Source organism: Poecilia reticulata, chromosome 9, assembly GCF_904066995.2.
Source record: "Poecilia reticulata chromosome 9, P_reticulata-male-v2, whole genome shotgun sequence".
NCBI classification, from domain to species: domain Eukaryota; kingdom Metazoa; phylum Chordata; class Actinopteri; order Cyprinodontiformes; family Poeciliidae; genus Poecilia; species Poecilia reticulata.
Window position 1 is genome coordinate 17,036,340 of NC_088838.1, and position 141,745 is coordinate 17,178,084.

General features: G+C 39.2%; 11 protein-coding genes and 3 long non-coding RNA genes across 18 annotated transcripts; 8 read left to right on the forward strand and 6 right to left on the reverse strand.

Moving 5' to 3' along the window:
* Positions 1-1,304: 1,304 nt before the first annotated feature.
* On the reverse strand, positions 1,305-4,861 carry LOC103470400 (uncharacterized). The gene is made up of 2 exons (XR_014088915.1): positions 3,603-4,861; positions 1,305-3,256 (listed from the first exon to the last, which is right to left on the reverse strand). It is a non-coding gene; the product is annotated as an uncharacterized LOC103470400 (long non-coding RNA).
* A 1,793-nt stretch (positions 4,862-6,654) lies between these two features.
* Positions 6,655-18,459, reverse strand: LOC145552795 (uncharacterized). Its single transcript, XR_014088913.1, has 2 exons — positions 17,927-18,459; positions 6,655-16,445 (listed from the first exon to the last, which is right to left on the reverse strand). It is a non-coding gene; the product is annotated as an uncharacterized LOC145552795 (long non-coding RNA).
* A 2,926-nt stretch (positions 18,460-21,385) lies between these two features.
* On the forward strand, positions 21,386-36,763 carry LOC103470399 (uncharacterized). Its single transcript, XM_017306693.2, has 3 exons — positions 21,386-21,717; positions 23,230-24,618; positions 34,734-36,763. The coding sequence occupies exons 1-2, from the start codon at positions 21,516-21,518 to the stop codon at positions 24,045-24,047; spliced, it is 1,020 nt and encodes a 339-aa protein (XP_017162182.2). The 5' UTR covers positions 21,386-21,515; the 3' UTR covers positions 24,048-24,618; positions 34,734-36,763.
* Positions 36,764-36,950: 187 nt separating this feature from the next.
* Positions 36,951-39,753, forward strand: LOC103470398 (uncharacterized). Its single transcript, XR_014088914.1, has 2 exons — positions 36,951-37,555; positions 38,242-39,753. It is a non-coding gene; the product is annotated as an uncharacterized LOC103470398 (long non-coding RNA).
* A 356-nt stretch (positions 39,754-40,109) lies between these two features.
* LOC103470397 (uncharacterized) lies at positions 40,110-43,184 on the forward strand. Of its 2 annotated transcripts, XM_008418815.3 has the most exons (3): positions 40,110-40,372; positions 41,232-42,233; positions 42,661-43,184. In XM_008418815.3, exons 1-2 carry the CDS (start codon positions 40,201-40,203, stop codon positions 42,209-42,211), a joined length of 1,152 nt encoding a protein of 383 aa, XP_008417037.2. In that variant the 5' UTR covers positions 40,110-40,200; the 3' UTR covers positions 42,212-42,233; positions 42,661-43,184. The 2 variants fall into 2 exon arrangements, with proteins under 2 accessions (XP_008417037.2, XP_017162181.2); XM_017306692.2 differs by having other exon boundaries at positions 41,232-43,184.
* An 82-nt stretch (positions 43,185-43,266) lies between these two features.
* On the forward strand, positions 43,267-48,621 carry LOC103470391 (uncharacterized). 2 transcript variants are annotated; one of them, XM_008418810.3, is made up of 3 exons: positions 43,267-43,638; positions 44,645-44,824; positions 46,307-48,621. In XM_008418810.3, the coding sequence occupies exons 1-3, from the start codon at positions 43,506-43,508 to the stop codon at positions 47,443-47,445; spliced, it is 1,452 nt and encodes a 483-aa protein (XP_008417032.2). In that variant the 5' UTR covers positions 43,267-43,505; the 3' UTR covers positions 47,446-48,621. The 2 variants fall into 2 exon arrangements, with proteins under 2 accessions (XP_008417032.2, XP_017162180.2); XM_017306691.2 differs by lacking the exon at positions 43,267-43,638 and adding an exon at positions 43,838-44,025.
* Positions 48,622-54,285: 5,664 nt separating this feature from the next.
* On the forward strand, positions 54,286-59,227 carry LOC103470392 (uncharacterized). Its single transcript, XM_008418811.3, has 2 exons — positions 54,286-54,656; positions 56,393-59,227. The coding sequence occupies exons 1-2, from the start codon at positions 54,653-54,655 to the stop codon at positions 57,913-57,915; spliced, it is 1,527 nt and encodes a 508-aa protein (XP_008417033.1). The 5' UTR covers positions 54,286-54,652; the 3' UTR covers positions 57,916-59,227.
* A 751-nt stretch (positions 59,228-59,978) lies between these two features.
* On the forward strand, positions 59,979-62,149 carry LOC103470393 (uncharacterized). Its single transcript, XM_008418812.3, has 2 exons — positions 59,979-60,509; positions 61,066-62,149. Exons 1-2 carry the CDS (start codon positions 60,311-60,313, stop codon positions 62,040-62,042), a joined length of 1,176 nt encoding a protein of 391 aa, XP_008417034.1. The 5' UTR covers positions 59,979-60,310; the 3' UTR covers positions 62,043-62,149.
* A 1,902-nt stretch (positions 62,150-64,051) lies between these two features.
* Positions 64,052-78,860, forward strand: slc14a2 (solute carrier family 14 member 2). Of its 3 annotated transcripts, none has more exons than XM_017306689.2 (14): positions 64,052-64,194; positions 64,927-65,010; positions 70,832-70,913; positions 72,778-72,827; positions 73,550-73,636; positions 75,232-75,303; positions 75,385-75,556; positions 75,754-75,943; positions 76,056-76,184; positions 76,707-76,899; positions 77,086-77,233; positions 77,650-77,784; positions 77,940-77,989; positions 78,072-78,860. In XM_017306689.2, exons 1-14 carry the CDS (start codon positions 64,141-64,143, stop codon positions 78,441-78,443), a joined length of 1,818 nt encoding a protein of 605 aa, XP_017162178.2. In that variant the 5' UTR covers positions 64,052-64,140; the 3' UTR covers positions 78,444-78,860. The 3 variants fall into 3 exon arrangements, with proteins under 3 accessions (XP_017162178.2, XP_008417036.2, XP_081466760.1); XM_008418814.3 differs by having other exon boundaries at positions 73,565-73,636; XM_081610634.1 differs by lacking the exons at positions 64,052-64,194; positions 64,927-65,010 and having other exon boundaries at positions 70,903-70,983; positions 73,565-73,636.
* Positions 68,793-70,856, reverse strand: LOC103470394 (uncharacterized). Its single transcript, XM_008418813.2, has one exon. It carries the CDS (start codon positions 70,854-70,856, stop codon positions 69,588-69,590), a length of 1,269 nt encoding a protein of 422 aa, XP_008417035.2. The 3' UTR covers positions 68,793-69,587.
* Positions 78,861-87,757: 8,897 nt separating the features above from the next.
* Positions 87,758-104,714, reverse strand: lnpep (leucyl/cystinyl aminopeptidase). Its single transcript, XM_008418808.3, has 22 exons — positions 104,301-104,714; positions 101,903-101,997; positions 100,567-100,769; positions 99,049-99,160; positions 98,713-98,970; positions 98,434-98,624; positions 98,126-98,264; positions 96,804-96,938; positions 96,546-96,666; positions 96,300-96,451; positions 96,089-96,202; positions 95,871-96,002; positions 94,909-95,043; positions 93,936-94,090; positions 93,772-93,860; positions 93,506-93,689; positions 92,781-92,937; positions 92,381-92,565; positions 92,031-92,192; positions 91,251-91,391; positions 91,057-91,138; positions 87,758-90,380 (listed from the first exon to the last, which is right to left on the reverse strand). Exons 1-22 carry the CDS (start codon positions 104,326-104,328, stop codon positions 90,246-90,248), a joined length of 3,105 nt encoding a protein of 1,034 aa, XP_008417030.2. The 5' UTR covers positions 104,329-104,714; the 3' UTR covers positions 87,758-90,245.
* Positions 104,715-105,134: 420 nt separating this feature from the next.
* On the reverse strand, positions 105,135-114,076 carry erap2 (endoplasmic reticulum aminopeptidase 2). The gene is made up of 22 exons (XM_008418806.3): positions 113,957-114,076; positions 113,654-113,731; positions 112,063-112,427; positions 111,768-111,954; positions 111,524-111,693; positions 111,307-111,445; positions 111,089-111,223; positions 110,884-111,004; positions 110,645-110,799; positions 110,422-110,535; positions 110,203-110,334; positions 109,775-109,906; positions 108,733-108,801; positions 108,460-108,635; positions 108,280-108,359; positions 108,009-108,192; positions 107,759-107,915; positions 107,498-107,682; positions 106,841-107,002; positions 106,160-106,300; positions 105,866-105,947; positions 105,135-105,521 (listed from the first exon to the last, which is right to left on the reverse strand). Exons 3-22 carry the CDS (start codon positions 112,230-112,232, stop codon positions 105,375-105,377), a joined length of 2,838 nt encoding a protein of 945 aa, XP_008417028.2. The 5' UTR covers positions 112,233-112,427; positions 113,654-113,731; positions 113,957-114,076; the 3' UTR covers positions 105,135-105,374.
* Positions 114,077-114,229: 153 nt separating this feature from the next.
* LOC145552796 (uncharacterized) lies at positions 114,230-116,771 on the forward strand. Its single transcript, XM_081610635.1, has 5 exons — positions 114,230-114,396; positions 114,883-115,197; positions 115,275-115,313; positions 115,398-115,503; positions 116,519-116,771. Coding segments are annotated over exons 1-5 (516 nt in total). The 5' UTR covers positions 114,230-114,341; the 3' UTR covers positions 116,520-116,771.
* Positions 116,772-117,998: 1,227 nt separating this feature from the next.
* Positions 117,999-128,951, reverse strand: rgmb (repulsive guidance molecule BMP co-receptor b). The gene is made up of 3 exons (XM_008418805.3): positions 128,399-128,951; positions 123,747-124,276; positions 117,999-120,603 (listed from the first exon to the last, which is right to left on the reverse strand). Exons 1-3 carry the CDS (start codon positions 128,514-128,516, stop codon positions 119,845-119,847), a joined length of 1,407 nt encoding a protein of 468 aa, XP_008417027.2. The 5' UTR covers positions 128,517-128,951; the 3' UTR covers positions 117,999-119,844.
* Between the last annotated feature and the right edge of the window lie 12,794 nt (positions 128,952-141,745).

Sequence of the window (141,745 nt, forward strand, 5' to 3'; positions counted from 1 at the left end):
GAAAGAAAGTCGTTTCTTCAGTAAAGGAACCTTTTAAGAAAGACGTAGTTTTCTTGGGTGTTTTTTTGTTGTTGTTGTTGTTGTCATTCAATAACCATGGCTAAATTAGACAAATGTTGGTAGAAATCTACTCCCAGTTGTAGAGAGGAAACATTTTTTGAATGAACCCTGACCTAAAAGCTTAGTCACAAGGTGTGATGATGCCAAACATTTTCCTCGCTGGTTGAACGTCTTTTTCTTTTCAGCCATCTCCTCCACTCATGGTCATATTTTATTTTCACTTTAACTCCTACAGGAGCTTTGCATTTACTGTATTCATTTATTCAGAGACTCAGACGTCCTCTCTGTAAAATAGCTCAAGCTAAGTCAGGTTCATCATAATTCATGACAAAATAGGTGTTTATCCAGAACGTTTGGCAATTTAAATAACTAAGTTTGAGATAAGATGCTGTGCTTAATCTTTTTTTATGAATAACTATCCATCATGTGTATTCAGATACAAGGCAAGATGTTATGTTAGCCATCACTGGATTGGATTCAGAGCAGAACTAAATTTAACGTGGATCCCTGCACAATTTGGTGTGAATTTTAAGACTTGTCAGACAAACTCATAAAGTAAACTGCAAGAATGGCAGTACACTTGAACATAAGTAGGGCTGAAAGTAAAACCTAATTCAACCATTTAAGTGAGAGGAATTAATTATTATAGAAAGAGTACATTTGAAAAGTTAAGAGGTAAAAAAAAAAAAAACGGAGCTTATCCTAACAAGACTGAGATAAGGGCCTAAAGGGTTAAATATCAAGCAAAAGAACAGAGCAAGCACAGCAGGCATAGTTGTCATTATTGCGGTTGCAATTAAACAAAGGAGGAAAAAATACATCAATTGTATCGATGCACTAAGAGTCCCAAAGGCTAGCAGAGGCAGACTCCTGCATGTTCTCCTGCACTCCGGCCATAAACCTTCCCCGTTTTGTTTTTCTGTCCTCCTGCCCAGCAGCTCTATTAACATTGTCCACTGTCCTTTCTCTGTACGTTCATCTAACTTTTTGTCCAAACTGATCAAATTAACATGTCTCTCCAGTGTTGTAATTTCTAATCCCGGTCATTCACAATGAAAACTCTGATTTCTCACAGCTCCACCTTTATTAGAGCTGCTGTCTCAAAGACAAACCAGATATCTTGGAAGGGTCGACTCCACAGCAATCTAGTAAGACGTCCCTGTTCCTCTTTTACATATATTGCCTTGACATTGAGTTTCCTTGCAATGAACTGAAGCAGAGAAATATTATAGACCCAAGGCCGGTTTATTTTTGTAAAACCTTTAATGCGCAATTTAAAGTTCTTTGCAGGAAAATACAAACGAGATGAAGTGCATTAGAATCAAGAAACACATAAGAATAGCAATGTAAGCGTCAATAAAAAAAATAAAAAAATAAAAAACATTGAGATACACAGCTCTGATTCAGATGTAATTTGACTTCTTTCCACTAGATGTCAGTGTCTGTCTACACTTCCAGCCGAATCATTGCTATACACACATAAAAAATGCCTATGGTGACAGAGTCATTTCCAACCATTTTACCACAGACATCTAGAGCTCAGCTTGGTGTTTGTATGCCAGCACAACTTGGACCTGAAGTTAACTGAACTTGGGGTTGAATTTACTGATAAAAAATATATATATATATATAGAAGGATCCAAGCTGGTGACAGCACATTAGCCAGGAACTGGAAAAGTAGGAATGCAAATCTGAAAACTACTTCCCTAAAGTGTTTTCTGTTCAGAACTAAAAAAAAAAAAAAAAAAAAGATTAACAAGAATAGAATCTAGGAGAGATGACAGGTGTAAAGATGTTTCTGATTTGCATAAAATCTCGCAATAACAAAACACCAAAGCAATAAAGTCTTGTGAAGTGTTTTTAGTTGCTACTGTAGGTGATTATTCACTACCCCAGATGCAGAGGAGACTGGTTTTAGCTAAAAGCTCTTATTTACGTCCAAGATGAAGGATAACATAAGTTTTAATTTTCAATGATAAAAGATTTTTATGGGTAATAACAGTTTGAAATAAAAAAAATGCAATAAAACTGTTTTGTGGTAAATGTGTTAAAAACTATAGATTGGAGTTCAAAAGTGCAAGGGAGGGTCATTAAAATGCTTTAGTCTTCACTGCTTTCACAAGGGAGCAAGAGTAAAATAGAAACATAAATCAATAGAGGCAGTTTACATATATTAAGATTTATGACATTCAATTTCCCTCCTGGCAGTTCTGAAGTACTTCCACGAATGAAACATCGCAAGCTCGTACCTGCTCACCTTGGTGTGTCATCATATGAGAAGTCAAATGACTTTTTCGAATAAAACGTCTTCCACAAGTCGTACAGGAAAAAGGCCTCTCACCTGTATGAATTTTTTTGTGCTGAGATAAACATCCTCTATCGGCAAAACTTTTTCCACAAGTCAAACATGAGAAAGGCCTCTCACCTGTATGAGTTCTAATGTGCTGAGATAAACTAGCTTTTGAGCTCAATTTTTTTCCACAAGTCGGACAAGAGAAAGGTTTCTCATCCGAGTGAATTCTCATGTGAACCTTCAGCCTAGCCGCCATTGTAAAGCTTTTTCCGCAAATCAGACACGAGAAGGGTCTCTCACTTGTGTGAATTCTCATGTGATCAATCAAACAACTGGAAGCAAAGACTTTACCACAAACTTTACAAGCTGAAATATTGCAGGTTGTGTGCATTGTCTCCTGCCATTCTGCTTCTGGACCGACAACATTCCCAGTTTCAACGCTGAAATGCTGAAAACTCTTTTCTTCTAGTTCGTCAGCCCTGTTTGACCCAGATTCTTCATTGTTGCTCCTTCCCTGGTTTTGTTTCTCAGGCTCAGGGGAAGTCTGAATGGTGAGTTGGTCCTCGTTTGACTCTGGTTTCCTCTTCTCCGTTTTCTCGCGAATAGTGCCACCTGTGAAGGAATCAGTTGGCCAACGCTGTTCAAGCTGCTCTTTCTCCAGACTGATAAAGAGTTCCTCCTGTTCATCCTTTACCACCGATTTCTGCTCTTCTTCTTTTATTTGTGGTGGTTCGGGTTCTTCTTGGTTTTCTTTCATCTGTTGAGGTTCTGGTTTCCCCAGTTCCTCATGCATACATAAAGGTTGTATCTCATGTAGGTTCAAACTGGAGTTCACCTCTAGGCTGGAGAGCTGATGGTCAGTGAGAACATTATCCTCCTTCCAAACATAAGGCTGTGTGAGATCTGGACAGAAAGAAAAACATTTTGATTAATGCAAGTAGAAAACAAAAATACTTCAGTTTTTTTTTAAATATATATTTCAGGTGCTTTATAAAACACGTAGAAGAAGGTGCTTTGGTCAGACAAGACTAAAGCGTAGCTTTTTGGGAGTTTTCTTACCCGCAATTCATTATGTGGGAAGGAAAACGAGTAACACTTTTGTGAATAAAGAAAACATCAAGTAAGACTTAAATTTATATGTTGTGATGCTCTCCTTCCAGGTCAATTGGTTTAGTTATTTGCAAATGGTAATGTGCAAAGCCGGTAGAGGCGTACTGCTGCAGAGTTCAGTCCCTCTGGTGGTTCATACCTATTCTCTGCAGCTCTGTTCTGGGTTTCCAGCATATTTCCAGCAGTCTCCGCTGACGATCCAGCTCTTCCTCGTACTGGACGATGGTTTTATCAAACTCTGTAAATATTTCCTCAGCAGCAGTGAACAGTCGCTCCCTGATAAAGTCTCTCAGAGGCTGAGATGAAGACATTGTTGCTGCAGAAACACAAATATTCACCACAGAAGATACAATAGAAGAAAGTTAACGCAGCTGCAGAAAGTCTTCTTCCTCGTTCAAGGAGAGGCTATGGAGAAACGCATTTGCTCTTTATCGCCATCTGCTGGAGGGAAGTACAACAGAGGCCAGAATTGATAAAACCCCTAGAAGGAAAAAATATATATACAGAATTTCAGACTACCTGAATCATTTAATTAAGTATCAAATGCTTTCTTGTAGACGTGCTGGATCATTATTACAATGAAAATCAATCGTAGGCAACATTCACAGCAAACCACAAAATGTTAATGCCATCATAATCAAAATATTAATACTTTGCTAAATTTGAAGTGGAGTTAAAAGATGTATGGGCACCAGAAAGAGATGAGTGGAAAAATGTGTAAACTGTCCTTTTTTCCACAAAAGGTCAGGATTCACATACTCTTCTTCCACTAGCAGTTTTCATACATCACATCTAGGTTTCTGTTGCTTCCAACGGAGATTTGATTTGGTTAGAATAAAGACATGCAGGAGTATTTTGAATCAATAATTTTTTCCCATATCTCAATGGTACCGTATTTTCCGCACTATAAGGCGCACCTTCAATGAATAGCCTATTTTTTAAAAACTTTTTTTACCACAATAGACGCTTCAGTTTGCCGCCCCGCCCACGCGGCAAAATACGCGCGTGCTCGTGCTGAGCACTGAGAAAGCACCAGTAGTGGGAAGTAACGAAGTACATGTACTTTGTTACTGTACTTAAGTACAATTTTCGTGTATCTGTACTTTACTTAAGTAGATTTAATAATGGGTACTTTATACTTTTACTCCACTACATTTTACAGTAAGTATCTGTACTTTTTACTTCACTGCATTTCTACTGTGTCGCGTTACTCGTTACATCCAAGTCGCATTGAGCTTTTTTTTCCCGTTAAAATGTGAAGTTCAGTGTCTTAAGGTGGCGCCGTAAAATCCTAGCAATAACGTGACTTAGTGTCTGTTGTCACCCATCGCCTCCAACTTTACTCGCACGTGAAGCTCCCGACATGTGCAGTGGTTTCCTCTGAGCGGGAGAAGATGTCTGTCTAATCGTCAGTTATAGCGCTGCATAAACCATAAGATATGGCGACATGTAAAATCAGCAGCGCTGATGTAGAGTTGAGATGTATAATAATGTATACATCTGAAAATGAAGTTGTTTAAATTCTCATTCCTTATGATAAAAACATACTTTTTATATTTAGTTCACATTCTGATCCTGTAAATTACTGTAGTGTCTGTTGTAAATCCATGAATCCATGCAGGAACACCAGGTTGCAGAGAGTCAGAGGGAGGCAGAGACAGAAACACATCAGTAGATATTTTTAATTAAATGTTTGCGGCTAAAAATGACAGGAGAATAAAAACATTTAGGCTTTTTGCCTCAATGTTTTTTATGGCTCATGTTTGCTAAGTTACTGAATGCAGGGCTGGAAAGTGAGACTGAGTTAACAGTGAGGAGCTAAGGTGTCAGACGTGAAAAGCATCATTTTTATTTATTTTGTAGATCAAACTGTTGCACTGACGTAGAGAGTTGTTCAAGAAGAACAAAACTTGTTTTTTAGATTTTATTTTTGTTGGTCAAACTGCTGTATTGAGTTTAAAACTGCCGAGTCCTATTTTATTATTTGTTTTTTACTTTGGTTTTAGAAAGAAGTAGAACCAGTTCAACTGCAAGTCAATTTATATCAGTGCATTTTGACCAATAATCAAATGTCTTTTGACCAATAAGATATATCAGAATCTGGTAGCCTGTCTGTGCTACCAGAGTATGTAGCTTGCTAGTTGTGAGGCAAATGCTAAAGTGAGTGTTCATCCTGGAATCCTGATTATTGGATTGTAAATAGTAACGTGTTAGAATACTTGTTACTGAAACAAGGGTCAGATTAGAGTAACGCATTACTGATGTGATGATGGCATAATTGTTTGACATTTCTGCTCAAAATATTTACTGATCTGTCAGGTTTCCGATATGCGTCGCCCCCAATGACCGACTCGTTCATACGCCCTTGCCTAGAACACTGTAAAAGGCAATACCTATTCTTACTTAAATTAGGTTTGTATGCTTTACTCAAGTCTCACTAAATTGTTTATTCAACTCAAGTAATGTGAGCAATGTACATGTTTGGCCTGAGAAAAGTACAAGACTACATTATTTTGAGTAAACTGGATTTGACTATTTTTGTCACTGGAGTGAATGCTTCAGCTCAGCGGTGCGCAGTAAAGTGCGGGAAGCTTCCACTGGAAGAAACAGATCTTCTTTAAAGGTGAGTTATTCGTCTTCAGTATATTTTCATGTGTCATGTATGCCTTTACTCAGTGGCGCAAAAAGTGGGTATGCAGGGTATGCAACGCATAGGGGCGCAGCACCAGAGGGGGCGCCAAAACCCCGTCTGGAGGGGGCGGCGCGCCGATGATGTTTTCCTATACACTTCTGCGCGCCTTACGCTCCTTCACCTCGCGCACATAACGAGGTAAATGTAGCGAGTTTTACCCTTCACGTATCGTCGCCTCGGGGGGGGGGGGCTGAGTGAGCGTCGCTCCTTCACCCTGACGTTCCTTCCCTCGGTCGGGGGGAGGGGGGGCGCCGATCTATGTTTTTGCATCCACCTAAATAATGTGTAGTTGCGCCACTGCCTTTACTACTCGCATATATGGTTACAGGTAAATTTTTCTTTGAAAAGATGACGCATAAAAGTCTTTGCAGGCTAATATGCTAATGTTAGCATTGGCTCATGGGTCCAACATTAACTAAAACTGCCACGCTTTTTACTTGAGAGCCTTTAATGTTTTGGTCCATTGTTGTGGAAAAAAACTTACCAAGGACTGTTCAGGTAAAATCACTCAATCAGGTTTATTTATGAATTATGCACAATACAGAGAGCTTGTAGGACAATCAATCATGAAGCAATTCTGGATGGAAAGCTCTGCCAGGCAGAGACAACACATGAGTCTTTTACACACATTAAAGTTAATTTTAAATTTACTTCTCTTATGTCTAGAAGAGTGAATTTCTAAACTCTTAAACATCCTCAGGAGTCAAACAACTAAGAATGATCATAATTAAGCTACCCAATTTCATGTGTTTTCTAGAAAACCCAACAAAACAAAAAAAATTACATTAGTGCAGTGAAGGTATAGATAAGTGTCCGTTCAAAACCCAACAAGAAAGCGCAGATTTTCCATCTGGAAAGTAGGTAAAGCGTAGAAACAGGAACACTGATCGCCTGCTCAGGAGGGTTTGTTACCTCCTGTCATAAAAGTATAAATCTTCACTCTCTGCTTCGGTCACTCGACAGTGGACCAGCAATAGTTCTTTGAGTGGAGAGCCTTTCAGAAACATCTAAACTAGCTGTTGCTCTGGACATTGTCCTCTTTGGTGTCAAAAGTTGAAGTACTTGATACTTGGTAGAGTGAAGTTTTGCTGCTCACTCTGTTGCTCTGTTGTTTCAGATTTAAAGTCGTGATCTAGATGGATGTTACAGACAGGTTGTCCTTCACAGTGCTTGATGTGGATTTATGTTGTTCCTTCCTTCTCGCCCCTCTACCCCACGCGGTCTCAGCGTTGCTGCAGCCAAATCCTCCCCCGTCTCTCTTCTCTGGCTTCCTGTCAGTCCAACTGGTTCTGGTGTTGGATCTTTGGGTTGTCCAGATCGTCCCTCAGGAAATGTCCATGTTGTCCACAGATGAAACAAGCGTCAACAGTTCAGAGTCGTCTTCTCTCACAGCTCTGAAGCATGTTTAGCTTTTCTTCCTCTACGCTGATACTGGACAGCAGACCAGTGGAGGTTGTTAAAGCTCAGTCTCACAGTTTTCAGTCCAAATGCTCAACAGGAGACTGACAGTTGTCCCCTGGAGGTGATGGAGGTCTTTTCTGTCTTCTTGATCCTCCAGATCTTCTCGATCATTTTCATCGGCTGGTTTTGTAGGAGGGACATCATCTGGTCCATGGGAGGACAGATGGGAAGAGTTGAGGTCAGAGGTCAGATGCACCGCGCGAGGCTCAGACAGAGAGAAAGAGAAAAAGCAAATAGAAATCAATTAGGGTTTGTTTTGTCATTTTTCTTGTTGTTTTCTATGCATATATATTTATGAATCTTATTTTAACCTTTTACGTGATCATATAGTTTTAGTCATTTATTATCCATCCAGTATTATGGCTCCTGTTTGTGGAACAGTTTGTTATTTCCAATAAAGGTCTTTAGGATTCCAAAAAGGTTTGGTTCCCTCAATTTAGAAAACTCAAGGAATCACCTGCTTTATTTACCTTCCCTACGACTCGTGTTTAGTCAGAATGCTAGATTTGGGGTGGAGCACTCCATGCATGGTCAGTAGTTTCCGAGTGTCTTAACATCGGTGGTCTTCATCTCCTCCTTTGGCCAGCTGATTATTCCTGCAGGGTCTCTGATTACTCTGGTGTAGGGCTGAAACGATTCCTCGAGTGATTCGAGTACCTCGATTATTAAAATTCCTCGAGGAAAATTGACCTGCCTCGAAGCTTCGTTAATTTATGTTTTATCATTTAGCGCACCGTGTTTCAGCCGGAACATTATTTGCGTTGCGCGAAGCTCTGACTTCCGCCTCTGAGTTGTTGACGGAAGCTACGTGTTAGCGGCATAACGTCCAATCTTCAAGTTCGGCCCGCGGGGATTTTACTGATTGGTGATAATTCCGGGTTTTCATCGTTTTTGTGGGACCAATAAACATCCTTAAAATGATGCCGGGAGTTCGGCAGCCTTTCTGCTCCGGAGCTGCTGGTTGAACGGCGGGAAGAAGCTGAGGAGGATTTATACAGGTGAGCGGAGAGACTGAACACGGCGGGCGGCTGAGGGTTGATGCTTACAGGGTAATAAGCAGCTTTACGGACGAACCGCACTATAAACTTTTATCATCCCGGTCTGAACAAACGGGAGGCGGAACATGGCTGGTAGATGAGTTTCTGAACGGAGGAGCCGTAAATATCCCGTATTGCTCCCCATGTCTACAAAAAAGTAACTGGTAGGGAAGCACAAATGTGGAAAAAATAGACTGATGTTGATATCCGATAGTAACACTGGTGTTATGGAAGATTTACCAATATTTTATTTCATAATTGTTTTTATCCGATTACTCGATTAATCGTAAGAAAAATCTATAGATTACTCGATTACTAAAATAATCGTTTAGAACAGCCCTACTCTGGTGTGTAGCTGTTTATCGCACGGATCTTGTTCTTGCCATTAAGCTGGCTTCTCAGGACTTGCCTTATTTGTTGGAGGTACGAGGGGGTGCCCAAAAGTTTCCAGAATGACGCTGCTGCACGCGCAGTTTTTGTAGTACACGATTCTGCCGCTAGGTATTTGTTCAACCACGCCTTCTCAATCAGTGTGCCAAGCAGCGTTGATGTGGAAGGTTTCATCTACCCGCAGTGAATTTTCTTGTAAGAGCTGTTTTGTCCAGCAGTCGTTTTTCTTCAAGGAGAAGTTCTATGAGCAGCACACGGCTGAAGTTTTGCTTCCTGCTCCGGAAAAAAGCGGTTGATCATCAATTGACAATTCACCATTTTTAAAGCGGGTGAACATGAGTAAACTTGAGCTTGACACATAGCGTCATCCTTGTAAGCGGTCTTTAACATTTGAACGGTTTCCGATGCTTTTTTCCTGTGCAGGAAGCAAAGCTTCAGCCACGCAAACTTCTCCATGAAGAAAAACGACAGCTGGACAAAACAGCTCTGACAACAAAATTCACTGCGGGTAGATGAAACCTTCCACATCAACGCCGCTTGGCACACTGATTGAGAAGGCGTGGTTGAACAAATAGCAGTGTTTCTCAACATTTTTCAAGCCAGCGCCCCTCTAGCCCTTATCCAGGTCCCTCACCGCCCCCCACCAAAGAATTTGCAGGCTACTTTGCACTGACTATATTTTATCATTAATATTACTATCACTATTGTAGATGTTTTGATTTTTATACTTGTTTCTATATTTATCATCAAAAATAATTTCCCAGAGAACAAAAAAAGTCATGGCAATAGAAATTATTTTCACAGGCGTCTACGAAAAATGCAATGAACATTCAAGTTAAAATTTGTAGGCCTAACAGCAGCCAATCAGAGTGGGAAAAAAAATCTTATTTTGTGCCGTTTTCTAGTTGTTAAATCTTGCACAAAATGACCAGATAAAAGATGTACAGCAATGCCAGTTTAAACTTTGAACTATTTGCAAAACGACTGAGCTCTGCAACATTAAAACATGGATAGAACTGTAACTACATCAGTGTTTGTCAGTTTCTGGTGGTGCAGCTCTGTGCTGCCTTCAGGAGAATGGGACATCAGAGTATCATCCAAAAAAACTTCACCCACATGGCATTTATTGTGCTAACTAGAGCTTTCAGTGGAGAAACAAAAGTTCCAGGTCCTTTTAATGCCATACAAATATGAGACAGAAACAAATCCTTAATCAAATCCTCATGAGTCAAATTGAAAGTGTCATGGAGTCTCAACCTCATGACACTGACATGAAAATTAATATTGAAGAAATAAATATATCAAAGCTAATTAAAAACATAAATAAGTGATCAGTTCTTTACTGTTATGGTCTGTAAGATATATTTATTCTCAGTACTAGATGGGGTCTCAACAAACCCATGACATTTCAACAATATTTTACCTTTATCTGGAAATAGTGTCTGTTTATTCTTGCCATACAGTCCTCTGTATTAATTATTGCTTGAAAGGTCTTGCCATACCAGTTTATTCCTCTGTATTTACTTTAGTTTCTTAGTTTATTCTTGCATTTTGTTCTTCATTCATTTCCATTTAGTTTCCTTTGATTAGTATTGTCCTCTCTTGGTTTATTGCTATGTCCACTTTAGTTTCTTTCCTGTTGCTAGATTTATTTTATCATTTATTGACGCTCACCGTCAGTAATTTTCACTCATCACCTGCTGCGCCGTCTAATCGTCATGTGTTTCACATCATGTGTTGATTTTTTTCAATGTTCAGTGTCGGATTCTCTGTTTTTATGCCATAATTCACATCTAGTTCGTCGCTCCGTTTTATGTCCCGCTTCTCCTGTTTCAGAGTTTTGCGCAATGTGCACGTCTTTTTTTTAAGCCCCCAAGGTGCTCGGCGGTCGGGAAGCGTATCGATGGGGAAAAGCGATGCAGCACATATAGGCTATACTGCATTCTGATTATTGAAATTTAAAAGTGCTGTGTTGTTCTATCACACCAGTTTCATACTGGACCACTTACAGCACCGGTGTTAAGGCTATAAAATGAACGCCCTCTATCGTGGTATCACCCATGGAGGGATTTCTTGATTTCTTTATTTAAATGGGTTCATTTTTCAGAGGGATACACAGCGAGAGTATGTGATTTTAGCTACCAGTAGAAGAAGAACGGAGCTGCGCCAAGAAGCTAACAGAAGCTACAAACACTGAATAGAAGAAGAGCTGCCATCAATACAGCTGCAGCCAAGCATGGTTTAATGTTACACAATACAGTTTTACCAAGTTGCTCAAAGTCTAAACTGGCATTGTTGTGCATTTAAGGTGTAAAGTTTACCTTCGACTAAACGCCCCCCAAAGGCATCCCAGCGCCCCCCTTTTGAAAAAATGTCCGCCAGCGCCCCCTGCCGTCCTCTGAACGCCCCCTGGGGGGCGGCACCGCCCACGTTGAGAACCGCTAACCTAGAGGCAGAATCGTGTACTACGAAAACTGCGCGTGCAGCAGCGTCATTCTGGAAACTTTTGGGTACCCCCTCATATTTGGCTGTGGCTCCTTTCCTTGTGACCTCATTCAGGTTGCCATTTGCTTGTGGTATTCCCAGGTACTTGTAACTGTCCTCAATGTCTGCTATTGTTCCTTCTGGGAGTGAGACCCCTTCTGTGTGGATGACGTTCCCTCCATCCGCCACAGTTCTCTAGTCCGAATGACATCCCAATGTCAGTGCTGTAGGTCCTGGTGGTGCGGATCAGTGAGTCGATGTCTCGCTCGCTCTTGGCGTACAGCTTGATGCCATCCATGTAGAGGAGGAGACTTTTGGTGGCTGCATTCTTGAGTCGGTATCCGTGGCCAGTCTGGTTGAAGTTTGGAGCCATCCCGTTCTTCCAAACAGCGATGGTGCTCAGAGGGGCTTTCCTCCCTCATTGCTCCTTCCCACCTGCCTCACCCGGAGAGCCAGGCAGCCGCTGCTGCTGGGACCTCTGTCCGTGGAGCGCCTGCTCCTTCGTCCAAAGAGGCGCAGGCGATTCTTCTTTGTGCCTGTGTCCTTGAGCTACAGGCGCGCCACCTGTAGCTCTGTATGTTCTTTTTTTTTGCCACCATTCGGATCACAGAAACGTGGGTGGGCATCTGCCTGCGCCTGCTTACCAGTAGGTTTCTGGAGGTCCATATGGTGGCTAGGGTGAGCCACATCTCCATGAGGCCCTTTTTTATGTTTTCCGGTGGCTCACCCTATGCAGCACTAGCTGCGTGTCGAGGACCTCCCTTACTGGCAAGTATGGGAATTGCAAGGAGCCGGCCTTTGCCCACAGGTCCACAGCAGCGCTACACTCCCACAGAAGGTGCCTAACCGACTCCGGGTCGGGGGCAGATGTCGCGGGAGTGCATGACGGCTCTGACTGGGAGGATCCCATGAGCCACCATCCTGGAGTCTGTTTGGAAGGACGGGATGGCTCACGTTGATGATTTGGCTGAGGGGATTCAGACCTATGCAGAACAGCAGTGGGGGCAGAGAGTTTCCTGGAAAGAATTATGATTCTTTCCAGAGTTTTTGATTTCTGCCCCATTTGATTAACACTTGTGCAAGTGGTTTGCAGTTGCAGGTTTTTTTATTTATTTATTTTTTAATATATATACTGCAAACTGCACAATTGGTTTTCAGTTGCAGTTTTTTATCCATCCATCAATTTTCTTACACCCTTGTCCCTTAGTGGGGTTGGGAAGGGGTGCTGGTGCCTATCTCCAGCTAAAGTTCTGGGCGAGAGGCGGGATACACCCTGGACAGGTCGCCAGTCTGTCGCAGGGCAGTTTTTTATTTATTCCATCCATCCATCCATTTTCTTTACACCCTTGTCCCTTTGTGGGGTTGGGAGGGTTGCTGGTGCCTATCTCCAGCTAACGTTCCTGGCGAGAGGCGGAGTACACCCTGGACAGGTCGCCAGTCTGTCTCAGGGCAGTTTTTTATTTATTTATTTTATTTTTTTTAAATATATACTGCAAACCACTTGCACAATTGGTTTGCAGATGCAGTTTTGTTATTTTATTTTTTTATTTATATATAATGCAAACTGCAAACCACTTGCACAAGTGTCCACTGCTGTTCTACATCTGAACCCCCTCAGCCAAATCACCAACAAGACTGGCTACGGATTCCGACTCAAGAATGGGGCCACCATTAATGTTACCCTAACCCTCCTCTACATGGATGACATTAAGCTGTACGCCAAGAGCGAGCGAGACATCGACTCACTAATACACATTACCAGGATCTACAGCACTGACATTGGGATGTTATTCGGACTAGAGAAGTGTGGTCGGATGGAGGGAAGGCCGTCCACACAGAAGGGGTCTCACTCCCAGAAGGAACAATAGCAGACATTGAGGACAGTTACAAGTACCTGGGAATACCACAAGCAAATGGCAACCTGAATGAGGTCACAAGGAAAGGAGTCACAGCCAAATACCTCCAACGAATAAGGCAAGTCCTGAGAAGCCAGCTCAATGGCAAGAACAAGATCAGTGCAATAAACAGCTACGCCTTACCAGTAATCAGAGATCCTGCAGGAATAGCTAGTTGGCCAAAGGAGGAGATAAACACCACGGATGTTAAGACTCTGAAACTACTAACCATGCATGGAGGGCTCCACCCCAAATCCAGCATTCTGACTAAACGAGGAACAAGGAAGGTAAATAAGGCAGGTGATTCCTTGAGTTTTCTTAATTGAGGGAACCAAACCTTTTTGGAATAATTTACTGTGGCGATTTAAAATAAAACCTATTGGGTGTATGTACAGTAAAAAGAGGAGTGGGCCCAAAACTGAACCTTGGGGAACCCAAGCAGAGCAACAAGGTCCCAGAATACTGAAATATTAAAACGGTACAATTCATGTTTAAGGTCAGAAATCAGCAACTTCCACCCAATATACAGAAAATGTTTTGTGACAGAGGGAAGTTATAATTTAAGAGGTAATGGACATTTTAAAAAACAATGTATTAGAACAACCATGCAGAGTTTTTGTTTATCGGTGCGTGGAGTAGATGTATAGAATGGATTGAGTGATGACTTCAAAAAAGTAGAAATATAAACCAGCTTAAAAAACTGATTAAAAAGGAGCTTATTGCAAAATGTTCTATAAGATGACTGTTTTAAAGTCTGTAAATACTATTGATGATATAAATGCTGTTTAAATAATGGGACATCTTTAAATGTCATGTAAAATGGAAACAAGTTGTCTCGTTTTGATGTTTTGACAGTTAATTGATTATAAATTGATAAGTATGAAAGGGGCAGGACATTATAAGATATTACATCTTCTGCTCCTTTTCAAACAGAAAATATAAAATGTGCATGTCATTTGGGCATAATTTGTTTTACCTCTTATTTATCTAGTCTGTTTCATTCTATTTTAATTGATTTTTTTCTTTCTTGATTGTCTTTTCTGTCTGTTATAAATAAAAATAAATACATAAATAAATAATTAGCTGGCCAAAGGAGGAGATGAACACCACGGATGTTAAGACTCAGAACCTACTAACCATGCATGGAGGGTCCCACCCCAAATCCAGCACCCTGAGACTAGCCACAAGGAAAGAGGCAGAGGACTAGTGAGTGTGAGAGCCACTGTCCAGGATGAAACATCCAAGATCCATAAATACACCAAGGACAAGATCTCAACAGGCAATGTGCTCAATAAATGTCTCAGACAATGGGGAACAGAGGATGAGGTGCTGGAGGTACCATGATGGGAGGACAAGCCCCTACATGGGATGTACCACCGACAAATAACTGAAGTGGCTGATATCAGGAAATCCTACCAATGGCTGGAAAAAGCTGGACTCAAGGACAGCACAGAGGCTCTCATCTTGGCTGCACAGGAACAGGCCCTAAACACCAGAGCAATAGAGGCTCAGATCTACCACACCAGACAAGACCCAAGGTGTAGGTTGTGCAAGGATTCCCCTGAGACAGTCCAGCACATAACAGCAGGGTGCAAGATGCTAGCAGGGAAAGCATACATGGAATGACATAACCAAGTGGCAGGCAACAGAGGAAAGCCGAACATCTGCAGAATATGGACTGGAAGATCAAAGTGGGGAACACCCCCAAAGGTGATGGAGAATAACTGAGCTAAGATCCTGTGGGACTTCCAGATCCAGACAGACAAAATGGTAATGACGAACCAACCGGACATTGTGGTGGTGGATAAACAACAGAGGAAAGCCGTTGTGGTGGATGTAGCAGTACCAAGTGACTACAACATCAGGAAAAAGGAGTACGAGAAACTGCAGAAATACCAGGGCCTCAGAGAGGAACTGGAAAAGGCCTGGAAAGTGAAGACCACAGTACCATACCATCCCACACCAACTTTATTTATGAAGCACTTTATACATCAATAAATTGATTAAAAACAGAAGACAACTGACCATCAGTAGAAGGGTTAAGAACACGATAGAACTGAGCTGCAGCGCATGCTTTAGCTTCAGCACAGGACAGCGTTATCTCAAATAAAACAGGCATATGGTCTGAAAATAATGAGTCACCAATCACTAAATTACAAACTGGTAGACCATAAGATAAAACCAGATCAAGACTGTGACCATGCTCATGGATAGCACCAGTCAGACTACACAAAATTAAAAGAATCGGTAACATTAAGAAATGACTGAGCCATAGGTGAAGTAGGACGACAGACAAGAATATTAAAATCACCAACAATAAGAACTCGGTCATACCTTGGCATAATATCAGCCACGAAATCAGAAAAGTCATTTATAAAGTTTTTGTTGTACTTCGGTGGCCGATAGACCGCTGCACACAGCACAGTGTGAGAGCTGCCGAGTTCAAATAGGCTGATCTCAAAGCTACTAAACGAGGCCAGAGGCAACTGTTTACAAGTAAAACTGCTTATAACAGTCACTATACCTCCACCGGACCCCGACATCCTTGGAGCATTAAAATAGCCGCGGTACAAGTTCATTAAAAATGCTGGAGTCACCAAACCACTTGTCCATGATTCTGTTAATAAAACATCCAATCAATAAGAGGAAAAGAAATCCCTAATGACGAAAGTTTTATTTGTCAGCGACCTCGCATTTACCAAACTGATCCTGGCAGAAATCGGCGGGTCTACACCATCAGGTGGCATCCGGTGCTCCCGGCAAAGAGGCCGCAGGTTGCTAGGATTCACCCTGCGTCTACAGGGCCGAGGAGCGCAGGGACCTGTGGTAGTGCCTGTGGTCATCGGGGCCCTCGTGGCAGTCACCCCCAAACTGGAACAGTGGCTAAAACAGATCCCAGGAACAGCATCAGCCATCTCAGTCCAGAAATGTCAGGTTCTAGGCACAGCCAAGATACTGTGTAGAACCCTCAAGCTCCCAGGCTTCTGGTAGAGGACCTGCGCTCAGTGGATGAAAGAGTCCACCTGCGGAAGGGTGAGAAGGGAATTTATATAAATATGAATAAATATATATACACATTGTCTGAGTATCTCTAAGTAGGTTTGATTTTAACTAGCGTTTCACCTAGCAGTAAACTACATTATTTTTTTCTTATGTGCACAACTATCAAACGTTTCCCAAATACAATGTGACCCCAACACTGAAACTGTGAGTTTCTGTAACAGTATATGTTGAGTAACTGAGGGAAATAACATAAACATACAATATTTAGGGCTCTCTAACAAGCACCATGATGTGCAGAAGTGCTTACATCCCATAACTATTTCTAGCATTTGCAATGTGCAGCCACAAATTCCAAGATATTTTACAACAAAGATGATTACTTCAGATCAACACAAAGTGCTGCATAACTGTAAAGTGTAAGGAAAATAATTTGCAAACTTTCTACCTTTCTGATAACATTTTAAAACTTAGAAATCTGACTCGTTATCAAATTTTTGGGCGTTGTCAGAGAACTTAGGAACAGGAAATTTAACAAGGCAAGTGATATCAGATCTGAACCTGTCCGAACAATATCAGATGATACATTGGATGCTCACAGAAAGGAACATTTTAAGTCTGCTTGTAAAGCAGGTGTTTCTGTTTTTTAATAGAATTCCTTTAACTCAAGAATTAAAGCCAGTTCTAGGAGTTTAAGATAAATTTTGTTTTTTTCTCATTTCTGCCTTTGCAATGATTCTGCTTAAACATCTCTTTTTGTAAATATTTCTGTCTTTGTTCTGTAGCCTATACTTGGTATCACAAAACATTATGCAATATCAAGATCGAATAATGGTAATATTAGCCTAAATGCAGCCAGTGGCATGTGGGCTATAACTAGCATGTTGTCTTACATTGACTTCCTCCATTCAGTGTGCTAAACATGGTTAATAAATAAACAAAATAGCTAAAAAGCTTATTTTAGGAAACAGCCTACTTTTAATGTGGGCAATAGTTACGTTAGAAATGTTTGTGTTCTGCTTTTTGTTCACTTCGTGTCACTTGGTTACCAGTAAACACACTCATCTCTTAGCAACAGATTAGCGACAAAAAATTGTTATTGTTCAAAAAACATAGGATTTCTTCTGCTATCTCTCAGATGTTTACTTTATGGAACTTTGTGGACCTTGGTTACCAGAAAACGCGATCATCTCTAAGCAACAGATTAACAGCGTAGCAACAAAAAATTCTTATTGATAAAAAAAATATAATGTTTCTCCCGCTCTTTTGAAATACCACTTATTTTACACTAACAAGAATTGTGCAGTTGGTCAATTTTGCAGAAAAGTAATTTTTTTGTCATTAATGGCAAATAGGCTATATTAAACACACATTGAACACAAAAGTAAAAATCTCGATTTATACTTCGTGGCAGTTCATTACCAGAAAAACCCCGTTTATCTCTTAAAACCAAATTAATAACAAGTAGTTTATAAAACAAAAGCTCTTTTGAAATAACGCTTACCTGATTAGATACAAGACATTTACCTTTGGCAAATTACGCTAAAGTAAATATCTTAAGTTCACTTCATGGCACTTGGTTACCAGTAAACACACTCATCACTTAGCAACAGATTAGCAACAAAAAATTGTTATTGTTCAAAAAACATAGGATTTCTTCTGCTATCTCTCAGACGTTTACTTTATGGAACTTTGTGGACCTTGGTTACCAGAAAACGCGATCATCTCTTAGCAACAGATTAACAGCGTAGCAACAAAAAATTCTTATTGATAAAAAAATATAATGTTTCTCCCGCTCTTTTGAAATACCACTTATTTTACACTAACAAGAATTGTGCAGTTGGTCAATTTTGCAGAAAAGTAATTTTTTTTTTTTGTCATTAATGGCAAATAGGCTATATTAAACACACATTGAACACAAAAGTAAAAATCTCGATTTATACTTCGTGGCAGTTCATTACCAGAAAACCCCCGCTTATCTCTTAAAACCAAATTAATAACAAGTAGTTTATAAAACAAAAGCTCTTTTGAAATAACGCTTACCTGATTAGATACAAGACATTTACCGTTGGCAAATTACGCTAAAGTAAATATCTGAAGTTCACTTCGTGGCACTTGGTTACCAGTAAACACACTCATCTCTAAGCAACAGATTAGCGACAAAAAATTGTTATTGTTCAAAAAACATAGGATTTCTTCTGCTATCTCTCAGACGTTTACTTTATGGAACTTTGTGGAACTTGGTTACCAGAAAACACACTCATCTCTTAGCAACAGATTAGCCTGGGAGAGCGGCGCGCGTGATCCGCACCGAGTTGCAAAGATCCAGAGATGCACGAGGCGCTGCGACACGCTGCGCATGCGGCGGCGTTAGCTCGTGCCGCTGCGTGTCCCCTTCAACGCGCACAATGAACCGAGCTACGTGCTCATGATTAATTAAAACAAATGCAATAATTTCCATTGGCATGATTTATCACTTCTCTTTTTATTTCTCTTTCTTTCTACAAAAAACTGTATGATAAAAGCTTTCAGGTTGGTGCTTTGGTCTCAGCTAAACCTTTTTTTGAATGAAATTTTTATTTACAAAGACTTCAAAATTAATTTTATTTTTGTCATTTTGTTTATTTATTTTGGATATTTGAGATGCCTTCCAGTTGCAGTGTTAAATGTTCATTATAATTTTAAGTTTACTGATCTTTCAGATTGTGTTCTTGCATTATAATTTTCCCATTAACATTTATTACTTAAAAATGGTCTAAAAATAATATTGTTTATCAAAAATCAAAATGTGTTATTGTGACAGGTCAACACACATATGATTTATAGTGTAGTTAGTTTATTGCCATGGATGGCATAGTTACTTTGAAAGAGTAATTTGATCACTCAATAAAAAATTCATCCATCAGCTAGAAAATGTGCATCTCTTTTCCCTCAATCGTTTACGTTTGTGTTGCTGGTGTTACATATGAAACGTATCTCCCCAAGGAAAAAGAAGCAACAAAATGTGTTTTCTAAAAATAATCACAAATACTTAACTTGGATACGTAATTTTAATCTGATTATTGGATTGTAAATAGTTAGATTACAGGTTACAAGGGGTCAGATTAGAGTAACACATTGATAACACCATTGTTTGACATTTTTGCTCAAGCTATTTACGGATCTTTCAAGTTTCCGATATGTGTCCCCCCCCAATGATAAACTTGTTCCTACGCCCTTGGTCACTTGGAAGGAAAGCTTAAAGAAAGGTAAGCTCCGTGGACGTGATGCTGGCAAAGCTAGCTGTACTGACTGATGTTGCATCTGCGATGTGAAAAAGTTGTCACTCATGCGCTGAATTATTGTGTGGAGGTGTTGACTGAGGTGTCGCATATATGGGACAACGCTGGTACCAAAGTCTGCATTGTTATGACATTCAGGAACGATCCGATTCTTCTGGATGGATCTTTACCGATTAAATTTATTTCAGCTCTAAGTATTTAATATCTAGGTGATTTATGGGAATGTGGATCTTTCAGATCAATTTGAGAAGCAATTTTGATAGGTAAAACTAAATTTTTTGTGTCACGTAGCGCGAGGTGCTGGTCTTGACTTGGTCTTCTTGGGTAGGTCGTCTTGACTACAATTCTGCTATGTGACTCCTTAGTTCCATGTCCTCTCCCACCCACCTTCTTTCCATCCCCTTTCTGTTGGATTTCTTTCAAAATAAAAGCCAACAGTGGCAAAAAAAAAGTGAAGTTCATGCTATGTTAGGACAGGAGACGAGATGTTTCCATCCCTGAAATTATGATGCATAGAATCACATATCTAAGTCTAAACTATGTTACACAGAGTAAACATAATAAAAACATGCTTTATCTGTGACATTGTTCATTAAATGGCACATTTCTAATGTATTAAAATTAAATACGATCGGTACACTTAATGATATTAGCGATTAGGTAATCCATTCAGCAAGTACTTTTACTTTTAATACTTAAGTGTTTTTAAAAGCCAGTACTTTTTTACTTTTACTTAAGTACAAATGTTAATGTGGTAGTTTTACTTTTACTTGAGTACATTTTTGTCTGTGTATTTGTACTTTTACTTAAGTAAATTTTTTGAGTACTTTCTCCACCACTGGAAAGCACGTGCGTAGGGAACTACAGACACCGTGAAAGCTCAAACAATAGGTTTCGGCAAAGTTGTCACTTTCTTCACGTTTTTGCGGGAAACTAATAATAATAACAATGACAACAATAATAACAGCAGCAATAATAATAATAATAATAATAATAATAATAATAATAATAATAATAATAGTGATGATAAATACATATAAGTCACATATATATTATAACTATTATAAATGTATATATATGTTATATATGTTATTCTTTCTTGTTGAGGCACCTTAAAAGATTAAATTAATGGAACAGACATAGGTTTTTTTCTTTTTTCTATGCTTGTTTCCTTGATTTATTTAGATTTTTGTCTTAGTTTTGTTTCGTTTACAAATCTGTTTAACACATATTTAGCATCCTCACCCACAATTCATGTCATTAGCTAGCGGTAATGCACCATAATGCTGCTACTAACCACAATTAAAATTAACAAGAAGAATATTTTTCATAAAGAAGAATGGGATGCTTTCATAAGATCCACAAGAGAAATGGACAAATGAGGAGAAAAGAAAGAAAGAAGAGAGAAGATATAATTATTTCACGACTTAAAATCGGACACAATGGGCTGAATAGCTCATTAGTTTTGATAGGAAAACATCAGACAGGGAAATGTGATTGTGGGGAAGATTAGATAATATAAAATGTTATTTTGAATTGTAGAAATTACCGGATTCAGAGAAACACGTTAATGAGGAACCTCTGTAATATGAGAATGAAATTTGACATTGTTGATTTATTGCAAAAGGATTTTGTTGTTGTTGTTTTTTGTCACGTGGTCGACACTACTTCCCGGTTGGTGACGGTGTTACGTCGGTCGACGTAAGAGCCGTAAAGCTCACCTAACGTTTTTTGCCAACCAGCCACCATTAAGTTTCAAGAAGAGGAAGAAGTAAGAGACTTTCCGAGATCGTTAGCAGAGTTAGCTTTAATATGCTGAATATTTGTGTTTCTGCAGCAACAATGTCTTTATCTCAGTCTCTGAGAGAGCTTATCAGGGAGCGACTGTCCGCAGCTGCAGAAGAAATATTCACAGAGTTTGATAAAACCATCGTCCACTACGAGGAAGAGCTGGATCGTCAGCGGAGTCTGCTGGAAATCTGCTGGAAACCCAGAATAGAGCTGCAGAGAATAGGTATGAACCACCAGAGGAACTGATGTTGATTTACTGATCATAGAAATGCACGGAAGTCTGGTTGGATGGAGATGTTTCAGATTAAAATCTCAGCGCAGGGCGAGGCCCCACTTGTAGCTTCTAATTTGAGAAAGTGTCAAAAGACGATTTCACTTAATTTTCCGTTGGTTGAACATCTTTACTCTGGTCTCATTTAAAAATAAAAAAGTCAGACTACTAAAATCAGAACTAGATTATACTACACTAAAAGCGGACAATTTCATACGAAGTTTTTTGATTTATTAAATCTTTTAGATCTGTTAAACTTTGATTTTATGCGGACTTCTGCCCAGGTCCCTCTTGAAAATGAGATCTGGATTTCAACGGGGTTTACCTGGTTAAATAAAGAAAATAAAAAAACGTTTTAACATCTTTGTTAAAACTCACCACGTCGTGACTAGACAGAATCTGTGTAAAAAAAACAACTCTATTTCTTCTACCTTTTATAGTCCTGCTGTCATCTGAACAACTTCTCTGCTCTGTCAGAAACAACCAATCAGAGTCAGGAGGAGGAGCTTAGTGCTGTCAATTTTGCTGGTCTATTCTGCCCAGACCGTCTCCCTTTGTCTCTGCTACATTCACTATCTAGTTCACTAACAGAGCCTGTCACGATAGCATGGCCGCTGACGACGGAGGATAAACATTGTTTCTGAAATGGCAAGTTGTGTATGCAAGACTGATTGACAACACTAAGACCCTCCTCCTGGATCTGATTGGTTGTTTTTGACTGGAAGCTGAATAACTTTTCAGAGAGCAATAGGAGCACTTGGAGGAGCTTGATCTTTCCACAGATTATCTGTCTCATACTATAGTGTCACAACATGGTGACAGTTTGAACAAATATGGGAAAAAAACGTTTTATTTTGTAAAAGATATTTGTGATTTGTGAAAGTTCAACACGGGCGTATTAGTGCCTTTTGTTTCAGGCTCACACTAGAACCATTTATGTTTCAATTGGCTTCAGACGTGGATACAAATGTCGACTGACAGAAGAAATGTACATATTTATAAAAGTGCTTTCCAGAACAGAAATATGTGTTTATAATTATCAATAGTTCAAAAAAATTAGTAGGTTAATTTTTTTATAAAGACTCAAATGTCAACGATCTGTGTTCTCTGTGTTTCTATAACAGTTTAGAGCAGGGGTGTCAAACTCCAGTCCTCAAGGGCCGCTGTCCTGCAGTTTTTAGATGTGCCACAAAACACTGGAATGAAATGGCTTAATTGCCTCCTTCTTGTGTAGATAAGTTCTCCAGAGCCTTGCTAATGACCTCATTATTCTGTTCAGGTGTGGTGCAGCAGAGGCACATCTTAAAGTAACAGGACAGTGGCATTTGAGGACTGGAGTTTGACACCTGTGCTACAGAGGGCTTAATAATGTCCAAAACATGTTTAGATGCACAAAATTAGAAATGTGAAGTTTTCTTTCTTATTATCACATTTGTCATCACTTTTCTTTTGTTGCCTCTCCAGACATTTCACATCTGTTCAATGAGCAGGAGAGTCATTTGAATTTGGACCAATGGGAATTAAAACCTCTAGGAGAGAACCAGGAAGATCCAGGACCTCAGCAGACGCATCAGAACCACTGTGATCTGGACCCACTCCTTGTAAAAAAGGAACAAGATGAGCCGGAACATCCACAGATACAGATTGAACAGTTTGAAATTAATCAAGAGGCTGATATAGAAAATCCTTACTATGATGAGAGAAACCTCAGTCAAACTGTACCAAACTTTGACCAGCTCGTCGTTCAGTTCTCTTCCGACAATGAGAACCAAAACCAGGAAAGAAGCGACAATGAAGACTCCGGATCAAGTACAGATGCTAAATTAAAACAAATTAAAGGGCATCAGAAAATCAGAAGAAATTGTGACAATGTAGAGAAACAGAAGAAAAGACAGATTAAGGTGAATTTATTGGCTGGTAAAGATTTTACAAGAACTGAGATCAGAGAGAGGTCCTTCTTGTGTCTGACATGTGGGAAACAGTTCAAAAATGGTGGGAATTTATCTCAGCACACTAAAATTCATTCAGGCGAAAGGCCCCATTTGTGTTTGACTTGTGGAAAAACATTTCTTCGAAAATCTCAATTCATGAGTCACATTCAAATTCATACAGGTGAGAAAGCATTCTCGTGTAAGATCTGTGGAAAACGCTTCAACAACAGTGGAAATTTATCTCGGCACAAAAAAATTCACTCAGGCCACAAGCCTCACTTGTGTACGACGTGTGGAAAAAGGTTTATTCAAAAAATTCAATTAACTCGTCACATAAAAACGCACAAGTAAGAGGCCGTTTTCATGTAAGATCTGTAGAAAACTTCCCTCCAATGTAGTAACTTGCATTGTTTGTGAAACCTTTTGAGCATTGAAAGTGTCTCAGGCAGGACTTTTTTTCCGGATAACGTACTGTCATGCCTCGGATTTGTGGAAATTGGATATTATTCACAGTGGTTCTGAGCTGTTGTGTGTTTTTTGACTTGTGTTGTAAAGTTACAAACAGTGGATATTGTGACGTCTGCATAATGGCATCCCGACACACTCTTCATTCCAGTAGGTGGCGGTAATGAGCCACACTGTTGCTTCCCAGTCGTTATTAAGAAGAAGAAAAGGACTTTCTGTGTCTGAGGTAGCTTTCCTCTATTGTGCCTTCTTTCTGTGCCGAATATTTGTGTTTCCACACCAACAATGTCTTCATCTCAGTCTCTGAGAGACTTTATCAGTGAGCGACTGACCGCAGCAGCTGAAGAAATATTCACAGAGTTTGATAAAATCATCATCCAGTTCGAGGAAGAGCTGGATCGTCAGCGGAGTCTGCTGGAAATCTGCTGGAACCCCAGAATAGAGCTGCAGAGAATAGGTATGAACCACCAGAGGGACTGATGTTGATTTACTGATCATAGAAATGCACGGAAGTGTGGCGTGTTTCAGATTAAAATCTCAGCGCGGGGCGAAGTCCAAATTGTAGCTTCTAAGTTGAGAAGGTGTCAAAAGACGATTTCACTTCATTTTCCATTGGTGGAACATCTTTACTCTGGTCTCATTTAAAAACAAAAAATCAAGACTATTAAAATCTGCACTAGATTATTCCACACTAAAAACGGAATTTTTCATACAAAGTTTTTTGATTTATTAAATCTTTTTGATCTGTTGAACTTATTTTTTTTTTTACATCTTAAAATTGTCACCTCGTCGTGACAAGACAGAGAATCTAAAAAAAAACAACAAAAAACTAATAACCTTCTTTAATGGTCCTGAACCTTCTTTAATGGTCCTGAACCTTCTTTAATGGTCCTGCTGTCATCTGAAAAACTCTTCTGCTCTGTAGGGGTGAAAGTAGTTTTAAATTCTTGGGGGTATTATGACAAGAAAATATATATACATACATATTACTTCTTTGTGTGCTTTGGAGTTTCTGTGCTGATTAATTTTTTTGCGAAGCAATAAAAGCTGGTAGCTCTTGAATTGCTACAAAATAAAGCTGTATTTCTCTTAGCCTGGCTGTAATGTTGACACCTTGAGATGCCATGAGACCTAAATCCTGAACATCATGGCATGGAGTGCATCCTACTTTTCCATGTCTGGCATATAATCATTCATTTTACCTTTTTAACTGGTTCTATTGATCCTGTGTTCAGACAGAGGGATAATCAGTAGCCCAGCATCATGACCTGTTTGTTCTGAAGATCCTTCAGCTTCCACTTCTCTTCCTAACATGATGCCTCCTCACCCTGACTCTCATACTGACAGGAGGAACCACAGAGCTCTTTAAGATTAAAGCTCATCTCCTGAAGTTGGGATGTTTTTCCTCCAACAGGTTCCAGAGGAATCACCTCAAACCAGATGTTGGACAGGATTTTATTTCAATGTCATTTGTGAATGTTAGAGCCTCATTGTCAACAGTGGAGCTATAAAGATCAAAAAAGGTTATTATTTTGGAGAAAATCTCATCAACATCAATATTTCCACTAAATAAGAAGCAAAAAACTAAATTGTTTGATAAAGGACAAGCCTCAGACTCTGAGCTCGACCGCACTAAACTATTTTTTTATATTGGATAATTTAATTTCACATAATTATCGCGGAAGAAGCCATTTGTTTGTTTTAGATTTTTCTTTAAGTATTTAACATGTTTGATGTTTGTTGTAAATGACGTATACTCACAAAGAACGAGGTAATTAGTCCAAGTTTGTCGTTTATTGAATGTTCAGAAACTACAGCGGCTGTGATGAGTCACAGCAAAGGTAAAACAACCCGAACAGGTGATCAACTCTAAACCACTCGCACCTGTTTTACTCTCCGTCTCTGTGTCATTTTAGCACACACGTTGCCACGGCAACCTCCTGCGCTCTACAAGCCGACCCGAGATTACGTTAAAAATATAACATTCAGTCCGTTACGATATTAGGTTTGCAGGGTTGATATTTATTTTGCGATCATTAATAAACCTCAGAGGTGGTTGATTAGTTAATTTTAAACTCCTGCTCTGCTAGTTATTTTGATAATGGAACCGAAACGCACAGACTTGCGCAACACCTTGTAGAAAGAATAATTAGGGGCATGCCATAGCATGGCAGGCACCTATTGTTCTACACCCAATAGAACGTCTCTTTATTTATTAGGGGCATGCCATAGCAATGCATAAGGAGAGCAGTACTGAAGTCAGTACTGCCTCCATGCATTGCATGGCAGGCACCTATTGTTCTACACCCAATAGAACGTCTCTTTATTTATATATATCTTTATTTTTCTTCCATTGCCGTTAATGCGGCTCGTACCGCTGCGTGCCCACCCACAAAAGTGGTATCAAATCGTGCGGCTCGATGGAGAAGGGAGCTATTATTTTAATTGGGGATCGGAGTTAAAATGATTACATAAATTAATAAAAACGAAAAAATTTGAGATTTTGTGTCTCACAGAATCAGTAATCTTTCTCTATGAAACACACACACAGGACTGTTTATGGCTGACTCAAAAACCCTTTTTAACTCCCCCTCACAGGCATAAATATCGCCCTATTGGTCTGAAAGTTGGTCATAACATAGATACACATGCCTGCTCATGTACAATGTTTACAAAAATTTGCTAGGGCTTATGCTTTTTGTCAGGGTCCTTCAGACTGACGCCTGGTGTCTCCCAAGTATAGAAACTGTGTCTGAAGAGGATTTTCCCGCTCTTTGGCTCTCACAGCTGTTGGGGATTAATTACCATAGCAACAGAACACAGTGTCTGGAACTGCAGCTCCCCAGGACTGCACTGTAGGGTTTACTGGTATTTACAACTGCTTGTGTTTTCAGCATTATACTACTGATTCAAGACTATAACCATTACACATATGTCCCCCCCATGTTAAAATCTGACATAAATAAGAATAAATAGTTGATTAAAAGTCTATGGACAGAAAATAACGTCGCTGCTCCTTTAAGGAACCAGCGGCACAGACGCGGCGCCTGGGTGATGCTACAGATCACAAACCTGACAGAGAGAGCAGAAGAGGATTCGTAGGAAAAGGGCGGTGATGAACGGAAACGCATAATATAGTTGAGAAAACATAAATTACCTGGTCGAAAACTGACTGGGATTTAATGAGAACTAAGTTACATCGGTTTTGGTGAGTTTTGTGTTTATTTTCTTACATTTTCACCGTGTTGTACTTTTCCTTTTAGCAGAGAGCTAAGGCTAAAAACGTAGCTGTTTGCAAGGAAATACTCCGTCATAAACTGTTATCAGGTTAATATATAAACTGTTATCCGGGTAATATATTGGGTTTATGAAGAATTTATTTGAATAATTTCAGGATTTAAAAAGACTTTTGTCGTGTTTGTGACCTGTTACACAGGTCAGGTTTTTTGTTGGTTGGAAGCTTGGTCGGAGCAAGGATTGGTCTGCCATGTGTGACGTAAGTAATGACAGACAACATGCTACTGATGCTCCAATAGCATTCATGCTATTGTTAGCATTTTGGCTCATTTTAGCTTATGCAACATACTAAAATGAGCAAAAATGCTCATACTACCGTACAGTACAGCTTAAGAAAACATGCTTCTGACTCCCCGCAGGTTATTGACCACACTGCAGCTTTCTTAAGCATGATTGCTAATTTTTACCATCGGAACGCTTTATTAAAAATCCGACGGCCACACTTTGGCATGCCCCTTTAAAATTTCTGCAGGAATTTTCTAGTTGTTAAATATTACACAAAACGACCAGATAAAAGATGTTCAACATGCCAGTTTAAACTTTGAACTATTTGCAAAACGACTGAGCTCTGCAACATTAAAACATGGATAGAACTGTAACTACATTAATCATAGCTCTTCTTCTCTTCAGTGTTTCTGTCAGTTTCTGGTGGTGCAGCTCTGTGCTGCCTTCAGGAGAATGGGACATCAAAGTATCATCCATAAAACTTCACCCACATGGCATTTATTGTGCAAACTAGAGCTTTCAGAGGAAAAACAAAAGTTACTTTTAGTGCCATACAAATATGAGACAGAAACATGGATTATATCTTTATATAGACATGTCTATTGATTTATAGATTAATAGTTTTACTGGACAGAAATTACAAAGAACAAATCTGGTTCTTAATCAAATCCTAATGAGTCAAATTGAAAGTGTCATGGAGTCGTCAGCCTCATGACATTAACACTGACAGTAAAAACATAAATAAGTGATCAGTTATTTATGTTATGGTCTGTAAGATATATTTATTCTCAGTACTAGATGTGGTCTCAACAAACCCATGGCACTTCAACACTATTATTTTACCTTTTATCTGGAAATAGTGTCTGTTTATTCTTGCCATATAGTCTCTGTATTAATTATTGCTCAAAAGGTCTTGCCATACCAGTTTATTCCTCTGTATTTACTTTAGTTTCTTTGTTTATTCTTGCATTGTGTTCTTCATTCATTTCCATTTAGTTTTATTTGATTAGTTTTATCCTCTCTTGGTTTATTGCTTTGTCCACTTTAGTTTCTTTCCTATTGCTAGATTTATTTTATCATTTATTGACGCTCACCATCAGTAATCTTTACTCATCACCTGCTGCGCCTCCTAATCGTCATGTGTTTCACATCATGTGTTGATTTTTTCACCGTTCAGCGTCAGATTCTCTGTTTTTATGCCATAATTCACATCTAGTTCGTCGCTCCGTTTTATGTCCCGCTTCTCCTGTTTCAGAGTTTTGCGCAATGTGCGCGTCTTTTAATTTATTTTTTTTACCCTGGTGCAGGGCGGTCGGGAAGCGTATCGATGGGGAAAAGGCAGACTGACATAAACCTTTTAAAACAACGGAAACAATATCTGCATTCTGATGATTGCAAGTTAAAAGTGCTGTGTTGTTCTATCACCCCCGTTTCATACCGGACCACTTACAGCACCGTGTTAACGCTATAAAATGAACGCTCTCTATCGTGGTATCACCCATGGAGGGATTTCTTTATTTAAATGGGTTCATTTTTCAGAGGGATACAGAACCGCTACTCTAAATCATTGTTTCTTCTGCTGTGCCATCACAAATAATAAATTTTCCAAAAAATGAATCACCAATGAACTGACTTGAAGGAAGATGGACGAATCTCCAGCAGTAGCAAGCCATAAACAGGAAACAGGCCCTCCTGCCAGTAGGGCATGTGCACAGCGCATTGCAGGGTGTCAAATTACGCAGTTAAAACTCTGACCCGGGAGTGAATTTACAAAAGCGATCACCTGATGTCTTGAAAGGTCAGTCTCTCCCGTCACATGGTACTGATCATGTCCGGTCAGCAACTAAATATGTTGTTTACAAAGTGTGTTTTATAAAACCACGACATGCCCTATAGACCTTTAAATTTCATCAACTGTTTTTAAATAGCTATAAAACCAGAACATTTAGTGCAAAACTTGCACATGGGATTGTTTTCGAAGAATTAAAGACTCCTCTTGCGGACAAGCAAAAAAAGGAAAGTCACGTGTACAGGTTGTTTACCTGAACATCCGCAAAACAGGTGATTAGTTATGCGATTAGTGATCCCATGGGTAGGCTCATCAGGTGCCTAGCAGTCATGCTTTTGGACTTTGGGAGGAAGCCGGAGTACCCGGAGAGAACCCACACATGCATGGGGAGAACATGCAAACTCCATGCAGTTACTACGAAGCCCAGGAGGTTAGCCAAGAGACCAACAGGAATAGCTATGGAGCATTGGAGTTCGGGCAGGAGACTGACAGGACTCGTTATGAAGCCCTGGAGAAGTGTATTGCATATTGCATTTTCAAAAGTGTAGTGGAGAAGTCTCCAACCACACGTCTGACTACAGGCTGCTGCTTCTGTGGCTGGTCTGAAACAGCCGCAAAACACATGATTAGTGATGTGATTAGTGATTCCATGGGTAGGATTGTCAGGTGCCTAACAGTCATGCTTTTGGACTTTGGGAGAAAGCCGGAGTACCCGGAGAGAACCCACGCATGCATGGGGAGAACATGCAAACTCCATGCAGTTACTACAAAGCCCTGGAGGTTAGCCGAGAGACCAACGGCACTAGCTACGAAGCGTTGGAGGTTGGGCAGGAAACCGACAGGACTCGCTACCAAGCCCTGCAGGTCAGACCGGAGACCGACAAGTCTTACTACGAGGCTCTGGAGGTCAGGCAGGAGACCGACAGGACGAGTCCTGGAGAAGCCCTGGAGAAGTGTAGTGCATATTGCGTTTTCAAAAGTGTAGTGGAGAAGTCTCCGACCACACATCTGAATACAGGTTGCTGCTTTGGCTGGTCTGAAACAGACATGCTGTATTCATGATGGCTAGACAAGACTTACTACTGGCAGCTATTTATGCTGCTTCTCTGTGTCCCTCAGCCTTTTCTCCAACTGTTCCACTTGAAGCTGCAGGTTTTTGTATATATTCTCAAAAATAGTGCCCTCCTTCTCCAAGGTGGTGTATTCCTGCTCTAAGGCGGTGTTTATTTCCTCCAAGTAAGTGTTTATTTGCTCCAACATGGTGCTTTTCTGCTCCAGATCGGCCTTTTCCTTCTCTAGGGCAGTGTTTTCCTGCTCCAGGGCAGTGTTTATCTGTTCCAAGACCGTGCTTTTCTGCTCCAGAGTGGTCTTTTCCTTCTCCATGGCAGTGTTTATCTGCTCCAACACGGTGCTTCTCTGCCCAAGAGTGGTCTTTTCCTTCTCTAGGTCAGTGTTTTCCTGCTCCAGGGCAGTGCTTTTCTGCTCCAAATCGGTCTTCTCCATCTCTAGGGCAGTGTTTTCCTGCTCCAGGGCAGTGTTTATCTGCTCCAACATGGTGCTTTTCTGCTGCAGAGTGGTCTTTTCCTTCTCTAGGGCAGTGTTTATCTGCTCCAACACGGTGCTTCTCTGCTCCAGAGTGGTCTTTTCCTTCTCCATGGCAGTGTTGTCCTGCTCCAGGGCAGTGTTTATCTGCTCCAACACCGTGCTTTTCTTCTCCAGAGCGGTCTTCTCTTTCTCTAGGGCAGTGTGTTCCTGCTCCAAGGCAGTGTTTATCTGCTCCAACACGGTGCTTTTCTGCTCCAGAGTGGTCTTCTCTTTCTCTAGGGCAGTGTTTTCTTGCTCCAGGGCAGTGTTTATCTGCTCCAACACGGTGCTTTTCTGCTCCAGAGTGGTCTTCTCTTTCTCTAGGGCAGTGTTTTCTTGCTCCAGGGCAGTGTTTATCTGCTGCAAAATAGTGCTTTTCTGCTCCAAATCGGTCTTCTCCTTCTCTAGGGCAGTGTTTTCCTGCTCCAGGGCAGTGTTTATCTGCTCCAACACCGTGCTTTTCTTCTCCAGAGCGGTCTTCTCTTTCTCTAGGGCAGTGTTTTCCTGCTCCAAGGCAGTGTTTATCTGCTCCAACACGGTGCTTTTCTGCTCCAGAGTGGTCTTCTCTTTCTCTAGGGCAGTGTTTTCTTGCTCCAGGGCAGTGTTTATCTGCTCCAACATGGTGCTTTTCTTCTCCAGAGTTGTCTTCTCCTTCTCTAGGGCAGTATTTTCCTGATCCAGGGCAGTGTTTATCTGCTCCAACACGGTGCTTTTCTGCTCCAGAGCGGTCTTCTCCTTCTCTAGGGCAGTGTTTTCTTGCTCCAGGGCAGTGTTTATCTGCTCCAACACAGTGCTTTTCTGCTCCAGAGCGGTCTTCTCCTTTTCTAGGGCAGTGTTTTCTTGCTCCAGTTCATTGATTATCTTCACCAAGATGGCACTTTTCTGCTCCAGAACGGTGTTCTCCTTCTCTAGGGCAGTGTTATCCTGCTTCAGGGCAATGTTTTCCAGCTCCAGGGCAGTGTTTATCTTCAGCAAGACGGCGCTTTTCTCCTTCTCCAGCTTTTTATTTCTAATTTTAATCATGTTCATGTTCTCATTTTCTTCCGTCAGAGTCTGTCTGTTGACGAACAACATGCTGACTTTTTTCAATATGTCAAACAACCACATACTGAGCTGACTCTGTAGATAAATCCAAAAACACAATCACTTAGGAGACAATACTTAGGCTTACTCTGCGACTTCTGCAGTGGTAATGACCGTAGAATTCAAGACTGCAGCCTTGTGACATCAATGCATCACTCTCTGTGACATCAATTTGTGTGATGTCACAAATTGATGTCACTAGCATGGCATGCCCCTTTAAAATTTCTGCAGGAATTTTCTAGTTACTGACATTATTATTTTTGTTGTGTCATTAATTTGAACATGTTTTGTTGACTTTGTTGTTGTTGTTCTTTAATAAAGTTACAAACGTTTTAAGCGAGTCAGAGGAGGAAGTGCTGCTCTCAGCTTCCTGGCGGCGATCAGTTTGTCACTTAATACCGAGATCGACTCAAAACCTTCCACGATCGACGTATTGCACCGCTGCTCGAGCAAAGCACGAACAGTTCAGAAACAACATGAAATAGGAAAAAAGTTATTTTATAACTGATTAAGTCGTATTTTAGATTGTTCTTGAAAAACGAATCAGTCATGGCTAATTAGTGGGCGCAGTCACGGCTGCACAGTGAACCCATTGATGTTTTACAGCAGACAGCCGCTCCCCTCTCTTGCAGGTACTGCGTGCCCCTGCTAAATCTTTTAGGGGTAAGCAGCACCCTGCCGTACCCCTTTACTTTCACCCCTGCTGCTCTGTCAGAAACAACCAATCATAGCCAGTAGGAGGAGCTTCGTGCTGTCAATTTTTCTGGTCTATTGTGCTCAGACCCTCTCCCTTTGTCTCTACAATAGAGCCTGTCACGAAAGCTCAGGCTAGGTAGCATGGCCGCCAATGACTGTGGATAAACAGTGTTTCTGAAATGGTAAGTTGTTTCTCCACCTTTAGCAAATTCAGAAATGCATATGCAAGATTTATTGACAACACCAAGACCCTCCTCCTGGATCTGATTGGTTGCTTCTGACTGGGAGCTAAATATATTTTCAGAGAGCAATAGGAGCACTTGGAGGAGCTTGATCTTTCCACAGATTATCTGTCTCGTACTATTTTGACAGAACAAATATGGAAAAAAGACTAATTTGGTAAAAGATACGTGCAGCAGTTCAACAAAGGGCCATATTAGTGCCTTTTGTGTCAAGTTCACTGTAGAACCAGTTAATAAAAAAAGTAAAAATGTACAATTTCAAACTTCTAAACATTTTTATCCACATAGCACGTACTTTTGTTAGACAGATCCTGTACTATGTGAAAGTTAGGCACATTTCTCAATTTCAACTTTGTTGTACATCATTTCCTCTTGCATAAAAAGTGGGTCCACATGTCTTTGAAAGTGTTATTTTTAGAGGTGTGCCGATCGATCGGCTACCGATCATAATCGACCGATTTCCGTAAAAAAGTGCGTGATCGGTGATCGCCAATCACACTTCGTAGCCTGCATGTGCAGCTGATCTCTCCTTCACATTGCGCAAGCGCGCAGCAACTCCACCCGCAGTGAACTCTCACACCGAACGTCTGCTTAAAGCTGCAGCATGTAACTTAAAGAAACAAAAAAGATTTTACATATGCATTTAAACTTTCGCTATGTAATAACATAAAATAGATAATCAATCTCCATCTTCCCTGTGTCCTGCAGAATTACTCTGCTCAGTCAGAAACAGCCAATCAGAATCAACATTGATCAGCTAGCCATACTATCAGGAATTTTCGATTCATTAACTCAGTATTGTTTATTTTGATGCAACCTGCATTTGACTCTGAATGAATATTTCTTTTTTTCTTGACATTTGATATAAGCAGTGTTGTGAGATGTATTTGACTCATGTATAATTTAAGCTGTTGAGAACTTTACTGTTAAATATTTATTTGACTATTTCTGCATAATACTTTGTTGTTTAATTTTTTTAATAATCACTTATTGCTGTTTTGGATGAAATGTAGTTCATAAAGAATTTACAAAAATGTATACAACAACTTTAATGTCTAACGGAAAATGACATTAAATTAATTTAATCAACAGAAGAAGTATGTTTTTATTTGGTTATACGTGTTAAATTAACTATCAGAGAATTCATCAGAGCAATAAAACAAAGTAAAGTAATAAGCAATATTAGTTATAGATTATCTTTAAAGAATGCCGGGGTTTTTTAGGTCAAGTTTTCCTGTTCGCAGAAGCTCAACGTTAGAGTAGGTGAGAACAAGCCAGGTTTGTAATTATGGGCAGAGAAGTCTAAAACTTATTTCCAAATATGCAAAAAAATTAATAAATACTGACAAACATGTTAAGGCTTCATGTTTCAATTAGCTGCAGACGTGGATACAAATGTTGACTGACAGAAGAAATATATACATTCATATAAATGCTATCCAAAAGAAAAATGACAGATACATTTTAAAATTATCAATAGTTAAAAAAATTAGTAGATTAATATTTTATAAAGAACTAAATATCAAAGATCTGTGTTTCTATAACACTAAAGAGTTAAATAACATCCAAAATGTTTTAAATGCATAAAATTAGAAATGTGAAGTGTTCCTTCTTGTAATAACATTTGTCATCACTTTTCTTTTGTTGCCTCTCCAGACATTTCACATCTGTTCAATGAGCAGGAGAGTCATTTTAATTTGGACCAAGGGGAAACAAAACCTCTAGGAGAGAACCAGGAAGATCCAGGACCTCAGCAGACGCATCAGAACCACTGTGATCTGGACCCACTCCTTGTAAAAAAGGAACAAGATGAACCAGAACATCCACAGATCCAGATTGAACCGTTTGAAATGAGTCAAGAGGCTGATAGCTTCATAGAAAATCCTGACTATGACGAGAAAAACCTCAGTCAAACTGTACCAAACTTTGACCAGCTCGTCGTCCAGTTCTCTTCTGACAATGAGAACCAAAACCAGGAAAGAAGCGACAATGAAGACTCCGGATCAAGTACAGATGCTAAACTGAGACAAATTAAAGGGCATCAGAAAATCAGAAGGAATTGTGACAATGTAGACAAACAGATGAAGGAGAGTTTGTGGGATGGTGAAGTTTCTCACACAACAACTCAGACCAGTAAGAGGTCTTTCTTGTGTCCAACATGTGGAAAAGGCTTTAGCGCTAGTGGAACTTTATCTCGACACAAAAAAATTCACTCGGGCCACAAACCTCATTCATGTATGACATGTGGAAAACGGTTCATTCAAAAATTTCAGTTAATGCGTCACACGCAAACACACACAAATGAGAGACGGCTCTTATGCGAGATCTGTGGAAAATGCTTCGACAATAGTGGAAATTTAACTAAGCACACTTTAAGTCACGCGAGCCATAAGTCTCATTTGTGTCCGACGTGTGGAAAAGGCTTTAGCACTAGTGGAACTTTATCTCGACACAAAAAAATTCACTCAGGCCACAAACCTCATTCATGTATGACATGTGGAAAACGGTTCATTCGAAAATTTCAGTTAATGCGTCACATGCAAACACACACGGATGAGAGACGGCTCTCATGTGAGATCTGTGGAAAATGCTTCGACAATAGTGGAAATTTAACTAAGCACACTTTAAGTCACGCGAGCCATAAGTCTCATTTGTGTCCGACGTGTGGAAAAGGCTTTAGCACTAGTGGAACTTTATCTCGACACAAAAAAATTCACTCAGGCCACAAACCTCATTCATGTATGACATGTGGAAAACGGTTCATTCGAAAATTTCAGTTAATGCGTCACATGCAAACACACACGGATGAGAGACGGCTCTCATGTGAGATCGTTGGAAAATGCTTCGACAATAGTGGAAATTTAACTAAGCACACTATAAGTCACGCGAGCCTTAAGTCTCATTTATGTCCGATGTGTGGGAAAATGTTTTCTGAAAAAAGTCGATTAACGAGTCACATTCAAGTTCATACAGGTGAGAAGACGTTCTCATGTGAAATCTGTGGAAAACGCTTCAATAGTAGTGGAAATTTATCTCGGCACAAAAAAAATCACTCAAACCACAGGCCTTATTCATGTGCAACATGTGGAAGAGGATTTCTTCGAAACTATCAGTTGACCACTCACATAGAAACACACAAGTGAGAGGCCGTTCTCAACAAGATCTGTGGAAAATCTTTCTGACGATGTTGTAACTTAAAATGTTTGTGAAACGTTTCAGTATTGAGGTGTCTCAAGCCGGACATTTTTGGCTGACAACGTACTCGTATGCCTCAGGTCTGTTTGTGTTCAATTGGTCACACTGGCTCTGAGCTGTTGTGTTGTTGTTTGAGTTGTGTTGTGAAGTTGTAAAACTCCAATAGAAAAAAAACAACTGGATATTGTGACGTCTAACATTTTCATGTTTTGTACTGTACTTTAAACATTTTACTTTAAGGTTTTATACATACAACAAGATACCGCTTCTGCCTTTATGGTTACTGTTTCTGAAGAGGACAACGTTCTGCCTGAAAATAATAAATCTGATGAAGATGATTGTAGGCTTTTGATGAACAGGACTGTGAGACCATCTGTGAGGACTTTGGGGTCCACTTCTGTTTATGTCTCTAGTTAAAAGCTTGATAGTAATTTTCTACAGTTTGAAATGTAATTTAAGTATTCAGTGGTAATAAAACTGGTTTGAGGACACACTTGTTTCTTTGTTGTGAATATTGCTACAAGGATCTGTTTAATAATTGTACAGGTATTAAACAGAATTGTACAAGTTTTTGTACAATTCTAAACATTTTCTACCATGAGGTTCAGAGACTCACTGCTCAGAAAAATGTAATCACAAACACCCTCCATGAGAAAATCTTATATTGATTATATTTTTTATAATCAGAAGAGAAAATAAAAAAATAGCTTCAGAATATGTGCTTTATATTAATCTCAATCTTTGACCTTCGTGTTATGAGTCACTCATAACATTTATTTAAGTCCTGCTTCCCATCTTTGTTTTTATTTTCGTATCACTCCCAGGTCATTGCTGACCCCCATTTATCTCTCTTTAGAAACTTCCTGGATACACACCTGCTCTGAAATCTTGAGAAGGAGAAGATATTCCTTATATAAGACGGCTATAAATGTCTTTTGTACATATTTACCATCCTGACCCACACTTCATCCCAATAGGTGGCGGTAATGAACCAAAACGTTGCTTCCCAGCCGCCACGAAGTCCAAGAAGAAGACTTTCTGTCGCTGTTAGCAGAGTTAGCTTTCCTCTATCGTGTCTTCCGGGTTGAATATTTCTGTTTCTGGAGCAACAATGTCTTCATCTACGTCTTTGAGAGAGCTTATCAGGGAGCGACTGACCGCTGCTGCTGAAGAAATATTCACAGAGTTTGATAAAACCATCGTCCAGTACGAGGAAGAGCTGGCTCGTCAGCGGAGACTGCTGGAAATCTGCTGGAAACCCAGAATAGCGCTGCAGAGAATAGGTATGAACCACCAGAGGAACTGATGTTGCTTTACTGATCACAGACATACAGGTTGTCTTATTTAAACTTGTAAAAAAAAAAAATATATATATATATATATATATATATATATATATATATATTTTATTTTATTTTTTTTAAACTGGTTTTCGTTTGTTCCAGGTGCTAAAATAAGCACTGAAATCGACCTTTATAAGACTATCACAAATCACAAGGTTTGAACGTCCAGTTCTGGTTTCAGGCGTCTAAATATTGTATTTTTCAAACCAGGGCAAACGTTTTTATTGTGTAGCTGCTCCAACACGTTAAAATCCATCCCTGATCAAAATAGGTGAATAATCCATGAATCGAATCCAAACTCACAACGCGTCTGACAAATGTCATTTTTTCTTCAAGTATTTCTTCTGGTATTATGGGCAGAGCAGTCTAAAACCTGTTTCCAAACACGTTGAGACTTCGACAGTCAGAAGTATGTACATTTATAAAAATGCTTTTCAGAAGAGCAATGTTTATAATTGTCAGTTGTTATAAACTTTAGCAGATTCATCTTATATAAAGGACCAAATATAAAACTGTAACACTAAAGAAAATTAAATAACGTCCAAAACGTTTTAAATGCATAAATTAGAAATGTGAAGTGTTCTTTCTTATAATCACATTTATCACTTTTTTTGTTGCCTCTCCAGACATTTCACAGCTGTTCAATGAGCAGGAGAGTCATTTCAATTTGGACCAATGGGAAACAAAACCTCTAGGAGAGAACCAGGAAGATCCAGGACCCCAGCAGACGCATCAGAACCACTGTGATCTGGACCCACTCCTTGTAAAAAAGGAACAAGATGAACTAGAACTTTCACAGATACAGATTGAACCGTTTGAACTGAAACAAGAGGCTGATAGCTTCATAGAAAATCCTGACTATGATGAGAGAAACCTCAGTCAAACTGTACCAAACTTTGACCAGCTCGTCGTCCAGTTCTCTTCCGACAATGAGAACCAAAACCAGGAAAGAAGCGACAATGAAGACTCCGGATCAAGTACAGATGCTAAACTGAGACAAATTAAAGGGCATCAGAGATTCAGAAGGAATTGTGACAATGTAGACAAACCAAAAGTAGAGAAACAGAAGAAAAGGCGGATGAAGGAGAATTTGTGGGATGGTAAAGTTTTTCACACAACAACACACACCAGTGATAGGCCTTTCTTGTGTGTGACATGTGGAAAATGCTTTAGACATAATACAAATTTATATCGGCACAAAAAAATTCACTCAGGCCACAAACCTCATTTATGTATGACATGTGGAAAACGGTTTATTCAGAAAAATCAGTTAATATGTCACACGCAAACGCATACGGATCAGAGACCGTTCTCATGTAAGGTCTGTGGAAAACTCTTTAAAAGTGGCACAAATTTAACTCGGCACACTAAAATTCACTCAGGCCAGAGGCCTCATTTGTGTATGGTGTGTGGAAAAGCATTTATTCAAAAATCTCAATTGACCAGTCACATTCAAACTCACACAGGTGAGAAGGCTTTGTCATGTAAGATCTGTGGAAGACGCTTCAACAATAGTGGAAATTTATCTCGGCACAACAAAATTCACTCAGGCCACAAGCCTCACTTGTGTACGACGTGTGGAAAAAGGTTCATTCAAAAAACTCAATTAACTCGTCACATAAAAAGACACAAATGAGAGGTCGTTCTCATCAAGAACTGTGGATATTGTACATTATGGAAAATATTAAATATTACTTCCTCCAAACAAAAAATACATTTACCAGATAAATTAGAATACAGAAGTACAAAAACAACACCTGTTAGGGAGGGGGTAAATCCCTCACAGAGTGTCTGAAACATTACATTTTTGTTCGACAACATACTTCCATGCCTCGGATTTGTCTCCGTTTAAGGGTGGATATTGTGACGTCTAACATTTGCATATTTTACATTGTACTTATTGTAATAGTACAATAAGCATTTCAATTGTAATACATAGAACAATCCACTGCTTCTCCCTTTATGGTTACAGTTTCTGAAGATGGCAGTGATCTGCTTGTTAGTAATAAATCATCTGATGATGATGATGATGATGATGATTGATTGTAGACCTTTGATGCACAGGACCTTGAGACCAGCTGTGAGAAACTTGAAATGTAATCCAAGTATTCATTGCTAATAAAAGTGGTTTGAGGTCACACTTGTCTTTATTTTAAATATTGTTACAGTGATCTGTTTTACCTTCATGTAGTCTGTCTGCAGCTGTCACAGTCGGAGAACAGGGAAGCGATGGGGGCATCCTGTCAACCGCCAAAAGCACACACACAAAACAAACGAACCCACTTATTTTTAAACATGGGGAACACACTAATATGTGGTTTTTTTCTTTTTTCCTTTTGCTCTTTCCTTTGTTTTGTTATTTTGTTTGTATTTCGTTCATGTAAAGCATTTTGAATTGCCTTGTTGGTGAAAATGTGTTGTATAAATAAAATCACGTAACCTTATCTTAAATGCATCCCTCCAGCAGGTGGCGATAATGAGTCAGCAGGTTTCTTTCTAGATAACAGACTTTCTGTGTCTGTTAGCAGAGTTAGCTTTCTTCTACTGTGTCTGATGAGCGGAATATTTGTGTTTCCACACCAACAATGTCTTCATCTCAGTCTCTGAGAGACTTTATCAGGGAGCGACTGACCGCTGCTGCTGAAGAAATATTCACAGAGTTTGATAAAACCATCGTCGAGTACGAGGCCCAGCTGGATCGTCAGCGGAGACTGCTGGAAATCTGTTGGAAACCCCAAATAGATCTGCAGAGAATAGGTATGAACCGTCAAAGCAAAGAAATACTGATCACAGAGATGCAGAAAAGTCTGGTTTGAGGGACTTTATGGGTAAAATAATTGAAACAGCCTGATTGAATCAGTGTAGTGAATTTTAATAACATCATGAATGTTTCTGATAAAAACCTAAAGATATGACCCTTTTATTTTCAGAAAACAAAGGAGTCATATTTTCAGAAGTGTGTGAATGAGTTTAAAAGAATAACGCAAGTTTGAGTAAAAGCTTTGGGATTTTTTCCCCGTCATTATGAGTCTATCCCCTGTAGTGAGAACAGCTGAGAAGCCTTTCGTTTGACCGCTGCTGAAATGAATGAATGAATGAATCAGTACTTTGTTTCTGTTGTCTCTTCTGACAGTTTACATTTCCGTAATGCAGCTAAGATTGAGGAAATATTATTTAATTGACCATTACCTTGATTTCAGTTATCAGATTCGTAGATTAATGCTGTGACTAATATTTAAGTTAAAACAGATTCATGCATCAATGTTGTGACAAATAATTCACAAAGCCCATCAGAACTCACACACAATATATTTTTGAGTTATATTGATATATTGACTGATAGTTGATGAAGAAGTGTCTCTTTTCTTCACTTTCTTTTCAAAAACAAAAGAAAGTGAACTCTTTTTTTTGTTTTGTTTGGATCACTTTCTGGATCAGTCGACTGGTGTGAACAAATTATAGTAACTCAAAACGACCTGCTGATGATTGGTACTATTGGAATCGTATGACCACTACTTTCCAAAATATCTAGTTATATAAAAACTTGAAAACCACCTGTTTTTTTGTTGTTGTCATAATCATGTTAATCAGCATTTCTACCTGTTTGCTATGTTAGACCTCTCACAGCATTTTGTCTGGAAGGAGGAGGAGGTTATTACTGACCAGCAGCTCTGCAGCCAGGACAAGAACTCCAGTTTGGGCCAACAGGAACAGGATGAACCAGAATCTCCCCAGATAAAAGAGGAACCAGAACGAGCACAGATAAAAGAAGAGGAGGATGAATGTTGCATCAGTCTGGAGAAAGAGCAGCTTGAACTGAAGCAGGAGTTTGATATCATTTTAGTGAGTCCTATTGATGAAGAAGGAGAGAACCGAGAACCAGATGTCTCTTTGTTGTGCCCAGAACCAAACTGGGAGCAAGACACCGTCCAGATCTCTTCTGACCAGGAAAGAAGCCACCATGAAGAATCAGGATCGAGCAGAGCTAGAGAGGAAGAACTGAAGCAGAAAAAATGGTGTCAGAAAATCAGAGGTCACAGTGTCGATCTAGACAACCCAAAAGTTAAAAGACAGAAGAAAGCACACCTGAATGACAATCTGTGTTCTTGTAAAGTTTGTGGCAAACTTTTTACTCGGAGCAATTTGACTAAGCATGTGAGAACACACACCGGTGAGAAGCCGTTTTCCTGCGTGACCTGTGGAAAAAAATTTGGTCAGAGGTATCATTTGACGGTTCACACGAGAACTCACACAGGCGAGAGGCCTTTCTCCTGTCTGACTTGTGGAAAAAGCTTTACCATGAGAATTGCGTTGACGCGTCACATGAGAACTCACACTGGTGAAAAGCCTTTCTCGTGTGTGACCTGTGGAAAAAGCTTTGGCCAAAGAACTCATTTGACCGTTCACATGAGAACTCACACCGGCGAGAGGCCTTTCTCCTGTTTGACTTGTGGAAAAAGCTTCACCCTGCAGATTTCGCTGACCCGGCACATGAGAAGTCACACAGGAGAGAAGCCGCTGTTGTGTGTGATCTGTGGAAGAAGTTTCAGCGAACGAGGAAATTTATCTCGGCACATGAGAACCCATGCATGTTAGCTGTTTCAGTAAACACGCCAAGGTGAGCAGGTGTAATATTGTAAATTTCATAATGCTCTTAAACTAAAGGGGAATATCAAGACAGCTAGGAGAAAAGTTGGGCTCAGCTTTTCATCACTAAACAGTTCTTTTAAAAGGAAAGGTCTGTCTGTGAAGTGTAATGAATGTAAAACTATACTCATTATCAAGCAGGACATTAAATGCAGGTACATCTAAAAAAAATTATAATAATGTGAAAAGCATTTCAGAATGTGAAACTTAAAAAGATTCGTTACACCTACAGTGAAATATTTTAAGCCTTAATTTGTTGTAATTTTGATGATTATAGCTTTTAGGTCATGAAAACCCAGATTACAGCCTCTCAGTAAAGTAGAATATTGTGAAAAAGTTACATGTTGTAAACATTGTGTCACACAATAATCAGCTAATTAACTGATTTATCTCAAAAGGTCTCTGCTAAAGAAGCTGCTTGTCAATAGGATGTTTTATTCAAGCGGATTCATGGAAAGTTGAGTGGAAGTTAAAAAAAAGAAAAAAAGGGAGGAACAGGAATAATCACATCTTTGAGAGGCTAGTCAAACAAAATCTATTCAAGAATTTACGGAAGCTTCATAAGAAGTGGACTGAGGCTTGAGTCACCAGTCACACGACCAGTGGTACCAAAAGCTGGTTAAATGACCACAATGTTCTTGCTCTGGATTGGCACCGCAAACTCCACCGACCTGAACCTCATGGAAAATCTAGGGACTGTTATCAAGAGAAAGATGACATGAAGGCAGCTATCAAAGCAGTCTGGGCTTCGATTGCACCGATTACACAGGGCCACAGACTGATTGCCTCTATTCTACTGCGCACTGATGCAGTAATTCATGCAAGATGAGACCCGACCAAGTATTGACTGCATGAAAATCAACCTTGGTATTTCTGTTTAAGACATCCTCATGTAAAAATAAAAATTTACTGAGCTATACAATTCTTTGTTTTCCTTCTCCGTAAGCCACAGCCATCAAAATTGAAAGAAAGTGATTGGGAACAACAGATGGTGTGATCCACAAGGGTGAAAGTAATGTTGCGCAATTCTGTGCGTTTCGGTTCCATTACCAAAATAACTAGAAGAACAGGAGTTGAAAATGAACTAATCAACCACCGCTGTGTTCATAAGAGCACTTATTAATAATCGTAAAAATCAAGCCTGCAAACTTAATATTATAACGGACTGAATGTTATGTTTTTAACGTAATCTCTGGTCGGCTTGTGGAGCGCAGGAGGTTGCCATGGCAACGGGTGTGCTTAAATGACAGAGAGGAGAGTAAAAATGTGTGAGTGGTTTAGAGTTGATCACCTGTTCAGGTTGTTTTACCTTTGTTTACCTTTGCCTTGGTGCATCACAGCTGCAGTAGTTTCTGAGACTAATTACCTTGTTCTGTGTGAGTATACGTCATTTACAACAAACATCAAACACGGTAAATATGTTTCATTATCTACGTCCGATCTACGTTTTCGCATCCACCTGAATAATGTGTAGTTGCGCCATTGCCCGACCACAGAGTCAGCCATGCCCGCCCTGGATGGGAACCTTTTTTTTTTTTTTTTTTTAAACCTCAGAGTGGCCAATTTTCTTTCTTTTTTCCCTATCTTCATTGGTCAGTCATACAAATCAACCAATCATGACAGGCCAACTGAAAATAAAGAGGGGCGGGTCACTTACGTCACTTACTCATATTTTCATGTTTATCTTCACGAACGGACCTGCTTTTGTTCGTGCAGCATGGGTATTCTGACTTATTTAAAAACTAATAATCGGTGGACAAAAGGTAACAAATCTATTTTTAAAACAACAAAAAAGAGACTTGGTCTTTAAAAAAGACAAAAACTTACACCTTCCCGCATGAGGCGTAAGGTAGGAAACTGGCGCTCTGCGGGGTGGGGGAGGAGGAGTTTTCCCTGCTGCGGTGGCGCTGCACGTCCTGGAGGGCAGACCTGATCCAGGACATGTTACTGACCTCTCCCTGGACTTCCTAACAGCTAGTCTAACAGAGACAGGGAGCTACCATATTATTGAACCTATAAAAACAACAAAAATACTGGATAAGACCATCAGTTTAGAACAGTTTTAAGTGTTTGATGATGCTTCCAGCCAGATGCAAATTTTGCACCTAAATGTCAGAGTTAGTGTGTATCTGTTCAATGACTGTCAGAATCTTAATTCGCAATGATCAGTCATACAATGAAGACTAGTTCTCGAAAATAAACATTTCAAATTTAGATGAATAATCAGCGGTTGGAATTAAACTTTAACATTTCTAGTTCTTTTCAGCAGGGGGCGATAATGAGTAAATGCGCTTCTTCCTAATATCCAGCACACAACAAAGAAGAATTTTCGACCCCCTTAGCAGAGTTAGCTTTGCAATATGTCTACTGATGTCTCTCCAGCAACAATGTCTTTATCCCAGTCTCTGAGAGACTTCATCAAGGAGCGACTGACCGCTGCTGCTGAAGAAATATTCACGGAGTTTGATAAAACCATCGTCCAGTACGAGGAAGAGCTGGATCGCCAACGTAAACTGCTTGATGTCAGCTGGAATCCCCAAGTAACCCTGCAGAGAATAAGAGGTACTGGTGTTGTTCTATTGATCCAAGACGCGCAAAGAAGTATAGTAGGGGAGATCTTAACGTTAAAATGATTATTTCAGAAGCTAAATGATAAACGACGATGAAAGGAATCTGAATTTCAGGTTAATGACAAGATAGAGGTGATCATTTTATGGTGGCGGTGGCTTGTTGTTATTTCGTCCTTTCGCACTACGTGTTTTTTGTTTTGATTTTTTCTGGGCGAAAGATAAATATTGAGGTATTTTTGCACACGGTCTGCGTTCACGTTAGAAATTAAAACATACCGATGAGACATCTATTAACATGTTAATATAACCTAAAATATTTAATGATATATTAATTTCTAATACACTGAGCCGTCTTGCTTTCTGATTTAATTTACGAGTTCAACTGTTATAGTTATTACTCTAAAAGTTCTACTTATAATTATTGCAAAATCTACACCCCTCAAACAGTCACTAAGTTTATACTGTTGTTCAAAGAAAGTTATTTGCAGAACAATTCTTGTTAGCATAAGAAATGCATAATCTCCAAGGCTCAGTCAAATAAATTTTTATATTTGATGAGACATTTTAAAATATTAAAATGGTAAGATTAATATTGTTTTGAAGGAAAAATCCCTGTTATTACAGATTAATTTCACTTTACCTCAATTTCATGTATATCTGTTTATCCTATGTTCTGTTCTTATTGTCATAAGCAGTACAAGATTTCTCAAAATTGTTCAAAATGTGACATCAAAACTATGCGCAATTTCATAATTGAACCCTATGGACTCCTGTCAACTATAAAGCTCAATATAGTCTTAATTTATGAATTTATGAACTGTTGATTAAGTCAATTTCCACTATGTGTCACTTAAAATATTAATTTGTGTTTGCTGTGAAATTTCTTAGTTAAAGTAGGGGTGCGCCAATTGTAGCTTTCTGGCCGATCTTTTGTCTGAAATGTTGCTAAATATAGCAAGAAAGTCGCTGAATTGGCAACTGTAAATGTGTAGATATGATGTTGTGGCGTGGTTTGTCAGTCGGCCTGCTCTCATGGAGGAAGCAGAAATGGACAGTGCTGATTTTAAGGCTTTGCCTAAAAGATAAGATCGACTTCATGAAAGTATTGACCGATCTCTCAAAATTAATACAATTGGTGCACTCCTAAATTCAAGTTATCTTTTTATTTAGTCGTCATGGGCCACTTGAAGTCATTCTGAGGGCTGCAAAAAAAATCCTCTCACCCTTCAGGGTCACACTTTACACCCATGGCTCAATTCTTTCTAAAATCATCTTTAATTGAATGCAGTTTATAGGACTATTATTTTGTAGCTCTTGTTTTTATTTGATCTTATACCCATTCAATCTGCAATGCTGTAACTATTGTGACTCTCTTTGGTCAGTTGAGGTTGTTAATAAAAAAAAACTGTGAGGTAAAAAAAAAAGTGCTGCCATATTTGCATTATTAAGCATTTTTATCCTTTTTCTTGTTTAGATGTTGAACAGCAGGTAGTACGGGAGGAGAAGGGAGTTCATCTTAACCAGAGTTTCTGCAACAAGGGGAGATGCATAAGTTTGGACCAAGAAGAAGCAGGATTTCCACAGATAAAAGACAAACAGAAGGAACTGCCTCTCCGGCAGAAAGAGAATCGGGAAGATCCGGAATCTCTACAGATAAAGGATGAACATGGGGAGATAGAATCTGTACAGATAAAGGATGAACATGAGGAGACAGAATCTAGACAGATAAAGGATGAACACGACAAACTCTGCATTAGTCTGGAGGAAGAGCTTGAAATCAAACAGGAGATGGATACCTTTGTTATAACTCCTTCTTACAAAAGAGATAATAGGGAACCAGATCCAAGCAGCAACCGGCTTCAAGAGAACCAGTACGACGAAAGAATTGATCGTGAAAACTCTGAGTCAAATGGAGATAAAGAACTGAAACAAAATAAGAGGTGTCAAAAAACTGGAGGTGGACGGGACAACTTGGACAACGAAAAAGTAAAAAAACAGAAGAATAAAGACACAAATGAGAATCTGTGCTCCTGTAATGTTTGTGATAAAGTTTTAGCTCGAAGTTATTTGTCTGAACACATGAGAATTCACACAGGTGAGAAGCTTTTCTTGTGCACAGTCTGTGGAAAAAGTTTTCGGCAACAGAATCATTTGACTGTACACATGAGAACTCACACCGGGGAGAAGCCTTTCCCCTGTGTGATTTGTGGGAAAAACTTTACCCTGCAAATGGTCTTGACGAAACATATAAGGACTCACACAGGGGAGAAGCCGTTCTCCTGTCTAACTTGTGGAAAAAGTTTCAGGCATAGTGGGACATTATCTCAGCACACGAGAATCCACACAGGGGAGAAGCCTTTCCCATGTTCAACCTGTGGAAAGCGTTTTAGTGACAAGAGAAATTTATCTCGACACATCAGAACTCACACAGACGAGAGGCCTTTCTCGTGTCCGACTTGTGGAAAAAACTTTCGCCAAGGAGGTCATTTGACTGTGCATATGAGAACTCATGCAGTTAAAAAGTTGTACTTATGTGAAATCTGTGGTGCTTGTTTCACTCAGAGCGTTGACTTGACGGATCACATGAAAACTCACAAAGGTAAAAAGGTGTAATCTTGTAGTATTCTCAAACAGTGATGAGATTTGTGGACTGATGTCTTCAAAGCATCTGCATGTTCATGTTTGACCTTCATTGCTGACGTGTCGACATATTTGAACATAATGGATCATGGCAAAAGTTAACTAACACACGGTTCTGTTAACTTTCTAGATATGAACATTTAGCTCAGTCCATTTGTACAATCATATGTCTTGTTTAAAAGCAGTTGGGTCGCAAACCAACAAAGATGAGCCCCTTTCCATGTTGCCTCTGGTTATTTTGTAAAACTCCAAATCATGCCAGAAAGTTTTTAATTTTTTTTTATCTGTCCAGTTGCACCATTGTTTTGAAAGATGCAACTGTAACCCTAGACATAGCAAGTTAAATGTTTTGCACACATCTTTGTTGGCTGTGGAATCTCATACAAACATTGCCGGTGTACTTTATTTCTGACCAAACAAAAAAAAACACTTATGCCTCTGTCAAAGATGTGATGGAGAAATTTTATGGATAAACTCATGCCGCGATATACCTTGAAATCAGTAACTGCCCTTGCCTGTTCTCTTCTGCCCTCAGTAGGCTACTACTGTCTTATTTTATAAGGATTTTTTTGGCTGTGCTGTCTTTTGACAGTACATTTGTTGTGGTAGAGGGGCAAGGCATACAGCAAAGGTCAACAGGCCAGGAATTGAACCTATGACAGCCAAGCTGAGGACTGAGACCTCCGTACGTGGGTAAATGATTCTGCCTTTGCTTGCTGTACTTTACGAAGTAAATTGTTACATATAACATGAATTTGTAAATAGTTTTTCTATAACTGTTATACATTGCCCTGTCTTTAAAGAGACAGGGCAATATCAGTGACAGTGAATTCCATAAAGAAATTCACTGTCTCCTGACTTTACCCTGTACATATTATTTACAGTATATACAGTATGTCTCAGGATAATGGATAACATATGATTTCATTGTAGCATTCGGTCTTTGAGTAAAGAGATTATTTCTCCGGCTTTCAGGCCAAATCCACCTCTAAATAAACACTTGCACAGACGGTCACACTGAAATCAAAAGGATGGTCTCATTAATCTGATAACAAGAGGGAACAGATTGTCTCCAAACCATAATGTGTGTAAAACTGTGACTGTGAATTTACAAAAAGTAAATAAATAAATAAAAATCCTAAACTACGACCATATGTTCACTTAGTTAGAGCCTGTAGTTCTTCCCAATACAACAACAAATTAATAAACATTTATGAAGATAAATGTACTAACAAGTTAACATACTGGCATTTTATCAGAATCTCCCAGCCAAAAGGCTTATTTGGAGCTCTAATCCCATCTTTTTATGAGTTTTTGATATTGTGGCTCTCATGCATGGTCTATACTAAACCTGAGTGATTTTCTCCTATTAAGAAACAATAGCATTAAATGTTGTTATTAAATTATGACAAAGTTATAATATAACTTTGTTATATAACTTTATATAATATTGCAATTGTATTTTTAATCACAATAGTACTAATAGTAGTATTGTGATAAAAAAAAACAGTGTGTTTATTATATATGAATATATGTGTTTATTATATATAAATACATATATATAAAATATATAAATATGTATATTCTTATAAATATTACTATTTATAGTAATAAATAGTAACATTTATAATAATAATTGTTATATTATTATTACAATGTTTATAATAATGATAATTATTAAATAGTAATTTTATTATATAATTAATTGTTATATAATTTAATATAATAATTATATTATTATAATTAAGTGATTTAATTATTATTAAATTAAAACCCCATCAAAGGACTCCAAGAAGGGTGGGTAATCTTCTCAAGGAGACTGGTTCCAGAACCGGAGCCATGCGTCGAGGTAGTAGGGCCGACTATTTCTGGCCAAAACCTCTCAACCTCACACACCAGCTCCAGCTCCTTCCCCACCAGAGAGGTGACATTCCACGTCCCAAGAGCCGAAATGGGTTTTCTCCGTAGGGTGTCTGGGCTCTCACTTAAAAATAGGGTGAGAAGTTCGGTCATCTTGGAGGGACTCAGAGTAGAGCCGCTGCTCCTTCACGTCAAGAGGAGCCAGTTGAGGTAGCTTAGGTATCTGGTCAGAATACTTCCTGGATGCCTCCCTGGTGAGGTGTTCTGGGCACGTCCCACCTGGAGGAGAGCCCCGGGAAGACCCAGGACACGCTGGAGGGACTATGTCTCTCGGCTGGCCTGGGAATGCCTTAGGATTCCCCCAGAGGACATGGAACAAGTGGCTGGGCAGAGGAAAGTCTGGACCTCCCTTTTTAAGCTGCTACCTCCGCGACCCGACCCAAGAGGAAGAAAATGGATGGATGAAATGGATGGACACTTGTAATTACAACTCCCTTACACTTTACGCAAGTTTTTCCCTGTTCATTAACATATCCATCCATATCTCTGTATCCATGTTTTTTCCTAGGGAAGATTCGAAAAATCATTACCTGGAAAGTGGTCTCTTCAGGTGTCCAGTCTTCCAATTCCGTTTTCATTAGCGCAGAGGTTGAGCAGGGATTAAAACAGGGATTTTAATGGTTAAATATTGAGTTTAGATTGACAATGGTATATTAAAACCATTAATTTAAGTGGGATTTTTTTATGATTCTATCAGGTTTAAAAGGAAGGTAACTTTAAAATTAAATACACCTTTCTCAACAGGCGAGGGCGCACTTTCTCCGTCTATAATCAGACATTTAAGCGACTTGAAACCATTCCTCCCTTCCTGGCACCTCCAGAACCGGGCCCCCATCCAGCCAGATTCAGTGGGGCAGCCGCCCCCCCAGGCCTCCCTAAAGCTCCGCCTCTTGTCTTGAGCAGGGCCTAAAATCACAACAAAAGATTTCTGATGTGTGCAAATAAATGTTTATGTTTGGTAAAAAATATTTATTTAATTTAAAAAAGTCTTTTAAACAAAACTTTTTTTTAAATGGAATCATTACAATTCCAAAAGTTTTGATTACAATTTTATTTTACTTAACTGAGGTTAGTTTTTTTTTCCATTGAATAATTGGGAAACAAATTTAACTTCATACTCTGCAAACCAGACCCTAAACTTAAATTCTGGGTTGAGTTTTTTCCCCTTCATTAATGTCACTTTTATTACATTCATTATATCTATCATGGTAATTCAGGGTGAGCTATTTTAATTCTAAATGAATATTCTTGTTGGACTTTTATTTAAGTGTTATTCTCCTTCAAGATACATTTACCTAACGCTAGAATAAATTAAATGTACATTATGCAGCAAAGGAAATTAGAAGATTGGTCATATATCCATTATGGAGATGATCGGTTTTGGACGGGCGATGTGCCCTTATTGCATAAGTGATACTGAAGAATGACTGATATCATTAACGGTACAGGGGAGAAGCTTTTTAATTATCTTGATTTGCTAGCAAAGTCGTTAGCTATCAGCTAGCTAATAGCACAACAACAGCCTAACGTCTGTGTGATAAAAATACTGAATCGATAGATAAGAACAGTTTTTCCTCACCTGGCTGTCTCCTCCCACTCAGTAGTTCTTCAGAGAAAGGCAGACGCAGAGGCCTGTCAGTGTCTGTTGTATTTCATTACCTCTCTGCTTAAACCGCAACTCCGAGCAGAAGCAGAAACGATACTTCAACGTTTTCTGTCATCTGACAAGTAGCAAGTCTACTCCACTTTATTCACCAAAAATGATTTTTTTTTTAATTCACCAAAAACTGTTCTGTAATCTGGAACATTCACTATGTTGAGCTCTGCAGTTAGCCGCCTTTTCTCACTGCGCGAGAAGCAATTGCGTCATGCGTCACGGGCAAAAGGTCAAAGGTAACAAGGTGACAGGAGGGCTTATTATGTTGTACAAAAAAAAAAGAAAAGAATTTTAGCACATGTTTTTATGTGTCAGAAGAGGGCTTAGGAAATAATAATACCCCCCAAAAAAAAAATTTGACCAAATGGGCACTTGGGGGCAAGGAGCAAAAAGGGCAGGTGCTCAAGCACCCCAAGCTCCCCCCTCTGCACGTGCCTGTAACTCAAGAGCTCGACACCAACAGCAGCACAGCATCAGCAGCCCACATTGCTGATAGCCGGGAAGGAGATAAAGGAGTCCATTTCTATGCTAGAGAGATATATAGACACCCTTCTGTCAAATTTTAATCCGAGTTTGATGGATTAAATGTTATCAAAGCCCGCCCCCTTTAATTACCCCTCCCCCCATAGGACGTTTGTGACGTCCTGACCTTCCCCTATGGAAAGTTTGTGACCTTGTGACCTTCCCCTATGGAAACTTTGTAACCTCCCCCCATAGGACGTTTGTGACCCTGTGACCTCCGATACCCTTCAGTCAAATTTTAATTGGCGTTTGAAGGATTAATTGATATTAACCCCCCCCCCCCCCCCCCCCCCTTCCTGTGACCGGATATCCCCCCCCCCCCCCCCCCCACAAACAAAGACTTTAATCATACGGAAACTTTGTAACCTCCTGACCTCCCTCTGTGACCATCTGCTCGCTGTTAACTCCTCCCAAACTCTTTGAATTAACCAATAGGAATCATTTACTTGTAAGTGAATAAATAAATATACTATATTCTAAACCATGTTGAATTAGATTAGGAATAATGTAACTATCTCCGGTTTTAAACAGATTGTCATGCTGCGTGTGCGTGCGTGTGTATCTGTCATTAAAGAATGGCGCAGGAGAGCCTTGCTGCATGTGTGTGTGTGCGTGTGTGTGTGTGTGCGTGTGTGTCCTCAAGCATGAGAAACCCACAGGATATGTCAGACATTCCTTCTGACAATAGCTTACAGTGCATTATTTGGTGTTAGACAACAGATTTATAGCTAGGTATGAGGGATACCTATGAAGGAAAACAACAGTTTAACTGTTTTACTGCAAATATTTAGCTTACGGTGCGTTATTTGGTGTTGTTGAACAACAGACTTATAGCATGGTAAGAAGGACTGACCTCTGTCCAGCACAGCAAAGTATTTGTGTGTGTGTGCATGTGTGTGTGTGTGTGTCCCTGCATAAGAGTGGGTATGAACCTCTGAATGAAAACAACAGTTTAACTGTTTTACTGTAAATATTTAAGGTAGCACGACTAGTCAGTACTGACTGAGTTTGTAATTTCCTTTATCCGTTCCAAAAACAGTCACTTAAATTTTAAACTCTATAGATACCTTTCTGTAACACCTGCTAGTGTGATACATTTCAGTGAAAGTTCTTCATCTGTAATTGTATTTCTTAAAGATATGTGGCAAGTAGTAAACAGGCCTACATGAGGCTACTCAAATGTAACTTTTAGTTTTCTTCAGTGAAAGTGAAAGACAAACTCTAACATCACTGCCTTTCCAGGATTTGTCCTCGCATCATTGTGAATTCTACCTTGCTTCAGTCTTTTTCCAGCTGTTGAATCAACACTGATCTTCTCAGTGCTTCATGCTTTCTCCAAAATAGTAAAGATTGGTTGAAACCTATAGATTTGTTTTTTCATCAACACTTGCTAGTGTGATACATTTCAGTAGTAGTTCCTCATCTGTAAATTTATTTCTTAAGAATATGTGACAGAGACTAAACAGGCCCACGTGAGGCTACTGCTCATATTTATCTTTCAGTTTTCCCCAAAGTTTAAAGTTTTTACACTGCACCACCACGCTCCAAGAGTTGCTCCAACAATTGTTTTTACCTTTAAAATTACGTACAGCTTTTGTCTCTGACTTATACGTTGTTTGGTTTTTGATACTAATGATTCTTTCCTTCCATCTGTTATCTTACATGCTTAAGTGTGTTCACTAACAAAATATAGTACACCTGTAGTTGTTAAGGTTTCATTACTAAAAACTTATAAATGATCAATGTCAACCATCAGTCTGTATTAAAGTATTTAGTACAATTTCTATTTATTTAGATTTGATGTTTTGATGTGAGCACTTAGATTTCTATCAATTTATTGAATGATGCTCTATGTAAATATTTATCAAACTGAATCTGCGGCGCGTTGCCTCTCCACGTTGCCTCTGCGTGTTGCCTCTGTGCGTTGCCTCTGTGTGTTTGATTTACTTGGAGTTATATTGTGTTGTTTAAGTGTTCTCTTTATTTTTTGAGTAGTATGTATATATATATATATATATATATATATATATATATATATATATATATATATATATATATATATATATATATATATATATATACACATGTATGACCCATATACGTATATATATATCCACTATATACGTATATGTATATATATTTCTGTGTAATCTGTATGATGACATATATACACACACACACACACACACACACATGCACACACACACACAAGAATTTAGAACAAACTTAAAACTTAACTCATTTTTTAGAAACTGTGTAGTATTCACTGCTTAGACCAGTACAACATTTCTTAGATTCATCCTTAGATTACTATCATTATTTAGAGATTGTGGAGTACTCACTTTTAAGGTAAGGTAATTTTATTTATATAGCACATTTTCAGCAACAAAGCAATTCAAAGGAATTCGTTTAGTCACTCTTTATCTTATTTTTTCTTTAGAAACTGTAGAGTGCTCTCTATATAGATGCAGACACCAGAAGCCCAGAGTTTGTTTATTTATTTAGTGATTTTTGTTTTCTATTTTTTACCTTGTTTCTGTTTCTGATGCTCAGGTGGATAGTTTTTACAATAGATGCGATGCGTTACAGAACAGATAGCAAGCACAGGTATCTTCTTTCACTAAATACATTTTTACTTTTTTTTGCCTTCTCTCGGTTCATTTGTGTTATTTTCCCCACTAGGTGTCAATACTGAGTAAGAAACGTCTGTTACTAACCTTCATTAAACCAAGAAGAAGACTTTTATTTTTTAGGGTTAGCAGTGGTAGCTTTGCTATGCTGGATATGGCTTTGTTCAGACCACCTTCGGAGTTAGCCTGAGACATTTGTATCTGCGTTTGCATGGCGGTCTGAACGCAGTCCGTCCTGGGACTCACACTAAGGGATCATACTCTGACCCAAAGTGACTCCATCCAAACAGGAGAGTTACCTGGACTGGGTTCCCCGTGGAAAATAACCTATAAAGCGATTGAACAGCTCTGTAAATACAATATCTTTTTTAGCTAGTAGGTTGAGTTGTAGGAATCGCTCCCAGTAAAGTTCTCTCTGGATTTTTCTGATCAGTGGAAATCACGGGGCTGAATGGGTAAGTCATTTTCAATCCGCTTTCGTCTTTGTTTTTATCGTTCTTAGAGCCGAGTGAAACAGCTGCAGTCAACGGGTTGTAGAATGCGAATACAAAGCAAACATTGCTTTATTAAGTAATATAGCTGTCCATTTTACTCAATATGTAAATTTAGGCGACGCTCGTGTTGTGTTGATATGCGTTTTCCTGTTGGTTGGAGCAGGACTGAGCTCTGCGCTGTTGTTACGGATTAACATGCTTTCTTGTTAGACAAGTGTACGCCGACCATAATAAACTTTATTTGACTTTGCTGTATGACACCCTGACTTGTTACCTGTCAGATCATAGATTTTTTTTTGTAGCTGAATTTGAAATTTGGGCATGTATTTATTAAAGAAATTCATCAGAGGAATAAAAAAAAAAAAACAGCTGGAAGACGCCAGAGTAAATTAACATCCTGATCAAAACGGTGGACTCAGTAAAAAACTTTTTAAGATACATAATTTCTATAAGTGATCAAATGCTGTGTATCACTAAGTGCTTTTAAAGTGCATTGAAATATGTGGATATACATAAAAAGAAGAACAAAACGTATTTTAATGATCCAAATAAAGTTAAGGAGACATCACTTTGCATATATGCAAAGAACAATGGCTAAATGAGCTACGGCCTCTTGATCTGTGCTTTCATGTAGATCTGATGACTGAATTAAATGAGCCTCTCTGAACTGCAGTGCAATGACAACCATGTTGCTTAGATGATAAAATGCTGTCTTTACCTTTTTTACACTCAAAATAGAGCACAGGTCAAACTACATGCCCAATTTCTTTACCTTTTTGTAGTTTATGACTAATCAATTTTTAAAGTCAAATGCTGTGATGAATTGTAAAATTTGTGTGATCCAGTTGATTAAAAAATAATGCCCGCATCTAGACCTTTTTCCAGTGTTGTAGTGTGGCCACCAGCCAGAAGAGGGTGCTGCTTGTCCTTCTTAAGCAGAGCCAGTTGATTCAGAACTAAAGATGGCGGTGCCATCACTGGACAGCAAAGTGAAATGGTCCAAACAGAGTCCGGTGTGAGATGCAAAATCCACTTTATGTGATTTTGTTTAGGAATACAAACACTCAACAAGCTCCTTAAGTTTCACCTTAATAGCGGCCATTCAGTTGTGCTGCATGGTGAAGCAGGGTCAACTTCTCAACCATACACAACTGCTTAGAGGGGCACTTCAACAAAAAGGTAGTTGAATAGGAAGTAAGACTGTACACAGTGTCACTCTCACTACTGATTGACTGTCCTGACAGAAGAGAGTTACTGTCCACTTCTTAGACATTGGATGGACAGTAAACTGTGGTTCTGAACATCTCTTTCATGAGGAATTGTTTCACATATTTTATTCTTTTCATCTTTTATTTTTCTATTTAGCAACTTTTTTGTTTATTCAGTCAGTATTTGATAACTGAAGCAAAAATCATTAAAATATAATGATGTACTTCTTTTTTAAAATTCAGCATTTAATAAAAAATGTAGCATTTCATGTCATAGAAAAAAAACGGTCACTTATCAATTAATTGTTAGTCGATCGGTAAGATCAATAAACTTTAGATTAACTCATTAATTGATAACTTGCATCTCTAATTTGAGGGCTTGTACTTTCTAATGCATCTTTAGTTGCATGAAATCACAAAAGTGAGTTTTTATTTCATTATGCTCTTATTAATTAATCAGCCTGTTTTCTATTCCTTTTGCCTGTTTAGAGCTCCCACAGCATTGTGTCTCAAAGAAAGTGGAGGTTCTCACTGACCAAACGTGGATTCAGGAGAAAAACTCCAGTTTGGGTCAAAAAGACGCTCAATGGATGAAGGACGACCAGGATGAATTTGAACAAGTGCAGATAAAGGTTGAACAGGAGGAACCAGAACAAGTGCGGGTAATGGATGATCAGGATGAAGGAGAACCTCCGCAGATAAATTGTGAAAAGAAAGTACTACAAGTTCTTTTAATAAGTGAGAATGAGGGAGAACCAGAACTTCTCCTAGTTAAAAAGGAAATGGAGGAATCAGAACTTCCACAGATAAAGGATGAACAGGAGGAACTCTGTCTCAATCTTGAGAAAGAACAGCTTAAGCTAAAGCAGGAGACTGATTCCGTCCCAGTAACTCCTTCGTATATGGAAAGGGAACATAGGCAACCAGAAGTAAACCGGGTCAAACTGCATATGCAAAACCAGGAAAAGAAAGATTACACAGACCCAGGATCAAGTAGTGGGAGTAGTGAGTGTCAGGAAATCCGAGATGACGATGACAACCCAGACGGATCAAGCGTAAAAAAACACAAGAACGAGAATTTTTCTTCCTGCAAACTTTGTGGTAAAGTTTTAAGCCGTAATTACTTAAATGAACACATGAGAATTCACACAGGTGAGAAACCGTTCTCATGTTTGACCTGTGGAAAGAAATTTGTTAAAAAAAGTAATTTAATAGTTCATTTCAGGACCCATTCAGGTGAGAAACTTTTCACATGTTTGACCTGTGGCAAGAGTTTCGGCTCAAGTGGAAATTTATTTCGGCACTTGAAAACTCACTCAGGTCAGAAGCTTTTCCCGTGTATTACCTGTGGAAAAAGTTTTAGAGAAAGAGAAACTTTATCGCATCACATGCGAATTCACACAGGTGAGAAGCCCTTCTCATGTATTACCTGTGGAAAAAGTTTCAGGTTGAGAGGAAGTCTATTTCGACACTTAAAAACTCACACGGGTCAGAAGCTTTTCTCTTGTCTCACCTGTGGAAAAAAATTTAGAGAAAGACAAACACTATCTCAGCACATGAAAACTCACACAGGTGAGAAGCCTTTCTCGTGTATGACTTGTGGAAAATGTTTCAGGCAAAAAGAAACTTTATCTCGGCATATGAGAACTCATACTGGTGAGAAGCCTTTCTCGTGTTTGATCTGTGGAGAAAGTTTTAGGCAAAAAGGAGCTTTATCGGGGCACATGAGAATTCACACAGGTGAGAAGCCTTTCTCATGCATCATCTGTGGACAAAGCTTTAGCCAAAAAGAAACTTTATCTCGACACATGAGAACTCACACAGGTGAGAAACCTTTCTCATGTGGGACCTGTGGAGAAAGTTTTAGGCAACGAGCAGCTTTATCTCGGCATATCAGAACTCACACAGGCGAGAAACCATTCTCCTGTGCGACATGTGGAAAAAGTTTCAGCTTGAAAGGAGGTTTGTCTCGGCACTTAAAAACTCACTCAGGTGAGAAAAAGCCTATCTGATGTTTGAACTCTGTCTAGGCGGTGTTAAATCTGCTCAATGAACACACATTCCAGTCAGAAGTAGTTTGTGCTTGTAAATCAAACTGCATAGTTGTGAATTATGATGGAGTATTAAGGCCAGACTAACATTTTTTCCCTATGAGAAGTCATAATAATGTGACAAAGTCACAATATAAATTATTTAGGAATTGTAAAGTTACGAGAAAAAAAAGCTCCTACAGTGTAATCAGACTCCGTAGAAGCAAGAATATGCGGTTCTTTCTGAAAAATCATTATACTTGTATGTATTACAAATATTTTGTAACTGATTATTTGATACTGGTGTGGCAAAAATATTTAGTATTTCTTTTGAAAAACCTGTACTAAAGTAAAACTTCACAAGAAGCTAATTTTAACTAGATTACTACTTCCCCCTCTAATTTTAAAACCTTATAATCTTAGTATTATGTTATTGTCTTATTACGTCTCTATTCTTATGACAGCAGTTTTGTTCTTGTAAGCGTTTACTTTTATTATATAACTTTTTTCATATTTTTACTTTGTTTTCATAACTTAGAAAAAAATATTAGTTTGGCTCTAATACTCCATAGTAATGCATTGAATTTTGTAACCCCAAATTAAAGGGTTGAACATTTATGCTTTGTGCATATGTTGATGGAAACGTGTACAAGTAAAATGTCTGTTATATAAATTTTGGACTATTAAGTTAAAATGTGTAGTTTTAAATAAATCTTTCCACCTTGTAAACCAAAATGTCTTAAATATTTTTTTTATTTTATCTTTGTACATTCATAGATAAGAATTTGAGTTTAAAAAAATATTTGTGCTGCAGAAAAACTGTAAAATTATTTAAAATAATTACATGTTCCATTTTTTTTTTTTTGCCAAAGTCCTTTTACAACTAAAACAGTGTTGAACTGCTCTCAAGTTCCCATGAGATTGAATCTGCTAGCATACATTTTGATCCATATTTTCTTCCTTTCAGTTGATTGGTTAATCCAATCAGATTACAGAAGGGACAAAGGAGATCGGAAGTCGTGACTCCACGCTAAAACTGTTTTGATTGTATAATTCTTCTCCTTTGCTCCAAATATCCAGTTTTTACTCCTGCAGTTAGTTTGAAGTTGTACATGTCAGATTTGAAGTATATATTTCAGCTCCTATAATGTCATTTCACAAATTATAAATGGCTGAATTAATTTTTGAATTGAATGTCAACATATTTATCAATAGCCTCACCAAAGTATTATAAATTTTCACCTTTATTCATGAATATCAGGCATGAAATAAACAATAAAATCACTTAGATACCCCCTGCTTTCACTAACCTTTGTATGTGGTGTGTGTGTCTCTGATGTTTCTCTTTGCATTTGGAAGAATGCTGAAATCAATCGTTATTGTTGGCACATATGGCATTCCTGCAGCTGTAAAACTGGCACATATGGCATTCCTCCTCCTCCGTGCTTTAGGTTTGCTCAGTTGAACTCAGGAGTGCTGAGTCACATGACAACAAAGGCAAATAAATAAATGACATTTTGAGAAATGGACTACAGTTTATCAGTGTTGGTCAAGTTACTTTGAAATAGTTTTTAGTAACAAATAGCAAATGACTTCCCAAAAAAGTAATCCAGATGCTTTACTAATTTAGCTTTGCTAGATGTAATTATTTTCAAAAGTAATTAGCTACTTAATTACTTAGTTACTTTTCAAAAATCACTGCACAACCTGAATATGCTATAAATCAATACATTTCAGCCTATACTCTTTCTGCATATTGGATCATATAAAATTTTATCAATTGAAAGTGCCTCATTTGAATGTTGAGTGTCATCCAATCCATATCCACGTTGGATATTTAAATCTATTCTCACTATATTTTAAGAAAATCAAGTCTGCCTTCTGTTAAAGCTGAGGTTTTACAAATGTGTATATATATATATTTTTTTTTTTACATATTTGTCAAAACTCAACTGGGGAGGATGAATAGCGCCACACCTGATTGTGATTGACATCTCCAAGACTCTTCCTGGCTCTGATTAGTTGTTTCCAGTTAACAATGGGAGCGCTGGGAAGAGGCAGAGGAAAAAGGTAATAAAATTATGAGAATAAAGTCATTACAAGAGTCATAGAATTACCAGAATAAAGTCGTGCTATTACGGGAATAAATTGATAATATAACAACTTATTCTGCTTATGACTTTATTCTCTTAATATTATTTGTGACTTCATTCTCGTTATATTCATAGACGTAATAAATTCAAAATAAATCATGTCGGCGCTTAGTTACGGTCCCTCCAGTTCCTTTTTGTGTTTCCGGTTTATGACTTCCGCTAGTCTTGCTAAGAGCCAGCCTCTTGATTTTTGGGTCGGTTAGCTGCGTTAGCTTTTGTTTGCTATGTGTGAGCTACTCTCTGCGGCAACAATGTCTTTATCCCAGTCTCTGAGAGACTTTATCAGGGAGCGACTAACCGCAGCAGCTGAAGAAATATTCACAGAGTTTGATAAAACCATCGTCCAGTACGAGGAAGAGCTGGATCGTCAGCGGAGACTGCTGGAAATCTGCTGGAACCCCGAAATAAACCGAAAGAGAATAGGTATGAACCACCAGAGGAATTACCGTCGTTTTACCGATCACAGAGAAACAGGATAGTGTTGGTGGAGGGTCTTTATTGTTGAAATAATTTTAAAGCTACGTGACAAAACTGAAGTGAAATGTGTCAAGTAAACTGCTATGTTTCCTTGATATAAGCCAGTTGTTTCCTAACTCTGGTCCTCAAAGCACACTGTCCTGCATGTTATAGGTGTTTCCTTGCTTCAGCCTGGGTGATTTCAGTTGGCAAGGTTTGCTGAACTGCAATCAGATGAATCGGGCGTAGTAAAGCAGGGAAAGATCTAAAACGGTGTGCCTTGAGGATCAAGGCTGGGAAATACTGACTTAAACAGACGAATAGTTTGCTTTTACAAAAACAGCTAAAGCCAACTTCAGCAGTCAAACTGAAGCCTGCAGGACTCTGGGGATTCTAGTTGTGTTGATAACCTCTTCATTTAATGCGATTAAAGCTGTAGGATGAGCCAGGTAATTGAAAAAAATTGAGTGCTCTCTTTCATTCTAAAAATAATCGGTATGTAATTTTTTTCTTGCCTACCCAGACTCTCCGCAGCATTATGTCTGGAGCGGGGAAGAGTTTCTCAATAACCAGCAGTTCTGCAACCAGGAGAAGAGCTCCAATTTACACCAGAAGGAACCCGATCCTCTGCAAATGAAAGGGAATCAGGGTGAATTTGAAACTCAGGAGCTGAACGGGGAACAGGAGAGGACAAAACCACAGATGAAAGAAGCAAATCACGAAGAAACAGAACATTCACAGGTAAAGGTAGAGCAGGAGGAACTGTGTGTCAGTTTAGAGAAAGAGGCTGAGGCAGGAGACTTGAGGCAGGAGACTGATATCTTTGCCGAAAGCCTTACTTATGAAGAAAGAGACAATGTGGAACAGGAACCAAGCCGGGACCCAATTCTCATCCATACCTCTTCAGAATCTGAGAACCAGAACCAAGAAGATAGTATTCATGAGGACCCAGAGTCAAGTAGAGATGAGGAGCTGAGACAAAGTAAGAGGGGTTGGGGAATCAGAAGACACGGTGAACACCAAGACAATCCACGGGCAAAAAGAAAGAAGAAAACAAACAATGAGAAACTGCCTCGTAACGTTTGTGGCAAAGTTTCGTCTCCGGGTTATTTCACTGATCATATGAGAATTCACACAGGTGAGGAGCCTTTTTGCTGTATGACCTGTGACAAAAGGTTCCCCAATAGAAAAACTTTAGCACAGCATATTACAACTCACACAACTGAGAAGTCGTTCTCGTGTATTATCTGTGGAAGAAGTTTTCATCGAATAAGTAATTTGACTGTTCACATGAGAATCCACACCGGTGAAAAACCTTTCTCATGCATGATCTGTAAAACAAGTTTCAATCGCCGCTGCACTTTGACTGTTCATATGAGAACTCACACAGGCGAAAAGCCCTTCTCATGCAAGATTTGTGAAAAAAGGTTTACCAGACGATTCTTGCTGAATAAGCACATTAAATTGCACTCGGACGAGTCCTTTCTCATGTACAACTAAAGTGAAGAAAACAAAAATAATAATGATAGCATCTAGGCTAGCACTGTCATGTTGACTTACAGTAACATACTCCATGCAGTGTAAAAAAAAAAAAAAAAAAACATAAATGTAATTGGCAGAAACATTAAAAAGTAAAGCAGTCTAGCTTCTAAGCAAAATTTATGTTGAAGAATATAAAGAGAAAAAAAATCTTTTTAGCTAATTTACTGCAGAGAAGTTCATATGCTGAAAATGGCTAAAGTGTATTATAGATTGTGCTAATGGCTGTGGGTCACTACCATGTTTCATAACATTAAATTGTTCCATCTAGTGTTTAAGATGTTAGCTAAGAAGCTAACGTTAGATGAAATGCTGTCAACAGCATGCTGACTTCGACTGGCATGTTGTTTAACATTAGCTAAATGTAGTAGGTATTTAAGAAATGCAGTCAAAATAATTTTAGCTAAAGTTTTAGCTGTCATGCTATTACTCGCATGTTGACTAAGTAAGTTAATTCATGTGCTATGCAAATAGCAATGTATCAGCTAAAAGTATTATGAAGAGCAAATCTTTATTTGGCAAATGCCAACATTAACAAGAAGCCTCTCACTAGGATACTGACAATGTGCTCCATGTAACGCAATGTCCTGAATGAACAGAATATAGTGAAAGTTGAAAGATCACAAAGTATGCATAAGTAGTTAAGTGGAGAAAAGTGTACGGGAAAAAAAGACGAGGAACTCAAGAGTGTGAATACTGTAAAACGTTTGCACTAATAAAAAAAAAATGCCAAACAGGTATAACTAAGTGTGTCAACAGTTCTTTTTTTCCTGCACTTGATTTAAAACATCAAGTGCCCTCATAAACTGTAATTATCTTTTATGTTTTCGGCTCAGAAAATGAACAATGTTATGGTTAGTAATCAGTGAGGTTTATGAAGTGTGAAGTAATGTGTTAAATGTGGTTTCGTTTTGAATGTTTTTTTTTTTCCCCATTTGTCTGTAGTAAAATAAAAACTATTATACAGAAAAAAAACCCAGTTTTTTGAGTAGTGTTTCGCTGAGCAGCTCAGCCGTTTGGTCCTACGCATCCGATATTTTGTTTTGCATCCGTATTTTCAACCTCCAGTCCAGTTCAGGCATAAGCTGTGCTGCTACATAAACAATAAACTCAACAATATATGTGATGACATTTCTGGAAAGAACCACCAAAATTGTAATGTTTGATATGAGAACATGAGGAAAATTATAATTTACCACCTAATATAAGTATAAGAGACATACTGAGCAGTCTGTGGAGAAAGAGCAGAAAGACACTGACATTTAGTGGAAAGTTAAAATTGCGCTTGTCATCTGCCATCATGTATGTAGTGCTCATTAGTGTATTCCTTGAACTTTAAATTAACAAAAAAATAATTTGCATCAGTTTATTACAAAAATAAATTTGTTATCTAACCATTATTCTATTTCGTATTTTGTCCCAAACAACAGAATACAGTTTGATTAGTTCTGAGGTTGTTGGTGTCAAAAGGTTTATCTTCTGAAAGTAAACACAGGTTTAAAATTAGAGAAAGGAGAGACACTGGGTATCATTTATCAGGATAATAAATCATTTATCTGGTGATATATTAAACATGCAAAGTAAAATAAATGGATTACGCTTTTCATATTTTCTGTATTTCTGCTCAGTTGTGAGATATATTTTCCTCCAGCAGGTGGCGATGATGAGCAAAGACGTCTCTTTCGAGACTCCGTCAAACCAGGAAGCAGATTGTATGGGGTCTGTTAGCAGAGTTAGCTATGTTTAGTGGTGTAAGGTGAATATTTGTGCCTCTACAGCAACAATGTCTTTATCCCAGTCTTTGAGAGACTTTATCAGTAAGCGGCTGACCGCTGCTGCTGAAGAAATATTCATAGAGTTTGATAAAACCATCTTGCAGTACGAGGAAGAGCTGGATCGTCAGCGGAGACTGCTGGAAATCTGCTGGAAACCCCAAATGAACCTGCATAGAATAGGTATGAACCACCAGAGGAATTAATGTCGTTTTACTGATCACAGAGAAGCAGGAAAGTCTTTTTGAAGCTGTTTCAGGTTGACTGCTGCGGCTTTTAAAAGGTTAATGGTTACTTCGATGCCTGATCAAAATACGAAAACACCTGACATCATACAATCGGTAGGTAATTTTAACAGGTGATTAAACAGAGCCAATAAAGTATTTGGACAAAAGCATTATGAAAATGGCACGCGCTTACATAATAGGAGTCGGCTCCCTTTGAAGTCACCCTTTTCCTTCAGAAACTGCTTTGAAACTTTACCACTTTGATACGCTGGGTTTCAATATAACCTTGCTTTTCTGTCTAAACCGTATTTAGATGGTACAGTGGCGTTCTGCTTCAACACCCAGGATATGGCAGGGAATCCTTATTATTTAGTCAGATCAGATTTATAGGATGTTAGTGGTTTGCTACATTGAATGACAGCCCTGATGTAAAACTTTAGTTTCCCCTACATTTTCAAAGACTTTAAAGGTTTTTCATCCCTAAACTGGGATGTATTGAACCCCAGATGTTATGTCATACGCAGGGGTTTGAAATGAATACCAAGCATCACAAAGACCAAACTCACTCTAATGCATTAGCTGACTGCCAGCAGTAATAATGAGAGACTGCCGAGTCTGTAAAATTTGGTTTAAGTATTAGATTGAGGTGGGTACCACTGTGAGCGTCAATGTGGTGAAAATACTGTAAAGAATGAAGAGGTCATCAACATTTAGAATGAATAATGTTGTAATACTTATTTCGAATGCGTCCTTGAGATTAGAGAGACTTTTATTGCCTATAAAGCTTTTTTTTTTTTAGGATAATCATACATTTGTATTTTTCTTCTTCTCCTTCTCTTCCCTCAGGCTTCCCACAGGAAGAGGAGGTTCTCACTTACCACCAGGAGAGAAGTCCCGGTTTGCAACAAAATAGTCCAGAACCTCAGCGAAGTAAGGAGAGACTAGAAAGATTAGAAAAGGAGCAAATGCTAGAGAAGCAGGGAAATGTTGAAGTATCGCAGATAAAAGATGATCCAGAAGAGCTAGAACCTCTGCAGATGCAAAAGAGCCATGGGGAACAAGAATGTTTTTATGCGAAAGGACGGCAAGAAACACAACCACCAAAGATCAAAGATGAACAGGAGGGAGTGTACATCAGCCTGACTAAAGAGCAGCTAGAACTAAAACAAGAGATTGATACCATCATAGTGAATCCGACTTATGAGGAAGGAGACTGCTGGGAACCCGGTTCAAACTCCGACCAACTTCTTGCCCACAACCAACTCCAGGAAATGAGTGAAAGTGAAAATGAAGACTCAGGATCCAGTAGAGATGAGGAACTGAAGCTGATTAAGAGGCGTCAGAAAATCAGAGGTCACAGTGACAATGTAGGCTATCCAAAAGTAAAACCACAGAGGAAAACACACATTAATGACAATCTGTCTCCTTGTAAAGTGTGTGGTAGGCTTTTTGCTCGGAATTACTTGAATCAGCACATACGAACTCACACAGGCGAGAAGCCTTTTTCATGTTTGACTTGTGGAAAAAGTTTCAGTGAACGGGGAAACTTAACTAAGCACATAAAAACCCACACAGGCGAGAAATCGTTCTCATGTTTGGTTTGTGGAAGACGTTTTGTTCAGCAAATCCATTTGACTCGTCACATACGAACTCACACAGGCGAGAAGCCCTTCTCATGTTTGACATGTGGCAAAAGTTTCTCTCAAAGTAGCAGTTTGTCTGGTCACATGAGAACTCACACTGGGGAGAAGCCGTTCTCATGTCTGACGTGTGGACAGAGTTTTAGCGAAAGAGGAAGTCTGTTTCACCACAGCAGGATCCACACAGGTGAGAAGCCTTTCTCGTGTAGAACCTGTGGAAAACGTTTCTGTCAAAAAAGTAATTTGACTGTTCATATGAAAATTCACAGCGGTGAGCTGGTTTAGTTTTGCGATAATCCCAGTAGCGGAAAACAGTCATATTTAATAAATTGGAATATTCATTCAGATGAGGGCTGTTGTCAGATTAAAAGTATTTTTGAAAATAACCTTTAAGCAGGTATTAAATATACTTTTCATTAAGCCCACATTTTTGAATTACTTTATTGATCTGATGTACTATTTTAATTTTAAATGTAAACTGCAAGTGGAAAAACCACAGTTAACAGAAATAAAGGCTTTCAAACATCCGTCTGTGTGTAATTGATCCATGTAATGTTTCATTTTGTGATAAAGTTCCTAAAATTAGCTTTTCAATAACATTCTGTTAGAATATTGTCAGTTTTTGAACTAAGTAGAGAACTCTACTCATGTTCGTACTTTTTACTTCAGCATCATCTACATGTTCACCGGGACCTTTCGCGTTCTGAGGCCTCTTATTTTGCTCCAGCCCTTTATTTCTATGGGATTCCAGGTCTATTTGATATCTGTTCCTCATTTTGATTCTTGGATTCACAGTAGATCTGAACGAGGGGTCGTCCCCTGTTTGGTTCTGATTCTATGTGGAGCATCTCCCCATAAATAGAATTCACCATAAAGATATTCCTTTGCTTCGGTTCAGGAGGCTGATGTTCTCCAGGCTGATGCAAAGTTCCTCCAGTTCATCTTTTATCTGTGATGGTTCTGGTTCCTCTTGGTTATTTTTTATGTAAGAGGATCTTTGTTCATTTTGTTCTGTTTTTTTCCAGACCTTCTGGTTGTCTACTTTCCTTTTGCGCTTGATCTTTATCAAACATTGTTGTTCACTTTGAAACTTATTTGTGGTCCAAACCGGAGTCTCTCTCCTGATTACAGAAATGTCGGTCATTGAGGACCTCCTCCTCATTCCAGACATGACACTGTGGGAAACCTGGAGGGACAAAAAGGCAAAACTGATTATTAATGTGACCAGTAAAAACACCACTTAATGCAATTGAAAATATTTTGTAAACTGTTGATCCCTCAAATTTATGTATAACCAGATACAGGCCCATTTGCAGAAATAAAAATGAGAAGCGTTAGCCAAATGAACTCTTTACTTATAAACAGTATGTTCTGTAACACAATGTGATCTCTCCCAGATTCCTGGACTCCAGTTTGACTAAAGAAGACAATTTTACTCATGTATGTAAAAGAGAATTATTTATGCTGAGATTAGACAATGGATCTTTTCACAGCTGATGAAATCCAGACTCCTCTCCAACTGAATCAAAGTAACATAAACCATCTTTTGGAATTTGATCCGTCTTTAAAGCCAAGTATCTAATTACCCTTTGGGATCTTGGTGTATTTTTGAATTGATGTAACTTGATGAATTTATGTAGTAAAAAGGAAGTATTAGTGTAGGCAAAAGAAACCATCTCATCATTTAGCTTGTCTATTGTAAACAGAAATAGTCTGCAGATTTCCAAATCTTTTGTAGTGTTTATAAGTGACAAATATATTTCTGTGCGTAAAATTATTCAACGAAGATTGAGCTCATCTGGGAAGTCTGCAATTACTTAAAACGTGATAGGATAGTGACCAGCTTGACTTCTCTTTAAAAACACCAGGTTTATAGAAAACATCTGCAGCCAGACTTCCGTGCATTTCTGTGATCAGTAAATCAACATCAGTCCCTCTGGTGGTTCATACCTATTCTCTGCAGCTCTACTCTGGGTTTCCAGCAGATTTCCAGCAGACTGCGCTGACGATCCAGCTCTTCCTCGTACTGGACGATGGTTTTATCAAACTCTGTGAATATTTCTTCAGCAGCAGCGAACAGTCGCTTCCTGATAAAAGTTTCTCAGAGACTGAGATAAAGACAGTCGCTGGAGAGACACGACGGGGAAAAACTGCTGACGGACGGTATGCTTTTATAGAAGAAAGAAAGAAACGTCTTGTTTCTTTGTCGCCACCTACTGGACAGGAGAACCGAGTTTACGCTCCTGGTCAATTTGGCTCATCGTGGAAAGAATAGCTTTACTTGATGAACAAAAGTTCAGGAATGGCTCAGCATGAAACATCTGTGCGGGATGTTCTGAGTTTGATGATGAAAATCAAAAAGTTTCACCAAACGATATGTGGGTATAAAAGCACCACCAGGACAGATAAAACTCCTTCCACGTTGGGTAATGAACACGAGGGGTTCTTTGTTTTGCTGCCATTTATTTGCAGATAACTGTCACCAAGATACATTTTTGAAAACCAATTAATCTTTTCATACATAACTTCTATAAGCGTGGTCCTTTTAAAAAAGACAGTCATTATTGCTCAGAAAAGGGTAAATCAAGGGTAACAGCAGCAATAAATATATGTTTAAACAAAGGTTCAAGTGATAAGACTATATATAAAAATAGTTTTCCCCATATTCCCCAAAACTGTTGCCCACCAATGGTTGATCTGTACACAACGCCAGAAAATTTCCAAGCTCTCTGAGGTGGTTTAACCTTCTTCACAGCTGGTTTCCCACAGGTGGTTTAATCCCACAGTTAAATTAGGCTTGGAATATTTCAACTAAGCGATTTTAGCCTACAATAAATAATTTTCTTAGATGATGTGCTGAAGTTTCTTCTAGGTGATCCTAATCACATTAAAGAAGAATCAGGAGATTTATCACCTTTACATTTTTTTTAATCTACACCAACACTGACCCTTCATTTCTAAACTAATACTTATTCACTAATAATTTAATAAAAGAAACAACATATGCTTACAAATGTACAAAAACTAATCTACAAACCAATGAGAAAGGGAAGATCAAGGCCTAGACATAGCTCTGTGCTCCATCACTTTATTAATTTGACCTTTATTTATACAGGTTGTCCAGTTGAGATCCAATTTACATGAGAGGCTTGTTTTGATATTAAAAAAAATCACAAACTGCAAAAAAACATTAAAACTTTACTTTAAAAGTAAAAAGCATCAAACCAGAACCACCAGATACAAATATAGCTGTTCTCTTATCTGTTCACATTCTGTTCTCCCATGTGTGCCTCACTTGGCTGGAAGGACAGACCATACAAATTAACTAATTCACTTAAGTCTTTGAAATCTGTAAAGTTTTCTCTGACCTTTTGAGGCAAAATGCTCTCGATGGTTCCTAAGGTGCAATTGGGACTATGGACTAAGATCACCGAGATAATGCACTTCACAGTACGGAGTTATCAAGAGATACTGCTCAACCAATCAGAAGTTGAAGTGTGGCACCATAAGGACTATTCTGAGTTAGATTGTATCTACTAAGACTGTAGTATTTTCAATAAAACTAGTTTTATCAAAAATACATCAATTACATTCTAAATGTAAAAAAGATAACATCAAGTTATCTTTTTATTACCAAAATAACCATTTCCTAAATTTTTTTTTGTTTTAAACACAAACCCTGGAGGTCATGTTTGTTTGTTTGAGTTGACGAGATCTTAAGTTTAACATCCTGTCCTTATTAGAAAGCAAGATTGTCGGTGGAGAAAACCAGCAAACTATTGGCTAAAGCTTAAATCCAAAGAAGGCAGATTTCATATGAAGAACTTCACATCCGGTACTTCAGCTGTTAAAAATAAATCTTATGACTTATAGATTCTCACCTGGATGAGTTCTCATATGAACAGTCAAATGACTGCTACGACGGAAACTTTTTCCACAGCTCAAACATGAGAACGGCTTCTCACCAGTGTGAATTTTTATGTGATCACTTAAGTGTATTTGCTGGGTAAAACTTTTTCCACAAGTCAAACATGAGAAAGGCTTCTCACTTGAATGTGTTCTCATGTGCTGAAATAAATTTCCTCTTTCACTGAAACGTTTTCCACAGTTTGTACATGAGAAAGGCTTCTCACCTGTATGAACTCTCATGTGGTCGTTCAGATGAATTTGCTGGGCAAAACCTTTTCCACAGGTCAAACATGAGAAAGGTTTCTCGCCCGTGTGAGTTCTTGCATGCTGAAATAAATTTCCCTTATTAGCGAAGCCTTTTCCACAAGTCAAACATGAGAATGGCCTCTCACCTGAATGAGTTTTCATGTGCTTTGACAAATTTCCTCCATCACTAAAACTTTTTCCGCAAGTCAAACATGAGAAAGGCCTCTCACCCGTGTGAGTTCTGAAGTGAATTTTTAACTTACTTCCAGTAATGAAATGTTTTCCACAGGTAGCACATGAGAAAAGCCTCTCACCTGTGTGAATTCTCAGGTGCTCTGTCAAATACGACCGTGCAAATAACTTACCACATACTTTACAAGAAGACAAATTATCATTCATGTGTGTTTTTGGCAATCGTTTTGTGTTTGGATTGCCTACATTGTCATCTTGATCTATACTTTTCTGACATCTCTCATTTTGATTCAGTTCTTCATCGCTACTCGATCTTGAGTCTTCATCATTGCCCATCTCATAAATTTTGTTCTCAGGTTCTAAAGATATCTCGAGAAGAAGTTCCCTGTTTGAATCTGGTTCCCAGAGGTCCTTTTCCCCATAGGTGGCATTTACTGTACAGGTATCAGTCAGCTGTTTTAGTTCTAGCCGCTCTTTCTTTAGCGCTATACTGAGTTCCTCTTGTTCATCTTTTATCTGTGGAGGTTCGGGCTCTGCTCTCTCCTCTTTCATTTGCTCAAGTTCTATTTCTTCTTGTTTGGTCTTTATCTGCAAAGGTTCTGGTTCCTCTTTTACCTGCTTAAGCTCCATTTCTTCTTGTTCATCTTTTATTTGTGATCCTGGTTTCTTTAGCTCCTCTTGAATGAAAAGAGGCTCTGGTTCTCCACAATTTTCTTTCATTCGCAGAGATTCTAATATTTCCTTTTCTCCTTTTACCCATGCAGGTTGTGCTTCGCAGTGGTTCTCCATATTTTGCTGAAGTCCTGGTCTGTTTTGGGAGATTCTTGTCTGGTTGTAGAACTGGTGGTCAGTGAGAAGTTCACTTTATTTTCAGGCACTGCGTTAAGGGAGGTCTGGATAAGCGAAAGAATAAAAAGTAATGGTTAATGTGATTGTAACAAAAACATAGTTCTTATTTAATAGAAGAAAAAGATGATTTGGAAGCCACTGAAACTTCAAAATGTCAAGTAAGCAATGTATACATGCATGATGATAATCTAGTTTAATGTTGCCAACAATATTACAAATGAAAAACTTCCCTTAAATGACAGTCAGAAATAATTCTTGCTAAGAAAATTATTTAGTTTAAGATATCCAAAACTGTTTAACCCTAAAATTAAATTTGACTTTATTTCATTTATTTTATCTCGAGAAGTTTGAAATTTAAAATTTTCTTTCAATGAACTACTTTCAACAACTTTTTAGTAATCTATAATTCTTGAACATTTCTGCTTCAAATGAAACATTTTGTTTATCAGATAGTAAATTAATAATTTAGAAGTAAACATTGCCTTTATGTATTCTTTTTTTGTGATGGTCTCCTGCATAGGGCGATCATTCGTGACTTATGTTCACAATTTGAACACAATCTCAAAAAAGTGATCCAGTTCAAAGCGGTGTACTTATTCAAGTTTTCAATGCAAACCTATTCTTTTCTGGTCCATATTAACCATTCAACATCGCTAAGTAGTTACCGCATTGCTTCGGGACTGGGTCGGCCTGGAAACTCAGCTGGGCTGCGTGTCTTCATCGTATTCTTCAGCGGAAGCAGCAGCCCTGTCGGCGGTTTCAGATAAATGGATCCAAAACAACCTTTCTGTCCGCACGGGAAATGGAAATGTTCGAGTAGACACCTCGGGTACCGAGCCGTGTCATTCAGCTGCCATAGTTGTTGTTATTCTCGCTCATTATCTTCTTCCATCTTCTGGCGCGTGTCAGACCAGTTTATGGACGCACTACCGCCACCAACTGGGCTGGAGTGTGCGGCGGATAATTAGGCAGCATAAATATAATCCTCAAAAATAAGACTTGACTAATAATTGTGCACACTGTGTAGCTGTGTGTCTCCACAAGATGTCAGTATCGGTTTGACCAACCAACAGTTTGGTATCAGGATTTCTTTTTCTTCTTTGCATCAAAGCAAAAGAACATAGTTTGTTGCCAAAGATGGCGTGTGGCAACCTTTCTTCAAATATTGATGCATTTTACAGAGGTGGGTAGAGTACCCAAGAATTTACTCAAGGAAGAGTGGCTCTACTTCAACATGTTTCACTCAAATAAAAGTAAAAGTAAAAAGATATAACCATCCAAAAAATTACTCAAGTGAAACAAGTCATTTCGTAAAAAAACAAAAGCAAACAAAAGACAAACAAAAAATGCTCAAAACAATTATTAAATGTTTAAAAATTACATCTCCAGGCAGCCCAAAATATAAAATTATGTGATAATTTGGATATTTTAAGGACCAAAGAGAAAATAATTCATATGACAATTACAAAACAAAAGCAGGCAAAAATCTATTTTTTTCAAATCAATTTCTTTTTATATAAATTTTTTTTAACAAAAACTGGAAATTTTACTTAAGAATAGTGATATTCCATAATAAAATTACACAAGTTAAAGCAAATAGTATATCACAGTAAACACACTTCTAAAAGTTAATCAAGTAAATGTAACTATCCTACATTTTGGGATTACTTTGTAGAAGCTGGATTACTGGGATGATAATAGATGGATTGAGTCTGGGGAGGAGCTCACTGTACTTGGTCCCAAACTTTAAGAAAAGGGAAAAGTGGAGCTTGTACACCCAAACCAAGAGCTGTATCTACATTTTTGGTACAAAGCTGATATCGATCCAGTTGTGTTTCACCAGTGCTGCCCCTTCTTCCAGGCCTTTTTGTGGAGACCATGGACAGGACTGCAAGGGCTGGTCTTCTGGAGGTTGGTGTCTGATTTAGGATTTTGTGCATCGATTCAGTTGCTGTATTTTTTGGTGGTGACTGAATCCTTTTCATTCTAATTTACACAGTAAAACACGTCAAACGCTTGTCTGCTGCTCATGAGGAACAGCTTTCTAAAGATCTAGAGACTTATGATGCACTTCACTGGATCTGTTTCTACTTCATTTATCTTTGAATCACACCAGAAATCTAACCCAGTTAACTGTCTGTCTTGTATTACAATATGCCAGGCATAAGTCTTCCTCAGTTTTACTTAATTTGTTGTAATTTATAAAAAAAAAAAGAAGACTTGATTATGTGAGTTTTTTGAATATACAGTATTTTGGAGTTCGCCAGCAAAATTACGCAAACAAATAGTAGGGAAGGACTTAGCAATGTATACATCAGGAAATGTTATATTTGTTAGTTAAATAGAAAATAAAAATATATGTATTATTTTGCTTTGCAAAAAAATAAATCTGTTTCATCTGGTTACATTTTACAGCTCTGTTATACTGGTAGCAATTTGCCATTCATTCATAGTCACCTGGCTCACAGTAAAAGAAGTCAGAAAAAAATAAATAAATTAGGAGACTATATGTCTTCAGAGATTAAGAAGTGGTGAAAGGTTATCTTATCCTGTCACTGATGAGCACGGGACAAAAAAGACGTGGGTGTGAAATAGAGGTGGAGTTTTTCTTTTCTGCATAAAAGCTCTTGTAGCTCTGTCTTATGCAGCTTAAGAGAAGCTGGCAGTGCCTGAAGCCTCGGCCTGTTCTGGGACATATGACTGGATCACACTGCACAAAGGTAGGGGCGCTTTTTACATTCTCGCTGAAGTCTGTGTTGTGCCCCAAAACAGTTAAATATGATCGAAATAAAAGGGTTTGTTTAAGAGAGCTAGTGTTAAAAAATAATAATAAGAGAAAACAATTGGCTCTTTGTTCTTGTGCTTGAATGAATTGATTTGTGCTTTCAGTTAAATATTTAACCTTCGTGCTATCTTAACATTCTGCTTACTCCACTTGTCCTACTGGTCAAAAATGACCTGCCCTAACAAAAGCCCCAAAATAAAGCAGCTTACTTGAATTTGAAATCCAAAATATATTTTGCATGATGAAACAATCTGTTATTTATCAATTCAACTCAATTTAATTCATTTTTATCATGTTTTTTTTTTTGTTACACAACACAAAACGACGATCAACAGTATTACATTTTTCTTTTTTTTTTTTTTTACGACAAACCAACTGTCATAAGTTTTCTTTTACACAGTAAAGGTTTATTATTGTAATCATATAAATGTGACGTAATTCCTTCTGAATTAATTATACTGCAAGGGAAAAAAGTCAACAATCTGTAACTTTTTTGTCAACAGCTCGTTCTTTCATAGTTGACGTTCAGGACGTCAACTATGAAAATACTTCTCTCATACAACATCCTTTAACATGAAATGTTGGAGATGTTTAACATAAGGACATCTTCAACATAAGATGTTGAGCATAAGATGTTCAAAATCCTATGTTTAACATCTTGCAAAATTATATAAGATGTTCAACATCTTGTGTCGGATGTGTGAACGTACAACCTATGACCTGTTGGACAGTGAGACATCTACTCACAGATTCAGCAAGGAATCAATTAGCTGTACTTTGATTTAGGGCACCTTCATATCTTCTATACTGAATTTGCTTTTATTATGTCTGATTGTTTTTTGTTGTGTTTGGGAGCTTGTGTGATGTGAGGGGTTAGCTGCGGGTGCAGGTCAAATCCAAGTTCAATTCGTACATCAATCCAGTTTATTTGATTTGTGTGTGTGTGGGTGCATATGCGGGTGTGTGTGTGTGTGTGTGTGTATTACAGAAAGTTTGTATGTGATCTTTGGGTGTGAAGGTGTGTGTCTATGTATTAGAGACAGTTTCTGTGTGACCTTTGAATTTTTTTCTGCTGTTTAAATGACCCATAAGACAATCCTTGTGCCGTAGTGGTGTACAGCCCAAATGCAAACATAAATAAAAACAAAGTATAATTTTTTCTAATGATGGGGTCAATTTAGGAAATGTCATAAAATTTCAAGTTGGAAAAAGGTAGTTTAAGGTATTTTTTCTACAGCTAAACATGCTAGTGGGTCACTTTTGACCTCCAAAACAAAACAAGGGTTAGTATAAAAAGGTACTAAAGTTAATTTTTACGTTGCACAGAGTGTAAACTCCCTTACAAATTAATAATTATCTGATGAGAACAAAGGCTGCCTATGGCAGAAGTAAAAAAAAAAACAACTTTAAAATAATGAAGCGATTTCTTTCTGCTTTTAAACAATAATCTGCCTTTGAATTGACAATATTTAATTTTAAAGCTTTTAGTGGTTTTATACTCAAATATTAAAAGTAGTTTTTCTTACTTAGGATATTCAGAAGAATATCAGCAGCTCCTCTTCAGCACCTGTTCCAGTCAGCTCTCCTTCTCCAGTCTTCACTGTAAGTTTGTGTTTTTCTTTAATTCAACTAATAGCCCTGGTTTGCATGACTGAAGCAATGTGTGCAATTATTTGAATCCAGGAGCTCCATCCTCTCATGGCTACCCCTGAGAACAACCCATCCCAGGAAGACAGGCTGGAGGACCAATCAGGGCCTGCAGGACCGTCATGCCTGCACACGGCCTGGTCCCGCTTCCTCAAGGGGGTGTCCTATTTCTCAGGAGACATGGAGGTGTTTGGAAAGTGGATGGAGAGTAAGTCAAACCTAACACGGGGTCCTTAACTTTAAAAACGGAACAGTGCTGAAGAACAAAACGGTGCACAGACTGCTCTGAAAGTTATAATAATCTAGTCATAAGAAAAACTGAGGTGCAACTAACAAACAAGTCTAAATCTGCAATTGTCCAACCTTTCATCGAGGTAATGAGCTTGTTTGTGCTTCTCCTTTCAGAACAGTTTTTCTTGCTGCAGCTCGTGGACTGGGTTCTGCGCGGAGCAGCCCAGGTGATGTTTGTCAACAACCCTCTGAGTGGCCTGGTCATTTTTGCTGGCCTCATCCTGCAAAATTATTGGTGGGCCCTCAACGGTTTAGTGGGGACACTCTTTGCAACAATTTCTGCTCTCATTCTGCAGCAAAGCAGGTGAGAAAGTAACATTCATCTGGAATAAAGCATTGTGTAGAAATATAAATAAAAGTAGTTGACGTGAAGTAAAATATGAATAGTAGTGATCAGTTACCGTACTTTCTTCCAGGGGTGCAATAGCTGCAGGACTTTATGGATACAACGGCATCCTGGTGGGTCTCCTGATGGCCGTGTTCTCCAATGCAGGCGACTGGTACTGGTGGCTTCTGCTGCCCAACATCTTCATGTCCATGATGTGGTAAGCACTGACGTGTCCATGCAGGCTTCAACTTTCTGAAACAGCTCTGAGAAATATTAAAAGATTTTAAAACACCCAAATTACTTTTCATTTTTATTTTCAACCTATCGCTGGGAGAACAATCAAAAGGTCTAACTTAGGAATCAACATTTGGTGGAATAACCTGGATTTTGCATCCGGTTTCATTCGTGTTAGCATGGTCTCCATCTGTCATTCCCATTGGCTTTGGGTCCAAGTCCTCACCTGAGCAGAACTCACTAACAAGATTATTGTGTGCGTGTTTGGGAAATAAGCAAACTCTATAATGTATTTACTGTCATGCAGATATTCTCATTTCAGAAAATTTCAGCAGTCTCTTCATTTCTCGTATGCTATGCAGCTGTATATATAACCCTATTTCATTCAGTGATAAAGAAAGACAGCGCTTCAGGTGTTTTAATATAGATTTGCAGCAGACACACGCGGTCCTCATGAGCCTGAATCTTTTTTAACAAACATCCGTTTTGGGTTGCCTTATTTCAGCCCGATTGTGTCCAGTGCCCTGGCATCCATTAACACCCGCTGGGATCTGCCAGTGTTCACGCTGCCATTCAACATCCTGGTGTGTCTCCACATGGTCGCCACGGGCCACTATAACCACCACTTCCCCCAAGTCCACATCCAGCCACGCACAGAGCTGCCCAACATCACCTGGTCTGAAATCGACGTGGCAAAGGTCAGCAGCAGGCCCCTTTTCCTCTGTTTCTTTCTCTGCTCTGTATCACCTCTGACACGACAACGTTGATGTGCTCATACGCTGCAGAGTACTTTTAAAGTTGTGTTTATCTTTAAAGGCAAAGTTTATCATTGCCTGCATTTGTAATGCTCTAGAAAAAATACATTTTCTTTCTCTCCTTTTCAGCTGTTCAGGTCGATACCAGTGGGAATAGGCCAGGTGTACGGTTGCGACAACCCTTGGACCGGAGGGATCTTTATCATCTCCCTCTTCATCTCTTCACCCATCACCTGTGTCCATGCCGTCCTGGGATCTGCTGTGGGCATGGTGTCAGGTGAGGGATTCGAACAAAGCCTCTTTTGAGGCTAATACAGCAACAATCAAACACACATTATGTTTGCGTCCTTGCGAAACAAGTCAACAATATCCCAATCTTAAATTTTTAGCATCTCCCAAAAGGCTTCCTTGTACTTTACCCATCAATAATGTTGATCAACTCCCCAGTTTCTGCTGAAGGAGAGCAGCCACACAGCATGATGCCGCCTCCCCCATGCTTTCCATATTTTAGAAGACCCTATACATTTTCTCTTGCATTTAACAAACATGTGCTTTTTGTGTTTAGGTGCAAATGGTCCAGTAGCACAAATAGAGCAAATATTAAGTTCAGCAGAACTCCGAATTGCTGCTGTTTTCTTTTGACTTATTGTTTCTGGTTCTTTGAGCTTTGCGTATTTCTTTTCCTCCTCACAGGTCTGGCTTTATCAGCCCCTTTTGAGAACATTTACTTTGGTCTCTGGGGATACAACTGCGTGTTAGCCTGCATCGCTGTAGGAGGGATGTTTTACGCTCTCACCTGGCAGGTGCACCTGCTCGCCATCACATGTGGTGAGTAGATGCCCACCAAGATAAAGCCTCCATCTAAATGGAGTGGGTGTGACCCGTAGCTGTAAGAAACTTGAGTCAAGTGCAGACATGGTATTTCTGATAGGCAATCACACTTGTTATATCACGAGGATTTGAAAACCTTTTCTCCTCTGCAGCGTTTTTCTGCGCGTACCTCGGCTCAGCCATCGCCAACGTCATGTCCAGGGTTGGTATAGAGATCTGCGCCAACAGATTTTTTTTTGATTTGCCATTTATTTGTATCTCACACTCATGTTCATGTATTCCAGTTTGGTCTGCCGGCCTGCACCTGGCCTTTCTGCCTGTCTGCCCTCACCTTCCTCCTCCTAACGACGGGGAGCAAGAGGATATTCAAGCTCCCGCTGGCCAACGTCACCTACCCTGAGAAAAACCTGGCCTTCTACTGGAAGCTGAAAAAGCAGGAGAAGGCCGAGAAGGCAGCGAAAGAGAGTCGGGAGCAGCTGAACGCTGAGATAACCCTGAATGAGAAAGAGCAATTAAAACTGGAGCTTCAACGAATAGAGGAGGGGAGACAAGAAAGTGAAAGCGACAACATGACCGAAGTGGACGAGGGTGTTAATGTGGAAGAAACAAACGGAGAAGATGATTCCACCATCGCTGTTCTTGCTGACTATGTCTGAACAATGTTCTCGGATACAGCCAAGATGTGAAAATAAGGAGTGACACTGAAACGTTTGAATAATGTAAATATATGTAGTTGTAAATATGTTTTTTTTTTATTATTCTGCTGTCAATATTTATTTTCTTTTTTAAGAAACATCCTGGTTTGTTAAAAAAGAAAACCAGGATGTTTTGTTGTTAAATTAGAAGTACTAATTTAACAACTAGTACTACTTCTATACACTTGTGTTAATGTGGGAGCTAAGCTTTTATTTGCAATGTAATTTGTTTGGAGCAATAAATCTTGGTGTTTTCAAAAACAGGGACATTCTGTCAGCAGGATAATTAGCTGTGAACTTCACTAAGCTGGTCTTTGTGAATGAGTGGCACAAGAAAAGCTGTTTTGTTTACAGAGTAATAAAAACACGCAAACTCTGTGTCTGGTATGCAAAATGGCAAGGATGTGGGAAAATTAACGTTGTCTACTGTCACAAACGTAACATCCCATTGATATTTTCACCACCATACTGGTGAAAAACTGTTAGAGGCTGCAAAAAGCTAAAGATTGGGGGGAAGGTTCACTTTTCAACAGGACAATGACTAAACATGCAATCAGAACTATACTCACCGGCCACTTTATTAGGTCAAACTTCTCATTAATGCAAATGTCAAATGAACTAAATGTCAAATCAACCAATTGGATGGCAGCAACTCAATGCATTTAGGCGAGTAGACATGGCCAAGGCGATCTGCTGCAGTTCGAAGCAAGCATCAGAATGAGGAAGAAAGGTGAGTTACGTGACTTTGAACGTGTCATGGTTGTTGGTGCCAGACAGAATGTTCTGAGTATTTCACAAACTGCTGATCTACTGGGATTTTCATGCACAAGTATCTCTAGGGTTTACAGAGAACGGTCCGAAAAAGAGAAAATATCCAGTAAACGGCAGGTCTGGGGGCACAAATGCCTTGTTGATGCCAGAGGTCAGAGGAGAATGGTCAGATGCGTTTGAGCTGATAGAACGGCAACAGTAACTCAAATAAACGCTCGTTACAGCCAATGCAGAAGATCGTCTCTGAATGCACGACACATCGAACGTTGAGTCAGCTGGGCTACAGCAGCAGAGGACCAACCAGGAGCCACTCCTGTCCGCGAAGAACAGGAAACTGAGGAGGCTACAGTTCACACAGGCTCACCAAAATTGGACAGTAGAAGATTGGGAAAAACGTTGCCTGGTCTGATGAGTCTTGATTTCTGCTGCGACATTCGGATGGTCGGGTCAGAATTTTGCTTCAACAACATGAAAGCTTGGATCCATCCCGTCTTGTATCAATGGTTCAGGCTGGTGGTGGTGGTGAAATGGTATGGGGATGTTTTTCTGGCACACTTTGGGCTCATTAGCATCGTGTCAACACCACGGCCTTCCTGAATATTTTTGCTGACCAGGTCCATCCCTTTATGACCACAGTGTATCCATCTTCTGATGGCTGCTTCCAAAAGGATAACGCGCCATGTCATAAAGCGCGAATCCTCTCAGACTGGTTTCTTGAACAATGTGTTCACTGCACTCGAATGGCCTCCACTGTCACCAGATCTCAATCCAATAGAGCACCTTTGAGAAGTGGTGGAAAGGGAGATTCGCATCATAGATGTGCAGCCGACAAATCTGCAGCAACTGTGTGATGCCATCATGTTAATATGGACCAGAGTTTCTGAGGAATGTTTCCAGTACCTTGTTGAATCAGTGACACAAAGGATTGAGGCAGTTCTGAAGGTGAAAGGGGGTCCAAACCAGTACAAGCAAGGTGTACCTAATAAAATGGCCGGTGAGTGTACATCAGGATGGTTTAGATTAAAGCTTATTCACTTGTTTGAATGGCCCAGTCAAAGCGTAGATATAAATCAAGTTTTTTGAATGTGGCAAATTAAGCTTTTATTTGGAAAGAATGATTTACTCTTTTACACTAATGAATTATTCTTGTTGGTCTATCCTATCCGTGATGTTTGTGCTTGTTCAATGAGAACAACTTTAAACTTTAACCATTTAAATGTCATTGCACTTCCTCATCGAATTTCTATTGCAGTTAAATCAGATGAAGCTTTGGCTCTGATCACAAAGAGATACGTTTCTGCCTGGTTGCAGCTAGTCACCATGACATAACTTTAAAGACATACTTACTTTATGTTATTGTAGGTTTAGTCCCAATTCACAAGATGGATTGCAAATTTTTGAGAGGCCCACTTAATTGCACAAAAACATCACAACTAAGCAGATTTGTCCATTTATTAATCTGGCTTAGCGGACTTGCACAACGAGCCGGACAGATTCCAGAGACCGCTGCAGTTCCCGATTTAAATGGTCAGAGAATGGGATTAAATATGACCCGAGGCCCAGAACACTGAAGTGCTGAAATTAAAAAAAATCTGACTCCAAATTTGTTTCTCAAGCCCCTTCAGGGTTTTCATTTTCTTAATCGAAGAATTACAGCAAAACACGATTTATAGATTCCTGAGACTTATGGATTAACTTGTTGGACATTTAAAGGTATTCATATTTTTTTAAACTTTAACTTCAGTATTAATTTATTTAGATTTTATGTGATAGACGCTCATCAAAGTACTGCCCAATCCTGAAGTAGATGAAAAATTATTTTACAATTGTTAAAAACTTGCCCGTGCCTGTAAAGCTCTTGCTGCTGGTACTGCTGCAAGTCTTTAGAGGTATGTCTCTTCCAGGTTTGCACATATCATACATTTTTTTTTATTAATGTGTGGACTATCAGATAACCTAGAATCTCTTCTACTTTGCTGGTTTTGTTCATATAAAATGCATTTTCTTATGGCTGAATTTGAAGACCAAATCAAAAGCTTTCCAATTTTGACCCTTTTTCTCCCATCAAGTCAGAGCAGACTGGATTTATTAATACACGGCCAAAATAAACAAAGTAAGATTGAATAGATTCAATCTTAAATAGATTAAATACTGAAAGTTTTAAGCAGTTTTTAGCAAAAGGGTTGTTCATTAATACCTACAATTGTCATATATCATTTAAAAATTTGGTTAGGCAGTCAAATTGATAAAATCTGGATTCTGTTTAAGCAGGTCAGGTGACAACATCTCTAGTAATGTAAATCACTAGAGGTGTCTCTTGTTCTTTCACTACCTGCACGTTAGATGAAGAGGAAGCTTCAAAGATGCAGCTTCTCTCTGCATATTTGCTACATCTCCTGTCCACAAACAGCAAAACCATGCAAAAAAACAGAGCAAAACAACTGAGGAGAAAGCGACTCCTTCTATATACATCCAAAGTTTACCCTGAAAAAAAAAACAACTAAATCCTTAGCTCATTTCTAAACACAGAAGTGAGCTAAAGAAACCTCATTTCTGTATGGGGTCAGGCATGATCATAAAGCAAAACCCATCGGCTTCAGCACAGCACCATCGGCTGTCGACAATGGCTGCATTTGAGCAAATTATATTTTCATTTTCCTACCGGTTGACGTTATGTATGTTGGTGTTATGTAAGTGGTTTACACATGTTTGTCAAATTTCTGGAACATCACAAGATCACACCTTTTGTGCCAGGTGCAGATAAAAGCTTCGCTCTAGTGAAACTATGCAACAGTGACCTTCACGGTAACCTGCTGTGCCTCCTTCATCAATCCAAACATTTGAGATGGAAAAATGTGATAAGTGTCAGACAAGATCAGATAAGTAAACATAGCATGCCAGAGGCTCCCAGAAGCCTTTGGAGAAAAACTCAGTGTTAAAACTGCAGTGTACCTCAGTCACATGGCCCGCAGAGAGATTACATCACACTCAACAAGTGTCATTCTTCTGTCAACTGACTCTTACATCTGTCTGCCATTTTGATTTACAGCAATGGTTGGATAATTGTTTCAACGTGGCTATGGCTCGTCCTTTGAAACATTACTATTTTGTCTTCAAATAGAAAGATTTTAATCACATGTAATTGAATAAAGAGCGAAGGAGGCCAGTTGGATAAAACAGCATGGTTTATCCCACAGCATCAGGTTTTGCAGTGTGAGCTTACATAACGACTGTCGACGATCAGAGAAAGTCCAAAGTGACATCAAGAGGTTTGTTTAATTGATGGCTATAAATCAAATTTTATCAGTTTGCCCATTTTTCAGGTCAGATATAGTTGCACTTTGTGTGACAGTTTAAAAGCAAGTTGGATGCATGAGCAACAAGTGTTTGCTGTGTTTTGACTCCAATAAAGAGTCAATTTCCTGTCTTCAGTTAGCCGGCACAATGGACTAAAATGTTAAAACCCCACTTAACGTCAACATAATTGTAATGCTCATATGATAAACACGACATAAACATCATAATTATAACTTTTGTGGTAATTTGTGTAATCATAGTAAATATCTTTTTAGGATTTTACGACGCAGAGAGGACACTGCACAGCTGTTTGCTTCCTTTGGGGAACTATAGGACCTCATTCAGCAGAACCTATGTTTTTATGGTTTGCTGCAGTTGGATCAGGATACTGATCATTCTATGATGTCAATTAGCAGACTTGTGTCACGTTAGGAGCTCGTTTCTGCCCAACCAGTCGAGACGAGCGCTTTTTATTCCCTCGGTACATGGACATGATGCCATTACAGAAAAAACACTTAGCATGATTGTAAGAGACAACTTCATTAGTGCAAGGCTGCTGCACAGTGTGGGAGTAAAAAGCATACAATGTTACCTGGGTGCACTATCCAGGGATGCCTGTAAGACAAAGGTTATCATACATTCGCGGAAGCCTTATGTAACTCCAGTGGAAAAGGCAGTTTGACAAGACCAAAGTCGGACAGTCATGCTGACTGAAACCATGTGGGTTACACATTTCATGATGAGCTCTGTGCTAAAGATGTACAGACAGAATTAGGGAAAAAAAAACTCATTCACTATAAAGCTGCATGGGATGGGAAGCTTTTAAATGCAAGTCGTATTACAAACAAAAACTTTGATATAGTTTAGAGTGATTTTATGTCTTAGACCAGCAGAAAATGGAACAAAAATAACTTGTGGCTTTAAATATTTGGTAGAAATAAATATATAAATTATGCAGCCTGTTATAGTCTGGATCAGACACAAATAAAATCTATTTGCTAATCACTTTTAGAAGTCATTTAACTGATAAGAATAATCAGAATAAACGTCCTGGCTTACATGCCAAGGTCCATGTGTGGTGCAAAACTAAAACTTTACATCTGCCTATAGTCAGTAAAATAATGAGGTGGCAGGCAGCATCATGTAGCATCATGCTGTGGGAATGACATTTTGCTACCCAAGGTAAAAATGGGTAGAGATCTGTGTGTTTTTCTGCCTGGTTAGACCCTGAGCGGATTTAAAAAAAAGAGAGAAAGGGTGAAATCAGTATCCAGATATGTAAAGCTAGTAAAGACCCCAAAATACCTGCAGTTGTATCCATATATAATTTTCCTTTCTTTTCAAAACTGTGCACTACATTCTGCATGACATAAAACTGCAAAAGTGCAATTTATGTTTGTGTTTGTAATGGGACGAAAATTTGAGGGCCGTAAAGAAACATCAGGGATGAAAAAAAAAATGTGTTGTACCAATTCACAAAAAGTCATCACTTTCCAGTCAATGAAATATTTTCTCATTTAAATATAGTTTAATTGTTTTTCAGTTCAAATAAATAATAAAAAATAGAGTCAGTATTCATGTTGCTCGCTTTATCCCCATCAAAGTCCTTCTAGACTTCTTGTGTTTTTCCACACCAGTCCCGTTTCATCGTGCAGGTTGATCTGATAAGATATAATCTGATTTAATGCTGCTGATACAGGACACTGTGTGCCAGTGTCAGCGTGACCCATTGATGATGATCTGCATTGCTTGGATTTCTGCTGTGCTTCTAACAAGGGTTGTCACCAGAAGCAGAAAGGAATGACAAATGGATGAAAGGCCAGCACCAAATAGAGAACAACACAAGTTAAAGAAAATAATACACGATTTCTCTTTTGTTTTTTTTTTTGTAAAATAAAATCTTGAACTTTGCAGCATGCATTTGTTTTCAGTCCTGAGTATTTTGACAAGCCTGCATGGAAGTTTGGTGCCACAGCTAAACACAGGATAGACCTAAAAAAAAAAGTAGCTTCTTAGAGATTGAGGAAGGCTTAAAAGCAGACATTTCATTTCCAGTCCATCAACAAACTCATAATTATAATGGAGTGATTTGACTCAGACACATATTTACCTGTCTTGGCCTAGGTCTATTTTTAATTGTGAATTTATTCACTGTAGATTAAACAAACTAGACATACCTATAAACTTATTTTCTTCCATATATTAAAAGACTTGGAACTTCTGTGAATTGACTCCGGAGGATGAACTCAAAGGAACGCTTTAAATTGATCTCGGTTAAAAATGTGAAAACCATGCATCAAATGATCCTTGTAAATTCACAATCAAGTTTGGGTTTCGATCTGCTCTGACTGCAGGAAGCATGATGATTAGGTTTTAGGATATGTTAAGTTAAACTGTGGTCAGATTATTGCCACATCATCTTTAAATGACTGAAATGTTCTGTAGTTTAAGAGAGGAAAAACTCTGGTATCTCTGGTATCTCTTGTAATCTGCTAATCGCTTTTGAGCAGGAATCACATGAGGTCAGGAATCTGAAGGGCTGCAGCATCACTGCCCTGAACATGACATCGTGTTTGGGATCATTTATGGAATGCGATCATTCCGTAAATGTAGATTGTTTACAAGTCCTCTGGTAAACGGGTCGAGTGAATATTGTCTCAATAAAACTTTCACACATTGAACTGGTAGCGTCAGCAACTGCAGAAACTCATAAGTCTCGTTAAAAAGTATACTACAAGAGGGATTTCTGTCAGGAACGCAGAGGAATACATTCAAAAGATATTTATCCTAAGCATTACCATTCTACTACTTTATAAATAATAAAGTAGCTATGCAATTAGGATATCAATATGTAATAAAAGATATTTATATAACCAACAAAAATTAATTAATAAATATCCCAGAAATTGTCCTAAGAAGAATATCTAAATGAGTACACAGACATTTATGGCTGAAGGTCATACTAAACACAGGTTTATCTTACATCAGTGAGGCTTCTCTACTCTAATGCTGGATGCAGTCTTGATTGGATAAAGTATCTTTTACTCAGGTCAAAATTAGAAGAGTAAATGTCTGAACATCAGTGGTTCAGTTTAGCTTGGGCTCATATGTTTAGTCTTGTACACAGTTTAAAAGAAACTATTTTACTTTTTCAATTGTAAAATAATTGTTATTGTGTGTTTAAATTGATCATTTTTATACGAGTTTATTTATGCAAGAAGAGAATGTGAATGACATTTGGTTTTATTTTGCAGTGACAGATTGCACGCTTTGCAATCTGTCACTGGGCAGTGACTGGGCAGTTTACATGCGTTACAAATTTTTAAAAACAAAGGATATTAAACTTTTTAGCCAGTTTACTGTAAATTCCGTGTTTGTCTGCTGATGTTATTTGTGTAGTTAAATAATATGGCACCCTAAAATACCATTATACGTTTCAAAATCCAAATTAATTAAGAATATTTTTGTTGGCTTGCTCGTCCTGCAAGGTTAAAATCAATAGCCATAAAAACACTGGCATGATGCAAGTTAATGACAAATGATGATAATGAAATCAGGTGAATTAGGCATGATGAAACATCTGGTGTTCAAACCCAAAAGCATCGGGTCGGCAAACAGGCAGCCATCTTTTCAGATGTTTGAAATGCCAAAGACGGCACACAAAAGCAGTTGACGTTTTCCCAATCAGTGCATGAATATTTGTGCTCGAGGTTAGTTTTTCTGCAGTTTCTAACTCTACAACTGATTTCTGCAACACGTTTAGTTCAGGCTAATCATTTGGGTCATGACGCTATCTTTAATCACATTTTTTTTAAGTGTGGAGGAGCACATCAACACGTCAGCAGTGACTTTCAAAGTATGAGGTCAAGCACAATATCTAGATGTGGAGTGAAAGGCTAGCGCTCTCAAACAAGACATAATTCTTCGACAGTGTAAGAGAAAAATGCCCTCAAAGTATCTCAAAGCGATGAATAGGATAGCTACTTTATGCTTCGTCAGTTTTACTTAACACATTTTACGTTTACATAAACTGATACAAATAAAATTTATTCAGGAGTTTCATCTTACCATGTATTTATTATCTAGTTTCTAGTGCAAATAGTACACTTAAAATAAGACAAAACTAACTTACAAGTCATTTTTCAGCAAGATACAGGAGCTTGTTATAAGTCAATAATTTCTTAATATTAATGAAAAAGTGCAAGTTCACTTTTAACACAGGAAAAATGTCGTGCTATAAGAGAAGTAATCTGCCAATAGAGCTAATACTTTGGTCTGTGTGTTACTGGTCGGCTAATGCAGACCAGTAACGCTCATCCTTGAAACAAACAAAAAATAAAAGAATTTAAATAATTAAGTTTAATCTAATGTCACCTGAGGACTTTTTCAATGTTCTAGTGAATATTCAAGGTCAGTTCTTTACATCTATTTTATCTACTGTTGTAAGAGATAAACAAAAGTCACCATTTAAGATTTTTCTGCTGGTCAACTTAATGCTTCTAACTTAAGGACATCTTTTAGAGGAGCATCGCTGCCATCTCCTGGTAAGATACAGAATATGTTTTTTTGTGTTGACAGCGCTTCTGTGGTTCTGATTTAAGTCTCTGTATCCAGTTACTCTGTTATTCTGTAGTTCTGCTGCTTTCACATAGAAATTTTCCACATCATTTACATTTCTGATTTAAATTATTTAATTTAGAAAAATCCCGTCAAACCTGAAGTGGAGGGGATTGGCTACAATTGTATGTGAAATAAGCAGAAGTGATGTCAGTAGATTTGAAAAGCAAAATGATTTAACCCCATCCGGAACCAGCATGTTTAAAGATTTTTTCCGAAGGATGGTAAATGCAGATCGGTGTGATAACATCAAACACAGAAAATTAATAAAACCGACTTAAAATCAGTAACAACGTGCTGAACATCCATCAGTAATAATATGTCCAATGCATTAATGAAACCTGAAGGAAAAGTAATGAAAAGATGGGCAAATTAAACTCATTGTAAACATTATAATTACAAATCGCTCAATTAAAAGATTTGATATAAAAATTGTGTAGAGTCAAGAAGGAATCTCAATCATGAAGCTAAAAATGTTCTAATGCTGAAAGAAAATGTGCATGTTATATTTACATGTAAATATACATAGTTTTCTTTTATGTTTTACAATAAACAATTGGCGTTGTACAATGAAAGTCACTAAAGAAGAGTTGGGTGCAGATTAGCTTTATTTGGAGTGTCAGTAATGATAATAAATGACACAGTTTGCTTCATGAAAGAGGCTTGTAAAGCACAGGAACTTAAACTTTGGGCAGTTTTTGACAGAAAGAAAAACAAAATGCAAAAAAAAAAAGGACAGATGAACAATGTGGGAAACTGATGAAAATGGAGTTCCCTTTCAATTTTAAATGTTTTTCCCTAAGTAGCTTAGTTGAACAATTTGTGCAGATTTCAAGCAATAAAATCCTGAAAAGAAATGAAGGACATCATCTCAGTGCAAAAACAAAATGTTTTACAGTTTCACTGTGAGCGTGGCGCTCTTACGTAACAGAAAGATATTTGAACTGTGATGAGACGCTTTACTGATTCGGTCATTTGCTTTTGTCTTAATTTCTTCTACTTTGGAAACTTATAAACCTGTTATCTTCACACTTTTAAAGACTTGATTTTTCTACATTTCAAAATAAATCACTACAAATCCATTAGAACCCGTTGAATAGTCGTCACGTCGTTATCTGCAGGTTCAACACTGATTTTTGCAGTAACATAAACATAATGCGTTTGTAGCATCTGGACTAATTTTGACCAGCTCTGTTTTGAAAATGTTTGGACTGTTCCAACAATATAATATGTTAGACCAAAAACAGATTACTTAAAGCACAGTTGAAAAAAATTTTTGGTGTCTTTATTTTGTTGTAAAATGTTTCTAAAAATATCGGCTGTAGTGCTTTGTTGAATATTTTAAACCCAGTTTAGGAACCATAGGTTCAGTTTAATCTGAACTTAATGCTGTCTGGAGACCAAACAGGGAGTTCAATAATAATTCCTCACTATGCAAAACCAAGATACTCATGAACAAAATGTTAAAAATGCAATTTGGCAAGTCAAAGACAAAAAGCATGGGAATTTAATATAGATAAATGTCAATTTGTTTTTGAAAGTGTAAGAAAGAAAAAGAGTAAAATCAAACATGTTTTTCCTTTTTTTGAGTTATCCAGATTTGGAAAATGCTAAAAAGCAATTTCATACTTTTCAAGATCCTTTTGCACCATCGAACCCATCGAGAACAGAGGCTTCATCGCGTCACCTCGCCTTAAGGTACCTTTAGGAGGAACATTTTCACAGATCTCTTGAGTTGCCTTTGTGGGCGTAAACGACGCTTGGTATTGTGTAACGACACCGTTTTTAACGTGTGAAACAAAACGAAACCACGATTAACGTAACAGGAAAGTGAATCTGAAGAAAAGTACCTCTCTGGACGTGCATCTGTCTAAATAACATTTCAGAAATCAAAGAGTCACATGTGAAGGCCGTTAATAAATAACTACTTCCGAGGAGTGACACGCAACCTCTGTGTTTTTTTTTTGACTAATAAACAACAAATTATCAATAAGTACAGACGGATAACTAACACAGATGCCTGGTATCTCTAATATGCACAGTAGCCCTTGTAACGCAACATTCATCAGCAAACGACCTCCTTTTGGTTGTCTAAGTAAGGAAATACGAAAATAACAAAAAAAGAAATAAAAGCTTTGACCTGGACTCAAATTAAAACTTTACACTATACACAAACACAATAGATATCAAGTTGTAAAATATTAAAAGTCAATTATGTCTAAAATAGTACTTCCAAAAGCACATTGCTGACAGTATTTACATTATTGTTACAACCTCACACAGGTATGGACAAAAAAAAAAAAGAACAATAAAGAGAGTAGAGGCAATAAAAGTAGAGTAAAACATGTGGATCAGAGCTGAAACTAAATAAAGAGACCGTTTGGCTCCAGTGTTGGCTGCCTGCTCTCACCTGCTGTAAGACACATTGGGTGATTTAAACCTGCACTGGGTTTCAGCACAGCCTCTACTGCACACAGTGGGAAGGTTTCTCACTACATTCAACTGATGCCAAAACCGTTTGGCGTTTTAAACCATCAATCAATCATCTAACCTGACTAGGATCAACATGGCAAAACTCTTTAGTTTACAGGAGCGACGGGGATCCATTTCACAAAACCGCCATCTCTCACTTCCTCACTGCTGGGGAACGTCGCGCCGCCTCGTCTTCGTACATGAATTGGATATTTTGAAACATTTTGTAGCCTAAATGGCTGGGTGTTTGAGATGCAGCAGGGGCGGAAGGAGGTCCGTTTCGATCTTTGAAGCACAATTGTCTAATAAAGCGCGAGGTTTAGATGAGAACTGCGGAGGAGGTTTGGTCGACAGCATAAAACACAAGGAGTGTGTGTTGAGTCTGACAACAATCAGACGAACAATCAAAACCACCCTGAGCTATCAAGTGAAACTGACAGGACTCATCTCAGAAACCTTCCGTCCAGAAGGAGCTTTTGATTATTAGCTCTGGTCTGGATACTGGGAGTTAAGGGACAGAGTCCAAAAATAGTGCAAACACTGCTGCTGTCTTGAAGATGCACCCCCGCCTGCTCGCTGTCGGAGCTGATTCAGGTTGACTTAACCCTAGTAAAGAAATTTTCTCATGGCTTGTAAGTTGTTTTCTATCCACCGTTTGTTCAGCCTGATGGTTTCCAGAGCCTCCTGCACGCTCCTCATCTGAGAGCCACGCTGCTTCAGGCTGGAGAAGAACGCCTGAACCTGCAAGAGACACAAAGTGATGCAAGGACTCTTAATCATTCACATTTTTACAAACTTTAACGTACTGATATCCTTTGAACTTGTTTTTGTCAGACCAACACAACAAGTAGGGCATAACTATATGTCATACATGGTTGTAACAATTAAAACCCCTGAAGAGTGCGGTGTGCATCTGCATTTAGCCACAGTGAGTCAATGCTTTGTAAGTCAGACGCTGCCGGAAGTATTTTTGCGTTTCTTTTTACCGAATTTGAAAATAATTCTACAAACATCTTTACTCATTTTTGCCTATTCATCTTTGCAAAATAGCTCAAGCACAGTCAGATAAGGAGGAGACAACAACTGCCATAAAAGTCCAAATGCACATCAGTCTGGGCTTTGACTGGGCCATTCTTACACATGGATCTGCTTTGATCGAAGCCGTTTCATTGTAGCTCTGGTTGTGTGTTTTGGGTCATTAAACTTCCAACCCAGTCAAGTCTTTTGCAGGATCTACAGGTTTCCAATTAACTCTGACCCCACCAGATAAAAATGACTAATTAAGTGACTTGTGAAGCCAATATTCTACACTGGGTTTTATCTCAGGGCATCAGAACAGAGCCGGTTCACAATTGTGCGCTACTCTGTGTTTGTCAATGCCATGAAACCATATTGCACATCTCCAATATATACATACCTGATCAAGATGTGCCTGTGTGGAGAACTGGGAGGTAGTGGATTTGACGATTGTCTGAATGGCAAAGGAGCCAAGAGGAAACCTGCAGCCAGAAGAACAGGAAGCGATAATGACACTCAGAAGTCCAGATCCTTTAATTAGCAGGTAAATTAATCCTGTAGTGTATTTTAAGAAAGGGATCTGACGAGACTTACTTCTCTATGAGGCGGTCCCAGTTTACTTGGATAAAATCCCAAGCAAACAAATAGCCAGCAAACCCGTGACACACGGTGTTGATGATCAGAGGCAGCTCCTGTGTCTGGATGATATCCCCATTCAGACCGGCCTTCAGAATCCTGCACAGATCAAAATAAAGAGACTTTAGATGCAGCAAACAATGCGACCACAATGCAACAAGATGTTTGTAGTGTAAAGAAGGATATTGGGAGATGAATAAAAATAAACAAGGATTGACCCGAGTTTCCTTTTATCGCCTTGACAACGCTGACCCGGTTCGCTCGTCTCTGCTGTAGCACTTGGAACAAACTGTCCAGTTTTGACCAGAAAACCTTCTACTTCCTCATGTTTGCTGTGTCCATGGCTTGTGGCAAACTCCAAACTCGACTTTATTTCAATGTTGTTCTCGCCACTCATCTATGAAGGTCAGATTTGCGTAGTGAAAGACTAGATTTATCTTCTGCAGCTCCTCCAGAGTGACTCCATTTACTAATTTATTGACTTCTGAAGACGACTGACTGCACTAGATTTTATTTAGCAGTATCAAAGAAAAGGAAAATGACTTTCAAGTAAAGATTTTTGAAAACCATTTATCATTTCTTTTACACTTCAACAATGATGCACTACTTTTTACTTTGGTTTATGACATTAAATCCAAATAAGTCTAAGTTTATAAAACAAAATGTGGAAGGCTTTAAAGAACTGCAGCGGATTTCAGCTTATATATATATATATAAATCACACACACACATCCCTACCATGCAATATGACGTGGGTCTTGAGAGGATGCCAGGCCTTTTAGCATCTTTCGCTTCTGTGCATCGTTGGTGGTAGCTCCGTACAAAGTCAACAACGCTGTCCAGCTGTCTTCTGACTGAGCTGCCACTGCAAACACAGCTTGCTGCAAATCACCTGGGATCCTACAGGAGTAAAAATAAAAACACAAACGTGAGAATCTTTATTTTCAGGGCTCTTGCTTTACTCTTCCTGCTAACACACATTTACTGAACTCTTGCATAATTAAAGACTGTTACTGTTTGTAAAAGGATGTTGAGGTGATAATTTTTTTTTAATATAAAATCATTCACTTCTTGAGTTATTTACTTACTTGCTGGTGAAATTGGAGTCAGTGTAGTTTTTGAACAGGGATTTGGCTTTTTCAACACAGCTTTCACTATTCAGAGCGCAGGCCGTTGAGACGAGGGCTGAGCGCAGCTCCTGTTTCGATAGACTCTGCTCCTCCTTCCAGGTTTGACTTTCCATCAGAGAACCAAATTGATTCAGAATGTAAGTCTGTCGCAGAGAGAGAAAAAATTGTAAATAACTCTTCCCTAGTTCCACAGGACCATTTGGATTTATTTTACGAAAGTAATAAGACAGGTTACATCTTAAAGTGCTCATCCTTTAAATTTAAGGCCAACAGACAATAAAAAAAAAAAAATCTATTTTGTTATTTATATGAAATTTAAACACCAACTGGCTTTCCAAAGCACTCATTTGTAAAGTACCTTCATGCGAGATGCCAAGTCAGACTCCTGTCTTTTATCAAGAAGCCTGTAGATGCTGTTCAGCTGCAGCAGAGCTTCTGTCACAGGAGCCGTCTCTGTTTCGCTAGGCATGAAGCTCAACATGTGGCAGGCTTGCTCAAAAGAGACACGCCCCAGTCTAACAACCAGACAAAGCAGGGAGAAAAGGTTGAACACTGAAGTGAAATATTGGCGCATTTAATCACAGAATATGCATGTATCTCAGCTATGTAGAACATCACTGAAATGTTAATTTATTCAATTAATTCAACACAACTCTGAACCAGAGAAAGCAGCAGACACGTTTTACCAGAGGTGTTGCTCAGGCGCTCAAAGTCCTCTTATTCTTATCAGATGAAATTAGTTTTTAATTTGTAAATCAAGGTTACAGATTCTGGAGGAAAATGCAGAATCGCCACATCATCTACAATTAGTGTTTATCTGGGAAGACAAGTCATCTGCTGGTATTGGTCTGCTGTGTTTTATCAAGCCCAAATTCAGTGCAGGCATTTACCAAGAAATGTTAAGAGTTATATGGAGACGCTGATTTAAGACTTGACATCCATCCTCCCTACCAAAAGTAAGAATGCCTGCCTTTAACGATCCAGGTTTATCTGAACTTGATTGATCAGTAACTATAATTTAGATGAGCTGAAGGGTCCAGTTGGTGCATTCACAAAGTAAGAAAACGATATTCAGATGTTTACCTGGAGAGAGCAAAGATGTTATGTATGACCGAGGCTCGGTCTTCAGCTGTGAGAACGCTGATGTTTTCAGACAAAGCATCATGAATAGCATTCCAACCGTCTTGTCCATAGTCGACAATGTAGAAGCCGGTGTTCTTGTAGTTCAACTTTATCCACTTTACACTTCCTGGCACCTTTAAACTTCCTGAAACACACAAATGTTTGTCATTGCACGCAGTGTCCAAAACAATGAGAGTGTTACGGCAGGGTTAAACGCTACACCGTACCTGACTTGTTACTCAGACTGAACATCTGTCTGCACTCCGGGGCCAAGCTACAGCTGTCGTTCACGTACGTGATGGGGATATTCCACTGTCTGAAATGGAGATTGCAGCACCGTTGGGTTTCGTGTTGCATTTCTCATACTGACGAGTGTGTTGACAAAACCCACCTGGGTGCTTTTGTGGTGTTGTCAGATGTGAGCAGAAAAGGCTCCTGGGATAAGGTCACCGTGTCGTCTTTGCGACTCACAGTGACCAGCGGGAAGCCTTTCTGTGATGTCCATGAACTCATCATCTCAGAAATATTAATATGCGGGGTGGAAACCTCAACATGCCGGGAATAAGGAAAATGACAGAAGGAGTCATTTGAAGTGTTACAGGTGAATGATAGAGATTTTGATGAAGATAAAAAAAAATTAAATATTAAAAGGATATAAATAGAAGAAAAATCAAACATCTGTTAGCAGAGTTCAAGACCCTCCAATGCAGCTTTAGTTTAAAACCAAACTGGGTGATAAGGATCAATATGCAATGAACAGGCAGCAAGGAAACAGGAAGGAAACGTTACACTTGCACATAACTAATCAGTAAATTATAGCACAGAGTTCAAAGCTTCAAAGACATTATGCAAAAGTCAATACCAAATATTTCATATGACAAATATATATGTAAAGTATAAAGATCCTGGGAAACTAATCTAGTTATTCGAAATAGTAAAACTAACAAAAAAGGGTTCTTATTACAGGAAACAAAGTACTGCTTTCGGTCTGCAAGGAAGAGAGGTGATGACAAAGATTGACAAAGATCTCTGACCAGAGATGAAGCGATGAAACCTCATCTCTGGGGTTTTTCTTTAAGGGCCAACCTGTTCATTCTTATTTTCGTTGTAAGCACTAAAAACAACTCATTTGTTCATTTGCGGGCAAATTGACAGAAGTGCCAGTTCTAAATCCAGCGGAAAATCTACTACTTGTGTTTGCAAACAGAGATAGGAGCTTTCAGTGTTAATGCATCCATTGAAAATGAAATAAATTCAGATGCATCCGTGTTGGACATGCATGCCGAGGGTAAGAGTCAGTCGACTACCTAACTAAGACATCATTTAAATACACATATCGACCCCATGTAAAGGCATCCACATACCTGCGTAAGGCTGTTCCAAAGGTCCATCGTTTCTGTATTTAATCCCCTAAATGAGTTCAGATAGTAAATAATGCCCTTTTTGAACTGCTGCTCCTTTGGCAACGACGCATTCAGCATCAGGAGAATTGAAGCACCCTGGAGAGCAGAGGCACAAAACACCAACAAATTAAAACCAAGACTGATCATTAGCCACAGCTGCAGCTGACTGTGAGGTCCAGCAGAGAAATTTCTCTGAAGTAAGAAATTGGATATGAATATTTGGCAAAAGAACGCGGAGTCTCTAGTAAACTAGGCAAGTTACAAACTACCCTAATGTATCTTTATACATTAGGGTAGTTTATTGGCCTTTACGAAGCCAGGCTTTCTGGTAACCTTTAAAAGTTATCTTGTTCAATAGTTTTATGTGCTTTTTAAACATCTTTTATAGTTTTTCTTTGAACTTGCCTGCTTTTCAACCATTTTGTGTTCACTTTATTTTTTTAAAAGTAATTAAACATAATTGCAAATTGTGATGAGTTGGCTTAAAAATAGGAAAGCAGGCAAATGGAGGACAAAGAAGCAGCATAAGGCAAAAACCAGCATCAACAGCAGATGAATAGTAAGTGAAGGACATCTCTTCAAGAAACTGGAAAATAATCCAGTAAATACTTGAGAGATACTTCTTTTGTTTTAAATGTAGTAAAAGAAGTGACCTATCAAAGTAATGAGAAGTTATTAATCCATAGTAACATTAACATGTATATTCCTAGGGATCTAACACAATAAACGCATATTATTCTGTTGATTCACTGGCTGATTATCAGGTTTTGAACTTAGAATAAGTGCAAAATCAGATAAAGAAAGAGCAAAAAACATTTAGCAACATCTGTGACAGAAAAAAAAAGTGAACTCTTCTTGGAAGCAAGACAAAGAAATCTTGGTCAAAAATCTTTTTGTATTTTATATAACACTCAAAGCTGCACCTTTTCATAGGAGACCGAGTCAAACATTTCCTCGATTTGCTCTGGCGTGTTAACCTCTGTCGACACAGGGTGGGAGGAGTTTAGCGCATCTTTGTCCAGGGCTCTGAGCCGCACAGTCAGGAATAAATTACCCTGCAAAACAAAGACTCGTTGAAAAAGTTCTCAAATTCATCCGCCAGAATTATTATGTACTCGCAGGTCAAATGTTTCAAACCTACAGTGTCCAAACTGGGCAGTATTTCCTGCAGCGACATGTACTCCATGTAGGTGGCGAAGCCTTCGTTGAGCCACAGGTCGTTCCACCAGCTCATGGTTACCAAGTTTCCAAACCACTGAAACACAGAGATGGACCAGCAAACCAAACACAATCACACTCTATGCTGCTTTCAAAGAGGTGTCAGAAAATAAAAAATCACTAAAAATGACTACCTGATGAGCGAGCTCATGGGCTATTACGGAGGCTACTACTTGTTTTTCGAGAGAGGAGGAGTTCTTGTCCAGCAGTAAGGTGGTCTCCCTGAAAGTGATGAGCCCCCAGTTCTCCATGGCTCCTGCCAGGAAGTCAGGAATGGCCACCAAGTCTGACAAAACAGAAACGAAGCAAAAGTGTGACCAATGATAACAAAAAGAGGTGTAGAAAAGATAAATGTTGTACAGGCGAGTGGTTCTGCTCACCTAGTTTCTTTAGTGGGTATTCAATCTCAAAGAATTTGTTGTAAAATTGCAGCAGTTTGGAAGCCATGTCCAAAGCGAAGCCGGTCTGTTCGTTCTTATCTGGTACAGAATATACAGAGACCTACAACCGACAGACGTGGATATGCATCACGAATAGACGCAAAGTAAAACACACCACCAGCGCTATGTTTTTTTCAAATTAATTATTGATGATTATGGTTTGAACGCACAGCAAAACACGGCCGTTCGTAAACCTACTTGTGTTCCTGAAGCATTGCTGCTGACAGAGGTGAAGTTAGCAACAACGAAGGCCACCAGGTAAGTGCTCATGTTGACTTTGGTCTTCTCAAACTCATCCTGCTCAAGGCCACTGGAAAGAGGCGTGGTTCTGGCCTGAAACGCAGAGTGTTAGAGTTAGGTAACTACAAGGCCAACATGCAGGGAAAAAATGGTGGTTTTGAAAATCAGAAAGTAAGGAAATAAAAACTGTGCCCACAAGATGAGCTGCAAATCAGTCTAAGACAGCAGTGCACACTACAAACAGATTTTAGTTGGTGCAACCCATCAGCTCAATGTGTGGCTTGGCCTTTTACTTTCATGTGCTAAAACTTTATAAGTAATGTTGGTAATCGTAAATGTTCCGAAACAAGAAAAGTTCATTTTGAGCGACACAGTGAGGAAAACACGGTTGTTTATCCACAATTTCAACAAGTTCTCATGTATAAAAAAAAAAATCTGTAAACACTGATTTTAATTGTAGATCTTACAAAGGATTTTTAAGCAGTTTAACAAAACATGCAACACAAAACTGAGCCATGTCTGTTGTAATAATTTATAAATCTGAAAAAATATATAAATTGTCATCGTTTCAAGCAAAGTGGAAAAATGGAGACAAACTACACATTTGCCGTCTTCACGGATTTAGAAATAGTTGGCTTGTGAACAAGCAGATTGGTTCTGCAGATTTGTGTTTGATGACTCACAGATCAGGGATCATACACTGAACAACTGGACACGGAGGGATCATAAACTACAGGATTTATCAAACCAACTAACGTCTGAACACATCAAACTCCCGCAGGATAATTTGAGGCGTAAACAATCGTACCTGTAGGTGGTGGTAATAGAAGAATTTCAACAAGTTCTCATGTATTTAAAAAAAAAAAAAAGGATTACATTTTTGTTTTTTTTATGTGCTGCAAGATGGAAACTTTTTTATGTGGGGTTATTAGAAATGACGTCCAGCGTTGGCTTTATTATTAAAACTCTTAATATTCATCCCTTGACAGAAAGCACACAAATATTTAAACTTCTAATTAAAAATGTTTTATACATAAATATAAATAATTTCAAATTGAACCGAAATCACACACAGAATGCACCGAAACTATTTAGCAAATTTTTAAAATTTTTACATTTAAGAGGATTTTTGCATTTAGATTAAATTCTTCTTATTCTTATTCAATTCAGACTTACATCCGAGTTACTGATCTCATTTTTCACTTCCTCTTAATGGAAGCAGAGCCCTCTATTTTGACCCTTTTTTTTATCTTACAGGTAAATCACTAATTGAACAATACCTTAGGCATGTTGGAAAGACTCATGTAGCTTGGTTTTCTGTTGATTTTTATCAGGAAGGTGGCTTTGAAAGACGGCTCATCAAAACAAGGGAAGGCCTTCCTGGCTGAAAGCGGCTCAAACTGTGTTGCTGCAAGAACTCTATGAATAAAAGATGAAGGTTATTAGGCACATGTTTTCAAATCAATAAGAGAAGTCAAACATGCTTTTATTGTTTGACTTCATAGCCTTCATTAGTGTCCCAGCAAGAGACATCAACAAAATGTCCTCCACACACAGATTTAACACAAATATTATTCATAAAATGTACCTTTTGTTTCCGAGTTTATCAGTGTATGAGCTATTGTAGAAACCATCGTAGCTGTGTGAGAGGTTAGCATTGTATTCAAATGCCAAAACACACTGTTGGTTTGTTTTCAGTTCCTCCAGGAACTTCACAGCAATCTGCTGTCGGGGTTTGTACTCCAGTACTTTCACGTCACGGGCCGGCCCATTGTCCAGCTGGAAGAGAAGACGTGTCCAATTAGCAACAAGACAGAAAGAGAAAAGTCCAAAGTTAATTACTTAACCAATCCCCTTTCAACCCAACCTTAAACGTAGCTTTGATAATGTTGAGATTAGCAGCATGGAGCACAATCCGGTTTGTGTTGTGAAGCACAGACATTTCAATGGCAGCTTTGCCAGTAAAGGTCATGCTGTCGAGGTCGGGGGTGAAGGTGAGGTCATAGCTGAGAGGCTTTATGCTGCGAGGCAGTCGGAATTCGGCCCACGGGAACAGTTCTCCGGTTGTGGAATTAGGGTAGACTGGCTCTAGGGGTGCGGTCTTATTTGGCTGAGGACAACCAGCCTGTAGAAGGATAAAGGTAAGAAAGTGAGCCTGTGAGTCAAACAGGTATATATACCTCTTAAGAGTTATTCTCCCTACCTTGGTGAAGGTGCAGCCAGGTAGGAAGTACAGCACCATGGTCAACGAGGCTACGATCACCAGGACAAACACACACACAACCATGGTACGAGCTGAGGGCCGTGAACATGACCTGAAAACAAACAAACAAACAAAAAATACATCGATATTACCGTTTTAATCAACTAAAATGCATATGTGCATGTCAAATGATTGCAATTTTTCAAAGTAGAACAGTGTTTTAGTTACATAGATGCCTTAAACGATTTAAAATAGCTATAAAAATTTAAGACCCACACGAAAGACAACAAATAAATAACCTAATAATTTTTTCAGACAGCATATAAATCCTGTTTTAGCCATTTTACATTGGCTCACCATTTAGTTTATATCCACTTGACGTCAATGTTTTAGTCCTCACCCTTAAAGATGGGGTAGCTCCATCAGCTACCAACTCAAACCATTAGATCAGGAAGTCAGAGGATGCTGGTGGAACATCAGACTATTTAAAACCTGGTGTGACAGATCCTCTAACGCTAGAGGCCACCTCCTCCATTACATTCTTTCAAAAAGCAGCTAACAACACCTTTTATAGACAAACTTTCATTGAACAAGAGTTTTGTTTTATTTTATTGTTTTTATCACATGCCTTACATTTTTCCATGATTTATTTATTTATATTTTAACTGCTAAGCACTTTGTTGTTTTGATCCTGTTGTAAATCAAAACCGTGCATTTCCTTACTTATTACCTTTACAACAGAAAATATAACACATTTATATTTGGGAGAATGTTCCTTTAACACCTTAGTGATCCAACTTCAACTGCATTTATATTCAGTAAGCTTCATTACTAGAGACCAACCAACAAATCATCCAGAGCTCGGAGTCTGTCACTTATCCTTCGATCGGCTCTGATTGATGATTGGCAGATTACATTTTAGAAAATCTAAATTTTCTTCCCAAGACAATAAGTGCATAAAAACGAAGAAGTTCCACTCTTTTTGGTAAATAAACGCATCACCTCTTTGTGTTTGCTAAACAAACAAATGACATAGGCAGGTCAAACTTCAAAGGAAGCAGGAAATCAGTGTCGGCCAGAAAACTCACGATCAATATCTCTATTTATTAGTTACTGCCAACAAGTCAAACAAAATCTCTGTGTTCAAAACAAACTGTATAAATTACAAACTTTTTCATAAAAAAGCAGTTAGTAGAAGATAAAGTAATGTCAAACAGTAAGTCCAGAACAGAAGTGGGAATCTTCACCTCTATATTATGCGTGTATTTAAAGACATAATCCGTAAAAATCACTGGCAAATCGAAGCTTTCAAAAAACAAAACCAGCAAATAAAAACTGGACACAAAATTAAATTTTGTGCTTCTCTAATCACCACTTTAAATACAGATATTTGAAAATTAAGTGAACATTCACTTGACAATGACATATCCCAGGATCCAACCATGACCAACTCCTGAGAGAAGATAATAAATCTAAAGAAACTATTTAAGATATCAACAGCAAAGAGCTGAGCGTTACCTCGGTGGAGACTGCCTGACGTAAGGGGACGAGCTGGATCTGTGAGACGAGCTGCGGTTCATAAAGGACATTCCTAGGAGACGTGCAGAAGACTCGCAGTCCTCTTCATCGTCATCCATGTCGTTTTCTCCCAGGCCACGCACCAGCAACCGTGAGCTGCGAGGCTCGTATGCCGCCTCATCCGGGTCAAGAGTGGGAAATGTCTACAGGACAAATCACTGTGTGATTATTCAGAGAAAAAAATGCCTTCCTGTGTAAACTATCAGTGGGAAGACAAGAGGCACAGACACATTAAAACAGGTGCTAAATTAGAGACGCTGCCTTGCTAATGTATTCATTCATTTTTTTTTCCACATTACAGCAACAAACTGCATGCTATTTTATTGGGATTCTGTGACAGACCAGCCTAATGAGCGCTAAATATGAAGTGGAAGGAAAAGTAGGAATGGATTTTAAGAAAGGTTAACAAATAAAAATCCTAAAGGTTTGCTGTTCTCTTTACTTTGACTGACATTAAATCCAGTGCGACCAGTTGCCTTCAAATGTCAGCAGTGTAGAAAAAAAAGGTTCCACCTGTGTGCAATTTAATCTCTGTGTAAATACAACAGTTCTGGTGGTGGCAGCATCATGCTGAGAGACTGCCTTTCCTCAGTAGGAACAAAGAAACCGGTTTTATTAGATAACTGATCCTGGAATAAAACCTGTTGCATACTGCTAAAGACTTGGGGGAACAAAAGAGCAGAGAGAAGAACATTAACTGTAGTTTAGATCAAAGCATATTCATGTGTTAAAATGGCCTAGTCAAAATAGAGAAATACATCCAATTAGGAATCAGTGGAGAGGCCTAAAAACTGATCTTCACAGACATCTCCCATCAAAACTCTTTGAGCTTAAAATGTTTTGCAAACAAGAATGGGGAAAAACTTCACTCTGTAGAGACTAAAAGATTTACATCTCTTAATGTGAAAGAGAGTTCTGTGAAGTACTGGCCCAGGGGGGGTTGAAAAGAAATACATGCAACATTGGTATCATTTTCATCCTGCTTTGCAAGAACACCCATCTTTGTGTTAGTCTCTCATGTAAAATCCCAATAAAATATGTTGAGGGTTTTGGTTTTAAGTGACAAACTAGAAGCATGAAAGCTTCTGCAAGGCAACACAGGATTGAGTTCCAGTGTAAATGCATAAATAAAAACAACAGGAGGGGGGCATTATGCTGTTTGGCAAACTGTTACATTCATCATATTCACCAGCACATCTGATGGGTAACAATTAGATCATGCCACGAAATGTGCAATTTTAACTTTTTCCAATGATGAAAATATGAACTGGCATACTGGAAACGTGTTGGAGTCTTTGGCCAGATCCACCACGTCAGGCTCTTCTTCGAACATGCTGTTCTCGATCATGTTCCTCGGCAGGTTAGCTCGGTCTGCGAAGCACAAAGAAAAGAAAACAAATGATTCCCGAACGGGAAATTGAGCCGTGTGCGAGAGAGGTGTACCCGAGCAGAATACAAATGTCGAATTACATCGGCACAAAGTGAGTTTGATCTGTTTATGTTTGCAGACTTTGAGGGGCGGATTTTCTCATAACATGGTGACATATATGCAGTATTAATATGAACACTTGCTTCACCGTTTCTACAGTTTCCTGTTGGTACACTTTCTACCTTTCCCCTGCCCCCGTTGCTTTGTGGCACCTTGACTTAGATAAAACAGGTTTGTCAGCCTGCACAGACATTTCAGTTCGCAAATAATTAAGATGGCTATCACTGAACAAATCTCACTGAGGTGGTTTATTTAGCTGCCACAAAATTGAGCAACTACAGAGGCGTACAGCGGTTACGCAGCAATTGCTGAAGCACAAGCTACAGATTCACCGGCTTCGTTTCGTCACGTGCAAAGCCTGAACGGAAAAAACCTTCACTTCCTCAAACCAAAATGCATCTTCAGCAACAGGAAAAGAATAAAGCTTTGTTTTACTAAATGCGTGCCATTTTCGCCCAGACAGACTCTTTACTCCCAAAGTAATTTGTGAAACAATCAGAAGCATGTTCAGCTTCCTAATTCAATAACTCCATAACTAAGATACTGCGCACTGTGTCCTGACAATCTAGCCATGCTTTTATAGGTGATGAGCAGGGCATTGTATTATAAATCTGATGGATGCGAGTGGAAAGCAGAAACTGTAAACACCTTCTAAAGACACGCTGTTCACTTTAAGCTGATGACAACAGACAAAACTGAGGTTTAACTCCACAAAAATATGTCAGCAGCCAAGGGAAGTGAAAGCGGTATTATCCGAGTCCGTGTTTGCTTAGTTATAGTGTTTCTGATATGACTTCAACACAGTCTCTCTGTCTGGACCACGCTGCTGTGGCATGAATGTCTATTAATAGGCAAGGAGCTAAGTAGCTCAGTGCTGTGTAATGTCCAGAAGAGTTTATGACAAAAATAATAGCCAGTCAGTCACATTATGCTATGGATCTGATCATTTTTAACACCTTTGGGGTATTGCTACATTATCACGGTAAAATTCAATAAATGTAACCACAAAGACATGTTTGAGTGTGAGAGGGAGTGAATAGGCTTATTGCCAAACTAGGCCAATATAGTCAAGATATTGGCCTAGTAAACCAATGCGCCAATATTGCTGACTGTGGCTTTTGTGTTACTCAAAACATTTAGCACCATTACCCTTACTGTCAAACCACGCAAATGTATTCATGCTGCTTTAACATTTGACCACAAACTATGATGCATTTTATTTGGAGGGGAGAGAGGTTTGCAATACACCAACAACACGCATGACTGTATAATTTCGCAATGCAGAACTGTAAGACATCCTGGTGGCAGCAGCATCATCATCATTCTGTAGGGCATTCAGCTGAGACCAGGAAGTTGGTTAAGAGTTGATGAGACGATGGATGCAGCTATAGATAGAGGTGTTTCCTTTCCCTAAACTAACACACGACTTTGTGTCTATTTACATAATAAAATCACATCCAATATATGTTAAAAATTATTGTTTTAAAGTGACAAAATGTGGAAAACCTTGAAAGGTATGATTACTTTTGTAATAATCCACAGTTACGTATGGATCAGTAGCTACAGTTTGTTCCTATGTTCAGCTCATGAACACACAACATAAACACCACATCGCCGCAGAGCAAAGGCATATAGTTAGAGGTTTGTTTTGACATTCTTTCAATGTCTGATCAAAAATCTGATTGTGAAATACAAGTTTGCTCTTGTATCGGAAAAAAAGAGAAACTCACAACCAAGATCTGTCAGAGATAAACAAAATAGTTAAGTTGAACTGAACTTGTGATGTGATTTTTTTTTCACAGTTTGCTTTACAGCTGATGCACTGTTTGCTTTAATAACGCCCAGGGACAATATAAGTGGTTTGAAACTCTTTTATAACTCTTTATAAAACATTTCCAGTTATAAACTAATATGCTTCAACCCAAGTAGACACATGAGTAAACACCGCAGCAGTGCTTTCACTTTGAACAGGAAAACAATTTCCTGTTTTTGCTTCATGAGCCAACTTATAAATCCTAATCACAACGTTGTTCAGCTCATCATATTTAAATATGTCTGTTTAGCATCCAGCAAAGTCAGTCAATATAGCTGTCATCGTGTCACCGAAACGCACCGACACGACAGTCATTAGCTGGCCTGCTGCTGGTAGCTAAAGACACTGCTACTCACCGTCTTCCGTTCTTACCTGCATTGTTACTGTCAAACAAATCCATGGTGATTTATCTGAAAGACTCCCTGTTGTCCAGAAAGAACTGGGAAAACTCTGGACGTTCAAGGACGAGGCGATGTTTTCTGGCTAGCCACAACCCACCACAGGCTCACAGTCAATATCAGCAGCCTCCCCCCACTGTCACAGACTGAACAGCATTCAGACGGCTAATGTTAGCCGCTCCCAACTTTACCCCTCATGGTTGGCTTTTTAAGGAAAACGGGTAAGCAGAATAGAGTTGTCGTTGTACTTAGCTACTTAAAAACGCAAAAACAAATCTCAGTTCAAAGTCTTAGGCTAGCTAGTTGGATTAAATGACAGATTTCCTCCTATCCCGACCAGTTGTTGACAACGTTCCGTCAAGTTGCAGGGCTAACATCTAATTGGATGATACAGTCAGGGGGCGGAGCTAGAAAGCTGTACGTACAAATGTACCTGAGTAGTTACTGTATTTGTTTAGCATCTGCAGGGTTTGCGTAGAAACAGTGGGTTAATTACCGTCGACCATTTACACCAAAACTATGCAACAACCTATCTCTAATGGCAGGCAGGTTTGTTTACTAGGTATTTGTCAAAATTAAAGCTCAATCCAGAATATAGCTTTTATACTTGTTTATGCTTAATTGATCATAAATGTGATCATGTTTCATCTTTGAGCAGAACATTGATAATCCTATATTATTACATTTTTTTTCAATATTACTATTTTTATAATATATATAGTATAGTCTATAGTACATCTTTGATTCGAGTGCCTTTGCTTTTCAAATATAAACCCCAGTTAAAGCAACACAAAAAAGATGCAACAAGTTGTAGTGAATCCATTTATTTTCTAATAATTAACTTAGCTTTCTCTTTGAAACACAATGACAACAAAATGTTCATGATACCCACAGCCTATCATCTCCCATATAACTCTTTTACTCTAACAAAAACATTCCAGACATTTACAATTTCCCATTTACAAAACTGTTTCATTAAATAAAATATAGGTTTCACTTACAAAAATGTTCAAAAATATTTGATGCTTTTTTTCTCCCCACATAGCTGTCATTTCATCTGCTCATTCAGCCAGTTTCTCAGTGTTTCTAAGTTCCTCTGAACCCAGCGAATATTCTTCTGCACATTTTCCAAGGCAAGTTGCGTTGCTCTCAGCTGAGAAGACTGTTCTTTGATGGATTCAAAAAACAACTGCACCTAAGGAACAAAACACATATAGAGATAAATTACCTAAATAATTAGCTTCACACCAAGTTTTCAGCTTAGTTTATGTTCAAGAATTATACTCAAGACAGGCTCAACAAGTTCCAGCAAGGACTAGTCCAAGTAAATGCTGTCCCACAGAATGACCAATTTCTAACTGGAATTGCTTTGTATCTGAAGTCAATTTAATATGAAAATCTGCATAATAATAATAATAATAATAATAATAATAATAATAATAATAATAATAATAATAATAATAATAATAATAAAAAAAATAAAGTTATTACATTCTATAATACACAAAGGTATTGAAAAATTACTAAAGATTAATGTACTTCAGTGAGCTCCTCTGGAGATGAAAACTGCCCTGTGGTCCCAACAATCATGGTCCTGATGCAGGAGGAGCCTAACTGAAACCTGTATATAAGAAAGAAAGGAGGAATGTTTCAGAAATCCAAAAACTTCAGAGTAATAAACCCCAAGTCTGCTCCAGCAAATAACTGACTGTACTGCAGATAGGTTTAGAGATCATTCATCTGAGATGCTTGACAGGCAAAAAGCAGCTCCTAGAAAAAAACAAGATGGGCACCTTGAAGGCATCACATGTTTTGAAAATGAGTCATACTGACTTTTCAACCAATGTGTCCCAGTTCTGTTTCACAAAGTTCCAGGCGAGATAATGTCCCTTCGGATTACGGGCCACCATCCAAACAACATGAGACAGGTCCTGTGATCGGATCACCTCTCCTTCCAGACCCATTGCCAGCAGTCTGCAAAAAATAAATATATACAAGACCAGCATTTATGACACAGAGCTTTACTCAATGTTTGTGTATTCTAAAGCAGAGCTCCCCAACCCGGGTCCTCAGGGCTCACCGTCTTGCATGTTTTAGGTCAGGGGTTTTCAAATCCAGGCCTTAAGGTCCTGCATCCTGAATCAAATGATTGAATTTTCTTCTTGGCATGCAGTTAGGTTCTCTGGAGTCCTGGTGATCTGATTATTTGGCTGAGGTGATTTTAAGGAGAAACACATCTAAAAGCTGTACAACACCAATCCTCCAAGTCTGGTTTTAGGTGTTTCCTTGTTGCTGCAGACAAGTCACACCACTAAAGAGGTCATTCAGTCATTTGAGGCAGGTGTGCTGTAGCAGGAACGCATCTAAAGCATGCAGGACAGTGGACCCTGATGACCAGGGTTCGGGACCATTGATATAAACAAAAGCAGCTGCACAGTGATTGTCATAACTATTTTGCCACATGATGGCAGCACAATCAGTCTGTAATAAAAGAAAGAAAAAGCCTTCCAGTACCTTTGCAGCTTGTCTGTGTCTTTGGTCGTTGCCAAAGCAAAGAGGATCTTATTTTTCTGGGCTTCAGAGAGGGAAATCTTGTACGTGTTTAGGAGCGATGTCCAGCCATGGTCATCCTGAGCCCCCACTGAGAACACCGTCTCTGCCACATCTGTAGGTAAGCTTTAGTGAACAAAAGCACAGACAGTTAAGTTAGAGACTGAAGTGACTTTGCATTTAACATGGTTGTCAAGCAGAAAAAACTCAAATAGCCACTTGTTAATACTAATATATGCCGAGTACCATATTTGAATGCAAATGTATCAACCCAGAAGCAGTGGATGTAGAGGAGCTTATAGATGCAAATCCAGTCAGATAAGAAGAGGAAGCTGAGGCTGCAATTATATGCAAAATTGGGCAATAAAAGATTGGAAGCCTTTCCAATGAGTGTTAGATTTAACTGTGCTCCCAGAGCCGCAGCAGTCACCAGATCTCACTGCTACAGAGCACCTTCAGTGGCGGAAAAGGAGATTCACATCATGGATATGCAACCCACAAATCCAGAGTGAATGTGATAAGGTGTCATATCAATATGGACCAAAATCTCTGAGAAATTTTTTAATGAAGTGAGTGGTGTGTGTATAGAATAGCATTTGTTATAGTTCTACTCAAACAGACTTTAATGTTCCATTGGAATGGAGCCAGTCTTTGAAATGTTGGTTTGCACGCTCCAGACACGGTGGGTATCCCAGGTGACAAGCCAGAGACAGGACCTCCGACCTCAGGCGTCGCTCAGACACAGTGCCGCTGTCACTCCACGTCTGCTGGTCGATGACGGCACGGAAAAACTGCAGGATGTACTTCTACTCAGAGACAGAAAAACAGTCACATTCAGATAATGTAACGTTTAGGAAATACTTTTATGTGTTGCTCTCTTACTTCCAGGTTTTTAGTTAAAGTGGGCTCATCTCTCTTCTCGATGATGTGGTAGAAAACTTCCAGATAAGCCAGTCCTTCGAGGAGAGGCACTGTGTGTTTCTCAAGTTGCAGATAACCAATCAGGTCCAAAGCTTTATTAAGTGGGAGATGCCCCGCTCTTTCCAAAGATAGAAAACAAACATTTTCAGTTTCTTTGCAGGCATACAGGAAGTATTCCTATTATTTAAAATGTGCAAACATGCTTCCTTACGTGACCAGCTGAAATGCATTGTGTATCAAGTGAGTTCTGTCCTTGTAGCTCAGAGCTGTGTGATTTTCCCGCAGTAGTTTAACCATCACATCCCAACCATCATCAGCATAATGAACCACGTAATAGCCGGTCATATCTGAGTTTATTTTCACCCAGCTGGCTTCTTCTCCAATGTGTACACTGTCTATATAAAAACAGCAAGTATTGAGTTATTACAAAGCAAAGTTAAAAACATCAGAATTTCACATTGGATGCTTTTTTTATCTCCTACCTGTGGGAGAAGTCATCATATGTCTGTGGATGGTGCTGGAAATATCAGTCTTGTATGTCAGAGGAATATGCCACAGAAAGCTATTAAAAAAGATGCATGTAAACCTCAAATTGTGTTCATTTTACAAAATAAACCCAAACTGAGAACGGCATGTTGGGCAGCTAATAGTTGTGAAGTTACCCCTGTTGCACAGCTTGCCACTGAGGATCAGAGGGAAGAACTGTCCTCAGAAATCGATCCTGTCGAAGAAGCAGACGAGGCCCCTTCCTGGTTACAGTCACCAGAGGAATCCCTTTCTGTAAAGTCCAAGTATTCATCATGGCTGTCAGGTTGAGGTGTTCCCCTGCAAACAGGTACTTTAGGAGGGCATAAACAGTCAGTTCCAGCAAACACAACATTTTGTAAAAGTTGTAACATCAAGATGGTGAATGAAGGTTTAGAAGTTTTACTCACTGCATTCTTGGCGGCCTGGTCACTGCTGTAACAGTGTTTGGCTGAGGTGAAGTCATCTTCTGAACATGTCTAAAAAAATATGGAGAAGGTTTCTGTTTTTTATGACATATCTCACTTTGGATGGAGATCATTTGAATAACATGGTTAGTGTCTTGCAAACACTGCAATAACACAACATCTTGAAGTATTTGTCTACTTTCTAGTGGAAATATATTAGTACACTTTCAATAAGACAAAACTAGCTTACAAGTAACTCTTCAACAAGATATAGGAGCTTGTTTTAAGTCTATAATTTATTAACATTGATTTTAAAAAAGTGCCACTTTCACTGGAAGATTTTTTTAATTTATAACACAGAAAAATGTATTGTAAATCATATAGGCTAAAACATTTTCCTCTGTTGGTTGATGAAAATGTTATGTGCAAATTCACACCCAGAGTTACCACATTGTCGGGAAAAGTTAGTAAATATGAGACATATATTGAAGGCACACATACTATTAATGTCTTCAGAGATGTGCATGTTGCCACCGGCTCTGATGCATTTCAATATCACCACTGATGCTAACTTTTGAGCTCCTATTTAGCTCACAACTGGAAGATTCTAGTCCAAAGAAAAAATGTCTAGTCTTTTTAAATGCTTGCAAATCCAAGATGGTTTTTGCTTTGCGTCAATGTTTTCCACAATTTTTCCAAATCAAGCTATACTTTGATGCCAAGTACAAACAATGGGACATCAGTGCAGTTGAGACACACAAACTTCATAAGGATCTTTTTTTGTAGTTTAATCAAGTGCTTTACTTTAGTAAACAAAAAATTGAGTGGTAGGGGTACCTTGGATTTCATCCTAACTATGGAAATTATGTATGTTGTTTTTTTCAACATGAAGAAGAAAACTGCAAAAGCAGAATTGCTGATCTAAACTTGCCCTTTTGTAACTATAAATGACACAAATACACAGCTTTGCTTCATAAAGCTGCTTGTTTATTAAGCTGTTCCTTAAGATCAAAGAATAAAAGAAAAAAAAAACATGGCGCCCTACGTTAGATAGACTGTCCCACAGGTCCTGATTGTGGGCATTTCCATAGCTGAACTTGCGGAGGTATCGTACTATCCCGCTCTGAAACACCTCCTCAGTCAGGAAGTGCCGCAGCATGTGCAGGACACATGCTCCCTGAAAAGAGTTTAGACATTAAATATGAGATTTCATGAAATGCCAAGCCTGAAATTGTGTGTTGTTCAATTTTTTTCAGTGTGCAAAAAGTGTTTTTGTAACATTAAATACAATTGTGTTAATCATTTCACTGTTATGTTCAAATAATTTGAACATTTTAACTCAGAATAATTGCCTTAATAGTTGCAAATTAAGGCAACTATATGTGATAAAAATTATTACTTTGTTATTTTTGTGTTTGCCACATCCTCAACTCTGGGCTCTTATGAATTGTGATCTGAACAGAGTGTTCGTACCTTGTCATAGGAAACACTGTCAAACATTTCTTCGATCTGAGTAGGGCTCTCTGCTGGGCTCGAGATCGGCCGAGAAGAGTTTAAAGAATCAAGACCAATTGCTACAAAACAAGTGTGCAGTAGATACTCGTCCTGCCAGAACAAGTTAGATAACATTAATGTCAATCTTATTTTTAAGGAACAATTGTGGTTTATTAGTCAAGAATTAAAAAAAATTACCACTTTGAGAATTGGGTAGGTGGCCTCCACTGAAATATACTCCATGTATCTGGCAAATCCTTCATTCAACCAGAGGTCGTTCCACCAGTCCATGGTCACCAAGTTCCCAAACCACTGCAGGGCGAACCACTAAATTTAATTTCAAATTCCTTTTCCAAATCTAGCTAAGAAACATTAGACAATGATTCTTATGTATCATTGATCTGCACTTTTATGTTCTGACCTGATGGGCAAGTTCATGACCAATGACCATGGTAACCCAAAGTTTATCAGAAATGGAGGATGTGAGGGGGTCATAGAGAAGGCTGGTCTCTCTGTAGGTGGTCAGGCCCCAGTTCTCCATCGCACCAACCTGGAAATCTGGAATGGCAATCAGATCTGGAAGAGGAAAAAATATGTCAAAAAAGAACAAAAGTAATAGATTAGACATAAGAAATAAGAAAGGGAATTATTATTGAGTACCTTGTTTGGGCAAAGGATAACGAATGTTGAAGTACTCCTCATAGAAGTCCAGCATTTTAACAGCAACCTCTAAAGCGTAGTGGGTTTGCATCCACTTCTCAGGCGCAGCATAGATGGAAACCTGCAGTGAAATCAAAACCAAGCTGTTGAACCAGACAGTTCAAGCCAAAAGAAAAGTGACAGAAGGGTAGAGGATCATGAAGACCTTCACTCCAGACGAAGTCGTTGCACTGACAGACTTGAAGTCACAAACGATGAAAGCTACAAGGTACGTGCTCATCGTTACGCTCGGGGCGAACTGATCTTCAAGAAGGTCACCATTCAGTTGTACTGTCTTGATCTGAAACCCAGGAGAACTTGGAGGTCTTTTTTTCCATCAATGTTTGAAACATCTGTGACATTTTTCAAAGATTCAGCACTCACTACTGGCATGTTGGAGAGAGAAATGTAGTCCCGGCTCCTCCTGATCCTCACAGAGAAATTGGCTTTGAAGCTCGGCTCGTCGAAACAAGGAAATGCCATTCGAGCGCTTGTGGGTTCAAAGTGAGTGGAAGCTAGGAATCTGAAAATAGATCATTGCAGACGGTGTGTGCTGGCTACGTTTTCCAACAACGCTGAGAAACAGAAAACTTGTTCTCACCTGGTCTCGCCTTCACTGGTTCTGTAGGTGCTTTTATAGAAACCGTAAAATCCCTCTGCTAGCTCTGCTTCAAACTCCATGTACAAGAAATACTTCTGGCCGCTGCTGAGAACCCTTGGAGAAAAAATGCCTATTTGCTCGTGGGAAGGGTTGTGAAGAACTGGAAGAACCTAAAACAGGAGAAGATTGTTAAGCCAACAGGAGTTAGTAAATAAAATTGATCCTGCCTTATATTTCCAACTACCTGATCAGACAGATGATTAAGGTTCTGGTCTAAAATTGTGGCCTTTGAGATTTGAAGACCCTTGCTGTGTAAAACAACCCAGTTTGTATTGTTCTGGACATCGATCTGGATCTGCACGGTGCCAGTGAAGCTCAGAGTTGTGAGGTTGGGGTGCAGAAGCAGGTGGTAGTGAAGAGGAACGATATACCTGAGGCACAGAAACACGACGGCTAATTAGTGAGTTAGTCAAAGTACGGATGTTTTTTTTTTTTTCCATCTGCTTCTGCAGTGTGGCGATAGAAAACGTAGAGCCTACCTTGGCAGGCGAAGACGGCTCCAGGGGAAGGACAGATTGCCATCGCCCAGAGGAGACGGTTCTGCCGTGGGACTGGGGGTACTCGGTCCCTGCTGTGAGCTCTGAGAGGGCTGAGACCCAACCAGATGAATACTGAAAGCCAGCAGCACTAAAAACCCGACTGGAATCATTGTTAAGGGAATGTTTGAGAACAAAATTGATTAAAATGACGCCAACCCGTTTGACAGGTCGACTCTCAGCTCTGAAGTAATTTAATCATAACCCGAACACTGGAGTCAACCAGTCGGATGGTAAGGACCATCCGACATCAGTGTTTTATGAAATGAAAATAAAACGGCTGCTCCTCCGGGATTCTTCTCATGAACCTGAAAGACACAAACAATAGAAGAAAAAGTAAAATATGTCTCTTGAAATAAAATGTATCTGTGCATATATTAATTTTACTGTCGTGACAAACCTCTTCTCTCCTCTCCCAGGACTTCAGACTATTTTAGAGGAGGTTCAGTGAACCGAAATTAAGACTGTAAAGATATAAATAGCTACATTTATAAGCAAGTTTATGGAAAATGTATCAAACTGTTCTGGGGTAGGAAACACTGCGGCAGAGCTCCTGCTCCACCAAAGAAAGAACAGAATTGATTTTGTGCTTTTCCTTCCCGCATAAAAACCCCTGGCTCAGTGTTTACATGTTTATCTTTCTCTCTTTCCTTGTCAGAGACATTTACATAGCTACTGCAGCCGTTAACTGTACACAGTCTTTCTTTCAAAAGAAATTCACTCATTCTGTTTTTACATCTTGTTCCTGTTTCCTTGACCCTTGACCACTCAGACATGTAGCAAGACTCTGTGCTGATCTTTATTCTGCTGGAGAATGCTTCTTGCTAAAAGCTGATGTTCCTCTCCAGTGTATCTACATATTTAATTCAGATTACTTTATGATCTGCCCTGGACCGTGTCATAACTTGGACTATAGGACTGGATTATATTTGAATAAATTAGGCAATTTTAAAATACAAAATTATGCTTTTGTTTGTGTGAGACTGGATGTGGCTTGACCTAATTTGTATTAAAGTGACATTACAAAAAAAACATAACTTAACTGTGGTGCCATAAACACATGACTACTGGATATTTTGTTTACTTTGGACACTTGTGTAGCTATGAAACAAATTTCTGAGTGCCCAAAATAAGTAGACTAAATTATTCTCTTGTAGCAGGTGGAAAAAAAAAACTGCTAAGAATAACTGGGCCGTACTGAGCACATGCTCAGTTAATTATGGCACATAGAGCTCGGCTGAAAAACAGACCACAGCTAGTCTCTTCCTTTAAGAGATTCAAACATGTGAGCAAAAACGAACCATGTGGTCAGAAAGAAAAAAGAGGACCTAGCTAAGAGGGACGAAGGTGACAGCAGCTGCCGCAGCGCAGGAACAGTCTTAAAGCTGCACTGTACCAAACTTACTATTTAAAGCTATCAGTTACAGCCTCTGAGATTTCCACAGCCTGAACACATTTTTTTTAGGATTGAGCTAGAACTCATCTCTGCTCCTGCTGTAGGAGATTTGTAGAATTACAAAAAAAAAAGTATTACCTCGATCAGTTTAGCTTCATCATGCTTCCTTGATGTTCCTGCTGTTCAGTTTCACTTTCTCTTCTAAGATGCCGCCCACTGAAAATAAAAGAACTGCTTACATGAGTGTGTGTGTGTGTGTGTGGTGGGGGGTCAGAGAGAAGAGATAGAGGAGTTTCAGATGTAAGGATACAGGCAACAATGTTTTTTTATAAATTAAAAAATGTGGAAAGAAGCTAAATTAATTATGTGTTCATATGTATTGCTTTGCAAACCTGCGTGTCTGTGTGTCTGTGTGCGCAGGTGTTGCTGATATTATCTCACCTCAGATGTAACAGCCAAACGCAGGCGGTTGTCCAGGTGTTTCAGTATTATTCCTAATGCCTTCCCTTCACTTTGCTGTAGCTTAATGAATCCTAACACAGCTTGACATGTTTAACTTGTGTTATATTGTCTTTCTCCCTTCCTCCGTCTGTGTTTCTGGGTGTTGGGGTTTGTGGGTGTGGGTGTGTGTTGGGATGGTGCATGGAGTTTCCATTGTTAGTGTAAGGTCACAACAATGAGACATGCCAATCCCCCACAATGCAACGCTCCTGGCAAAGCCCTCTTTTAATGCACCCGCACACAAGGCACACAAACACGCAGAAACTCACACATACAGAAAGCACTGACTAGGGCTCATAAAAGTAGGATTGACTGTAGGTTAGAAATGACTGAGCCACCCAGAGGACTCATTTATCTTCATATCATTTATTTATGGACAGGTGAGACCTTTAACTATCCTCTATATGTAAGTGAACAAAAAAAAATATACAACGTGTTTTTGCAGAAATATTCTGCTGCTTATTACAGTGTTCACACTTTATGATACATTATTACCAGCGTTATTTAGCAAATTCAAAACTGTGTTTTGTTGTTTTGTGCATCTTATTTTTAGAAATAATGTTTGATGCCTAAGTGTAGCTGTATCACATTGTCCAAATTTTCAAGTCTGCTTTGGCTAATTGTTCATTTTTGGAATCGATTTTAAGATGCTTAGAGTTTATTTAGTTCCTTATTTTTTTTGTCATTGCCTATTTTTAATCCTTGGTTTTTTGCTCTACAAAAACGATTAATTCATTCATTTATTCATCTTTGCAATTAAGGGACATTTTCTTTGAGCGTGTGCCACTCATTCTTGCAAAACCTTTATCTTTCTTGTTTTGTCTTAGTTTACTTTTTTTGACCTTTACGACCTTTTCCTGCTTCAGGGGGGGTGGAGGGCACTGTGCTGGCTTCGCTAGCCCCTCCAGTCCATCTCTCAGGGGAGAGGCTCGGCCTGACTCTGCTGGTCTGTGTGGTGAGTGACTTCAGGAGAGGTCACCTGGAGATCAGCTGGAGGTCAGCCTCTGATGAGGAGTACACCAACGTCACTCCATACAACGGCGCAGTAACCAGGAAGCATCGCGGCCACAGCGCCGTGGCGACGATCACGGTTGTCACCAGCAACTGGCCGTCCTACAGCTGCTCTGTGCGCCGCAAGAAACACTCAAAAGCCAAAAAAAGACACCGCATCGCCTCAACAGGTAACTCTGAGTTAATTTAGTCATAAACTTGGTGCAACAACACTTTGAGTTAGTTTCCAAATCTTCTGTTCCTATAGGTGAAGATGAAACGTGCGACAGTGATGAAGAGATAGAAGGTAAAACATTGTGAAAGGGTCTCACTGATAATTTGCTGGTGTGCTGAGCAGATTCAACATGTTTACGTCTGGTTTGGTCTCCAGATGTTGCTGTGAGGACGAACGCTGTGGTTGTGCTGTATATGCGGCTCCTTCTGATGAAGATAATAGTCTTTGATGCACTAATGACTATTTATCTTGTTGTTAAGTGGTAAGAGTGAGTCACTGTAACATTAGTCTTCATAAGAAGTACATCACATTTAATGGAAAAGAGTGGAAAATTTAATCAGTGAATTCAATAAAGGCCAAACTCCTTAGTTGGACTGTTTTTGTAATCTAAAAGTGAGGAATGCATTCTTTTATATGCAAGAAGGTCCCAGCATCCATTCATCCATGTATTTATTCTTTTTTTTATGCTGTGAAATTCAAATATGCCCAACTCCTGCAGCTGGGCCACTGGCAGGTAGTTTTGATGAAAGCAATGGGGATTCAAGATAGCAGATCCTAAAGTATAGGCTTCATTTATGAACATTTAGCCATTTTAACAATTGAGTATCTCCACTTCAGGGCTCCATTTGGTCTGGTGAGTTTTGAAGAGAATTAAAATAAAGCATCTGAATTATGATCTTAATTTGTTTTGCCCCTTTATGTAAAGTTTCAATGGTTTAATTCAACTGTAGCCAAACGTCATTGTTTTTATACAGTAACCCACCTGAGACCAAAGTGATTATTTACTGGCAAATTTAGTGATTTGTTGCCTCTAAAAGGCTACTGTAGGTGTCAAAGGTATGACGTGAAAGACCTTGGGAACATTTTTTTAAAAACCTTTTTCAGAAAAGAAGTTTTATGTGTTTGGACCTTTATGGAATTTATTGATTCAGTTTCAGTTTACAAGGTAATCCCAACGAAGATTTGGATTAAGATTGAATTCTTTTGCTATTTTAAACATAATAGGTGTTAAAGCTTTTGCATTTTATTTCTTTCAGAAAAAAATTGTAAAACAGCAGCACTTTTATTGAGTTAGTGGCTATATTCACTATTTTACAATTTATAAATAGTTTAATTTTACCAATTTTCAAAATGCAAACGAAACCCAGTATGTTTATTTATGAAGAGAAGAGAGAAACCACTAAGTCTCCATATTAATCCAGCTGTTCCTGATAAATTATATATTTCAGGATGAAGAAAAAAAATCTCAACAAAAATGTTTCCTTTTTTTTTTTTAGATGTTTGGAAAAGAAGAGCTTTGGATACAGAACGTGACGCTGAAAAGAAACCAGAGCAAATGAAGCTTCTTCTTTTGTCAATTCTGAGATGATTTCTTACGCCTCAAGAAGAAAGGAGCGCTCCATCGCTTTATGGTTGACTTCACGAAGACGGTTTACCGGGAGTTTTGGGGAAAGCTACAGGAACAAAACAAGTAATCCTCAGGAGTTTACTGCTTTGAACTGGAAGTGGCGCCTTTTTTTTTTTTTTTTTCCCAGGTGTTTCTGTCTGTGGCAGTTGAAATGAGAGCCTGTTTGTGAGGCCAAGTCTGATGGTATCTGATCGAAACATAACCTCACACAGGTGGATCAATGTCTGCATTTTTTGTGTGCTTTTTCAAGATGTGTGTGGAGCTCCTGAGTCTAGTTTTAATAAGTCACAAGATATGAAAAAAACTTAAAAATTAACAAATAGAAATGAATGGAATTTCTGTTTAACTTTCCGATGCTTTAATAACAAAAGATTCAATGTATTTTTATATTTTGGAAAAATTACACCAGGAAACATATGTCTGAAGTGTTTGGTGTAGTCTTGTGTTTGTGCATTTTTCCTAAAACATGATTATGTTTTGGCTATTGTAGCACTGGCAATATGTTTAGAGTGTAGAAATCTTAACATCCCACTCAAGAAAATCACTTTGGACTTCGTCTAGTATGTGTTTCTTTGTTATTAAGTTTTGTGTAATTCCGTTTAATTCAATATCCTGCAGTTTAATGAACAGTGATTTAATGTTTAAAATGTGTTTTAGATCATTTCCCTTCCAGGACTGCAGAAGAAACTGGCCATTAAATCTAAATTTGTCACATTTACCTGATGGACTGCAGAGGTTTTGTTTATTATGATATTAACCCTTTCATGCATGAATTATGATCCTTGTGTCAGGATTTTTCCCCCCCCATTTTTCTTAAAGCATAAAAAAGATAAGAAAAAAAATTTGTAAAAAAAAAAAAAATCTTTTTATTTTTTTTAGGTGATCAATTACAATTTTCTCCAAATACAAAGTTGTTATTTGAAAAATACATCAGTAGTATTGTTCTTTAGGGGTTATTTGATGTCACAATTTTTTTTTACCTGCAAGAGTCGTGTACTGTAGAAGGAGGGACCGGGTCGGTCTGCAAACTGTTTTGTCTGTCGGCCATATTGGATTTAACAACAATCATTTCTTGCATTTGCAGCTGATGGCCAGTAGTTCATATTGTATTTTATGATGCATTAGTGTCCACTTCAGCGGTCTGTGTGCATTTATAACATAAAAAAACCCACAAGAAGCACAAGAAAATGGCTTTTAGATAGCGGTCCACTGTAGAGACGATTATGCATGAAAGGGTTAACAACCAGTTCAGCAGGCTTATCCCGATTTTATAGTTCACGTTTATAAATATTAAATAATGCATGCCTGCTTTGACTTTATCATGTTTAAATGAAAGACCAGCACACACATCGTTTCTTCCTTTCTTTTAGTTTTTTGAGCGCTCTTAGAAACACACTGACGTAGCAAGGGAGTACCACTAGGTGGCAGCACAATCACGTGTGACATTTTATTTAAATAATTATCCAACATCAAGAATATGGAGCTTAACATCCTCTACAGGACACTACGTTCATAAATAAGTTAAGGTATTTCAACACTGACCAGTCACTCTTCACCAAACCGACACTCACATAAAGAAAGGAGTTCACACAATGGCTAAAACTAAAGCTGATTGAACAAACTGGGAATAAATATACAGAATGTTACATTTTTGAAGGAGCAGAACAAATTCTACAAGGCATTGATTCCCACATCACAGTGCTTACACAGACACATTTCATGATCTGAAGATCCTTGAAATACCTCCAGTATTTTTACTTTTATCCCAATATGGAGCATCTTGCTGCAAGATAAACTGGTTTACAGTATCAAGTTTTAGAAAGAGAGGGGATGAAGGTGCTGGTTTGGTGGGGAGTCATGATTCATGTGTACATTTGACATGCCATTTGTCTTTGGTAAAAATCAAAACAAATAACGGGTAGCGCAGCATAATGCAGTCTGTACTTTCCTGTGAGATGTCAGTCTCTGGTACATGATAGGACCTTTACTGGAACTTTTAATAATCTTACTGGTTCCCTTCCAGGAATCTACCCCGAGGATCACAGAGCTTGCTCTCTGAAACTTACTCTGGATGTTTTGCGGAGCTTACCAAGAAGTCTCCTCATAATGTAGCTACGTTGTGAAAGTACGTTTCAGAAAAAAAACTCGCAAGAGGACATATTCTGTAAATTCTTGGAAAGTAATCAGTAAATTTCAAGAATATTGCAGGAAAGTATCAGGTAAATCCTTGGAATCCTAAAAGAAAGTTGAAGGAAGGTACCTAATAAGTTCCAGAAAGTACACTTTGAGTTCTTGGAAAGTTTTGGGGAAAGTGCTTGGCAAGTTCCAAAAAAGTTCTGAAAGGTAAGTTCTTACTTACAGGAAAGTACAAGCTGTTTTATGCAGTGCTGTTAAACAAAACACTAAAATCATTACATGTTGGCAAAGAGGCTGAAACAACTCTAATGTGAGTCACATAAAATAAAGCAAACATTCATCAGCTGTTAAAAAAAAACATCCAAAACTCGCAAACATACACACACACACAGCTGGGATCAAATAGCAAACAAGTAGTACTGATGGTATTTGCTGCAACAACAGATCTAATACATTCAACAGAAAAGCTCACATTAAATGACTTTAGATGAGATGCTGACTGACCCAGATCAGCTGCTGGAAGAATGGTTCATTTTAGCATCAATGGCAGCTCCTTGAATTCAATTCATTCTGAGAGGAGCCAAAAATAAAAATAAAAAACTCGAACAAAAAAAGGAGCAACCAATACTTGAATAGTTATTGGTTTTTTGGTGAAAAAGAAAACAAACACTGACTGGCATTGTGTAAAAAATGTTAAAATAAAGTGCTTTTGTTAAAAACAAACTTCCTCTGACTGAGGTATTAAAAAAAAAAAAAAGTCACATAAAATTACATAAACAAAACAATCTACACACGATCACATTGTGCACTTAAGGAAGAAAAATTAACTATTTACAGATGATTCACCCACACTGAAACATTTTTTCTCATTGTCAGTTGCATTCGATGATTCGGACTCTGCCAGGTGAAATGCAGGTAGTACTGCCAGGCTTCCCCGTGCTGCTTTTTTCTGCGTCAGTGCTCAGTATCAGTGCTCAGCTAACCAAATCCTCTCTAAGCTCCTTTTGTAGTGCACATACTCGGGCCTACATGCATTCAGGCTCACAGGGACCGCCATTTTCACACGAATACAATGCTCAGAGCACACAGCAGGAGCAGAGCGAGCTTTTTGATAAGATGAGAGTCTGAGTGGAAGTAAGAGGCTGCAGAGCCACGGGGGTATATTCTCCATCTGTCCCGGTGTGGATGAAGGCTCTCCATGTCCTTCTGGGCACTGTGTGCAGCTAATGTGAAGTTAGCGTCTCCAGTAGTCAGGAGATCAAACACACAAGAGTGGAAGTAGATGTCCAGGACTTCCAGCTGCTCGCTGCAGCGCTCCTTTGCCCCGTCCATGGCAAAAACGTGTGTGGCACCGTGGGGGTATGCTTGCGTCTGTGAGGCGTAGCTGGGCCGGCGCAGCTGCTGTTGCTGCAGGCCGAGCGCAGGTGGAGAAAGCGGCAAAGGCAAGTGTCCCGCCTGGTCGATGCGCTCGCTGCTGGGGCAGCCGTTCAGGCAGAGCTGCAGGTCCTGTGTGTCATCGTAGGCCTGAGCCATCTCCTCTGGGATCCGCACGGCCAGCGTCAGGTAGCGCCCCAGCTGGCGAATGATTACAGTCACGCCGATGTAGCCGGCATGCAGCTCCACGTGGCGCCCGGGGCTGCGTTCAGAGATCCACAGAGCCCGCACCTTCCCGGCCACGCCGTCAGCCCCGAAGGAGGTGTGGATAGGGTCTCCGCTGCTCACCGTTCCATCATCGAAGGCAGCAGGTAGGCTGTCTGTGACGGCCTGGTAGACCCGCTGGTCTGTGCAGCCCTCATAAGGCTTGAAGATGATGGTGATCTACAGTGAGAAACAGGAGGGAGACAGTTTGCATTGTCAAGATTCAGAATCAGAGTGACAAATTTGAGAAGGAGTCATTCCTGTCAAATTATTCTATGATGTGACTGATTACTAATCTGAGTTATCTGGTTTGGCCACCTGCTCTGCAACAGCAGTGGTTGGGAGCAGGTGGGCAATATGGATTTAGAATATTATCACGATATTTTGTGGTACTATTCCGATAGTGATAAAGATTTAAAAAAAATATTATTTACTTATTACTTATAAATGTATAGCTGTGACTGCATGGCACGGCATTAATAGCAGCACAAACACTAATGTTGTTTTTGAAAAACATTCGCGTTTGAAATAGGCTTCCCCAGAATGCCACTTGCTGTAAAAAGTATGATTTATATGAGTGAACTCTACACAGTAACTGCATTTATCCATAATTTTGAATGTATTGATACATGAAACTAATTGTGGAGGAAATGGCAAAAATAACATTTCCAATCGTACTCTCAGTTTTTCATTTATTCCATTTACCATCCTTATTTGAAATTTGTCATGACAACAATAAACTTTAATTCTTATCATGGTAAAAAGAAATTCACAATCAATGATAAATGATAGCGATACGACACAATACAATGCGTTACAATATGCTACGATACAATACGATAAATGCCATCTAGAGGTCATTTCAACTGTTTCCGTTTTTGGACACGTTTTTTTTTGGTATTTTTTTACCAACCAAGTTAATTGAATCCAACAGGTACAGCATATTGTACCAGCTTTACCGATTTTCTGTAACTTATTCTAAGGCTTCAACTAGAAAACGTGGATGTTTGCCACAAGTAAATAATATCAATCAGCAGTAGATCGTTTAGAGTTTGGTTTGATCTGGGGTCATAATCCGTCAAGATGAATAGGATTAGAGTGTTAAGACTGAGCATTTTAGTCGCAATTTAACTGTGTAATTCCTGAAAATATGTACCGGTAACTAAAATGAAAAATTAGTAGTGGTTTACAGAGACAAATAAAATAGCAGAGCATAGGTACAAAACGGTCAAAGGTCAAACTGACCCTGAGCTCGTCCAGCTTGGCAGTGATTGACATCAATCGAAAGAAAAGTCTTAAATTTTCTCTTTAATATAAACATGAATCAGGTCAAAGAATTCGTGGGTGTAATTATTGCCAAGGATTTATTTGGTGCATATTTGCTAACTCTTTCTTTTATTTTTTTTGTCTGTGTCTGTTGTTAATTAGATTTTTCCAGAATAAAATTAGTTGAAAATATTTTTGAACTAAGCAAATCAAAACCTAAAAAAATTCTACATATTGGGTTCGTTTTGGCATTCATCACTCAAAAGAGGAAAAACGAATCCATAGACAGTGAGCTACAATCATCTCACAATATTTCAGGAAGGACTTGATGACTTTCTAACAAGTTGTAATTTGACACAGCTATGAAAACATGCTGACACATGAACACACTCTCACACACACCCCCGCACGCACACGCACACGCACACACACACACACACACACACACACACACGCACACGCACACACACACACACATGCTCTAGGGGCGTGCAGACACAGCGGTGGATACAGGGTGTGGTGTGTGAGCATTACGGTTAGCTCCGGCATCACAGTTCCGGTGAATGGCTGCTTTGTTCACATGACAGCCGTGAGGAATGAGGCCTGGCAGCCCATTAAGCCTGGAGGGCTGTTAATGTGGGTGTATATGAAAGTGTGTGTTTGTGTGTGTGTTCGAGTCTAATAGTCGTGACTAATAACTCGCCCCACCTCTGACACAAGGTCAAACCTTTAGCTGCGAAGTGTAGAAAACCTGCTTTTTGCTCTCCCTGCATGCGCGAGTGTATGCCACGCTGCTGGTGAGTAAGTGTGTGTGCATGTGCTTTAATAATTAAAGCTATCCACTAAGCTAGAGAGGGCAAATCATCGGGGGAAACATCAACATTGCTTCTTTAACACCACAAAGATCACCTTGTGCAGCTCGTCCTCCGTGCAGTGCTGTGCACAGACGTGCGTACGTGCATCTTTGCTGTTGCACAGGGACCTTTTAACACACACAGAGCTTTAAGCTGACTGCAAGGAGTGCTACTTGTGAACTTATAGAGTCCATATTTCCTTACATAGACACACAAATGCTTCCAAATGCACTTGTAAGTAAACAGTGGCTCCTTTCACGCATCTCATTCCGCCAAATTAGCGGTCAGGCTATATGTAGCCGTTAACCAAGTTAGGTTTGCTGCACTGCTGCAGTCACAAGAGGCGGTCACAAGATCGAGGCCGCTTGCTTTGCACCTGTGTGCCTATGGAAGCCAGAGACACACAAAGGGAGTCTGGAAGAGAGCTAAGTAGAGCAAGGGTGTTTTCTGGTTTCCCACTGATAAGATTTCTTTTTGGGTGGCACAGAAACGTGAGAAATAAAAAAAATAAACACAGAGAAAAAAAAACGATGTCTGCCTCACTTTCTTAGTATTTTTTTCTCTAAATACCAGGATATTACAGATGTGTAGAGTTGGGTATAGAAATAAAAAATCCAATCTTTTTCTAATGGACTGTATTATATACTTAACACTCTTCAGTGTGGGCACTGCTACTGAGGGGAGAACATTCAAATTTACCCATTTTCAATACTACGTCAAACAAAGCACAAAGATGTAAGATGCTAATTTAAAGGAAGTTGAGGCTCATTTAGGTTGCTAAAGAGCCAAAGAAGGAACAAGAATATCAGTAGATTGTGTTATGAAAAGTTGCTCTGTTTATCTTTTTTTATGATTATTTCAACAACTGTCTGTTTATAGGACACTTGGAAAAGTTGGAACCCTTCCTGAAGTCTCAGCGAATGTCGCAGTGCTAGCAGAAGATGCTAAACACAGTTTAAAATGCTAACCCTGTGATCACTTTGTCGTTGTTGTCAAATATTTGTTAGCACTCTTTTACAAAACTGTTCTTTCCAACAGTGTGACACTGAGTCTGCTCCTGATATAAATAATTAATGCAAATGGCAGGAAAGCTGGAACAAAAATTTGCTGGAGAAATCACAACTCTCTAAAATTTAATGGTCAAAGGAACAAAAAAATCTGAAGAAAAACTCACAAGATAGTCGGATTTTCAAAGTTTCTCACCTTGTTGGTTGCAGTTGCACTGGAGCCAGGAACCACAGGAACATTAGTGACCTGCACCGACAGATAGTCATTATCGATAAGAGGCCACGCACCCTCCACCTTACAGGTCTGGAAGCTGTCCTTAAATGTCCTCAGATGCGGGTCTCCAAACAGCCCACAGAACAAGTAGCCGGGCCAAGAGCGGCTGTGACCATGGCCATGAGAGTGGGAGTGTGTGTGGGTGTGCTGGGTGCGGCTGTGATAGTTGCAGGGCTCATGGGGGATCTCGGGGTGCACGGAGGGAGTTGGACCATCTGTGGAACAGCTCCTCTGGCTCATGAGGTCTGAGATGCCCAGGAGGGCCGAGTGGAAAACCAGGTTTCCCCGGCAGGCCTTGGCTGTCCTCTGGGTGCAGGCTGAGTATGCGCGCAGAGCCTTGCAGAACTCGGTGTCAAAGCCATCCACAGCGGGCGTCAGGTGGGAGGTCAGGGACACAAAGTCGGTGGTGCACTTCTGGATCCGACACTGGGTGGTAGCCACCTGACAGTGACCTGAACGGGACAAACAAAGAGAGTCAGAGGTCCCCTTTTAAAAGACAAAATGAATATGTTTGCATTAGCAAGCCAGCCATAAATGTCTGATCACTTAGATCTAAACCCGGTCTTTTATGAAGGTTGGTGTGAGTCTTTGATCTTAGACTTCCCAATGCTCTACTGTGTTACAGTCCAACCCAATAAAAGAAGAAAAAGAACCAGCAGCCAATTAAAAGTCTTGATCAATCAGTACTGCCGCTTTGTGAGTGCAATAAACCTGAAGTGTAATAAACCAAAGAGCGCCCAGACAGGAACGATGAAGCAACTTCATTCCAGTAGTGAGATAATACTGCCTGGAGAGCCAAGAAGCGTTTAAAACAGAGTTTCACAGAGAGATGGAGCAGGAAAGAGCCGGTATGCTGCACGTACAGAGCTTTGCAAAAATATTCCTAACCCCAGAACTTTTTCACATTTTATCACACTAACCATAAATTGTAATGTAAATATGATAGAACAACAAAAAGAAGTGTTCGCTTGTGAGTGGGGAAAAGAAAGAAACATGATTTCTGTAAACTATTTACAAATAGAAATCTGACAGGATACCATGCAGCTAAGAAACCCATGGCAACTCTGGAAGAGCTGCAGAGATCTGCAGCTCAGGTGGGAACAACTACTAGTTATGAACTTCATAAATAGGAGTTTGAAAATGAAAGACGTTGAAAGAAAGCAATAAAAAGCCAGTTTTGAACTTTGCGCTAGGCTACGAGAGAACACACAACAAATGTGCTCTTATCAGAGGAGACAGAAATGTAGTTTATTGACCTCGGGTCCAACACTGAACATCACGTTGAACCCATCATCACCATCTTGAAGGATGGAGGAGGGAGGATTATGCTGCGGGGAGACATTCAGCAAGTTGATGGGAACTTGAACTAACTAATCTGGGAAGCATACCATCGAGTTCACCTTACACCGGTACAAACTGGGTTAGAATGGCATAGTCAAAGCCTAAACCTAAGTCTAATTCAGACTGCTTCAGAATTATTCTTCTAGGTCTTGAAAGGAATTTATTTGAGCCCAATCGTCCGTTAGTCATATATATTTCGCACAACTTTTCAACAGAAATCTGAAAAATATGTGGCCATTTTCATAGTACATGTGCAGATACACCATGTTTAATTGCTGCATCATTTCCCTCCTCCTTTACAATTAGGTACTAATTTGTGCTGGCCAGCCACATAAATATTCCAATAAAACACTCAAGATTGCAGCCATAACGTGACAAATTGCAAAAAAGTTCAAGGGGAATGAATGCAGCGTATTGTCATGATTTATGGAAACTTTGATAAGTTGTGCGTTTGTAACCCTCACTTTAAAAAGAATAAACACATGATCAAAAATTCACCATCACACCATCGGGAACTGATTTCTTGGTCTGAAATTGTCCATGATTTTATATCTGCGTCCACATTTCCGAGTGGAAGGGGGGTCAAAACAGCCTTTTGTATCGCTGATCATCAGATGTACAGAGAGAGTTAGAGCCAGAGAGAGATTAGAGACCAGACCTAATGCATCAGTCACGGCGTGCTCCTATTAGATTAGCCCGGGAAGAAGGAGAGGGAGAGGGAGGCGAGAGAGGGGGGCCGGCTGCACACAAACACAAGCAGAAAAAAAAAATGGTGGTACGACTCTGATATCTGAGCAAAGGAAGAAAAAACAGGCAAAAATAGGCACCCTACATCAGTTTCACACAGAGATTATTCCTAATAAGTAGCAAAGACGTGTGAAGCACTTGTGTCCCACCATGTGAGGGCAGTGCTGCTCCGAGTTAAAGCGATTTAAAATCAGGGTACAGATGTAGAGCCCCCCTTCTCGCAGCATGCTTCAGAATCTCTCCCCTGCCTGTTAAATACTGACACCAACCTCTGAGATGTGCCCGCACGTACACGCACAGGCTGCACAGACCGTCTGAGCTGCACTGAGGCTGCATTGTGTCTGTCCAAAGGCCTACCTTCTTCCTCCTCCTATCGGACCTGCAGCACCCGAACGTCGCTGCAAGGGGTCTGAGGGGACGGAGTTCAGATGGTTTAAGGTTTGGGAGCTATGATAAATAAAAGCTAAAGGGATTTTTCTTGCAAAGAAGGCTGTTTGTTCTGCAGCTCAAACTTCTGCCTTTAGACATCTTTTGTGTAGTTTTTAGCCTTGAAGACGACCCCTGTCCAGGTTTAATAAAAACAAAGCCATTTAAAGTCAGGTGTGGTAAGCCTGACTAATCAACCCCAACCACCTTTCCATTACATCTTGATAAAAGACAGTTCCCACTTTACTCTGGAACCACAATTTTACATTATTATATTCAAACAGAAGGGAATATCATCTTTTATTGTTTATTGAATTAACTCAATTGACCTGCAAAGATTAATACAGACAAGAAGCCTCTGAAGAAAAGTTTGAAGCAGCTCCAAACGAGTCACTGAAGCGCCGTCATTGGATGGATTCTGGGTTTCCATAAGGAGATTTTCATGTGATAATTAAATATGTTCCGACTATCTACGGTTACTTATTAAAGAGAATTATCTTATCTTTGTTCTCGGGGGATTCTCGTAATCTTATTAGGTATTCATAGCTGTTCTTTCAAAAGAAAAGCCAATCTATGCATATAAATAAGGAACTTACGCTAAAGCCAGGAAAGGTGGTGAATACTGAAAAGGCTTAAAAATGTTATTAAGAGGAGAATAAAGAAACCTCTGTGGAAGGATCTCATGTGTTCAGAGGCTTGTGTGTATTATCCCCCTGCAACACAGTTTCTAATAAAGGCACAATAGGAGTCAGAACCTTCTATATTTCTATTATTTTCAATTTTCTTCTTTACTTCTTCCATTATTGCACTTGGTCCAGCTTCAGGTCACCAGCTCCCTGCATCCCGAGGCAGCTTCTCCACCATCAGACAGAGGTCAGGAGACCCAGACTCAAATTTATTTATCTGTTCTTTGTCTCTTAACATTTCCTGAGCTGCAGAGATGAGATAAAAAACCGATCTTCTGGGATTCTCTGCCGGCCGAAGGAACGGCTTGTGAAGTGCTTATTGATCACCTTGTTGTGAGCGCTCTCTCACGTTCTCTACCAGCACGCACTCACCGAAACTCCGCCAACAAAAGCCCCTGCTAATCCAGACGTTCATTGCTTTCCTGTGCAAACACTCGTGCAGCTGTCAGCCGATGACATGTCTCAACAAAAATAACACAAACAAAACATTATTCACACCTTTCAGCAAATAAGCCGCTCTGTTTGTCTCACTAAACCAAATAATACACATTCTTTCCTGGTGAGGCATGTGTGGCAGGAGGTGCCGAGAGGGTTTTCAAGCAAGCTGGGCTCTGTGTGCTCCACAGGGCCTAGTGTGTGTGCAGAAAGAGAGTGGGGGATTGTCCCGCTGCCGAGCAGCGTTAAACTATACCCAGGAGGTGTGATTGGCCAAAAAAATAAATAAAAATAGCCAAAACAGAAAAAGACATCAAAATGCTTGGGCAAAAGGCAAAGTTGTGGTGAACATTTGATTCTCAGCTCAAATATGTGCAAATTAAACAGTTTCCACAATAAAAGATTAACTTTAAATATAACAACGAGAAACTAAATTAATCTTTGATTACTTTTAATGCTTTCTTCTCCAACCTAGATGATCCAGTTAGAATTAAATACCACTTTGTGGTGTCTTTGTTTAATGTCCAGCAGCGCTGCAGACTGAGTGTTAACTTGGATTTCAATACATCTGTTATGTATGGGCAGCAGTAGAGGTAGCAGCCCTGTTTCCCCCTTCTCTTCCCCTCCTCCATGAGCCATTAAGGGGCAGACAGGAGAATGACGGCCCAGGAGAGAGGAGGAGAAACTCGATCCGGGCTCAGACTGCTGCACTGCCGCTTTGGAGAGAGCCTTTGTCAGGCAGCAGTTGTGCTGGGCCCCGACGCAAAACCCTTACAAACGCTGAATAAAACATCAATTATTGGAAGTCTTAATAAAGCACGAACTGAAATAAAGTTCTATGATGTAAAGTTGCCTAAAAATACGGCGAAGTGCACAAGTAAAGTGTAAAATGACAGATTCGGCGCGGGTTTGACCTAAAGATTTGAGAGGGTTACTTACCTATGTGAGCCCCGCAGCAGAGACCGATGATCAGCAGCAGCAGCGGCCGGAAGCGGCGCACCGCAGACGGGGACGCGAGGCGCTCAGCCCCGCGGTAACAGCATCCGGCTCTCCCCATCCCCGTCCATGCAGGGCCAGGAGGGGAGAGTGGACAGGGTCCCAGGGAGCGGGGACGGGTGGTGTCCAGGCCTCTTCACCTCCTCTTCTGTCTCTTCTTCTTCCTCACTCTTTTCTCCGTCCTCTCCTGCTCGGGTGCGTAGGGGCATTAAAGCACAGCTGCTCCGCGGAATGCAGGGCGGAGGAGGAGGAAGAGGAGGAGAAGGCTGAAGGAGGAAAAAACAGAAAACAAAGTGCGAAGTCACTTTCCTCCGACGACACTTTTACTTTTCTGCCAGCTTCCACGTGTTTTAGGAGCGCTCGCTGGCGGTCCGACTTTTTCCTCTGATTATGATCGCTCTCCCCTCCTCTCCGACACCCAACAATCACATCTCTCCCTCCCCTCACCAAACAGGGATTTCTCCTCCACTCTCTCCTCTCCACTCCCCTTTCACTTTCTCCTCCTCCTCTTCCTCCTCCTCGTCCTCCTCGCCCCCCTCCCCCTCTGGCTCTCCAACAAATCAATACCGAATCAACCAAACCCTGCTGGCGGAAAACCCGCCTACCATGAGACAAGAGGATACAACTTTAGCAGAGAAGACTCGGCAATGACAGTAGCAGCACAGTGACAAGCGATAATTTCATTATTGAACGCAACAATAATTTTGGAATTGAACAGTTAATTTCTTCAACTGGAATATTGAAACTCAGTGGCACCCAGTGACTTATTTCAGGAGCATTTCTGTTCATATTCATATAACAGAACAAGAGAATACGTCAACCTACTAAAAAAATTGTCTTTTGTACAGTATCTGTTCCTCTTCTTCTCCATATTCCCTCTGGGGTTTATAGGTCAGGTGAGTTTGTTGGCCAGTCAAGCACATGGGCAGTTTGGCAAAGAGAGCAGGTGTCAAGTCCTACTGGAAAATCAAAACAGCATCTCCAAAAATCTCTCATAACAGTTTGAAGGAGCTTGGCCTCATTCCTCATAACAGAACTGATCGAGTTTGCTTCTAAGCACCTTTTTTGCTTTGCAATCAGATTTTATCAGGGATTTGAGATGGCCACTCTTCTTTTAGCTTCATTCAACTTGGTATACTCTCATAATTACTCTCATAATGAAGTAATTGTTCATTATGAAGACTCATCTTCAACGTCCTGCTGATGTCTTGACAGATTACTTCAATATTGCAACATAATGTCCTTTCCTCCAGGTGCACAAGGTTAAAATGTAAAAACTTAAATCATTTCTCAATCTGTATAATTAATTAACTGTGCTTTGGTTCAGCTCTGATGACATTCATTTAATATAATTTATTGCTATTTTAATAATAATGTGCCCTGAGGCTTTGATGCATTTGTGGAGCCGAATAACTTCACTAGTTTACTTTTACATCACTAAGAACATATTTTTATATTTTTGTTTGTTGATTAAATCCTATTGGAACAAATTGCAGATAAAAAATATGTTCCTCTTCATAATGCACACTATGAGAGAAGTTCTTTGAGGCGCGGACACCAAAGAGTCAACATGGCCACCCCTGCATAGATATGCAAAACAGCTTCTACCTTACTATTGTTACCTCTAACGAATAAATGAATAACTTCACACTGTGTTTTAGGATGTGTTATGAAATGCTGTTTTTGTTACAGAGGTTTGAAGTTGTGCCAAAGCTTACCCAACTAACGGATATAAAGTAGGTCAGGCATCAAAGGGATCCCTGAACTTCTGAAGACCAAGATAATCTTTTACACACCGTATATTGTCCATATCTGTGTTGGTTCAGTGTGTCGTGTGAGTGTGTGCTCAGGGTTGTTTTCCACTTTTATCGTCCTGGCTCAACTTGTGTCTCTGCAGTAAATAAAGCCTCTCTATAGCTGATAGTTTATGAGCTTCTGTGTGAGCCAAATCCAACTAGTTTCACTCTGATGTGACTCACAACCAGCATGTTAACTCAAATCACTGCTGGCAAAGGATTTGGTCATGGACACTCTTTTTTTTCCCCTGCATGTGTCAGTAAAAAAAATAAACACACACAGAGTGACTTTAAAGCTCATGGAGATTTCACAGTAAGTGTGGCCAGAGGAGATGTTGCATGCAGCTCAAACAGCCTCTCCTATTAGATTATATTTGCTTCCTGTTTGCGGCAGCACTCTCTGATCTCACCAGCGAACAAGGCTGTGTGTGTCAGTGTGTAAAGAAATTGTATCTGTGTTCATGTGTACTTTCAAACAAATCTGGAATAATCAAAGGTCTGAATGATATTAAATAAAACATATGTCAGGTTATTATTTTTATTATTTCAATTAAATAACTAGTAACTGCAACATTATAATGAGAAAATTGGGAAAATTAGTGGAATAAATAAAATGTTAAGAGATAGTGGTAAGCAATGTGTTCCTATCCACAAAATTATAATTTCCATTACACTGTTTACATCCACACCATCATTTGTTTTGATTAATCTAACAACAAACCTTTTTCCTAAACCTCAGGGTTGACGACAAAGTCCCGTATTTTGATTGGAAATCAACCAAAGTCATCAAGTTATCATGTCAGTGAGTTTGGAAATTTTAGGCTTTGTATTTGAGACCTAACCCAAATGCTTATTTTTATTTTTAATTTTATTTACTTTTTATACTAAGAACTAGTGACAGAGTTAAAAAAAAAAAGTCTTTGGACTGCCGAGTAGCTGACATGCAGATCCAACACTGACATTAAATCAATTTTTGTTCTCTAATATAAATTTTTTTGTGCACATTTTCAAATTTCCCCCCTTTTAATAGAGTCTGAAAATTGCTGAAAACACTTTCCATACATACTACAACGGAAAAAAATTCACATAAGTCTTTTTTTTTCTCTAAAATGTGTATACCTGTCGTTTCCCATTGTAATTTGTTGGTAATCATTTTGCCTAAATTAAAAGTAAAAAGTCTCCATCTGTGTCAACCACCTGTGCAGGCAGGCCAAATTTGTCTGGGCGTAATGCCACATTATTTCACTTTTCACCTGTGGCAAAGGTCATTACCAGTCTTCCTTCCTTTTGTAATCTTTTAAAAGTACTTACCTTCAACCAAGCCCATGAACATTTTCAGATATGATAAAGTATCCATTAGTTTTAGAAACAGCATGTAAAAGCAATAAATGATCTGCTTGGGTGTCATATAAAAGAAATGTGTTCATCTTTCCAGCGGAGTAAAAGCAGCCTGAGCTTCCTGGTCGTCCACTCCAACACCCTGCTGAGACACTTAGTGCTGTTTAACTTTAATTTGCCAGCCAGCTGTAAATCCTGGAAACCAAATATTGGGGCCTGCATTAAACAAGCCATGGTCCAACAGATTGACATCTTCTCTCTCCAGCATGTCAGCAAGCTGGAAGAAAGCCGGAAAAAAAAGCACAAAAACAGGTGAACATTTCATTCACACTAACACAATGAACACAAAGGCTTTAATTCAATTACATGCATATTTTATTAATCAGCACTAATTTGACATTTGATTCTAATCACACATCTGCTTAAACGGACAGACACCTAGAAAAGAAATGATACCCTGTTCATTAAAATTAATACGATATTCTGTACTAATTTATCTAATCAGTTGTTCACAGCTGAGACAAGGCAGCAGAGGATGCCAACAACACCCCCCTTCCCTGTGCAGCACCTCAGGTGCTGATTTGCTGCCGTCGGACACAAAGACAGTCTGTTTCTGAACGCTGAGCTTGTCTTCACCTCCACACCTCTGCCTCCTTTCTCCACCTCCACCTCTATTCATCCCCTCACCCTTTCACCCCACCCCAACTCCAAACAGACCATCGCTCAACAGTTTGCACAATTCCACAACGCACGTGTGTGTGTGTGTATGTGTGTGTGTGTGTGGGTGTGCGTGTGTGTGTGTGTCTGCGTGTGTGTGTGTGTGCGTGTGTGTGTGTGTGTGTCTGTGTGTGTGTGCGTGTGCGTGTGTGTGTGTGTGTGTGTGCGTGTGTGTGCGTGTGCGTGTGTGTGTGGTGGGTGTGCAAATGTTAACAGCTTGAATTGTTGCAAACACATCAAAGGCTGAGTTTGGACAAGGTGGAGTGATTCATTCAGTATTACATCATTAGTTTGAAAAAAAAGTGGATTGCAAAAGCAGAATTTTCTTGCAGAAGACCATTTGCTAAAAGAAAAAGTCAATTAATTAATTTCAGAAAAAATCTAAACAGGGATTTTGGAAGACCTTTAAAATGAAGATTTAATGAGAAGAGCTTCTCGTGTTGTAAGAGGTTTCCATCAACAACGTCTGAATAATGTGGACAACCTAAGGCATCAATATTGACTCAAGTTTTGATATTTTACATCAATAAGTTGATAGGAAGGAGGGGTTGGTCATCCCCAACTCTTTTGAGAAACTGCCTCTAAACGATAATAATAACTGAAATACTAAAACATTTTGCTCTTAGGTCCGCTGTTTCACACAACTCCACGTATTCCGCTAACCACCTGAGCAGTAACACATGTGTGGCAAAGGTAAAAGGAGGCACTGCAGGTGTGTGGGGTTAAATTCCTGATGTGAGACGATAATCAAACAGATAACATCAAAGTATCAAAGCCTGTAGTAATGTGAGTGGAAACAGCATCCTTTAATAGCCTGTTTGATAGCTGTTGCTCTCCAGAACCAAGCTTGTCTTGTGTTTTACCTGAGTGGATCTTATCAGGCCATCCTGTGTTCTCAAACATTTACTCCACTGGATTTGAGCTCCAGAAAGGGAAAACTAAAAAAAATAAAAATCAGACAGAGTGGAAGTCACCACCGTTTACAGTGTTTCTTTTTCCCTTTTATTTATACATGTTGCATCAGTGTTGCTGCTTCAGCTGGATTTTACATGTTTAGGTTTGAAAAATGTTTTCAGACATCTGAAATGCACTGCAGTGCAATGTGCAACCGCATCGAGATTTGCTCATGGAAAAAGAGCCGAGGGCCTGGACTCGACCTCCGAACTTCCCAGATGTGAATCCTATCAAACATCTGTGGGGTGTGTTTGTACAACCCTGATCCACAGTGAGGCAATGGGATCCATTTTCAACATCCTGGTGCTCAACACCATAGGACATAAAAAAGTCCAATGCTCCAACCGATCAAAGCAGCAACTCAATAATGAGATTTTAATACAGCAAGCGGCTTTATGTCACAGAAACCATAAACAGACACTGCCTACCTGGTTGATATTGATTGTTCAATTTTTAAGAAATATACATTAAAACATGTTGGCCACTTAGTTGCGTACACTTGTTCAAATATGTGTTTAATCACACCTCAATGTATTTAACACCCAAAACCTGCTGAAAACAATTTGTTGACGTTCAAAATGAGCATCAGGAGGGGAAAGAAAAACAATTTTATGTGACTTTGAGCATGATGGTGATTGTTGCCAGACAATGCAACATGTGAATGGGTTCTCTCCCCCACAGTCAACAGGCCTCAAAGTAATCAACACCTTTGGGATTTAAAGTTGCGTATTCTGGGTGTGCAAATGACAAAGTTTCAGCAACTGAATTAATTTTTTTGCTTCAGTACAATAGCAACAAAAAATTTCAGATTTTGAGGGAAGCCATTATCTCATAGGTTCAGAGAAAAATGTTTGAGAAAATGCTTCTGAATCTGTTCTGAAAAGAGTCCTACCCGGTACTTGGAAGGTAAAAAGAAAAGAGTGTTAATAAAGTCCTCAAAAAGCTTAAATTAAATAATTTCTTCATCTTGCTGAAGCAGTGTCTCGGCATTTGATTTCTTCTGTTAGTCACGCGTCCAATAATTAACACTTCAGTCCTCATTTAATTCAAATTATGTGGCTTTAAGTTGCAGCAGAATCAGAAACACCTGACATGGAAAGTGTCCTTGGTCTGTAGAGACACTTTCCATTTTTAGCATGCGGCGGGTTTGCTCTGTGACAAAAGAAAATATACTGATGATTTGCTGCTGCAGCGCTCCAACCACAGAGTGAGATTAAAAGACTTTATGGACGCAGTTATTTATTTTATTAAACTCTGCATCAGTCCTGTTTTGTAGTCCTCAGACTTCACTCGTCTTTCACTTCATCCTTTGTGTAGAAACATCTGAAGCATACACAGCTGCATCTGACAGCGCAGTCACAACGAGGCCTTTGTTTTCCCTGAGCAAACACACACTCACACACACACTCACGTCCACATTTGCACACACAGAGCTGTAAGACGGAAACAGCTGAAGGATGTAATAGGGCAGATGAGGATCATGGGGTTGCAGTTTGGTTTGGGTCAGGCTGAATGTTTGGCAGCTGCGAGACAAAAGACGTGCTATTAAAACTTCTCCCTTCTCGCCTCCAGCTCGCTCTGTACTCAAACTTATTTTGTCACTCACTGCCAGCTTCAAGGAACCAAAGTCTTGTGATTTTATCAACAATCATCTTGTGAAAAACACAATTTTTTTTATGTGTGAACCACTTCAGGCCATCTAAAAACAGGAACATCATTGTGATTCTGCTTTCTTTGAATCTCTACTCTCATCCAGTGGTACACACACCTCAATTACCCGTACGAATTAAAGTTGGTTATTTAAAAAAATAAATACATTTATTGTTCTTCTTTTAAAGCAAGCACACACATGTGTACACACTTAAGCCTTGTGGGTGTTTTCAATCTACAGATGGTTAGCTTACATCTTCTGCTCCTGCCTTCTTCGGGGAGTAAACACATACCTTTGCCCGCGCACACACACACATATTCACAGAAGCTATAGGTAACTATAAATCACTCATACTCCACAGCCATATGCTCGTACCTGTCTGCAAAGAGGAAACACAAACACAGGTGAGCTCCTTGCATTCCTTCAACTTGAAAACCTGACAGACATACAGATTGGGAAGCAGACACAGAGAGGGGTTGAACGCCAATCTCCCCCCATCCTTCCCAAATCCAGCTGTGAGTGCCTTCCTCTCTTTTCCTCCCGCTCTCCTCCCATCTCTTCCCCTTGGGATAAAGCGCTCACGGAGAGGCAGATGGGTGGAATGCATAATACAGAGACAATTTTGGGGGGCTGGGATGATTTTTGTGCGAGTGCGTGTGTGTGCGTGTGTCGTCTCTCTGTTGGGACTAAGCTGCAAAGTCATTATGGATGTAATGGTTGTGTTTTAGACGCCTGCACCGTGTCAATCTCATTTGAAGTGCAAAATCCAGATAAGTGTGAAACGTTTCATTACTCACACTCAGTGCACTCCGTCACAACTTTGAAACCCTACATGTAAATAAACACAAACTGCATCTGTGGGTGTGTGTGTGTGTGTGTGTGTGTGTGTGGAGGAGAAACATTCACTATTGACAGGAATTTTTTAAGCTCGCAGTTGACTGCGTTGTTCTTCTCAGACGTGGTTGTTCTGCTTCCTCGATCATGTAGACCTCATGTAGATTTTTATTTCCCTAATTACTCTGATTACTGCGATGTATCATAATGCCGTGTAATTAGCAATCCATTGTAACCTAACAAGGCCTCCTCAGGCATAGGTAATGGATTTTGGAAAGACAAGCTGAGCTGAGGCATGACTAATTTAAAACGGGTAAGTATAATTAAAGACTTTTCACTACAAGGAGATTCTGTATCTCACCAGCGCAGCTGCTGGGATGATATGCTGTTGTTTCATGTTTCTGCATAAAAAAAACAGATTAGCATGATCTGAGCTAAGTCGAATTAGAAGCGCGTAATTCCGGTCAACGATCACCACATTTATGCACCAAAAATGACCACACTTGCTTAAAGTATTGGTAAACTTATCAAAGCAGTCGCAGTGCTGTTATATCAATCAAATATGTAGCTAGTACTTTTAATAAACAACACTTCAGGTTGCTAATAGATCCTCACTGAGGACTTCAGCATGAGTCAGCAGAAATTATTTCTATCTTATATCTTTAAATTAGGCTAAAGCAACTAAAAGTTTGGTGTATTATCCAGTAAAGATAGTCTTGTAAAAATAATTGCAGAAGGCATTCAGTCAGTCTGAATACCAACAAAGCCATACGATGCCACCAAGGCATACCAAATAGCCAAACAGTGCCATGAGACTTCAATGGTACCAAACACCCTGCCGCGGTACGCGTAAGTATAAAACGGCACACAACACTAAACCACACTAACCGATGCCCTGCTACATCATACCAGAACAATACTCAAATCATGCCATGTAATGCAGAAGTTTTTACCAGGCATATGCATTGTAAAAGCTGAATCTTAGACCCAAAACCAATTATGTGCCTGTAAAAAGAGGCCAGCTATAAATTGCTATGTGAGTCACAGAACCAGATCCCAGTGAATCACTGAAAACTGCATTTATATATTCGAAGCACATGTCCACACCACATCCACTCATTTAAAAGTCTTGTAGCAATTTGCAGAGTCGGTGAAACCTTGAGTGCTGAATCTTTCCCAAGGACACTTCATCAAGTAATGGGGCAAGCTGGAGTCTGAACTGAGTCGAGTTACCTAATCAGCAGACAACTGCAGAATTTGAGATAACACGATATTCATTATGGAAACAAAGAGGAGAACTCTTACACTCTAAACAGCACCCAGCAGAACTTTGAGGGACACCGAACATGGACACAAACACAAGGGAGTTACAAACATGGTGGAAGAAGTGTTGCATTGAGAGGAGCGGCTTGGTTTAGGTTGACGCACAGCCGAGAACAGAGTGTGAGAACAATGAAGACAAGAACGAACATGAGAAAGTTGGCAGGTAGCTGCTCTCAGGAGATTCATTAGGCTTGTCAAAAACGCTGCCCGTAAATATGCCTGCACAGTTCCTCTGTGAGCACACGCAAACATACATAAACATACGCACATTAGCGTGGATGGCTGCAGGTGTAAGGAGCTCTGTCTGCTGACAGGTAGCACAGTCGGGACAGAGGGATTTGGAATCACACTGTGAAGACAGCAGGTGGCATGTCTCCAAACAGCTTCCTCAAGAATTAATGTATTCAGAATTTAGTTGTGTGCTTTGCAAAACAAAGGATCCCAAGCCTTGAATTAGAAATTTATCTTGTCTAAATACCACTGAATGTCAAAGTTTTATGAGCAATATAATAGCTTGTGTTGTCCCAGATTCATTAATTATGTTGTACAACAAATTTATGTTGTATAAACCGTTTTGTTCGTACCTGAATTGAACTCAAGACAACCGAGGTTTGTCTTGAGTTCAAACCTGAATTGGACAAATCTGTGCTGAACAGAATCCGTAAAAAAAAAAAAGTGATTTGTGAAAGAATAATGTTGTTTGTGAACACATAAATACAATATAGCATTATTTGGTAGTAAGACCATCTTAGAATTACACAAGTAAATTGTTTGAGACAATTTCTACTTGTCTAATTCTCTAAGAATCCTTTGAAAATTAGATGATGGATTTGTCAAATGTAGACGGTAATATTGTTAGTGATTATAGATGTTAAAACTTTTAAACACAGTTTGGGATTTGTAAAATCTATAGAGTACTCTTTTAGTAAAAACAATTAATCAAAATAGGTTTTTAGGTTTTCCTATATTTTAAATAAAATTCAAATTCCCAGAAAAGCCTTTTCCTGTTATCATCTAATAATGCGGACTGGGCTTACTGGGAAGCCAGAACGTTTCTCCTGCTTACTGTAGACAGAAACAATCCTCACTGGGATAAAAAGCTTGTGAAACGTTGTTCAGCGATCAGTAACAGCAAACGTCGTGTTATCACAGGTAAAAGCTTGAACTGGGGAAATCAGTTTGTACACAACAAACGCCGCTTCTTCTCGCCCCGTCTGAATAAATCAGCCCGGTGTTTGTTTGTTTAAGGTGAAGAGCTTAGGATGAAAAATGACTAACAGATGATGAAACAATCTGAAATCTATGATGCAAGCTGTGCAAGCAGGAGAGGTCTTTGTGTGAACGTGTGCACATGACTGCATGCATATGCATGTTCCCCTTGGCATGGAGTGCTGTGTGTCTGGGCTCTGGGCGGTGTGTAAATCCCAGCGTTTAGGAGGCAGACAGAATCACTGTCTGAGTCCGCAGCTGTTCTCACAGCTCTCTCTGCCTTCTCGCTCGCAAAGACGCGCTCACTTTGCACACACTGGGACACATGGAGACGTTAAGGCATGAAGACACAAGCACACAGAGGGCTTTCTGTCGATGAATGGGAGGCTTTCTTTGCAGGAAGTGGGCCAGAGAGCGAAGAGGCAGCCCCCAGATGCAGCCTCTCATCCCAAGAAAGGATCTCAGAGGGAGATGGAGAGGAGCTCCACACCAGCAGCTGGATGCTTGATGACTGTTCCATGTGTTCATGTCTCACTGGAGATCCATAAACTTTGACCATGACGGCCTCGGGCGCATTGTGTGTGTGCGTGTGTGTGTGTGTGTGTGTGTGTGTGTGTGTGTGTGTGTGTGTGTGTGTGTGTGTGTGTTTGTGTGTGTTCTCACAAAGTCAGAAAAAGGCAGAAAGTAACAAATGTGAACACATACGTTTTAGGCAGATATTATATTTCCTCTTCACCGTCGTCTGTTCAGCGCAAAACATGCATATTGATTTTTTTGGTTCCATAAACACATACAATTATTTCATGTGATAGACCAACAGAAGGTGGATTAATCAATAAACAATCACTGAAAGAGAGTGACAAGAAGTCCGGTGAGGAGTTTATCAAAAGAAAATGGGTGGCGCAGCAAACATGTTGAGGAAGTTGCTCTGATCAGAAGATGCCAAAGTTTAAGTTTTTGGCCAACAGCAGGAAAAGAGAAGATGGATGGAGCTAATTAATGGACAATATTGGGAAGAAAACCAGTTAATCCAGGTTCACACTGTGAAAATATTCTCTGTCTTTTCCCAAAAATGCTGTCAAAAAACAGCCATGAGAAAATATCTGGTTGTGAGCTTGAATAAATGATCTGTGATCAATTAGGTTCACAAACACAGGCTGTTGATTCAGCTCTCCGTAACAAAGATGAACTATGACAGATATTGTAATGTTTTGCTTTGCCAAGAGCCTGTTTTATTTCTTTTTTTCTCTCCCTCCTTTCAGCATCCAACTCTCACAATATGGATATTAAAGCTGCAGTATGTCACTTTCATGAAAAATATGTTCTTTACATATTTGATAAAAGTGTCACTGTGTCGTGGCAGTAAAAACAGATAATAATCTGTGAAGAGATCGAACCATCTGGCCTTCTGACTATCAATCTGCACAAATACACAGCTCGGCCAGAAACCACGAATCAGTCAGCTGGAGGGTCTTAGCACTGTCAATCACCCTGGTGTTAGCGCTGCTCACACCCTCAGCCTTTCTCGCTGCAGCGCTACATCCTCTTCCTGACAGCCATGGATGCTCAGGGTAGTTAGCATGGCCACCGATGACTGCGGGTAAGCAGTTTTCCTGGAACTCTAAGTTGTTTCTCCACCATTAGCACATTTAGCAGCGCGTACACGAGGTAGATTGACAGAGCTAAGACCTTCCTCCTGGCTCTGATCGGTTGTTTTTGAAATGGTGCATTTCAAGATGGCAATAGTAGCTCTGGGAGGAAGTGGAAGAGTTTTTCACAGTCTCACACCACACTGTTATGACATGGTGACATATTGTCAAAAAAGTTACATGCTGCAGCTTTAACGCCAGTAATTTGCTGTCTATTTTAAGCTGGACTAAAACTTTGGTTGGATCTTTCTGAACTGATTTTTGCTGTATAGCTACAAGTTTTGCAGCCTGACATCTTCCATTGTACATTGTGATTCAGGTTACCATTAAGATGTTATAACGTTAAACCTGCAAGATATGAGAGACTCAAGTCTTGAACTATCGTAAAAGTCATACAGCCTGACTTAGAGGCAAACGACCTGAGTCATGCTGGTCCCCTGCCAGCAGGACAATAAACAGGAAAACAGCAGCGTCATGTTGAGGGAGGGATGACTTATTTAAATAGACTTACCAAACCGAGGACCGGGAACAAAACAAACAACGGAGGCGTATTAATGTTTTTGTAACAATTTAGTTTCTTAAAGCCACAGAGGCATATTCAACTTTCCTAATTTAGAGGGACGTTTCTACACAAACACATTCTGTACACACAGTGGCAGCTCAGTTTATAATTTCACCTCAACTTTCTTTCAGATGAGCCGGTTGGCATTTTTCTTTCTTCCTGCTTTCGGCGGGGAACTCAGGTGTGGCTTCGGGATCATGGGACTATGTTTCCGTGACAACCAGACATCATCTCTGAATGATGTCTGCTAAAGAAAACAGACTGAATAATTTAGATAGATCCCTTTTTAAACAGCATGTCAATTCACATCAGTGGCCACAGACACCACCCTCGGCACCCCGCAGACAGAACCACCCAGGGTGGGGGAGAGGCGTCTAATAACACAGCTACTACTGGAGGCAGTGAGATCCTGATACCAGAGCTTTGTCTGCATTGGCAATACTCCAAATGAATTTAATGTTGTTAAATTGCAAAAAAAAAAGAAAAAAAGAGTCCAGAAGTAGCTACAGCAGGAAACATTAACTAATTAAAGCTCAGATTGGTTTGTTTGGTGTTTAAGGCAAGACAGATGAGGGAAGGCCAGTTAAATAAAAGAGGCACATGGATCCTGATCGAAACTCAAAAGATATCATCCATCAGAGGTAATCCTCACATATGATCTTCACATTTTTCTCCATTTAAAACCAAGCCAGAGAAATCAGTAACAGTTTCTGAGCATTCATCAGCATTATGCATCAAAAGATTATATGAGGTATGTTTGCTTCATGAAGACGGATTGTTTTTCAACCAAGGTTATAGAAAGTAGAGAATATGCAAATCTGACAGCTGAATATGAAATCACACTTTGTTTCTTTGATGTTTGTTTCTCTTCTATTTGACATCATTACAAGTGCATTAATATTGTAAACAAACATCAGGAATATGGAGGTAACTCAATGCAAAAACTTTCCTCATAAATCCAGAGTTTTATATTTGTATGAAATAAGAAAAACGTCAAGAAAGCCAGAGATATACCTGAGCGGACGTCGCTCACAGATGCTGCTGATGGCTGGTTCACATGGATCTAATATTTGTGCACATGATTCATCCTGCTTTCCTCATTTCTCTGGTGTTTGGAAATACTCAGACACCATTGTGTCTGCATGCATTAATCGTTGTGTGTGTGGGTGGGTGTGGAGCTACGTGGGTGTGCATGTGTGTGTTCCAGTGTGTTCTCCAAACACTTCATGAGAAAGCTCACACACACAGACACACGCG

Bases quoted from the DNA above. Each gene is read 5' to 3' on its own strand.
- erap2 (XM_008418806.3), bottom strand. From the start codon at position 112,232: ATGATTCCAGTCGGGTTTTTAGTGCTGCTGGCTTTCAGTATTCATCTG. The intron at 107,683-107,758 runs GTAAGAGAGCAA...GTCTCTGAGTAG, and splicing joins CTTTAACTAAAAACCTGGAA to AAGTACATCCTGCAGTTTTT. The intron at 105,522-105,865 runs GTACATTAATCT...TTTGTTCCTTAG, and splicing joins CTCCAGAGGAGCTCACTGAA to GTGCAGTTGTTTTTTGAATC.
- LOC103470397 (XM_017306692.2), top strand. From the start codon at position 40,201: ATGTCTTCATCTCAGTCTCTGAGAGACTTTATCAGGGAGCGACTGACC. The intron at 40,373-41,231 runs GTATGAACCGTC...TTGCTATGTTAG, and splicing joins AATAGATCTGCAGAGAATAG to ACCTCTCACAGCATTTTGTC.
- rgmb (XM_008418805.3), bottom strand. From the start codon at position 128,516: ATGGGGAGAGCCGGATGCTGTTACCGCGGGGCTGAGCGCCTCGCGTCC. The intron at 124,277-128,398 runs GTAAGTAACCCT...TGTCCCGTTCAG, and splicing joins CTGCTGCGGGGCTCACATAG to GTCACTGTCAGGTGGCTACC. The intron at 120,604-123,746 runs GTGAGAAACTTT...TTCTCACTGTAG, and splicing joins GTGCAACTGCAACCAACAAG to ATCACCATCATCTTCAAGCC.
- LOC103470399 (XM_017306693.2), top strand. From the start codon at position 21,516: ATGCTGAATATTTGTGTTTCTGCAGCAACAATGTCTTTATCTCAGTCT. The intron at 21,718-23,229 runs GTATGAACCACC...TTGCCTCTCCAG, and splicing joins AATAGAGCTGCAGAGAATAG to ACATTTCACATCTGTTCAAT.
- LOC145552796 (XM_081610635.1), top strand. From the start codon at position 114,342: ATGACTGAGCCACCCAGAGGACTCATTTATCTTCATATCATTTATTTA. The intron at 114,397-114,882 runs GTGAGACCTTTA...TTCCTGCTTCAG, and splicing joins TATCATTTATTTATGGACAG to GGGGGGTGGAGGGCACTGTG. The intron at 115,314-115,397 runs GTAAAACATTGT...TTTGGTCTCCAG, and splicing joins CAGTGATGAAGAGATAGAAG to ATGTTGCTGTGAGGACGAAC.
- LOC103470393 (XM_008418812.3), top strand. From the start codon at position 60,311: ATGTGTGAGCTACTCTCTGCGGCAACAATGTCTTTATCCCAGTCTCTG. The intron at 60,510-61,065 runs GTATGAACCACC...TTGCCTACCCAG, and splicing joins AATAAACCGAAAGAGAATAG to ACTCTCCGCAGCATTATGTC.
- lnpep (XM_008418808.3), bottom strand. From the start codon at position 104,328: ATGGATTTGTTTGACAGTAACAATGCAG. The intron at 99,161-100,566 runs GTAACGCTCAGC...GTTTGTTTTCAG, and splicing joins GTCAGGCAGTCTCCACCGAG to GTCATGTTCACGGCCCTCAG. The intron at 92,938-93,505 runs GTAAACATCTGA...TCTGGTTGTTAG, and splicing joins AACATCTTTGCTCTCTCCAG to ACTGGGGCGTGTCTCTTTTG.
- LOC103470391 (XM_008418810.3), top strand. From the start codon at position 43,506: ATGACAGAGAGGAGAGTAAAAATGTGTGAGTGGTTTAGAGTTGATCAC. The intron at 43,639-44,644 runs GTGAGTATACGT...ATGTCTCTCCAG, and splicing joins GACTAATTACCTTGTTCTGT to CAACAATGTCTTTATCCCAG. The intron at 44,825-46,306 runs GTACTGGTGTTG...TTTCTTGTTTAG, and splicing joins AACCCTGCAGAGAATAAGAG to ATGTTGAACAGCAGGTAGTA.
- LOC103470394 (XM_008418813.2), bottom strand. From the start codon at position 70,856: ATGGAGAACCACTGCGAAGCACAACCTGCATGGGTAAAAGGAGAAAAG.
- slc14a2 (XM_017306689.2), top strand. From the start codon at position 64,141: ATGGTTACTTCGATGCCTGATCAAAATACGAAAACACCTGACATCATA. The intron at 77,785-77,939 runs GTGAGTAGATGC...TCTCCTCTGCAG, and splicing joins CCTGCTCGCCATCACATGTG to CGTTTTTCTGCGCGTACCTC. The intron at 77,990-78,071 runs GTTGGTATAGAG...CATGTATTCCAG, and splicing joins TCGCCAACGTCATGTCCAGG to TTTGGTCTGCCGGCCTGCAC.